Below are 144179 nucleotides of genomic sequence, written 5' to 3'. Positions count from 1 at the left end.
TTGAAGTTGCATCATATACCTTCAAGACAAAGATTGGGAGTGCAAAATATTTTTTGCAGAGCTGATATATGCTAGTCGGAGAATGCCTAAGAAAGAGCAAAATATCCTGGACAAGGATAAAACACTTGATATCCCTCAAAAAATGTGGAATGTAGTAGCTAAACAAACAAATAAATATTTTCCATTATCAATTTCTGGCAGTTTCTTGCTGAAAATTTTGGAAATCGTATTGAGAACATACTTAAAAGGCACCACATTGGGAAAATATACAGTAAACTACAGCATGGTCAAATCAGGATTAAATACAGTTCTTGAACCTACCGTAAGTCAAGACATTTAATTGTATTTGAATATGACTTGTTAAATGAACCACAAGCTGAGGGTAGACAACTGGTGTAAACTAGAAGGCAAATGCAATTATCTCTGGAGGATACCAGAAGAAGTAGTAGTTTAACAATATCTGAGTGCCACAAATTGTCTATGCCTGTACTTAGTCATAACCTGTGGTTAACAAACCACAATGGCTGGATTCACACAATAAGGTAAGCTGAAAACAGAGCACATTGTAGTTTAGCAAAATTTGTCAATCCAGCCTAAAACAGATCCAATTGCTCCTTCTCACAACTGCAAGAAAAACAGAGAAAGTAGAATGTGAGGCTGAGATTTGTCTTGAGTGATAAACTAGATACTGTAAATATTGACTATATATGTGTGTGTTTGTATCTATCTATCTATCTATCTATCTATCTATCTATCTATCTATCTATCTATCTATCTATCTATCTATCTATCTATCTATCTAGTGTCACAACCCCTGGTAAGCCCCAATTATGAGGAAGCTAACTGCTTCCATTTATTCATCAGCACAAATAAACACACACACACACACACACACACACACACACACACACACACAGAGAGAGAGAGAGAGAGAGAGAGAGAGAGAGAGAGAGAGAGAGAGAGAGAGAGAGAGAGAGAGAGAGATCAATATAGATATATAGATATAGATACATATTTAAAGTCACAACCCCTGGTTTGCCCAAATATTGGAGGAAGTTCACTGCTTCCATTCTCTGTCCTTCGGCTCGTCACAAGAGACCATCCAGGCAGAAACCCAATATTTTTACTGTTGCCTTTGTTACATTTGTACAAAGCACAAATACAACATAGATATAGATATAGATATAGTCAGTCAATCAGCTAATTGACCATTCAGATATATCATAAAGACTACCCATGCCTCTATGATATATGTATATCTATCAACAGCCATCTATATCTATCTATCTATCTATCTATCTATCTATCTATCTATCTATCTATCTATCTATCTATCTATCTATCTATCCATCCATCCATCCATCCATCCATCCATCCATCCATCCATCCATCCATCCATCCATCCATTTTACCCCCAAATGATATCCTATGAGATGTATTGAGCTGAGAGTGATTAGCTGAAAGTCACGTACTGAGTTTCTGTGACTGAGGATATGTTCACCGCCTTGAGTTATTTATAAAAATAGTACAGGTGAGATAAAAACAACAAACAAATAAACATCAATCTAACTTTTTTCTTTGAAGATCAGACATCCTTTATTCTGAAGCAAGTAAATTTCACTCAGGTGTTAGCCACACAAAGTGTTTGTCAGAACTAAAGCTGCATTACTAGTTAACTGTTTTTGAGGTAATGGTTTTAATTTCCCTTGATGTTTTGCATATATATACTTTTTTTTTTGTTTCTCTGATAGAAAACGTTGTAATATCAGACTTGACAGATTTTATAAGACTGTTGAAAAGCCTGTATAACTGAGTCTGACAAGTTATAAACTGCAGATTTTAGCAAAAGTGCATTCAAGGCCAAAGGCACTTTTATGATAGCCATCAAAGTTACCTTTTGGTTACACCTTCTCAAAGTCCAATAAACTATTTGTAGATTACTGAACAAGCCAAAGTTGGCCAGGATTGCACAATATAATACAATAACCCAAGACCATGACTTCTGAATAAAATGTTATTTTCTTCCTAATAAAAACCAAATGTATCAAATGCTGGGGAAAAAAATCACATATTGTTTTTACTATAATTAGAATTCCATGCATGGAAGAACTTCAAAGGTTCCAGATAATAACTCTCGAGTTGGCCCCCATATTCAACATCATCTTCATTCCAATACTTTATTGAAATTAATAAATCTGCCCAATGGCATACTTTAAAATCAAGAGCATTAAAACTATCAAATTGACGAGCCTCAAAATTAACGATCCAGAAAATCATTGATAAATCTGTATTTGGATTATCTACTCCTATAATTTTCATTAAATATGATTCTCCAAATTAGAAATTGATTTGTTCAAGTGAATCTGCCTATTGTTTAGAAGAAAAACAAGGATAGGAAGTTAATCTGAAGCTCACCAACCTTCAACAGAAAATGGAGACGGGCCATTTTTAAAACAGCTCTATTTTGGGAGGAAAATAAACACCTTTTCCTATTCCACATATCAAAACAATGACATTTTAGAGCTTTTGAAAATGGTCTGTCACATAGAGGATTATCCCTACGGTGATGAAGATCATCTACTAAAGTATATTCAAGTGAACCACCTTTAGCTTATCTACAAAAGTTGAGCCTTGTATCTTATGCCTCTCAACATGACTTCGCTACAAGACACCACATAAGTGATAAGTTTTCTCAGTTGTCTTCCTAGAATTACAGAAAGGCATCTGTGATGGGTTTTGCTAATTCTGGGCTTGGGAATAGCAGTTAGCAATAGCAGTTAGACTTCTATACCGCTTCATAGGGCTTTCAGCCCTCTCTAAGCGGTTTACAGAGTCAGCATATCACCCCCAACAACAATCCGGGTCCTCATTTTACCCACCTCGGAAGGATGGAAGGCTGAGTCAACCCTGAGCCGGTGAGATTTGAACAGCCGAACTGCAGAACTGCAGTCAGCTGAATTTAACCACTGTGCCACCTCGGCTCTCTCAAAGTGGCTGAAAGATGTCAAACAATTTGGCTGGCAAACAGTTAAGTTTAATTTAGGAAAAAAAGTAGTATTGAGGGGTCCTTGGTGTTCTCTGAGCTTGGTTGATTTCTTGCGGACCTTTCATTTCCCAAACTAAGCAACACTGATGATATTACCTAGTTTGGCCAGTGAGACGTTTCCAGGAAACAACCAAGTCAACAAGACTCATTTCAATCCTGGACTACAAAAAGTACTTTAACTACATTTGTAAAAATTATTGTTGTGCTCTAGGACCAGACATTTATTAATTTTTTAAAACTTGATTCTCACACAATCTTTTTAAATGTAGAATGAGATACCCTCCCCAAATAAATAAAAAGCATTGGCACAATCCATAAATATAACTTCGATAGTTTCATGTTTTTATGCAATGCAGCCCAGCACATGTTTAAAAATGAAATTGTAAAAGTATATATTCTGAAATCTACTTCTTGATAGTACTTATCTGGCAGTCTTACATTAATTATAGAATTGACAACTTATTCCTTAAAGTCAATGAAACTCATGTTATCAAATGTATCAACATTTTCAAAACATGACAAATCCTTCTGTCATATAACTGTAATGTCACAAACACCCTCCTTATAAATACATCAACACTGCAATATTTTCCCGTTTCCTAATGCTCAATAAATGGTATTTTTTACAATAAGTGTATAACGTATTTAGAAAAAAGAAGAGTTGAATAATCTCTACAACACTAGGACTATGACAGAGTATCAAATGGATCACCTATCTTATTCATATCTCATTCTTTCTCTAAGGAGAAAGAATATATGAGTTTGGGAGGTGTTGAACCCATTTTCAAGTTGACTTCGTTCTGCTTTGAGTAAAAAGCCACGTTGGCTAACATTTTAGCTGAACTTTAAGTGAGAGTTTTGCAAATGATAATTATCTTCAAGTGCAAATCTGACTTTGAAAAACCATCTAGGGATAGGGAAACAATTCTGCAATCAGAATTACTCATCTACAGCACATGGTTAAAAAAAGAAAAGCTTTTTTTCTGAATAGGCATGTATATGCTTGCACCGTGAAAGGCATTCCTCGATATATGGGATAAACATAAATCTAGATACATTTATAAAATCCTAGCTGTCTAAAAATAGATTTGATGATTTGGGGAGACATATCGGACAACTACAGTTGCACATGGAAAACAGATCAGTCAAGCTCACCTAACTTCTAAACGTGACCCGTCAAAAGCGCGGAGGACAAAATCGCGCTCGACAAAAGCGCGCATGTCACGTCATCACAGCGCGCCGAAAAAAATTAAAAATTGAAATAAAATTAAAATTAAAGCAAGCCGATTCACATAAAGGTAAGAGTTAGGTTAAGGGTTAGGGTTAGGGTTAGGTTAAGGGTTAGGGTCAGGTTTAGAGCGTTAGCGTTAGGTTTAGCGTTAGGTTAAGGGTTAGCGTTAGGTTTTTCGTTACGTTAACGGTTAGGTTTAGGGTTAGATTTAGGGTTAGGTTAAGGGTTAGGTTTAGGGTTAGGTTTAGGGTTAGGTTTGGGGGGGTTAGGGGAAGGAAGGTTTTAGCTTTATTTTTACATTTTTCGATCACAGCGCAATGTTTTCGTCGCGCTGTGATGACGTCAAATGCGCGCTTTCGTCGAGCGCGATTTTGTCCTCCGCGATTTTGTGGTGGAACCACTTCTAAAATCTAAGCAGACTGGGAATGGTGAATACTAGGATGGGAGACCATCATGAAATTGTAGTTCAGTGTTTTTCAACCTTGACAGCTTTAAGATGTGTGGGCTTCAACTTCCATATTCTCCGGATGACATCTTAAAGTCACCAAGTTTGAGAAACACCAATGTAGGGTAAAAGTTTGTTGCAAAAATATCCTGGGAAAAGGCAAATCAGTTCAGTTCTTTCACTTTTTCAAAGGCAACCCAAACTTTGAACCATTGTTGAATGAACAATTGTAAATTAAAAACTACCTATACATCCTTTATTTAAACATATTTTTCTATATCTTCTTCCCCCCCCCCCCAAAAAAAAGTCAAGATAAAATTGTGGAAAACACTGGCCACTTTGGTGAAAAATAATCTCATCTATGAAATATCCCTTATGATTCTATTTTTGTGGAAATGCCATTCTATTTGTCCAGAATAAATAAATGATATTCTTTTACCGTTACAAAAATGTCATGTGAAGGGATAACGGTGTTTATTTGTTATTATTACTCAGATTAATTATATATGGAATCTAATATCTTATGATATCATCGCTGATCGAATTTCCTTCTTCAGATGGTGCCATCTCCTTTGAGTATCCTGATATCCAGTGCAGCACAATGAAGTTATTTCGGAAAAAATCCCAGGAGAACTAACTGAAACATGGCATGGAAAGAAAAAAAAAAGAATTTCCAATTCCTGTAAACACTTGGCAAGAACATTCCCTTTCAAATGTGGAATAAAAAAAATCCGGAGACACAAGAATTTTCCCCCTCCTCTTATTTCTCCATTGGGACATAAAACATGCTAGTTGAAAAGAAAAAAGCATACCTCTTGTTTTTCTAGCCCCCCCCCCACCCTTCAAATCACCTCTTAACAATAATATTCAAAAGGAAATTTTAAAAAAAGAGAAAAATAACTGTTTTTTGCCAATGTCTCAGAATGGAAAATAGCGGTCTTCGTTGACGCAAATATCAACTTTTAAACTCCATGTTGAAAGCTCCATTAACAGGAGTCATTCCTACATTGTTGTAAAATGAGGTTCTAATAATGTTTAAAGTTACATTTCAACAATCCCACAGGACAGCATTCATATTTTGTACTTTCCACAGAAAAAGGAGCGACCTTATTCTGCTACAGTATTATTATGTTTTATAGATTCAAAATATTATTTCATCTGTTCAAGCAGGTTTTTCAATAAATGAAAGCATGGTGTAGATCTGCATAGGCACACCTAATCATTTCTAGCTCTTTGCTAGTCAAATAAAACTTGACATTATATCTAATTTGGGACTAAATGGGCACGTCAAGGAAACTAAATCTGACTTTTAAGATTTTAAGCAACATTCTGAGATATCATTTATGACTTCAGAGCTCTGGTAAAAATGTTGTTCCTTACATTTGATTCAAGAGTAACTAAAATTAAACAAAAAAGTAACAAAATATAATGTATGGAGTACTTGCTGCTCTCCGAGTTCGATAGTTTGCTAGCGTACATTAATTAAACAGACTACGTAATATCACCAATATTAGCCAGTGTGGGTTTATTCCCTGTTTATATACAATAACTGGCTTTATCAATATTGGTAGGATGTGGTTTTGTCCTTCATAGTTCCTTGATTAGTGTTTTTTTTTTCCTGATTGAATGTTTACTTGGTATTACTAAGAGCCGAGGTGGCGCAGTGGTTAGAGTGCAGTACTGCAGCCACTTTAGCTGTTAGCTGCAGTTCGGCGGTTCAAATCTCACCGGCTCAAGGTTGACTCAGCCTTCCATCCTTCCGAGGTGGGTGAAATGAGGACCCAGACTGTGGGGGGCGATATGCTGACTCTGTAAACCGCTTAGAGAGGGCTGAAAGCCCTATGAAGCGGTATATAAGTCTAACTGCTATTGCTATTGCTATTAGTTCTTGTTTATATGGGTGTTGGAGGAGAGGAACTGTTTTTTATATTCTCTCTTTTAAACGTAGAGTAAATGTGGTTTATCTCAATTTTTTCTTCAGAGAAAAACTGGATGTCTAGCTTTCAGGAATTCCCGAGTGTTTTTGGATTTAGGGTCTAGGGTGCTCAGTTTCCAGTTGAAACTATGGTTGAATCTCTCCATATGTTGTAAGGTTAAGGAATTCTCATTGTATCTTCTAATTATTTGTCGGGTGGTCCTCGAGTTACGAATGTAATGGAGCCCGCCCATTCCATTCGTAACCTGAGGATTTGCGAGAGTGAATCTCGTACCCTGAACAGGATCATTCTCTCCTTTCTTAAACTCAAGTACAGCTTCAGGACTAATCAAAATATCTATTTCATTCACGTCGCAGAGTCCCCATTTTGATCCCCCAACACACCACAACAAATTCTTGAGCAGAGGAAGTCCTGAGAGGCATTACATCCTTGAAAAATCAGAAATGTTTTTTTTTCCTGGATGTCAAACCTGAAGTTGACGTCCCTTTGTGCTTTCCCAATTATATTTATGAAGCTCACGAACCTTCTGCTGGCCCAGTAATTGAATGCAAGGCTTGTTAAGTGCACATGAGGTATTTCATTAGCTCCATTTCGGCCTGCAACATGCCAGGTGAAGCCTCTGGAAGCCTGAACAGAGCATTGGAGGGGTGGATCCACCCCTCGGAAGCTCCATTTTGGCCAGCAACATTCAGGACAAATGTTGAAGAGCCTCTGGAGTTGTTCAAAAGGGCGAACAACTGCTATGGTGTTGCAAGATTCCTATTTTTGGAACTTGTTCGTAACCGCTTGTTTCATAACTTCAAACATTCGCTAAGGGAACGCCCGTAACCTGGGGATTACCTGTATTTGTAGTACTGCTGCCACAGATTTTTTCATTAATTCTGGATCTATGGACATGCTCTGGCATCGAATGAAACCATCATTTCATCTTCTACTTTTAGGTCTTTGATTTTCCGGAGGCACTATAGCGGGGAGTTGATAAAATATTCATTTTCCTCTGTGAGATGTGCAAGCTTTTTTGTCAATACAATATATATTTGAATGCGTTTTTTTAAATTGAAGAGAGTGTATATTGTGTCTTTCTCTGTGCCCATGTCTACTCTGTTTCTATAACTTCACAGTCATGTCTCCAAACTTCAGTTCCCCCCCTCTCTTTTAATTAAAAAAGCAGAAAAGCAGATATGTTAATGCACTCATTCTGATGGATAATCCCACAAAATCCTAGTAGTAGGTGCAAATTTATTAAAATGGTTATATACCTTAGTTTGAATCATAAATCTTCACAGCAGCTAACTTTTTCATAATTCGCAATGCAAATTAAAGAAATTATAAATCAAGAAAATTCCCCTCACCCCTGCTAATTAAAACAGCCGGGACAGGCAAAACACTCAGGGGGAAAGTTTGCATCTCCTCCCTCTTCAAAACTTCATCTGAAAGAAACGTTTGCTGGTGCTTTAATGCTAAGAAAGAGTGAACATTTTATGCAAGCCTTTCCCCAGCCTAGCGCATGAGAAGCATGTGCCTGCCCTCATGTGAGTTGCAACATATGCTCAGGGTTATTTTGTAATCAGAAGCCAAAAAGCAATGCTGGTAGTTCGAAGGGGTGTATCCTACATATTATATATGTCGATCCTATGAAGATTGTTGGGGTTTAAGATGCGAGAAGTCTCTCGATCCAGCGACTATGGTGTTTTTGGTTCCTTCTGATGATGGGAGTTCTATTTTGCTGTGGGGCTGGTTTCTTTATCCGAAGAAGGATGTATCCTCCGCCACTGGTTGATGAAACAACTTATAACATCACTCGACCACCTGACTCCAGGACACCAGGAGTCCAGCAGCCTGGAATGGCCTATTATGCAGATCCAGAAGGAATGATGATAAATCCTGTGGCCATGAGTTACCATGTCCAACCTAAGTTAACCTAAGAAATTAAAACCCACTGGAATTACATTTAAAACAGTTAAAAATTGACAAAATCACCATCAGTCAAATGCAAAAAGCCGCACTGCTTGGATCTGCACGCATATTACGAAAATACGTTATGACGTCCTAGGCCCCTGGGTGGGGCCCGACTAGTAATCAATGCCAAATCCGGCGAAACAAACTGGTCGCTGTGATACAATTCTGTTGTTACAACAACAACAACAACAACAACAACAATTTGTATTTTATGTGCAAATCTTATTCTGTTCAAAACCATCATCTGTAATTACACATCCATGTCCCAACACCATAGAGGAAGCCATCAGAAAGACACCACAGAGACAGAATAGGACTCTTCTCTTGGGCAGGTGGTTGGACTAGAAGACCTCTAAGGTTCCTTCCAGCCCTATGATTCTATGTACTAATTCATTGCTAAACTAAGAACCCCCTCTTATTAGACTTTTGATTATTTGTATAGCCTTAAATTGATCTGGAAGTCTATTTAGAACTTGAAACAAAAATAAACAATGGCATTTATGAAACTCTCAGGAAGCTACATTAAATAAATCCTAACTTGGCTGTACTTTTTTGGCTGTGGTTTAGTGACTCACTGGCTACTGTGAAAAATTAATGTATGATGACAACAGGGTGCATTTAAGATTGAAAACTATGAAGGGAGCCTGAATCATTTGGATAAACTGGACTGCTATTTAGAGAGGCATCGAGAAAATTAATCATTTAAGTATTGGAGTGCTACTACACAAAACATTGTCATCTTTAGACACGTACAGTCAAAAAATGACGAATTGGTTCGACTCAATATGAGAAATGTGACTCTGCTTTTCCAGCCCACAAATATTTGCCTTATGACCTTTAAGCCTTTCCCAGTTAATTCTATTCCTGCTTTCTCTGTATGAGATTTGTTTTTTAGTTCTCCTCACCCCATTCCTCAATTACTTAATAAGTGTATGAATAGCAATGTTTATGTTCTATTATCTCCTACATAGTCTGATTCCACTTAGTTTTTTTTTCTATGGGCCAAAGGTATAGCAGGCACAGAATGAGAGTTGGTCTTATCTGAACTGTGATTTTAGGAGTTTTGCAGAAAGGTCCAGGATTGGGTTATTGTCATGTCCAATTGGCCTCAAGACTGAGTTAAAATTGAAGCCACGCCTCTGTGCTCCTTCTTTCTGGCCCCAGTTTCAACTCAGTATGGCTAAAGAAAAGACATATTTTCTTGGCTCCTGTGTGAAAATTTCCTGGACCTTCCTTCAATCTTCTTCTTCCTCCCTCCCTTACCCTGCTTTCCATTCCTCATTTCCCTAGATTTTTTCCCCTTAGTCAGTGGCAGTTGCTGGCCATTTGTAAGGGGAATAGGGCAACCTGCATAGAGAGAGGCCCAGAGCCATTCCAGCGGCCATTTTGAGTTGGTCAGAGCCACGTGAAGGAGAGCAGCGCCGAATACTCTGGAATAGCACCGTTTTCTATAAATATAATTCTGCTTTAAGTATAATACATGTATTAATAACCCAAACTATGATAGTCCAGGGTTCCAAATGTAACTCACTAATAAATGTATTACTTGGCAGTTCCATCTTTATTTTTTACCTGGTTTCTTAAAATCTACAAACACCTCCACAACTAAAAAGGATAATTCACATTAACTTTCGAGTCAAGATTTTTTGAAGTTAATTGAATTTCACCTGGCCAAAAAAAAAAGGCGGAAGGAACAATTCACTTTTTCAGCTGGTTTATTCTCAAATTCTTCTGAAACTGACTGGAAAGGATACAGCGCTTGGTTTTTCCATTAAGACAAAATCAATTCACAGTTTGGAGATCACTCCGGGGCTAATCCACAATTCTTTGCAAATAAGAGGAACAGTTCATGTTTGATTTAGTAGATGGTGACTGGGCTAATAAGAACAAATTCCTTACTAGGAAAATCCATAGCTCATTGCCTTTATTACTTGTACAAGCTGCTGCTTCATGGTTTCTGCTTTCCGTTTTCATTCAAACCAGTCTAAAATGAGGAAACAGCCTCTCCATTTTGCTGAGCCAGTGGTTGAGAATCTTCTCCTTTGCCTAGGAATATCTACATAGCCTTTTTAATTAGTTATCCTCATATTTAATTGAACATTCCCTTCATTTTGCGAAGAAGGCAGGTGACTGCATGCTGATTTATACTTCTTTTCACTGAAATGTATGTCAGTTTTTCTCTGACAATGTAATTATCGGAGATTAAAAAGGAGCAAGTTACATTTATTTGCATGTAAAATTATGCTCTGCTTTTTTTTCCACCAGCTCAAGGCAAGAGACTTCCATCTCTAGCTTTAGCAATAGCAATAGCAGTTAGACTTATATACCGCTTCATAGGGCTTTCAGCCCTCTCTAAGCGGTTTACAGAGTCAGCTTATCGCCCCCAACAACAATCGGGGTCCTCATTTTACCCACCTCGGAAGGATGGAAGGCTGAGTCAACCTTGAGCTGGTGAGATTAGAACCGCTAAACTGCAGATAACAGTCAGCTGAAGTGGCCTGCAGTACTGCACCCTAACCACTGCGCCATCTCGGCTCTTCGAGCTTTCCCCCGTAACAAACAATCTTTTCAGCTAGGTTGGGACAAGATTGGTCCAAAGTCATCCAGTGAGTTTCCATGAGCCGTGGTGGCACAGTGGTTAGAATGTAGCATTGCAGCCTAATCCACTGCTCACTGCCAGGAGTTCAATTCTGACCTGCTCCAGGTTGACTCAGCCTTCTGTCCCTCCAAGGTGGGTAAAATGACCTAGATTGTTAGGGGCAATATGCTGACTCTGTAAATCACTTAGAGAGGGCTATAAAGCACTATATAAGTCTAAGCGCTATTGCTATGACTGAGAATGAACTTAAACCTGAACTCTTTCTTGTCCCAGTTTAAACGTCATAATTAGGTATTAGGTATTAGGTATTTTATTATTTGTATGCCGCCCTTCTCCAGGAGGACTCAGGGTGGCGAACAATTCAAAGGGGAAAAAAAGGGGGAACATAAAAGACAAAATACAAATAATAAAAGTAGGCAACAGTCGCACAACCATACATGTCGAGAGGGGAGGGAACTCATCACCCCCAGGCCTGCCGACAAAGCCAGGTTTTGACGGCTTTTCGGAAGGCCTGGAGAGAGGTGAGGGTCCGAATCCCTGCGGGGAGTTCGTTCCAAAGGGCCGGAGCTGCCACAGAGAAGGCCCTCCCCCGGGTAATAGCCAGGTGGCATTGGCTGGTAGACGGAACCCAGAGGAGGCCGACCCTGTGAGATCTAATGGGTCTGTGGGACCCATTAACAACAACAACAACAATTTATGTATATTAAATAACTTTACTGGCATATTACATCACAGCATTAACAATCTTATCTTCTTCTCCTTAATTTCTCATTCTGGGCAAATTTTAAAGCTATTTAATAGTAACTTCCTCGGGAATCCTGACAACCACAGTTCAACAGAGGTAAGAAACCTCACAAAGAAATGTCCCAATATCCCTCACCAAATCACAATTCCTACAATTCACTGCAGAAAACCATGTCAAATCGACTGAAATAAACCTCCTCATGTTTTGTCTTGAAGGGTGCAGTACTATTAATCTAATCTCTGTAGTTCAAGGATCGGAGGGAGGTGACCAGAATACTTCAAATACTGAATGCTTTAAATACATATTTCTCAATGCGGGTCATCAGTGTTTAAAGCATTCTGGTCCTTTGCCTCCAGCTTTTAGTTTAACAATTTTTTAATTTATTTAACTGGACTGTTCCTACGCAATCTTTCAGTGCAATGTTTTGTGCGGAGTAATAATAAAAGATACAAGCAAGAGCATCCATAAAAGAACAGAAGGAAGAGCCATTCAGATAAATAAAATCCCGTAGAGCAAGGGTCCCTGACCCTGGGTCCTTGGACTGGTCCCAGGTCGCGCTGTATGCCGGAAACCGGGTCGCGCAAACAAGTGAAGCCTCATGGGATGCAGGCAGCACATGAAATCAAGCCTCCTCCGGTCCACGGGAAAAAAACTTTCTACAGAGAACCGGTCTCTGGTGCCCAAAAGCTTGGAAGCCACTGCTCTGGAGTTCCGAAAACAAATTAATTACTATAACAAACAAGTCACTAAAATACGTTGGGTAGGCTTGCCATCAAACTTTACTCCAAATGCGGCCATAAATCTCCACTCCTGAGAAATTCAAATCCACATTCAGTAAGTAGTTGATAGCAGAAGCTTCACAGAGTTGGCGTAGCTAAACATGCTTTTATTGTCAACATGAAGGCATTATGGATGTGCAGAAGGTTCGTCTAGTGCAAAATGCAAAACTCAAATCTCCATTTTAGGGTTTAAAGTCTATACCTTTCCTCCTGTCTTTATGAGTCATTGGGAATTTGGCTGTTCCCTATATAGCCTCCTCAAGGAGGTGGAATGCCTGCTTAAAATTCACTAAATGGTTTCGACCTTAAAACTGTTGAGTCCCAATTCACCAGTTTCAGACTTTTATCATCATTTTCTCCTTCTCCCACTTTGGACTTGAAAGTGTTATCTGCTTATCTCCTTTTCCCACTTCTAGTTATGGCGATTTTTCTACAGTATTTCTTTGTCAGTGGGATGTTCCCTCTGCCCTTCAACATTCTCTATCCTTTGTTTATCTCACCTGGAGATCTTGCAAAGAGGAATTTCCCTATCTTCTTCAGCTACAATCAGAAGTTTCTCTTCTTTCTGGCCTTTCTGTTCTCTCTCCCCCACCGACATGAGAAATCAGGGCGGAGGAGAGGGTGATTTCCATCTCTTCTAGTCTTCCTCAAGAGCGTGTGAAGGGCAAGAACCTCATCTGCTGCTTATCATAATCAGTCTGTGTCCAGGTAACCATTCAAATGAATTGAATATCCCCCTCTGCTGCTCTTGCACTTGGAGACCAAAGTCAGATTCTTTCCCACAAAAGAACCGGGTCGTAGTAGTGGGAGCAGACAGGACTGGATGTCTTTTCAACATGTCTGGGAACTGCAAATGAAAAGCTACAATACTGCCTAGGCCAGTATGAGAAATTACACAATAAATTTGGTATCGAGCTTTGCAGATGCTGTATTTAGGGTAAAAATTGGTAGAAGGTCACTGGCAATGGTGGCCCTTTCTGGTCAGGAGAATACAGATTCGATTAAGTGGGGGAATGACTCTCTCCTCTGGCCCCAGATGTCTCAGAAGGAAGGCAAGTTGTGGGATGGGGTTCTGAAAATAAAAGGAATATTCTTGTTTACTCTCATACTGTCAATTCCAGAATCACACTGTCAATGGGACACTTCCAGAATGGGACAACGTGGTGTGGCCAACTCACTGCAACTAACTCACCATAGCCAACACGCCATGGGACAATTCATCCTGGCCAACGCACCGCAGGACAACTCGCTGTGAGACAATTCAATCCAATTCAAGCATTCAAAATGATTTTAAAAAATGTTTTTAATTTCAGTCATTCACATTTCATTTTGCCCCTCCTTTGGCATTTTTAAAAAATGATTCTATTCCACAATTTCTTCGATATTACTGTAACTCTTGTCCTGCAGTGAGTTGACCATGGTGATTTGACCATGCCGAGTTGATAGCGCTCAACTGTCCTAGACCGGTAAATTCCTCTGCAATTTAATTTGGTAAAAATGCATGCTTTCTGCCTCTGTTCCAAGAACTCAGAAATGAATGAAAGAGGTGAGCGGTTCCTAATTGTTAGAGAAGTCTAGTTCTGTAATCATGAATGTTTAGCGAATCAATCCTCTTAACACGAAACCCAAAGTAAAGAAGAATGGTGGATAAAGCTTTCTATAGGTGGCGCAGTGGGTAGAGTGCAGTACTGCAGGCCACTTCAGCTGACTGCTAGTTCAGCAGTTCAGTGGTTCAAATCTCACCGGCTCAGGGTTGACTCAGCCTTCCATCCTTCCGAGGTGGGTAAAATGAGGACCCAGATTGTTGTTGGGGGCAATATGCTGACTCTGTAAACCGCTTAGAGAGGCCTGAAAGGCCTATGAAGCGATATATAAGTCTAACTGCTATTGCTATTGCTATTGCTATTGCTATAAATTCTCAACAATAAAACCTCACAGGCAATAGCAATAGCAGTTCGACTTATATACCGCTTCATAGGGCTTTCAACCCTCTCTAAGCAGTTTACAGAGTCAGCATATCGCCCCCAACAACAATCCGGGTCCTCATTTCACCCACCTCGGAAGGATGGAAGGCTGAGTCAACCTTGAGCCGGTGAGATTAGAACCGCCGAACTGCAGATAACAGTCAGCTGAAGTGGGGCGGGTCATGTGTGCATGTGCAGGGGGAACGCCCTGCGGCCTGTTTTTGGTCCCAGAAGGCTGCAGGGAGGTCTGCTAGGCCCAAAACAGGAGTGGTGGTGGTCACACGTGCATGCGCGGGGGGGGGGGGGCAGGGAGCACTGATGTAGCTCACGCTATTGTGCACATTATAACAAAAGGGTTAGCCATCACTGGTACTGTATATCTCATTTTGGGGGCTCTATGTAATGCCCAAATGCCTCTGAGCCTGAGCCACTGGTGTCTAGGATAGATTCATTTTCAAATAGGTCAAATTGGAAGGGCATGTGCTTGTAAAATGCCCCCTTTCCTACAAGTATGACACTTACTTGATGCTTCAGAAGAGAAGCACCTTAAGAATCTCCACATGCAATGTGTCTAGGTTCTCCATAATGCCCAGATAAGCTTGGTATGTGTTGACTAGCATTTTTTCAGTTGCTTTCGTTTACCCTCTGGAGTCTTTGTTGTCTAGGCAAAATGGGGGGGGGGGGGGAATGGGACGAAGAGAATTTTGGCATTTTCCTCTTCGGGCTCAATGGAATCAAAGTTAATGTCATTTTGGGCTGCATCTTTTTCAGGCTGATGTGAATTGGCAGTTTTTATGAATAAAAGAAAAATGCTCTCCTTGTACTTGCGTGAGGTCCAAAGCAATTTTTCCACATTATTTCTGAGGTATGCATAGTTCTAATTCAGGTACTATATTGCTATACACTGAATCTAAAACTGTGGAAAAAAATCAGTACAGGTTCTATTTCAGATCTCAAAAGGAAGTCCTATTAGGTGCATTCAGGTTTAAATTAAGAAACACAACAATCTTCTGTTTAATTGCTTGGTAAATTTCAGTGTGTTCTCACGTGATTAATTCATTTAAAATTCCAATTAATCAAAGATATGGCATTTATTAAAAAGTAAAGTAATAAAAAAGGGAAACAGCAGCCTAATATAATATTCTTTCTTTCACAAACATCTGTACAAACTCCTGCCATAACAAATAACAAATCAAGAGTAATGGTTTATTTCAGATGAATTTAATCAGTCATTAACTGCAACTTACATACAGGTTACTCTGGACAGATGGATATTAAAAATGCTTGCATCTATTTTTGTTCTCGCCATATAGAATGGATTGTAAGTAGAGCCGAGGTGGCGCAGTGGTTAGAGTTCAGTACTGCAGGCCACTTCAGCTGACTGCTATCTGCAGTTCGGCGGTTCAAATCTCACCGGCTCAAGGTCAACTCAGCCTTCCATCCTTCCGAGGTGGGTGAAATGAGGACCCGGATTGTTGTTGGGGGTGATATGCTGACTCTGTAAACCGCTTAGAGAGGGCTGAAAGCCCTATCAAGCGGTATATAAGTCTAACTGCTATTGCTATTACTAAGTGAAACAGCCCATAAACTTCGCATGTGTACGTGTATGTACATACATACACATTTGTCATCAAGGAATGGGCCAAAAGATGTTTGCCAATTTGGTTGCAGTTATTATAACAAAATGGGGCAAAATCAGTTATTAAACCTAAGAGTTGATTACTTTTTTCACACTGGCACGTGGCCCATTGGATAAGTTTATTTAATCAAGCGCCAAATTTTGATATTTTTAATGCACTAATATTCCCTCTGTATAATATCAGTAGGACACATTTGTAGCTATAATAATAATTCAATGGCAAAGATAGGCAAAGATTCAAAATATTTCATGGGGGAGAATACTTTTTCATGAACAGCATGTACGTATGATAATTCTGTGGGGGTTCCCCCCCCCACTTCAGTTGCTTTTGTCTGTTAATTCAACTTTTTTGTTGTAAATTCTGTATTTTAATATATATTATTTTGGTTTTAAAAGCTGAATAAAATGTAAGGAAATAATAGACGCGCAGTGCATTGATTTAAATATATTTAAGTGTTTACTTTAAGAGTATTTCTTGTACTTTACATTACGACTCTCCGAAGTCTCTCTCTCACGTAACTAACAGGAAATTTTGCTCCAAAACATCTGGAGGACACCACATTGCCTAACTCTTAACTTTTATCTGATAATAGCTACTGGGATGTTGCCAACGTAGGGGAAAAACAGTCATATATTGTTACTAACCAAGATTTGCAATTTGATCTAACATAGGTTTACCAGAACAGCAATCCTAATTGTGATTATGGAGGAGCAATATGGTACATCTGTATACCCAGAACCCTGTTATCTGCAGTTCAGCGGTTCTAATCTCACCGGTTCAAGGTTGACTCAGCCTTCCATCCTTCCGAGGTGGGTGAAATGAGGACCCAGACTGTGGGGGGCGATATGCTGACTCTGTAAACCGCTTAGAGAGGGCTGAAAGCCCTATGAAGCGGTATATAAGTCTAACTGCTATTGCTATTGCTAAGATTCACAAATCTTATTAACAGTTTATTGGCAAAATATTCCAAAATTGCATTGGTTGCTAAAAACCTGATAAGCTTTCTCTCCTCAATTTAATTTTTTTTTTTTTGGCAAAGCTCATTTTCAGTTTGCACTTCAGCATAGCATGAAAACACAGTCCTTTCCCCGCCCCCCTTGCTTCCATCACCCAATGTTTGTAAATTAAACAAAATGGAAATAATATTGTTGGCTAGGTAGAGATGACAAATGGTGCCTTTGTTTATGAAGAGTGCTAAGTATAAAAATAGACATCAGAATAATGTGAACAACAACCCATTGGGACTCTCTGTGCAGTGGAAAGTACATGAAGGGTGGAACTAAAATAAGATTAATAACTACTTAAGAAAAACAGCCTTGTTAACAAGGAAAACAAGAAACCTCTCCTCAACTGGTGGAATTGGATGTTTCTCCTCATTCCAAAACATAAACCTTAATTTTAAAAAAACGGTGTGCTATTTGTGTTGCTTTTTCAATCGGAAGAATCAAACCAACCGTATTCGTATTCCTTACGAATTTCTGGATCCCGCAATTCACCTTACAGATATTCAAGAACGATTTCTACATGAAAACTCTTGGCTCTAAAAAAAAGCCCCAATAAGTTGTTTATAATTAATTGCATGAACAATAGAAGTGAGCTTTCAAGCTCAGCGCTGAGAGAGAGTTTCTTTTTATCTAATTGCTTGGAAGCCTTCCAAACTATTGAGCATTCCAGTGCACAACTGATTCCATAATTTAATAAAGCAAGAATGCTCGGATGAAAAATATTGTTGCCGAAGTTGGTTGAACTACATGAATTCACTACTTAGGCAAATTCAGGACTCCAGAAATATCCTCCCGATAATCAAAGCGCCTTTCCCCACCGTTGAGCTGATATGCTTCCTACTCCATTGCTGAATCAGCAGAAAGCTATACCAGTATGAAATGCACTGTCCCCACTGCTAACCTTAATCTCCCTTTAATGCTTTTGTTTCAAGTGGTTACGCGCTCTACATGGGGCTACCCTTGAAAAGTGTTCGGAGACTGCAGCTAGTCCAGAATGCAGCCGCGCGAGCGATAGTGGGTGTACCGAGGTACACCCACGTTAAATCTATCCTCCGCGAGCTGCACTGGCTACCTATTGGTCTCCGGACGCAATTCAAGGTGTTGGTCATTACCTTTAAAGTCCTACATGGCTTAGGACCAGCGTACCTGCGAGACCGCCTACTGCCACATACCTCCCAGCGGCCGGTGAGATCCTACAGGGTGGGCCTCCTTCAGATGCCGTCAGCCAGACAATGTCGGCTGGTGGCGCCCTGGAGGAGAGCCTTCTCTGTGGCTGCTCCGACCCTTTGGAATGAGCTACCCCCAGAGATCCAGACCTTACCCACTCTCATGGCCTTCAGAAAAGCTGTTAAAACCTGGCTATTCCGGCAGGCCTGGGGCTGTTGACCTCACTGTTGAGGTCCAGCCCCGATCAGAACGAATGCATGTGTTGTGATTTTAAATCTGTCATTTTTTATTTTTTATTATTTTCTTTCCTCTTTTCTTTATAAGCCACCCAGAGTCCTCTGGGATTGGGCAGCCTATAAATTTTATTAATAAATAAATAATAAATAATAAATAATGATTACCATTCCAAAATAAGGAGGGGGGAGGGGAAACAGATTTTATACACCGTGAGGCTGTCTTCCCTATCAAATAATATTTGACAGCACTGGGGTTTGCTTTGAACTTCAGAAGTTCAGAAACATTTCCCCCCCCCCCTCCCCGAGTTGACTGAGTCATTTTTGGAGCAAGTTCTCCAAAATGAATGCCAGATCAGATTGGACAAGTTGCCCCTGTCAAAAACCATGGTAAATTCTTATTGACAACAAAAGGAAATTGTAAAACTGATTATGCGTCTTTCCAAAAGTGCCTGATATCTACAGAATGTATCAACCTGAAGAAGGGAAAAGTTGTCTATTTCAAAGATGCAAAAAATGGGGCTGGAGGAGAGTTGTCATAGTTTTGTTTAGAGCAGTGTTTCTCAACCTTGGCCAACTCCACCAGACTTCAATTCCCAGAATCCCCCAGCCTGCAGAGGCACCATGGGCCAGTTCTTCTCTGTTTCCAGGGTATCCCCGTGGGCCAGATCTAAGCACCCTGTGGGCTGGACTACAAGAAAACACAACATTGCTTGCTATAAAGAAAGCAACAGAAAGATTTTTATATATGAACCTGTTGCAGAAATATGACATTATTCTTCCCCCCCCCCCCATTTTATCTACTTATCGGTTAAACTTCACAGCTCCTGTAACAAGTGGATGGTAGGCCATGTCTTGACCCCAAAGAAAGAAGAGATAATAACTCATCCAGGAGTGCATTCAGCCTTCAGTAGTCTATTGGGTCTGGTATCTTCTGACTTGAGGAAGATAATTCTGTCTGGAATATATCATACCTACCTACAGTGTGTGTTATCTGCTTCTCGGGAGAACATTTTATAGTGAATACGTGCTTTACTGGGCTAACTAGGAGAGAGGTATCTATTATTCATGAAGCTATGTTTATGATGCCATTATGCAAATAATACAAATAACATCACTTTCTCCAATTTGCATCTATCGCTTTATGATGTGTGCAGAACACTGGTTCATTCAATGGGAAGTTTGTTGTACTGAGTCAGTCTGGTGGATCAAGATTTTATTTTACTTTGTTTAATAATTTTGTTTCACTTGCCTATCGCTGTTCTTTGTATCACAATACCCTAACCCTAAGAGCCGAGGTGGCGCAGTGGTTAGGGTGCAGTACTGCAGGCCACTTCAGCTGACTGCTATCTGCAGTTCGGCTGTTCAAATCTCACCGGCTCAGGGTTGACTCAGCCTTCCATCCTTCCGAGGTGGGTGAAATGAGGACCCAGACTGTGGGGGCGATATGCTGACTCTGTAAACCGCTTAGAGAGGGCTGAAAGCCCTATGAAGCGGTATATAAGTCTAACTGCTATTGCTAATACGAAAAGGATGCTGAGAAACTGGAAAGAGAAGAGCAACAAAGATTTAATTGAATTGGATTGAATTGAAACCAGGGTAATTTGAACTCAGTAATCTATGATAGTGAGCTTCAATGTTTAACTAAAATAATAGCAGCCCCAAATGACTAATAACACAGAACACCTGGCACTGCTCCACATTTGAATCTACTGGCTGTTTGATACACAGACATATATTACCTATCCTCAAAACTTTCCAATAATGGAAAGTATTTCAACCAATAATGCTGCGGGTGGCTGTGGGTTTGGATAATGAATTTGTTTAAGAAAATTAAGTTGGCTGAATTATTTAACTTGTCCCACCAGCCTTAATGGATGAAATACTGAACTAGCGTCAATGGGAAATATAACCACTACTCAGTGGTGGGTATTGCAGTCTGGTATGGCTGTACTTGAGCTGAGGTGGCGCAGTGGGTAGAGTGCAGTACTGCAGGCCACTTCAGCTGACTGATAGTTCAGCAGTTCGGCGGTTCAAATCTCACCGGCTCAAGGTTGACTCAGCCTTCCATCCTTCCAAGGTGGGTGAAGTGAGGACCCAGATTGTTGGGGGCAATATGCTGGCTCTGTAAAACTGCTTAGAGAGGGCTGAAAGCCCTATGAAGCGGTATATAAGTCTAACTGCTATTGCAATAGCCTTAATGGATGAAATACTGAACTAGATTAAATGGGAAATATAACCACTATTCAGTGGTGGGTGGTGCAGTCTGGTATGGCCATACTGGGAGTAGCCAGGAGAAGCGGCACTGTACCGGTACGGTGGTTTGTTTGGCCCACCTGCCTGCATTCTATGGGCATTTAATACCACAACTGACCCATTGCGCATGCATGCACACCATGCAGCACCTGCACGACCTCCGCTGGGCAGGTGGGTGTTGCAGGGTGGTGGTGTGCCCTTCTAGGACGCCTGGCCCCTTGCGCAGCGTACTGGCTGCGCCGAGGTCCGGAACCTGCCACTGCCACTACTCATAGATTGTCTCTGTTAATATGTTTACTTTCAGCTTGTTACTTGTTGTGGAAGTATACAAGTCAAGAAAATTAAGAAATCCTTTAGTATAGTATTTTATTTATAATGTCCTGTTGTGACTCAGCAGATGTCTTCTGTGAGTCTTTTCAGGATGCAAGATTAACACTGCAGCTGGGGCTCGTGAGTGGCGTGTTCTGGGGATAAAAGGACGGATGGTGCCACGCCCTGGTTGCAGGAGTCAACGTTCCTTGGTTCGTTCAACATTGATTGATCATCAGCCGTGGTTTATGTAAGATACACTTGGAGAAGTGCTTTGTTTTCTGTAACCCTGATTCAAGGAGACACTTGGAGAAGTGCATTGCGTTGTAAGAGTTTTTGTTTAGTATTCTGTTATCTCATCAGAGACTGTATTTATGTTATTTTTGGGCTCGCAGCCAGTCTGAGCTGAGAACTGATAAAGAGAGTTCCTTTTAAGTTGTTTGCCTGACGTCTGTTTAACGAGCGGAGAAGGGGGGACAGAACAATGTCCCTAGTTCAATATATTATGTCTAGAAAAATGTGAAATCTTGAGGAGCTGTTGATAGTCAAGTAATGAGTTTGAATGAGGCTAGAATCTAGTATTTTGGACTAGTCACTTTCTTCAGTAAGGAAGCAGTGGCAAACCTCTTTTGATAAATCTTGCCAAGAAAATTGCAGAAACTTTTCCAATAAGTCTTCAAATATCAGATATAATTAGGGAAAAAAATGAAGTAATAATTTTGACACAATCTAAGAAGCACTTTTCTATATTCCTAGAAAAAATGATTTATTTAGCATACCTCCAAATGAGTATGAAAATAGGATGGATCTATAATGTTAATCGCAGTATTATTTCAACAATGCTGCTAAACCAGTGCTCATTTGGAAGGCAAAATGAATTTGCGGGGCATTTAAAAAGAAATTGTCAAGCAATGCCATTTCCAAAAACCATTTTTTAGATTATTAATGAAGTCAAAAAAAATATCAGAGCACGGCGAAACGCCTAACAACTCATCATCAGAATTTGCATGTGCCAAATATTCATAGATGATATTCAGCTTCTGAAGAAAAGACTTATAAGGCTGCATACCTCAGTCTATCATTTTGCTAGACACAGAATGAAAAACATGGTGCCAAAAACGACTCTGAAAAACAGTGTATCTGTGTTGCCAAAAAGCTGAATTCCCTTCTCATAGCTAAGGTATTTATTACTGTTTGGTCACAGTCCCGCAGAACCAGCATTTGCTGCATGAAGATTATAAATGATGCATAAACCCTATTTTCCAGTTTGTGTGAGAAAGGAAAGAGACGTATGATAGACCACAAACATCAAAAGAAGGAGTTTATCACTCAAGTTGAATAACTGATTGGTCATCTAGGAATTAAATTCTTGGCCAGGAAATGAAATCTTATAGCTGCTCAAGGCTCCATACATAATAACCAAGCCCCTCTGCCATTTGGTATGATTGAATTATTTATCTGAGTACAACTGTTTCTTGAATAATAGCTTACGACAAGCTGAGAGTGACTGGCCCTCTCTCTTTCTCTAATAAGAAATATTCATTGTGTTGTCAAATAAGGCAATTTAATCTTACTATTAATAATGTCCTTTCCAACCATTCGCAGCACAAGCTCCCATATCTTTCTTTATTCTTCCCGAAATATTTTTTTTTTCCAAACGTGATTTTCTTTTTCGATGAGGTGGTAGTAATACACCATCACCGTATATGCAAACACTTGCAAAGTTATGTTTTTATTTACCCCATTCTTACGTGGATGGAAATGATGACTTACAAGCCTAGCATTTAAATTCCGAAGATTTCATTCAACCCACTAAAAAGTTCCCACCGTATTTAATAAACGGAGAATTACTAGCGGAATGAGAAAAGGTGCAATTACAGGATCCCAGTTAAGGCTTTCAACTCCACAGGCTTCATCTTTGAAGCAACAAAGACACCTCTTATTTGCCTGTGATGATTAAAAATGCATTCAACTGAATCGAAGGGTGGCTGAACTTCAGGTCCAGAGAGAGACTGAGATAAAAAAAAACGTTGAAACACGGTGGGCCAATGCACGATGTCTCTGTTTATGCATTTGATTATCAAGCTAAAATCGAACATGGGGGGGAGAGAGAGAGAGAGAGGAGGGGGGGAAACGGGCGATGCACGCAGCTGCAATTTCTTACGGTACTCTCTGACCATTGACATTTAGGAGACTGGAACTGCGTCACAACTAGAAAGCACAACAGAGACTTGGAAAGCACATTAGGCAGTCAGTCAGCTGGAACAAAAGAGAACTGCAATTTAGCAATAGCAGAGTAGAAGCATGTAAAAACAAGCCAAATATAAAGTCAGCAGGGTAAGCATATGACTCCAAAAGCACTTTTTCAACAGAGTTTTGCACTCCCACTCCCTTTTTACAAACACATACAAATCACAATGCCTTGCGATTCTAAAACTGCAGAACTGTTAAAGCATAATTCTTTCTGTTTACAAAAATAGGTTTAAGTCTCTGGTATTCTCAGGTAGGACTAAAATCCCAGTCCTAACCACTGCCAGAGACTAGATAAGCCAAACAGCCTGATTTAGCATAAGGCAAGAATCAGAAGCAACCAAAATTTATTCACCCAGGACTTAACTGGATAAATCACAGAGACTTGTGTGTGATATTAAAATTCGATGCATTAACATTGGAATATAAAGGAGCAAAACATTGATATTCCTCATGAGCAAGGACCCTGAAGTTCTTCTCACAGAGATTAAAATTTCTCACAGATTTTTTCACGGAGTCCTAGGGCAGAAAAGGGGATTTGCCTGTCGTATCTTTCACTCTCTGTAGATTTCCAGAATCTGTTCTCTTCATCCTAACATCAATACCACTCAACATTCTATATCCCATGGATCTTGAACGCCTATGGAAAGGAGGCTGACAAATGCTTGCAATTTTGTGTTAAGTGGAGTTTTCATAGAAAATTTCATAGCATTGAGAAAAAAAAAACAGGGAAAAAAACCTAGTTCTTTAAAGGACATGAACCAAGAATGAAGAACAGCAGATTGGGAGAGATTCCTGTAGGAAATCAAAACCCAAAGATCCTGGATGATAGAAGACCCTTCAATAAACACGTCTTCTACCTGAACACATATTAGTCACTAGAACTGAATTATTAGAACACAGATTGCTTTTGTATATATTTTTAAAAAGTTGTGAGTAGCCTTTTATCTCAAAACTTCAGAGTACTACGGCCAACTGCTTTATAACTTTAGAAGAGTTCATTATAAGCATACAAGAGTTAATTCTAACGGTAGAAAAGCAGCAGAAGTGTATTCAAATATTATGTCCACTGTTTATGGGCTAAAGGACTAATTGATACCGAGGACATGGAATGGTTTCTACCATGTTGAATGTTTAACTGCTGGAAAACATCATTTCAGCCTATAAATTTGCAAATCAGTTTACGGGTTCTTTCTTGTACTATCCTATGATACACTGGGAAAACGTTGTGATGTCTACTCAATTCAAATTCACCATGAAAACCCAGTTTTTTTCATATAATGAATATGTGTATTTATGATATGGTCATAAACAAATGGCTGATATATAGCAAATAATGAGAGAATTGGGACAGAATTGTAAAGTAATAGAATTGTAAAGGATAGAAATTGGAGGGAAAGGACATGGATGGAAAGAAACCAAAACAACTACAGGAAAGTTATATATATATAACTTTGGAGGTGTCTTGGCGACGTTTCGACGAAGTCTCATTCGTCATCATCAGGCTTCGTGCTTCCAGGAGCAATGGAAGCACGAAGCCTGAATATGACGAATGAGACTTCGTCAAAACGTCGCCAAGACACCTCCAATTTTACGCGGGAAAAAACCCGAATAACCAAAGACAGACAGACAGACAGACAGACAGACAGACAGACACACACACACACACACACACACAAACACACACATATATATTCATAGAGAAAAGGAGAGCTGCAAAAAACTCCAAAAAAGCAAGAAAACGTAAGATTAAAAAAGGCTGAAAAATATAGAACAATTTTGATGTAAATAAAATTGTTTTTGAAGTGGGTGAAAAAGAGTAGACTTTACACAAGCAAACTATACAAGGGTGAACACATTTAAAAACAAAAGTGGCAGAAGTATTTGGGAAGAAAATAAAATGAATGTTGAAAGAAATATTTTATAGGTTTGAATGGACATGAAAGACATAATCAGACAAAAGAATAATAATGAAAAGGAAGCCATAAATGTGGTGAGACTGTTTGAAGAACGATAAGAATGAAGAATAGATAGTGAAGAAAATAAACATGACCTAATTATCGAAATGTTAAAATGTGAATGCAGATTGCTTATGGAGTGGTTATGCAACTATCTCTTCCTCATGTTTCAAAGAATGTTGTTATTGGTCCCAAATGCGAAAAGAAAAGAAACTTGTGTGAATGCAATAAGAATAGCAATAGCAATAGCAGTTAGACTTATATACCGCTTCATAGGGCTTTCAGCCCTCTCTAAGCGGTTTACAGAGTCAGCATATTTGTCCCCAACAACAATCCGGGTCCTCATTTTACCCACCTCAGAAGGATGGAAGGCTGAGTCAACCTTGAGCCGGTGAGATTTGAACCGCCGAACTGCAGATAGCAGTCGGCTGACATGGCCTGCAGTACTGCACCCTAACCACTGCGCCACCTCGGCTCTTAGGAGTTGAATTATGGAACATGGTTGTGTTATTATTGAGCTGAGGGATGATTGGTGAATGGGGGTAAGAACAGAGTGCTTGGGAATAAATTGTATGCATATCATCAGCGCAACAAGGAGCTAGAAGTAAAACAATTTAAACAATTAAATAAGGTCATATTCTGCTTCTACAATTCTTCGCTGGATATTGAACATAAAACCTAAGTAAAGTTTTTTTTTTAAAAAGTCATTAGAAATGTATTAATTGGGGATATTTTAAAAATAGAAGACTACATAGGAATTAGTCAATGATAGAAGTAAGAATTGATTGCAAGGAGAGAGATGTATAGACAGCTGTAGTGAATAATGTGGCAAGTAAACTAAGTTTAGATTTCCTTTCCTTGTCCTTTATCTTCTGCCTTTAATTTATTTTGCTTACTACAACATACACTTTTTTCTTCACTTTGCATAATGCTGTTTACTTTGAAAGGGAATAGCCTTTTGGTATATATGTGTGTGCATAAACATTACTTTATCAACAGAGTCAAACACTGCAAGCTATCAAAATCTGCAGTTTAAAGTTCGAAACATAGAAACAAGTGAATATTTCAAAATCTTTACTTGTTTTAAAGGTACTCCCCATCCTCTGTTAAACCACATAAGACCCAACAATAGCAATATAGCAATAGCAGTTAGACTTATATACCGCTTCATAGGGCTTTCAGCCCCCTCTAAGCGGTTTACAGAGTCAGCATATCGCCCCCAACAATCCGACAAGTTACGTAATGGAAGACGTAAAGACACAATCTGTTTCCAATAATTAGAGATTACAATCACAAATTAACCAATTGGTTAATTAACCGGTTGGTCGGCGAACCCGGAAGTAAATAACCGCCCGCGCTCCTTACCCGGTTTTGATGAGTTCTGCGTTTCCACGCATGCGCAGGATGCATACAGCGCCTACGCGATCCTCCAGGAGCAGTTGTAGCATCGCACAGGCGCTAGTACGCATGCATGCGCCGCGCACGTGCACAAGGACGCCGTCGGCCCCGTTCCAACCGAACCGGTTGGAACAGGGCGAGAAACCCACCCCTGGGCATAGATTATATTACTCTGGATACACCAGGAACAGTTCACTGAAAACTGAAATCACTATTATATATTTGTATATACCAATGCAAGAAACTGTTGAAGTGTGAAGTGCTTCTTGGTTGAGATTCTGGCATGTCTATCCTTCTGAATTTCTCTTGTTTTATTTCAACAAACCATCAGAATTCGATGATGAAGAAGCACTTTTTTTTAGCTTCCTTTCCCTCCTCATAATGATAATAATGACAGCAGAAGAGAACTTTTCTTCCGAATGACTTCCTTAATTCTATAAGCCGTCAAATTCCTTGAACTCCGCCAATGCCTCCCTCTTGTGTGTAAGTGATGCATTTTGACTCCGTACATTAAGGACATGCAGCACACGGACTTTGAAAATAGCTGATATGGTAAACTCATAAGAAGAACCAATTAATACTCTTATTCAATAAATGTTTAATGAGCAATTAGTCCCCTGTACTCAGCACAGCCAGGAAGAGCACTCAAAGACTTTCCAAAATACAGCTCTAGTGTGTATTATTAGATGAACATCCTCCAGTTAAAACAACATTTAAAAGGCTATGTAATGGAAGCAAAAAAACCAAGTTTCTCTGATGGGCTGCTAATGCAGAATCTAAAATGTAATCTTTTTGGCACATCTGAACCCTACAAAAAAAAATAAGAGCCATATGCTAGGCTATAACCAAGCATTCCTAATATGCAGTCTATCTAGTTGACTTGTCAAATGATGACTCTTCCAAGAAAAATATAAACTTGATGTTAATCACACTCCGTATCTACCAAAGTCAAATTTCTAATGTATAAATGGCTGATCAGCTTTCATCACTTCTAGAAAAAGTAATTCTCTTGAAGAGGGAGTGGGCAAAAGGGGGAAGTCACAGACACTACCAATTAACATCAAGTGATACAATTGGAAAACATTTATTTTTCCCAATGCAGGAAAACCTACTTATTAGCAGCTTTGAAGCAAGACGGTTAATACTCAGTTTCTACTGCTACTAATGGTTTTTTTTTTGGCAAAATTAATACTGTGGTATTTTAAATTGGCATGTAAATAATTTGTGCTCTCTTGTGCCACCCAGAAAGCAAGTTTTTGTTTCATCTGTTGGTAACAGCTAGTTTTGGGGTAGAAAAAAAAAGCTGTTCTCTAGGAGAACAAGTATTTCCAAAGTTAAAGTTAAGATATGCCAGGTATATAAATTATGTTAATTTAATTTAAATTTAATTTAAATTAAATTATGCTAATTTAATTGAAACAAAACACATGTGTTAATTCAAAGTATTACCAGGAGTAAAATCCAGCAGGTTTTGACAGGTTTTGGAGAACCGGTAGCAGAAATTTTGAGTAGTTTGGAGAACCGGTAGCAGAAATTTTGAGTAGTTCAGAGAACTGGTAGAAGAAATTTTGAGTAGTTCGGAGAACCAGTAGTGGGAATTTTGAGTAGTTCGGAGAACCGGTAGTGGAAATTTTGAGTAGTTCGGAGAACTGGTAGCAGAAATTTTGAGTAGTTTGGAGAACTGGTAGCAGAAATTTTGAATAGTTCGGAGAACTGGTAGCAGAAATTTTGAGTAGTTTGGAGAACCGGTAGCGGAAATTTTGAGTAGTTTGGAGAACTGGTAGCAGAAATTTTGAGTAGTTCGGAGAACTGGTAGTGGAAATTTTGAGTAGTTCGGAGAACTGGTAGCGGAAATTTTGAGTAGTTCAAAGAACCGGCAAATGCCACTTCTGGCTGGCCCCAGAGTGGGGTAGGAATGGAGATTTTTCAGTATCCTTCCCCTGCCACACCCACCAAGCCACACTACGCCCATCAAGCCATGCCCACAGAACCAGTAGTAAAATAATAATAATTTCACCACTGAGTATTACCCTACCTTTCATGATAGGGCCATCAGATGTATTGCAATGCATTTGATGACTAAGAGATAAATGTGTCAACCTGAAAATGGTATTTTAGCAGAGGATCTGTGATAGGGCTGTCAAAATGATGACGTGTGTGACATGGCATCATTGCACAATTATTAGATAGACTGCCTAGGACCTAGGTAATTAACACAGTCACTCCAAATGATTATTTCTTTCTGACAGATGGCGAAGGGAACGGAAGAGTTAGGGATACAATTAGAAGTGCACTGGTAAAGATTAAGGCCATATTTGACACACACGAATAAGCTCTTGTCGAAGCTTATGCCACAGCAGTAGAAGAAGCAAAAGATTTATTTTTCTCTCAACCTACTGCTTCAGCACAATGTCACCCGCCAAGTGAACCATTTCTTGCAATCTGAACCCTCCATAGACTGCAGGTGAATCTCCAGCAGTTCAATGTCAAATGCTTGTGCTATGCTTTGAAAGTTACCTTGCTCCTGCTTTCTCAAATTGAAGTTTCCAAGCAAAGGATTTTGAAAGGATACCTGATTGTGCAGATTGTGCAGTAAGAGCCGAGGTGGCGCAGTGGTTAGGGTGCAGCACTGCAGGCCACTTCAGCTGACTGTTATCTGCAGTTCAGCAGTTCTAATCTCACCGGCTCAAGGTTGACTCAGCCTTCCATCCTTCCGAGGTGGGTAAAATGAGGACCCAGACTGTTGGGGGCGATATGCTGACTCTGTAAACCGCTTAGGGAGGGCTGAAAGCCCTATGAAGCAGTATATAAGTCTAACTGCTATTGCTATTGCTATTTTAAGAAACGATACAGAATTTTGCTGCTTTAGAATGTGGTTAAATTGGTTGGAGCGGGCCAACTTGCGTGGATTTTCCCTATCTTGCTGTTAATGTGTGGTATAGTGTAAGGAATATTGTGCTGAATTAGAACTAAGAAAACCCAAGTTCAAATCTACTATCAGATATGAATATTCATTGGATCACCTTCGACCAGCCTTGGACTAATCTGGTCCCAGACTGATGTAGGGAAAAAATTGGAAGTGAGAGCACCAGGTACTCCATCTTGAACTTCAAGAGAAGAGGTGAAAAATAAATTTGAGATGAAGAAGCTTCTTGGATGAAAAGGGAAATTTCTTCCAAGCAAAAAAATCAGAAAGTCCAGTTGCCTCTTGAAAAAGCATCTTTGGGACAACCATGACTTGGGTGATTGAGAATCTCCATAGACTTATAAAATAAATCTAACATACAAGCAAATAAATAAAATTCCCAAAGATTACTTGACGGATATCGTGGATGATTCTTGAAGGAGACCATTCTCATTTTAATAAAAGAGTGCGGGCTAAAGCTTATGTTAAATTATTTTGCATAATAATTAGTTGCGTTTTTCATTTTTCAGGAATAGCAATAGCAATAGCAGTTAGACTTATATACCACTTCATAGGGCTTTCAGCCCTCTCTAAGCGGTTTACAGAGTCAGCATATCGCCCCCAACAATCCGGGTCCTCATTTCACCCACCTCGGAAGGATGGAAGGCTGAGTCAACCTTGAGCCGGTGAGATTAGAACCGCTGAACTGCAGATAACAGTCAGCTGAAGTGGCCTGCAGTACTGCACCCTAACCACTGCGCCACCTCGGCTCTTAGGAAGATCTAATGGAAATAGTAACTGTCCAACTGTGTGTTTCTTTCTAATTTAGAAAAAAAATATTGAAGAAAAAAGGATGAGCTGTGGTTAGAATACAGCACTGCAGGCTAATTCTGTTGACTGCGTGGCATTTGATCTTGACTGGCTCAAAGTTTACTAAGCCTTCCACCCTTCTGAGGTCGGTAAAATGAGACCCCCAGAGTGTTGGGGGGCAAAATGTTGACTATGTAAACTACTTAGGGAGGGCTGTAAAGCCCTGTGAAGCGGTATCTAAGTCTAAGCGCTATTGCTATACTCCGTTGATTATGCTGGCCCTTTTGAGGACATTCAGTACTGTTGATCTGGTCTCCTTCTAAGGCAGTCAGCTAGATCAGAACATTGGGAGGGGGGATTGCTCTGCAGTTAGTTCACTATTTTCTGATGCTGCTGAGGCACAGTAACTCATATTTGGCCCGTTGGTTTCTGAGGTATGTTTTAAACTTCTACATGAAACCATTCTGAAAGGTAATCTGATGCTTTGCCTCATCACATGAGAATGACACTAGGCCAGTGTTTCTCAACCTTGGAGACTTGAAGTTCCTATGGACTTCAACTCCCAGAATCCCCCAGCCAGCACAGCTGGCTGGGGGATTCTGGGAGTTGAAGTCCACAGGAACTTCAAGTCTCCAAGGTTGAGAAACACTGCACTAGGCTCTATATATTTTCAACTCATGTCCAGGAGTATGGAAATCTTGAAGGAGTGACTAGGAAAAAAAAATGTATAGCTTGGTTATTCATTAACAAATGACTATGAGATGTTAAACTGGTCGGAACATGGGTAAGAGAGTCTTCTGCAGTAGAATCTTCTACCAGAAGAATGGTCTTTCAAGAGGGTTTTACATTGTCTTCTTCCTCTCCTTGTCTTTTGTTGAGCAATAAGGATATTTGGATTTATTTATTTTTTGGTATTTCTTAACTCTTGGCTTGCTTTTGTTATGTTCTTCCAAGTACTGTATGCAGGGCCGGATTTAGAAGCAAAGAGGCCCTAGGCTATTCCACTTAAGAGGCCCTTTCACCTCCCATTTTTAAGTTTGTAAATTGCATGAGAGACAATAAAATGCATCATTACTGTGATATATATCAATATATATCAATATATATAGCTGGCCTCCCGACGGAGGGTGGCTCTGCTCTGCGGCAAAGGCAGCGAGGCCAGCCGCCTCCCCTGCTGCGCTCAGCTGCCCGGCTCGGCCCCCTCGCCCTCACCTGCCTGGCCGCTGGTGGGCTCCGCGTTGACTGGGCGGCTACAGGGAGCGGCCGCGCCTCTCGCCCGACCGCCGGTGCCGGGAACGTGGGCGGCGCTGGAACGATCTTAACCAATACATTTTTATGTTTGTTTATTAGTCCTATGCGTAGAATTTCTCCTTATTTTCGGTTCAGTGTTTTAGTGTTCGCTGTTTTTAGAATAGTGTAATTTTAATTTTGCTAACAATTTGAATGGAGGCCCCTCTTGATCTTGAGGCCCTAGGCTGAAGCCTAGTTAGCCTATAGGAAAATCCGGCCCTGACGGTATGGCTCTGTTTTTAGGTTCTGTATGTGTGCAAGCTCTTGAAGGTGAAATGCTATATCTAATATTTGCACTAGGGTTTTCCAACTAAAAATACACAACATGCATCTGATTATAGCAATAGCAGTTAGACTTATATACCGCTTCCTAGGGCTTTCAGCCCTCTCTAAGCGGTTTACAGAGTCAGCATATCGCCCCCACAGTCTGGGTCCTCGTTTCACCCACCTCGGAAGGATGGAAGGCTGAGTCAATCTTGAGCCGGTGAGATTTGAACAGCTGAACTACAGAACTGCAGTCAGCTGAAGTAGACTGCAGTGCTGCATTTAACCACTGCACCACCTCGGATTATGGGTAGCAAAGCTGCATGAAGGTATGTATCTACTTACCCTCTCCTAAACAAGGTAGGGAACACTAGGAATAGGATTAGGATGTTAGTCCTGTCATGTTATATTTCTTGTATAAACAGAGATAATGCATACATCAGTGTTTCTCAACCTTGACAACTTGAAGATGTCCGGACTTCAACTCCCAGAATTCCCCAGCCAGCGAATGCTGGCTGGGGAATTCTGGGAGTTGAAATCCGGACATCTTCCAGTTGCCAAGGTTGAGAAACACTGGCATACATTATTAACTCTAATATGAAAAAGATGCTATGTTGATTCAAACTGAAAACCCAGGGAATTTCAAAACGGACAGCTATTCTATGCATAACCTGTGATGAGGATATGATTGATTTGAGTAATATAAAAGCTTCACTTACTAGACCCAACTGACACAATAAATATGTCTTGGGTATTTTTGTTCTCTATTGGTTTATAACTTGTCTTCCAATTTCTTCAAACATCCCAATCTCTTTCGTAAGAAGAGAAAAATGACATCTACTCTTAACTCAACATTGCCATGTTTTTTTAGCGTTCCCTAATTTTTTTTGAGGAGGAAATGGGTGTTATAGTTGATTATAAAATCCAAGTAAATCACCTTTGTATCGCTTTTTCTGCCTCTGTTTCTAATTTGATTCTAATCTAATTCATTTTATCATGCAGACTTTCTACTTGTGCACTGAATCTAACAACTAAAGTTTAATATGATCATCCAAGATGATAACATGTCATAGTTATGACAATATTTATCTGTACAAATACATTTAGTTTGTATTGTAACAGGTGGGAAAAGGTACCATTATTTTCAAACAATTGTTCCTTCCTGAATCCACATACTTCTAAATTAAATCAGGTAGCCACTTATCTGGCTAAAAAAAATTATTATTCAGAAAAAGTAACATTACACTCATATTTAGACACATAGACAAACACAGCTCTCTACCCACAATGTAGAATTCAAATATTCAAAAAACTGTCACAACAAATAATCAAAGAACTAAATAAAGGAAAGGCACCTGAACACTAGTCAAATAACATCATACTAAAAATAAACGAAAATGTTATATGTTTGCTATCCCAGACATATTTCCAAATTTCTTTACTTGCATAAGCTGTTTTATATAAGCTTAACTGCTTAAGTTGCTCTTATAAAGAACATTTATTCGCACACTTAATAAGGACTCCAAACTTAGGAAAAGTTCACCAACAGTTGGAAGTACTGTGAAATATATTTTTGCAGAATCCCATATTTGTGTAAGCGAAAATCTGAAATCCATCCCAAACCTTAAGGCAGTGTTTCTCAACCTTGGCAACTTGAAGACGTCTGGACTTCAACTCCCAGAATTCCCCAACCTTGGCAACTTGAAGACGTCTGGACTTCAACTCCCAGAATTCCCCAGCCAGCATTCGCTGGCTGGGGAATTCTGGGAGTTGAAGTCCAGACGTCTTCAAGTTGCCAAGGTTGAGAAACACTGCATTAAGGTTTTACAATGCTATGACTTTGGACAGGGTTTGGGGTATTTTTTGCTTAAATCAAGGGTGTCAAACTCCGCGGGTTGAATGCATCATGTATAGGCCACACCCACCCCAGTTCCGCAAGGGCAAACATGAGTTTGACATCCGTGGTCTAAGTTTTATTTATTTTTTTAATGTCTGCGCATGCCATGCTTAGCTGCTGCGTTGCTAACTTTTTTTCCCTCGTCTGCTTGTGACTTCATTAACCACAACTTTCACAACAGCCAGTCAATGACATCAGTGACTAAACGTTGATTAAAACAACACAGGGAGCACTCCCTCTGACCAGAGAGAGAACAGCTCAATACAGCCATCACTTAACCAGAAGGAATTGCACCTCCACATTGCTGGAACACGGTTACTTTCTACGCTGACCTTGATAGGACACTCAGTGTCCGTTCTAAGTCAGCAGGTGGGTGAAAAGAGGTGTGCTTTCTAACCTGAAATCACCATGCTGGCAAAAGAAGACCAATATATGGTAAATTTCAATAGCTACTCAATGCTAATAGTCTGTTGCATTTGGTCTGCAGGAATTGAATTGCTTGAAACCATTATGTGCCAGATTAATACACCAACGACGTTGCCAAACAGAAAATACTAATCCTGCAAGCCACCCTTGATTCTACTGCAAACATGTCAGTGAAGTGAACCTGAACTAGTGAGATTACTGTGTTCTGAGACACAAACACACTCAAAAGAACACAACCAGCCACGTACCCAGCCTCCATTGTCCTGGATCCAATTGTGAAGGTGCCCGTTCATGTACTCGGTCATCCATTCGGCGATGCTGTCCACCAGAGGGGACATCTCCCGGCTGGCACTCTCCACGCACAGCATGCCACCAAATTCAAAGAACGCCACAATCCTTCCCCAATTCACTCCGTCCCGGAACAGCTCTTCCACAACAGCCATGAAATGACTTCTGGCAGTAACCGGAGTCAGGTGGAGTTGACCAGACATCTGGGTGAAATCCCTCTGATACCTTCGGGAAAACTCATCGCCAGCTTGGCATAGCGTGGAATAAACAACTTGGGGTACAGGATGTTCTCCGGTGGCAGCCAAGTTGCCAACAGCAGCAGAAGGCAAAGGCACCAGCCCTCCGAGGGCAGGGAAGGTCCCGACAGCAGAAGAAGCATTTTCTCGGTCTCCGCTGGAAGCCCAGTTATATCCTTTCTGCGACAGCTTGTAATGGATGTACCTTAGCACTATCTCTCGGTTACTGTAATCTCTTATCCCAGGGTGAGCCATCATTTACGACAGAAGCGCCGGGAGGGGAATAAAAAGAAAGGCAGAATGTCCCCCTCCCCGCCCCCCAAAAATTAAAGCAGCCAGTTAATAGTAAGTACCAGTGTTATATGGAATCCAGTTGCTCTGTTGCGTTTAGTTCCATTTGTGGAGCTGGGGTGAAGTCCTTAGATCTCAAATGTATCTCTGTCTTCCCAGGGTCTCTCTTCTTTCCTATATGATAGGGGGTGGGGACCAGGTTTAAAACGAAGCCAATATTGTATTCCACGTGTAATGTTTATTACAAAATTGACGCTCGGGATCCTTCCTTCCTTTGGGTTGAAATACATCTAAAAAGAGAGAAAAAAAGAAAATCAAATACCTTTTTTTCCCCAAAAAATCAGGTGTTTTCCCCCCACCCTCCATTCTAGATGCTGATCTAGAATAGGGAAGAAGATGCTGGGCATGCATTTCGATTCTCCTCCCGCCCCCCCCCCCTTCAAAATGATTTACAGATTAGAGCAGTTTCCAATGCAAATTCATGTAAAGCACGTTTACAACAAAACTCTTTCATTTTATTTTATTTCCCCCATGAAGAAAAGTTAACCCAAAGTAAATTCCGTGTAGAAAAGACTTACTTGAATCGGGAAATGTTCTCTCCTGTCCAAGGTCCTTACAGGGGGGGGGGGGGAAAGCAAATAAAAAAAAAACTTCACAGGTTGCTTAAAATATTAAACACAAGGATTTTTTTAAAAAATGATGATTCCCAAAAAAAATGGAGGGGGGGGGGAAATAAAGAAGCAAAAGAGGCCTTTTCAGCTCCTGTTGAATTAGTTTTGATTCCCAAAAAATATTTCTGTTGGGATTACATTCCCAAGGATGTGTCAAGAGCTCCCAAAAATCCTGGTTCTGAAACTTCAGAAAAGGAGAAACAGAGGCAGCGGTGGGGGGGAGGGGGTTAACTGTTTAACTGTTTATTAAAAAATAAAAAATAAATTGAAAAATAAATTCTGAAAAGCATCAGAGCAATGCATTTTATTTTATTTTTGCAGTTCAGGCTCTGGGATTAAGTCGGGGTTCTGCCGCTGCTTCCAGTGCCAATAGACTCTTTTCACCCCCAACGTAGCTTCCTGCAGACCAGGGATCTTGAACCCAGTGCCCTTAAACCACCACCACCCATCATCCTCATCCTCTCCAAGGATGCCACCCACGCCCCCTCCCCTTCTCCCCCTGCTTAACTCCAGGAGACAGACAGGCAGATGGACAGAGCCCCATCCATCATTGGGAAGGGAGCCAAAGTAAAGTAGCAGGCAATTTGCAAAAAAAAATAAAAGGGTGCCTGAAATATGAATTGATCCTAATTGTTCCCCCCCCCTCCTCCTCTTCCTCCTCCTCCTCCTCCTCCTCCTCTCCCCCCCACCACCCTCCCTCCTCCCCGCTGCCCTTGGTACCCCGGGCAGCTCCGCCAAGCTTCCTCGTCGCCAGGCGCCTCCTCCTCCTCCTCCTTCTCCGGCGGCGGCTCCAGATTGGATGCGCTGCGCTCGGCGCGGAGGCTCCAGCTGCCGACGGGGAGGTCTCGGCGGCGGGGGAAGGCATCGTCAATGCGGCCGCACGCGGGGTGGAGGGAGAGAGGGAGGAGACGGAGGAGGAGGAGGAGGAGGAGGGGAGCTCCCAGCCGCTCCGGGCTCGGCAAATGGGGCAGCCGCTCCTCCTAGCCCCACCTCGCTCTCCATTCAAGAAAAGGGGAGGGGAAGGCGCAGATTGGAGGGAGGGAGGGCGGCTTTCCCGCCGCTGCAGCCCCGGACGAGGCTCGCCCGCTTGCGCGGCTGACCTGCCTTATCCTCGACCTTGGGATCGCGCGCTTCTCCTGCGGGGCGCCAGGCTCCGATGGCCCTGGCGGGGTGGGTGGGGTGGGCTTGGAGGGGTCCTCGACTGGGAAGGGTGGAAGGCAGGACGTCCCCCTGGGCTGCCTTGCATTCATGTTGATGGTTGGGTTGGGTTGAGTTGGGTTGAGTTGGGTTGGGTTGACTTTGAAGAGGGTCCTGGGGTTGAAAACGCCCCCGGGAGAGGAAGGAGAGGACGTTGCGTGCCAAAAGCGCCTTTCGGAGTTGTTAATGCGCTGCGGAAAGTCTAGGAGGCGTCCATCTCCAAAGAGGAAACTGAGGAAGAGGAGGAGGAGGCGCAACTTGTGGGGGGGGGCACCCAGGCGCTTCCTAGGGGAAACCACAAAATGCAAGCCATCTGCAGCTTCGCAAAAAAGAGGGCTGGGGAGGGGGGGAATCATATAGTGGAGGGAGTGGGCTGTGTAAGGTCCCAGCTTGCCAAAAATATGCCCATCCAGTATTTGGGGGTTTGTTTGTTTTTTAGCCACTTAAGTTTAGGAAGTGTTTCCCCCCCCCCACCAATTAAACAGCGAGGATGAACCATCACTGCAAATGTAGCTGGGTCTGCAAAGCGGAGGGAGGGGGGGTCTCTGTCCTTCATAATTCCTAGTCCATTTAAGCAGCCATCTATCTCCACCGCAGTAGAACCGACCCACCTTCCCCTCTGTTGGGGGTCTCTCGGCAAAAGTTGCCCCAAGAAAATCAAGAGTGGGGGGTGCGTAGAGGTCGCCATTCGTCCAGACAGACGTATATGGGGGGGGGGGGCTTGGGTTGGTGGTGGTGGAGGAAATATTATTTGCATCAACAGGGTGCCACCTGCCGTCCAACCTGAATGCCTTCCTCCTGCTGCAAATCTGTCCTTGGATCTCCTTGCTCAGTTTATTCCCACCTTTTTATTATTATTGAAGAGTGTTTTTTGGAATTTTTATTTTATACACATAAGCACATCAACAGAACACATAAACACATTAACAAAAATAACCATATAACTTAAAAACAACATAGGAACAATAAGTTCCATCGTACATCATTATTGAAGAGTTTTAATAGATTTTACAAATGTTTCCCCTTTCCCTCCCTCCGCCCCAACCTCCCCCCAACCTCCCAGAGCAAAATACAGGGTACAAACATTTAACAATCATACACTAACATAAGCTAACTAACTTTAGCATCCTACCTCCCTCTTGTACTTTAACTCCCCTTTTGTAAAGCTAACTTTAGATAAATTGTAACATTCCTTGTTCATTCATTCCTAAGCTAATTGAAATTTCTTAGTCCGATATTTGTTTTGAATGTAGTCAATCCATCTTAATTGAGCCATGGTGGCGCAGTGGTTAAATGCAGCACTGCAGGCTACTGCTAGATCAGCAGTTCAGCGGTTCAAATCTCACCGGCTCAGGGTTGACTTCAGCCTTCCATCCTTCCGAGGTGGGTAAAATGAGGACCCAGATTGTTGGGGGCAATAGGCTGACTCTCTGTAAACCGCTTAGAGAGGGCTGAAAGCCCTATGAAGCGGTATATAAGTCCACTGCTATTGCTATTGCTATCTTCTCCATTCCAACTTATATTTCTCACCTGAATGGTCCTTCAAATATGCTGAGATTTTGGCCATCTCTGCTAAGTTTGTTACTTTTAACGTCCATTCTTGAATAGTAGGCAATTCTTCCTTCTTCCAGCACTGCGCCACCAACAGTCTTGCTGCCGTTGTTAAGTTCACAATCAAATTAGTCTCTGTAACTGTACAGCCTGTGATTATACCTAACAAGAACAACTGGGGGGAGTTATTCCTGCCTTTTCTTGGAAGGGACTACGGAAAAGACCTGTGGATACTGTCAGGGTGTGGGGGAGAAGAGCTGCGCAGAATTCCCCTGGTGGAAGGCACCCATTCTGTTCTGGGTCTTGTTAAAAAAATGACACCCCGACTCTTAACAAAGCATTCGCCAGTACGGAAAATAACAAGGTTCTTATTAAACCCCAGTTCTCATTGCTGCTCAGAGAGCCGAGGTGGCGCAGTGGTTAAATGCAGCACTGCAGGCTACTTCAGCTGACTGCAGTTCTGCAGTTCGGTGGTTCAAATCTCACCGGCTCAAGGGTTGACTCAGCCTTCCATCCTTCCGAGGTGGGTGAAATGAGGACCCGGTTTGTTGTTGGGGGCGATATGCTGACTCTGTAAACCGCTTAGAGAGGGCTGAAAGCCCTATGAAGCGGTATATAAGTCTAAGTGCTATTGCTATTGCTTCTGACTCCCCCCTCCTGCTCTTCACATTGTTGAAAATACTCTTGGTGCACGTTATCAGGATACTGGATACTTGAGAGACCGCCTCCTGCCAATTACCTCCTCGCGACCCATTAGATCACATCGATTAGGCCTCCTCCGAGTTCCATCTGCCGGTCAATGTCGACTGGCAACTACGCGGAGGAGAGCCTTCTCGGTGGTAGCTCCGACCCTTTGGAACAATCTCCCCATGGAGATTCGCACCCTCACCACCCTCCAGACCTTCCGCACAGCCCTTAAAATCTGGCCATCCCGTCAGGCCTGGGGTTAAAGAATGTAACTCACACCCACCCGAATGGTATGAATGTTGTGCTCTACTTTTAATTATGTATTGCTCTTATGTGTTACTGTTTGTATTCCCCTCCCCATGAGTTGTGAGCCGCCCTGAGTCCCCCCCAGGGAAAAGGGCAGCCTATAAATAAATTTTCAAATACTCAAATACTCAAAATCAGGTAATTATCTGGAAATAACACTAAGATCTCTTATGATTTAGGCCAACAGTGGCAAACAGGATGTGCGTTTAAAAAACGCCATGGCATTTTGGGTGATACACCAGTGCTCAACAACAACCAACTTGTCTTGAAAGATTGACCCATTTTTTGCACAATTTTGGGAGGCCATACAGGAATGAAGGTGTTCTGCATTGCCTCTAGACCAGTGGCTCCCAACGTGGGGCCCACGCCCCACAGCTGGGCAATTTGACTTTTAATGGGGGCAATTTGAACCTTGGGGATGGCGAAAGGTGGCCTTTTTGAATGGCTGCTCTGGCATTAATCTCTACTTCAGGCCCAGCCTCTGAGCTGCTGCAGAGTGCTGATGTTCAAGGTGGGCTTCATGGGGATTGAGATAGAGAAGTCTTCTGACCCCCTCCTTCGTCCAGTAACGAAAGCCGAGACAAGCTTAACTAGAATGTCCTTTAATAGCAAGAAAACAAAACCTCGGTGGCTGAAAGCCAAGCAAACAAACAGATAAGGACCTTGGTAGCAACTCAGACAAACCTTGGCAGCAATCCAGCCTGCCAAGTTAGTTACAACAGGTTTTACCTGTTTACCAAATTTTAATTGGTTTGAATAAAATAGATACTAATCGATAAAATAGAGTTGTTAACCCAAGCTGTATGGGCTATTTTTAATTCTTTAGTGTAAGAGTGAGTGAAGAAAATGATTCTTTCATTATATGTTTTGAATTTTAAAACCTGTCTCAACCTTTAGATAAGTTTACAAAAAATTAGTCTTATTTTATGTTGCCACCTAGTGGCCATTCATATGTTTACACTTTGATAAAATCAATCAATCAATCAATCAAGCTGGGGGAATCCACTCCTTATAACATTTCAGATAAGTGACTGTCCATTCTCTCCTTGAAAACCTCCAATGATGAAGCACCCGCAACTTCTGAATGGAAGCTGTTCCGCTGGTCAATTGTTCCGCTGGTCAATTGTAGGAGCCAAGGTGGCGCAGTGGTTAAATGCAGCACTGCAGGCTACTGCTAGATCAGCAGTTCAGCGGTTCAAATCCCACCGGCTCAGGGTTGACTCAGCCTTCCATCCTTCCGAGGTGGGTGAAATGAGGACCCAGATTGTTGTTGGGGGCAATATGCTGACTCTCTGTAAACCGCTTAGAGAGGGCTGAAAGCCCTATGAAGCGGTATATAAGTCTACTGCTATTGCTATATTCTCACTGTTAGGAAGTTTCTCCTTAATTCCTATGTTGCTTCCCTCCTTGATTAGTTTCCATTCATTGTTTCTTGTCTTGCCTTCTGGGGCTTTGGAAAACAAAATGACACCCCCCCCCCCTCTTCTTTGTGTCAACCCCTCAAATACTGGAATACTTTGTCTCGTGTTTTTTAATCTAATATTTTTTTAATATTTTAAATTGCTTTTATGTAAGCCGCCCGGAGTCCTTCGGGATTCCCACAAATCTATTAAAATTACAAATTACAAATTACTGCTAAGATGTCATCCCTAGTTATTCTGTTCTCTAGAGCAGGGGTGTCAAACTCAAGGCCCGTGGGCCGGATTTGGCCCGCAGGGTGCTTAAATCTGCCCCATGGGGGCCAGCCTGGAAATAGCAAAGGACTGGGATCTGCGGTGCCTCTGGCAGCCAGAATGAGGCACGGGGGTGTTATGGGGGGGAATGCAGCCCTCTACTTAGTGAAGGATGAACCGTGGTTTTACCTTGAAGTGTACTTTATAATTAAGAAAAATAAATCCAAAATATATTCTAAGAAACACTTTTTTATTGTAAAGAAAATTAAAAAAACAACACTTACTAGCTAATGATTACATTTTGGCAGAGTTCTTGGCAGACGAACAAAAAGGTTAAAAAGAAGGAAGAAAATGGATGAGAGTCAGTCGTGTCGCAGAGTTTAAGCACAGCTGGCAAAACAAAAAACACAGTGACAGGGGGGGAGGCTGCATGTGCCCCCCGCACACCCTTTTTTTGACCTGGATGGCCTCCTGAAACACTCTACTAGGCAAAACGTCCATCCCATCCAGAGGTGGGTTCCTACCAGTTCGCACCTATTCGCTAGAACCGGTTCGTCAAATCTACCAAACCGGTTCGAAGAGGTTCCACCAGTGGACCCGGAAAGCAGGCCACACCTACAGAAGAGGTTCCAAAAGTTTTTGAAACCCACCACTGGTCCTTGGATATGATTATTCTACACTATCATGCTCCTATTTATAAAACTCAGGGCCTCTGTGAAAGGTAAGGATGACGACTGCGTTTGTGGTACAATCAGAACATTGCGGGTGTTGAAGTTGTTTTAACGCAAACCAAAGATGCCTTTAAAAAAACAAGTTGACATCCTATTCTTCTGCATGCCAGTGCTGTGTGTGAGGGAATTTAAGGTGGTTCTGACAAGTGTCGTCGGCATCTTCATATCCGGTCACATGGGCGGCAAGCCACTCCCATCCACTCACATGGGTGGCAAGCCACTCCCACAAAGGAGGCCACACCCACAGAGTAGGTTCAAACAATTTTTGAAACCCACCACTGATCCCATCTCTTCCCACCCTTGGCTGTCCTGTGGAGGCTACTATAATGCTGATCCGGCCCTCAAAGAAATCCAGTTTGACACCCCTGTTCTAGACTGAGTGGCCACACCCAATTCCTGCAGCCATTCTTCACCTGTTTTTTTTTATCTCCAGGCCCTTAATCATCTTAGTTGCTCTTCTTTGCACTTTTTTTTTCATATTCTTCTCTTGGATCTTTATCGCTGTCTGCATCTACTTCTTGGCTAAGCAATCTAAATATTTCTCCCATCTCTACCCTCTTCCACTGCCTAGCTTCCAAAATATCTGCCCAAACTCTGTTGTGGCCCAGCAAGAGCCGTTGGAGCTGCCACCAGACTCCGACAGCGAGGGGCCCTCTGAGTCAGCTCTGGAGGATATGGAGGACCCTGGACAGGGTTCCGACTCCGAGCAGGGCGCAGAGAGGCTGGTTGGCCACCAGGAGGCGCCTGAGCCTTGGACCAGTGGGGAGGAGACAAGGGAGTGCGATCCGGACGTCAGCAGTGAGTTGTTCCTGGATGCACGCCATCGAAGAGCTACTAGGCGTCAGAAACAATTACGCAATTACAGGAGGTGATTGTACTCAGCTGGTGGTCATTAGGCTCCTCTCCAGACTATAAAAAGGCTACTTGTGCACACATCCCTCTTTGCAGAAGTCAACACAGAATTGAATGTCGGAGAACTTTGTATGAACTTGGCAGACTGGATTGCTGCCAAGCCTTATCTGTGTTTATTGTTGCCCAAGCTTGTCTGTGCTGCTTTGCTGCCAAGGACCTGTTTGTCTGTTCATTAAATGCCGTAATTTATCACTGGCTCGGAGTGTGCTTTGGTGAGGAACGAGGGGGGGGGGTCAGAACAAACTCCATCTCCCTTTCAAAGGTATCTTTCTGTACCTCCAATTCTCTTTTCAACTCTATTTCCCCCTGATTTAATTCATCAATCATTGTTATTTTTATTATTATTATCTCTTCCTTATTTTCTTTCGTTCACTGGTTTGTTGGTTCAATCTTTTCCTCCATTTCTTCTATTAGCTCCTCTCTTTTCTGAGCATCCGAGGTGGCGCAGTGGTTAAATGCAGCACTGCAGGCCACTTCAGCTGACTGCTAGGTCTGCAGTTCGGCTGTTCAAATCTCACCGGCTCAGGGTTGACTCAGCCTTCCATCCTTCCGAGGTGGGTAAAATGAGGACCCGGATTGTTGTTGGGGGCGATATGCTGACTCTGTAAACCGCTTAGAGAGGGCTGAAAGCCCTATGAAGCGGTATATAAGTCTAACTGCTATTGCTATTGCTATCATCCCTCGTATAGTATTTTCCATTTTGTTTTGTAATCTCCTTAAATCCTTTCTTCTTGATATCCTTTGTGCTTTGGAAAATCAATGCCGTCTCCTTCAAAGTTCCACTCATTTTTTTCCTTGGGAAGCATCTTATTTTATTTTTTAAAAATCCAATTTTTGCCCAGTAGTCCAAGAACCATTTATTCAGACCTAAATTTGCCCTCCAAGAAGTACGCTAATCAGAGTTCTTTATCTCTCATAGGTAATCAATCAGTTCTGTTTAAATAGTCCCAGGAGTTATCAGATGCCTCTTTATGCCCCCTTTACAGATTTAATCTTCTAACATAATATTCAGGGGTCATTTTAATTAAATAACCTCCTTGTTCTCATATTTAGTCCCGTTAAATATTTTCACAATCCTTCATACAAGTATTCCCAGACTTGTATATTTTTGTTTCATCAGCAGGTGGCGCTCTCAGTTTAAATTTCAGGGTTGACACAAATCAATCTTATTTTAGTCTTTTAATTGTAATTTCCATAATAATTCAATTGCAAAAGCAGAATAAGTTTTTTAAGCAAATAATTCCAGTATTTTAAAATGCTTTCCCATTACCATGTCTTAGCAATAGCAATAGCAGTTAGACTTATATACCGCTTCATGGGGCTTTCAGCCCTCTCTAAGCAGTTTACAGAGTCAGCATATCGCCCCCAACAACAATCCGGGTCCTCATTTCACCCACCTCGGAAGGATGGAAGGCTGAGTCAACCTTGAGCCGGTGAGATTTGAACAGCCGAACTGCAGAACTAGCAGTCAGCTGAAGTAGCCTGCAGTGCTGCATTTAACCACTGCGCCACCTCGGCTCTTCCCAGTTTAAGAGCTCAATTTTCTGTATTTTTAAATGTTTATTGTTTTTTTCTCTCTTTAAGTCTTTTCCTTCTGGTCTGGTATTTTTCTCAGTATGCTTAATTGCCGCTTGAACAAATAATTTGAATATTGTTGAATATGAATGTAGGCAAGTTTAAAATACACTTTAAAAGTCAAATTTATTTTACGGTGCAGGCGATTAGGAAGCATTCTTTGCCTGATACTATCCATAACTTAAATCTCTAAATAAGCAAAGCCTCTTCTGTATGGATTAGAACAGAGCAAGCTCTTCAAGTTCCACAAGTTTTTAGCCGTTTGTATATGGAATTGCACCAGTTAATAAGAACTTAGCTCCCAATAATAAGTTGGGTAATAGGAACGATGAGAAGATTAATAGCAATAGTAACGCAGCTTTAGTGAAGAGTTTGACAGTGGCGAGGGAATTATTTGTTTAGCAGAGCGATGGCGTTTGGGAAAAAATGTCCTTGTGTCTCGTTGTCTTGGTGTGCAGTGCTCTATAGCGTCATTTTGAGGGTAGGAGTTGAAACAATTTATGTCCAGGATATGAGGGGGTCTGTAGATATTTTCACAGCCCTCTTTTTGACTCCTGCAGTGCGCAGGTCCTCAACGGAAGGGAGGTTTGCAGTAATTGTTTTTTCTGCAGTTGATTATCCTCTGAAGTCCGTGTCTGTCTTGTTGGGTTGCAGAACCAAACCAGACAGTTATAGAGATGCAGATGACAGAATCAATAATTCCTCTGTAGAACTGGATCAGCAGCTCCTTGGAAAGTTTGAGCTTCCTGAGTTGGCGCAGAAAGAACATTCTTTGTTGTGCTTTTTTAATTATGTTTTTGATGTTAGGAGTCCATTTTAGGTCTTGAGATGTGATAGAACCTAGAAATTTGAAAGTCTCTACTATTGATACTGTGATACTGCTCTGGATTTAAATATAGTTGTAATAAGTACCACATTAACCAAGAGAACAAAAAAAATACACCAGTAATGAAGAACAATTTCTCCATTTCTCTTCCAGATAATCACACACACAGTTTAGTAGTTAATTCTTATAATATTTAGATTGGCAAAGTATTTATTGGCAAAAAGAGGGGACAAAAGAGGAATCTTCTTTTAAGCTCTCTGGCATTTCATATGATGGATTGTAAGAGGTGATAGTATGGGAGGGTTTCTCCTAAAGTTTCTCCACCATTTTTATGGTTTTGAGTGTGTTCAGTTCGAGATTGTTCCGGTCACACCACGAGGCTAGTTGTTCAACCTCCCATCTGTATGCGATTTCATCGTTGTCTCGAATGAGACCAATCACTGTTGTATCATCTGCAAACTTCAGTAGTTTAACAGATGGATCATTTGAGATGCAATCATTGGTACATAGAATGTTGTGACTCAGCAGAAGTTTGCTGTGAGTTGAGTCGGGATGCAGGAATAACAATGCAGCTGGGGCTCGTTAGCGTGGTCTTCTGGAGATAAAAGGATGGATGGTGCCACACCCTGGTTGCAGAAGTCAACATTCATTCATTCTTTCATGGTTCGTCGTTCATTGGTTTGTTTGTGAGAGGCACTTGGATAAGTGATTTGCTTTCTGCAACCTTGATTCAAAGAGACACTTGGAGAAGTGATTTGCTTTCTTTCGGTAAAACCTTTTTGTCAGAGACTTTATTTATGTTTATTTTTGGGCTCGCAGCCAGCGTAAGCTGAGACTGATAAAGGCTTTCTTTTGGCAAGCTTTTTGTGACTTTAATTTTGGAAGCGGCTAGGTGCGGGCCAGAACAATAGAATATACCTGAAAGTTCCAATTTAATAAAAGAGACGTGTTGGCATCATGCTATGGAATCCCAATTCTGAAACTTCCTGGGATTCCACCCAGTTTAAAGTTCATGATCTTGTCCCTCACACCCACAAATCCATCACATGGTCCAATCCTCTTCTTCCTCACTGGCATCTCCACCCAGCTTCTTCCAGTCAGGTGCAAAGGTGCGGAGACAAAGAATAACCTTGAGCTTCTAGAAAGGAGTTTTTTATTTTGAAAACATAGAGTATACCATTGCTATAACACACTTTTAAATAAAAGAATCTTCTTTATAACTTACAGTCCACTTTTTACTTAATCTCTCAATTCAGGGTGCCAGTCATTTTGGAACAGAAGCTTAGTACAGTAGAAGTAGTAGCTAAAGGAAAACAGAACTATCACACTTTTGAACTTTTTTCATTGTCTAATACAATACAAAAGGCTTCCAATTCATATTCAGTTAAAAGACAATGAAAAAAAAATCTATGAAATGCCAGAGAGCTTAAAAGAAGATTCCTCTTTTGTTCACTCTTTTTGCCAATAAATACTTTGCCAAATATTATAAGAATTAACTACTAAAAAGTGTGTTTGTGCTTATCTTGAAGAGAAAGGGACTTTAATGCATTTTTCTCCATTACTGGTGTATAATATTAAACTTTGTTGTTCTCTTGGGTAATGTGGTACATATTACAACTATCTTTAAATCCAAAGCAAGTAGTGATATTTCATAGAAGTCTGAAGGCAGAATAAATGCGTAAACATGGACTTTAATCAACAATTTTGTTTGGAACTCTGAACCCATCTGGTTAATAATGTTATCATTGATATTTTTCAAAGAGCTTGGTAAGAATTTTATCTTTCCGTAGCATGTTTCCCCATTGCCTTATGTATTACGTATTCCAGTTTGGAGAATTTTATCTTGTTTTATTTTCTTATATGTTTTATGTACGTAATGTATTTTAATGAATTCTGTTATGTGAATAAACCATATTACTTATGAATATTTTATTTTATTTTTATCCCATCTGTATTATTTTTATAAACGACTCAAAGTGATAAACAGACTTAATAGTCCTTCCTATTTTCTTCATAACATGGGTTGAATGACAAGCTCAAGTCACCAACCAGCTGTCATTCCTAAGGTAGGATTAGAACTCAGTTTCCTGTTTTTTAACCTGGTGCCTTAACCACTAGGGCAAACTGGTTACCAATAATGTTAACATCCTAGCTTCGGTCAAGATAGGGTGTGAAAAAATATCCTGATACCCATTGTACAAACATTGTGTTGAAGATCATTTTAAAAAGTTATTGGGCAGATCAATCCTCTCATTTTTTTTTCCTCTTGAAATATATTTCCTGCACGAAAGCACGATTATTCTCAAATACAACCTAGAGATATCTAATGGGTATGCATGAAATCATCATTTCCCTGATCTAGAATTATTTAGCCATGCCACTGTGAATTTATTTTAAAGATTTCCCCGGCGGCAAAGGAAATATTTTCAAAGAAATGCAGCTGCTTTCATCTTGGCCAGATGCTGTTTTAACGAATCCAAGGAACCTGCTTAGTCATTTAAAACCCCTTGAGGGGAAGGTTGTCCGGTATTAGTTTGAGTGGAATTAGTATTTTAATTCTACTGAAATAAGACATGTCAAATTGGCATAACTGCGCCGAGGTGGCGCAGTGGTTAGGGTGCAGTACTGCAGGCCAATGTTATCTGCAGTTCCAGCGGTTCTAATCTCACCGGCTCAGGGTTGACTCAGCCTTCCATCCTTCCGAGGTGGGTGAAATGAGGACCTGGATTGTTGTTGGGGGCAATATGCTGACTCTGAAAACCGCTTAGAGAGGGCTGAAAGCCCTATGAAGCGGTATATAAGTCTAACTGCTATTGCGTCATTCATGAATTCATTTCGTGAAACTGTACTTGCTATAAATCCTTAGGATAGATGGCGAACCATGTGCGTGCCGGCCAGCTGACGTCAGGCTTTTTTTTAGGACATTTTTTGCCCTCTCCATGCTCCAGAGGCTTTGTAGGAGCCTGAGGAGGGTGAAAACACCCCCTCGGAGGCTTCAGGATCTTCCCTGAAGCCTCTGGAGCACAAAAAACTGGCCTTTCGGGCAAATTGGAAGTTTAGGAACGGACTTCCTGTTTGTTCATAGGGCCAGTTTAAATTACAAAATCATTATACTTCCTTAATGCTAGTTTTCAGCTTTTTGAGCACACCACATGTATAATTACGTAAGTGGGTTTGAGGAGATTAGGCTATCATGGCAACTTTCAACAAATCAAGTCCTCTGATTTTAAAAACTCACTGCAGTGGGATACTACTAGCTTGACGTAGCTCTAAAACTAAATTGATTCCCCCAGACTATGCAAACAGAGTTGACAACTTTAACTTTCTTTAAACTAAGTATTTCTCAATGTTGGGAAGGTTAAGATGTGTGGACTTCAACTCCCAGAAGTCCATTTTCTCAACTTTATTCCCAGTTAATCAGTTTTAAGGAGTCAAGGAAAATAAAAGCAATATTGTATTGGTGATGGTGGCGGTGATGTGTGTGTGTGTGTGTGTGTGTTGCAAAGATTGAAAAATAGTTCCTTCTTCACATTTAGAAAACGTGTTAAAATAAATGTTTGTAAGTAGAAATCGTGACCCGACAAATGCGCGCATGAAAAAAGCACGCCGACAAAACCGCGGTGACAAAACCGCGATGTCATCAACACATCGACAACAGCGCGCCGACAACAGCGCGCTGACAGAAGCGTGATTTAAGTTAAGGTAAGGTTTAGGGTCAGGGTCAGGTTTAGACTCAGGGTTAAGTTTAGGGTTAGGTTTAGAGTTAGAGCACGTTTCTGTCGGCGCGCTGTTGTCGGCGCGCTTCAGCACTCATTCGTCGGCGTGGTTTAAAACCCGCGGTTTTGTCATCGCGGTTTAGTTGGGCGCGCTTTTGTCGGTCGCCCTTTTGTCGGTGAACCAGTAGAAATATCTAGGAAAAACTCTGGCACATAGAAAGAACACTGTAAGAACAGGAAGACGCACAATTGCATGAAAATAAACAAAATATTACACACTGCTTACTTGTGTTGCGATTCTATGTAACTAGGTACCGGGGGGGGGGGGGGAGGAACCGCTTTGACTTCAGTGAAATATACCAACATTCTGCTCATAATTCCCTTAAGAGAAGTCACAATGAAGCACTAGCATCTTAAGAAGTCATCGGCATCCTTTTAATGTTCTAATTAAACTACTCTGTGTGTACTTATGACGAAGTAAAACAACATTTTTCAGAAGGCGTTCCTTTCACATTTCTAATCTGCAGCAATCGGTGTTTATTTAAAACCCAGCCTAACACACAGAGGTTAGGTTGATTTTTTTTTTTTCCACTGACTGGGTGAAGGATCTGTGGCTATTTATCTTCCTTCCATCAGTACAGTATTTTCCTGTGCCTCTGGTTACCACATTAACAATAAGCCATGTTTACCTCTTGGCAATGGATTCAAATGTTCACAATTTCTTGGGATTGAAGAGTTCAATTGTTTCATCACTCCAGAACACTCTGTTCCGAAAACCACCCTACATTCTTTCCTTTCTTTGGAAATGTACAGGTTAAAAAAACATACATATATACGCAAAAGAGCCGTGGTGACACAATGATTAGAATGTAATACCGCAGGCTACTTCTGCTGCAAAAGAGCCGAGGTGGCGCAGTGGTTAGGGTGCAGTACTGCAGGCCACTTCAGCTGACTGTTATCTGCAGTTCGGCGGTTCTAATCTCACCGGCTCAAGGTTGACTCAGCCTTCCATCCTTCCGAGGTGGGTGAAATGAGGACCCAGACTGTGGGGGGGCGATATGCTGACTCTGTAAACCGCTTAGAGAGGGCTGAAAGCCCTATGAAGCGGTATATAGGTCTAACTGCTATTGCTATTGCCTGCCATCTGCCTGCAATTCAGCAGTTCGAATCTCACTGGCTCAAGGTTGACTCTGCCTTCCATCTTTCCAAGGTTGTTAAAATAAGGACCCAGATTGTTGAGGGCAATGTGCTGACTTTGTCAACCATTTAGAGAGGCCTGTAAAATACAGTGAAGCGGTATATAGGTGCTATTGGCTGGGCGGAAGCCATTGGAGACAAGTTTGCTTTGCATGATCTTCTGCTTTGCAAGGATTTATATCTAATCCAGGGACTAAGGAAGAATCCAGGTCTTCGAGCTCTATTTAAATGACAGCAGAATCAAGGGATGCAATTATTTTTATGATGCGGCTGAAGAAGAGAGAAAAATACGATAACTTCTCCAAATACCCCATTGTTGTGTAAACAAACTATGTTTTGGACCTCTAACATTTAATGTTAGTTGCACTGTTCAATTAACTTTTTGGTTTGCAGTGATGTGTGCGTCAGTTTTCTGTTTCATACATATGAGTAGTTTTCTGTCCCCAGCAGAGATTTTTCTTGATTTGCAAATGAGGAACTCTGTAACAAATCTCTGAAACAATATTTAAATATTGAAAGTTAAAAGTTGGAATTGGTTTGGTTTATTAGATTTATATGCCGCCTTTCTCCCAAGGACTCAGGGCGGCGTACAACATTAAAAGAAACACATAATACAAGTTAAAAAAAAAAAAATAGAATATCCCAAACAAACCCAATTAGGATTAACAATAACATTTTTTAAAAAAAAATCGATTAAAATTAACAATGATCAATAATTTATTTTGTTTTGTTCAGGCCAGGCTGGCTTGCTGGAAAAGCAAAGTTTTAGGGCGCGTCGGAAGGACCAGAGGTCGGGGATTATACGAAGCTCCGGGGGCAGCTCATTCCAGAGGGAAGGCGCTCCCACAGAGAAGGCTCTCCCCCTGGGGGTTGCTAGCCGACACTGTCTGCCCGAAGGCATCCTGAGGAGGCCAACTCTGTGGGATCGCACTGGACGGTGGGAGGCTACCAGTGGCAGTAGGTGGTCTCATAGGTATCCTGGGCCTAAGCCATGGAGCGCTTTAAAGGTCATAATTAGTACCTTGAATCCCCAAACATGAATATTATTGAAAATTTGTGGGGAATTTCCAACATTCTGTGTATGTTTGGAGCCTGAATTTTTTTTTCTGAACTAGAATTCTGCAAGAAAGTGTGGGGAAAAAATCAAAAACAAGAATAGGAAGATTTTTAGTTGGCTATTGGAATCATTTAGAAGCTATTAAAATATGTTCTGCTCTCTGAATATATGTCACTTGAAACTTATTTTGGATTAGGGATTGATTATGACAGAACACTGAATCACATCAGAAGTCTACCTCAATGTTATCTTATAATGTATTGAATCCTCTACCAAAGAAACACAATCTCAGCTGCAAAATCCAGCATAATCGAATTTTTTTAAATACAATTTTTATTTTCAAACAAACACAAACACACAAAACATATAACATAAAACCTCTTCAACTGCATACAGTGCGTTGATTGGTTACAAAGTCTTTCTGCATCCTTTCCATAGTCATCACTTGAGCTTTATCAAAATTCACATATTGTCAATCAAATATCTTTGTATACATCATTATTATACTTCACTTGTTTATCACTATTGTTTCTCCATTTTAAACAAGGTATTCTAAATATGTATCCATTTATAATATAATGATTCTATCATCTTCAATATATCCAATAATAAAGAATTTTTTATATCCTGTTCTAAGTCAATGATTTTAGCATTGATAACATTCCCTAATAATTTTCAATTCCATGTTTTTTCAATTATTAGTAGCATCGATCTAATATACATGTATACAAATTGTTATAATTGTTGAACATCCATTAAGCATAGCTATTATTACATCCTTTTTATACGAAACATATTAAATTTGAAGTAAATTTATATCATGGCATTTCATTACATCATCCTGAAATTATCCAATGATATTACATCTTTATATTCTATTCTATACAGGATTATCTATCTTCTATAAAAAGGTTTCATCTCCATCATCCTCACTTAGTTTGCATAAAATTTCATATTATCAATCTAGTATATATAAATGCTTTATTATCATTATTAATCATTTATTTGACTATATCTATTATTACTTTGTCTTATACATAGTACTCAAAATTTAACTACATTTAACTAAATTTTATTGTGACGTTTCATTTCATCATCCTGTATCCTTCCAGAAATAGTGTTTTCTTGATATGTGGACTTCTCTTGACAACTTGTTATTCATTGCATATCTTATAAAGATTCGAAACCCTCTATCTGTTCCTTTCATCAGCTTGACTTTTGTTATCGCTGGTGCTTCTGCCGAAATTACTCTCATTGTTTCTGCCAAATTTTCTCCCCTTTCTTCATCTATATTTTGACATCTGAGTTCCAGTTCATCGATCTCTCCTTTCCGTATTTCGCACTTATCATTTCCCTCCACTCTCGATTTGCTGTCAGTGTCAACAATTTTCTTATCACTTGCATATGTCTCTGTGGTTTTTTTAAACTTTGTCCTCAAATTTCATTGTTTTATAAGTATTCTCAACTCTTTCTTCCGTACTTTCTGTATTTTGATCTATAATTTCAAGTCTCTTTTCAATTCCCTCTGTGATTATTAAGACTTTTTGAATTTCTAGCATAATTATTTGCAATGTTAGTCCCTTTTCTTCTTCATATTGGGCCATTTTTCCAGGTTATAAACACTGCCACTAAAACATCCAAGGCTTTTGCTAGGTTTCAAACAAATTCAGTAAAGTTTTTCAGGTCAAAGCTTTCTCTTTCCTTCAAAGAAACACCTGTATAAACAAGACATTTTCCACTGACCCTTTCAGTAAACAAAGCCAATAGTTTTTTATTATCAGATGTTGCCAAGCTTCTAGCCTCTAGATGGCAGTGTTACATCCTTTCCCTCTGTTTTTGCCTCTCTTTCTAAACTCCGAACTCCGGAAGAGAAGAAAAAAAATGTTTAAAGATTACAATCCGGCCGAGCCTTGTGAGGGAAAGAAACCTTTAATCCACATACAAAAAATGGAAAAAGTATAGAGAAAGAAGGGGGAAAAAAAACCAGTCCAGTTTAAAAGAGGCATTTGTAAAAAGTTCATCCATAGAAAACAAACAAAATTAAAGTGAAAAAGATTGCAGAATAGTTTTAAACCAGGGTTAATTCGTTGCTTGCTTCCTTCTGTCTTCAATTTTATTTTAACTCTAAGTCCTTTGAGCTTTCTCTTCTCTAAAAATAAGGATTTTTTTTCACCATTTCAACAGTCTCTCCTCTTCTGCTTCCATTTTAGGGGACTGTCCCAACCTTCTGCAGCCATTTTGGCTGCTTCTCTTGTAGCTGGCAAAAAGAGCTTTCTCCTAGATTGATCAGGGACTTTGCAATGTCCCTGAGATCAGCAGGACATGCTCTTCTCTATCACCGTTCCTTCAGAACGGTTTAGATCCAAAAAGGACCGTCCTGCAACAGAGATATCGACAGCAATCCTGGAGCCCCCAGATTGCATATCGTGTCGTTGCGACGTCAAACCCCGCCTCTCGAGCGAATTTTGTCCATCACTTTACCGCGCTAACACTTACCTGGATTTCTGCTGTCCAAATGCAACTGCAGTCAGTGCTTAAAATGTGGCTGGGTTTTTAAAACTGCCAAAACTCAGCATCAAAAATTTGTCCACTTGCGATACACATGCGATCTCCTGTTTTATAAAATAAAAGCTAAAATAATATTTTTTAAAATAGTATGAGCAAAGAAATGTTAAGGAAAGGCAGAATATATAAAAATGCCCAGTGCATTTTATCTATGAGATCCCTGACGTGACTTTATAATTCAATCACAATTCAATTCTTAGCATCACTGTAGGAAAAAATTAAGAAGAGACAGCGCATCTAGCCATAGTATGGGGCTTGTGGAGTTGTATCTGCCAATTTTTCATTATTGTGAGCAAACTTAAAAACTAGCATAGGACAGTGCCATTTTCTTTTCCCTATAAAACATAGAGGAGGCGAGTTCCCTTAACTGGGAATCACAATTTAGGGACAAAAATAATTCCATCATATAAAACATTTTCCTACCAAAATTCAACTCCCTTAGACTACTAGCTATCAAATAATTGGAAGCATTGATTTTCAGCAAGAAAAAGATGGCTTAAAAGAGATTTGATCTCAACTGCTATGCAATGGAATGTTTCAATACCTTTTAAAAATATGTTTAAGACGACTTTGTGATTGGTATCATAACATGTTAGATCATGAGAAAAATATGAGCACAACAGAATAGAGGTCACGTTAATCAATTGATTATTGCATTGCTCCGAGCGGGACCTGTCCCAGCAGTTTAATTTTAGTCAGCAATCCAGAAGATTTCTCCACCCATTTACCACCATAGTACTTGGGATTCTCTGATGGGATCTAATGCATTTCAATCTCCTCTGTCTGCCCAACTCAGCGAACAAGGCCCATAAATTCCCTCCCCATATTTTTTCATGGCAGACACGAGAGAGAAGGAGCCCTCCAGCTGTCTCCACTTCCTCTCGGAATTCATTTTAAAAATCTCTTTAGAAATAAGGAAAGTATTCTAAGTCCTTACAACTATGACAGCCATTAATAAAAACACATTTACGCAGCAGGATCAGGAGAACCAGTTGAACCAGTTTTGAGGAAAGGTGCAGAGGAATGTATTTTTTTTAAAATTTAATAAAATACAAAATATGAAAATGCATAACAACTCTGGCACAGCAAAAAGCTAAGCACTAATGGGTTTTATCTGTATTCAACATTAAAAGTGCATAACATTTTTCACAGTATATACATTTATATATGACCTATTGTCTCCTTTATTATTAACTCTACTTTTATAAAATATGAGCCATAATTTTAAATAAAGTTAAAGCCAGTTAGAACTATTTAGGGGGAAATTTGAATATATATATATATTTGAATATATATATATATATATATATATATATATATATATATATATATATATATATATATATATATATATATATACACACATATACATATACATATACATATACATATACATATACATATACATATACATATACATATACATATACATATACATATACATATACATATATATATATATATATATATATATATATATATATATATATATATATAGGTTTAGGTTGAAGAAATGGAGTAACTGATTTTAGGTCAACATTGAAGAAACGAATCCATCCATAAATGATCTTACAAAAAACCTCATAGGTTTCAGCAAGTTTATTATATGCTTTTATGGAGAAATGCAAGAGAGTCTTTGAACTGTTTGTGGTATTTCTAACATCTTTTACAGTACGGAGGATTCAATGCAGAACCAAATGCCTTATTTACTAGCTTCTGTGGTCTTTTATAGCTGCTAGCACCTACTCTGGCATACGGTCAGTATAGCAACCAGGTTAACCGGTTCTAATTTAACAGTTCCAATTAAAACATTCTAAAAAAAACCTGCTTTTCTCCCAGGATAGTTTATCTGAAACTTATGGGAGTGAAATTTGAACTTTCAAGTGCATGAGATGTTAAGAGTATATTGCTTAAGGCTTATTTATGAAGACTATGATTATACCATCTTCATCCTTTCAAATTAGCAACTGAGTTGGCTAAATACAGAAGTCCTTGTATCTGAATAATACATTTCCAGATGCACACGTCGTTTTGTGCTTGTGTACAAAAACAGGACAAAACAAACCTGAGTATGAATGAGTGGTTGTTTAATTGAATTGGGTATAATGTTTTAAAATGTTATTACAATTTAGAAGACTGAGTAATGGACTTGAACTGTCAAGGCCCACAAGATTTCCTCCAAGTAATATTAAAAATGTGAGCTCTTCTTTGTCTTCAACCCTCCCTTTATTTTTATCCTATGTTTAACACGACAATGGATCATATAAACATTCTGTTAAGCATGTAACAAAAATACCAAGGTAGCAATAGCAATAGCAGTTAGACTTATATACCGCTTCATAGGGCTTTCAGCCCTCTCTAAGCGGTTTACAGAGTCAGCATATTGGCCCCAACAACAATCCGGGTCCTCATTTCACCCACCTCGGAAGGATGGAAGGCTGAGTCAACCTTGAGCCGGTGAGATTTGAACAGCCGAACTGCAGAACTGCAGTCAGCTGAAGTAGCCTGCAGTGCTGCATTTAACCACTGCGCCACCTCGGCTCGTTTGGTATTTGGAAATGACAGATATAGGAGAAATTATTTATGAAACTGTTGAAATCAACAAACAATTGGCACCAATGAAAGTATACGCAACAAAACAAGTTCACTAAACCAGTCCGCGGATCAGTATTTGTTTGCAGTGTGTTGAGAACCGGGCTGTGCAAGCGGCGGGTGAACGCGGAAAGCTTCATTTGCGCACATGTGGAATTAGGTTGTGCATGCAACCACGCCCTGTCACCCTGCCAGTCCGCAGAGCTAGAAAGCTTGGGGATTGCTACACTAAAGGCTTTTTAAAAATATTACATGTTGACATCCTATGTTTAAAACCTCAAGATAATATTACAAGTGACATTACCACACAGGATTAACCCAAGCGTGTTCTTGTGCAATGTTTAAGAGCATCAAGCACACAACATAATTTTCCATTCGCATTATACAATGTAAGCCCACCTGAGCTGGTAAAGTATTTGTATGAATTAAATGACAGACAATGTTTATAATTGTGCCAACACATTACATCTGTTTTATTTATAGTCAAGGCATAAGGCATAAACAGAAAATAATATACACACACACAGACATCCCAGGTTCTCAGAGAGTCATGGGTCCTTCATTTTTCCCGAAGATTTGTTACAGTTAAAATATTCTTCATTGCTGCCACACAGGGAAACTTCGGAACATATTAATAAAATTCTGCCATTCAGGTTTAGCGCTCAATAAAACAGAATATAATACTTCACAAAACTATGCACTCAAGAGCAGAAATTACCAGATTTTACTAGACCAGGTCCTAAGAACTAATTGGAGGAAATCTACCAATTCTTGACTGATGTATTAAATCCAACGGGACTGTCCTATGAAAGGTTAGTTCTCCTATTTGATACAGTCTTCTTCATATAACTAACCACAATTTAAATTGTACAAAAATAGCTTTGTTTATTTAAAGTGTCAGTACGGGCGGACAACTCCAACTGCATGACAAAATAAGGATTAGATTTGAGGTAGTTCATCTGTGTTCTACATCAGTGGTCTCCAACCTTGGCAACTTTAAGACCTGTGGACTTCAACTCCCAGAGTTCCTCAGCCAGCAAAGCTTTGACCTCCCCCACCCTCTTCTATCTCCCCTCTTCCCTTTAAATTAATTCCAAAGGGTTAAGCCAGCATCAGAATATCCACGATGCATTGTTAAACTGGGTTACTCCCCTCCGTGCATCCCTCCATCCTTTCCCAGGCTTTTTTTTTTTGCGATTGCTTGGCCCTGTCGCACAAAAAACTAACAAATTGGGTTAGTTATCCAAGGGGGGAAGAAAGGATGTGGGTTTGCCCGATCCTAGATTTGTGGGAAAACCAGAGATCCTGGAAAATCCCCATTTTCCTCAGCAAAGCTGGCTGAGGAACTCTGGGAGTTGAAGTCCACAAGTCTTAAAGTTGCCCAAGGTTGGGGACCACTGTTCTACATCAAGGAAACGTGATAATTGTATCTTAGTTTTGGTCAGGCAACCATACATTCTCCAAGGCTTGGAGGGGACAGGAAAGGAGGGTGAGGGGCAACAGCAAGGACAATGGCAATTATCTGTGAGAATTGTAATCCTTAACAATTGAAAAATGCCAAGTTGTTTATCCTGTTCTGGATAAAATTTACCATTGAACAAATACTTCAAACACTGCTAAAACAATGTATTTGTGCAGAATTAACAGTAAAAAGGGCACTCTGAAGCTTTGCTCTTTCATAAACTCATCTCCAAGGCAATATCTATTATTTCAAATAACAGAAAATTAAAAAAAAAGAGCAGTCTTGTTCATTAGCCCATTTTCTGGAATTGTTCATTGTTTCCTTCCTTCACCACTGAGGATTACCACCACTTCAGAATATATATCTCTATGAGAATATATATCTCTATGGTCCTATTTAACAACAAATCGTCCACCTTTCTAATCAGGATTCAGTTCAAAGGATGGTTCCACTTCAGTCTGTCTTTTCAGATTTCTCTTTTTCTATCATGCAACGGCGAACAATGCTGTCAAAACCTGCTGTAAAATACAGGCTGACCAAGCGGAAAACGCCCAGGAACATCACCTGCCAGAGAAAGATTCACATTCAACGTTAAGTTTTTTTTTTTAAAATGCAAAAATCACATATTGCATTACATGCAAAGGAAATAATATAGCTCGACATATTTTGCCCAATAGGCATTTCGCAATTCTAATGGATTAAATCAGGTGTAGAGAAATGGAAGTCTAAGAACTTAATCTAAGTCCCAATTCCCTTGGTGAGTCGGAAGAAATTATATCAAGCAATACCTATATCTCCGTGCATGAGACTTTCAGTTATTAACTTTGTTCTCTTGTACAGGTAAAAAAATACTTGGCTAACCTACGTGGCTACATCTACATGTTTGTTCAGGCTAGGCCTCCTCCGGGTGCCGTCGACCGGACAATGCCGGCTGGCGACCACTCGGGGGAGAGCCTTTTCTGTAGCTGCTCCAGCTCTGTGGAACGATCTGCCTGCAGAGATCCGGACCCTCCCCACTCTCGCGGCCTTCCAAAAAGCCACCGAAACCTGGCTGTTTCGGTAGGCCTGGGGTTGTTGATCTATGAATCAGGTCCAACCCCCAGCTAAGCCGAATGTATGTTGTGTTTTTTAAACTGTTTTCGTTTTCTTTCCCCTATCTGTTATTTTATTTTATCTCATATTTGTAAGCCGCCCGGAGTCCTCCAGGATTGGGCGGCATATAAGGTCATTAAATTACAAATTAAATTACGAATTGTTCATGCAAGAGGGCACTGGGATGGATGGAACAATTCTTAAGTGGAGAGGAAAAATTTTAGCCTACCAGACAAAATATTCTACTTTCCTGAATTAAGGGATGGTGTTATTGCTAAAAGGAAAAAAAGAAAAAGAAAATAGCCTCCAGTACAGGCGAACAATGCTGTCAAAACCTGCTGTAAAATACATATGAGTACATATTTTATAAATTTGAATTTAATTCCATCAACAAATAAATGGAGTGCCTTATCTTTCACTGTAAGCTATGAATTACTACTTCCAAAAAAGTAAGATTCAAATTAGACGTTTCATGGAAATTTATGAAAAAGATCAACCCTAATCGTATAAATACTAGATTTGCCCCCATCATTAACTCCGGCCATTACAAAGCACCACAATAATTCCAAAAACAATGCCTCTTATCTTGTTTTTGTTTCTTACCGACTCTAGGAGTTCAGCAATGGAAGAAACTGGGGCCATTCCATTAGTCAATATTGTCAGCATGTGACCATTAGCACCAACAGAACTAGTAAATTTTCCTTGCTGTCATAAAACCAGACAAAACATTAATAATTATCAAAACAATTCCTCCATCGTATGAAGAACTTTGGGGGAAAGAACAAATCATTCATATATATATATATTCCTCCCATACTTGGGCATACCAGGGGTTGTGACTTTAAGTATATACCTCCCACCCTGGCTGACTGATAAGGAGTCGTTCTCTGTAGCTCAAATGGTTAACTCCCTGCCTGGGAGGCAATGGAGCACAGGTTCGATTCCCAAACTTGGGTATGGCTAGCTGATGAGAGCTAAATAGCTTGAAATAGATCTATACTAGTCTCCCTTTATTTATTTATCAGCATAAATATAACATATATAAATATAACATATACGAGATAACATACACACACACACACACACACATATACATATACATACATACATACATACATATATGGTTTAGATTTATTAGATTTATATGCCGTCCTTCTCCCAAGTACTCAGGGCGGCGTACAACATTAAAAGGAACACATAATACAAAAGTTTAAAAAAATTAAATAGAATATCCCAAACCCAATTAAAATTGACAATGACATTTTTTTTAAAAAAAAACGAATTAAAATTAACAGTGATCAATAATTTATTTTGTTTTTTTCAGGTCAGGCTGGCTTGCTGGAAAAGCCAACTTTTTACACACACACACACACACACACACACACACACACACACACACACACACACACACAGTACTGCCCCAATTTCATTCCCCCTTTTATATTTTTATATATCCATTTTAGCTTTTGGTACCCTTTGGAACAGAGAGTTTTTAAAAAAATTTTTTAACAATGTAAGATACTACATTTCTGATGCTACTCAATACTGTAGTATTAAATCTTCAATTTTTATACTTGGAGAGAAAAGTTACTATGCATGGAATCAATTTTTTGAAAAGTATAATTCTTTTGTTTCCCCCAACTAATAATAATCCACCCATGTTTGCTTGTCATGCATAAAAGGTAATATTTTACTTACAACAGCATCCTTAACAATAATTTTGGCAACGTGGTCAGGTTGGCAGATTGAGGTTGCTTCTGAAATAAGCTTGGTTTCTAACAGCTTAAATAGAAATACAAAGATCATTTATATATATATGTATAGAAGGTAAATGTATTGACAAATTAGCCACAAAAAACACCCATCTGAAACCTTTCTGTTAAATAAAACAGATGCACCAAGGGTGATCCAACATATATATATATATATATATATATATATATATATATATATATATATATATATATATATATATATATATATATATATATATATATATATATATATATATATATATATATATATATATATATATATATATATATATATATATATATATCGTTACTGAGAGCAAAACTAAAAATAATGAAGTGTTTTATTGTGCCCACTGACCATTTTTATAATCATATATCTGCACCCAGGGATAATTCCTTTTTTCTGACTCGGCAAGCTTTTTTAATTTCCTTTAAAAGAAAAAGAACTTTCATGTTTTACAGCAATTTTATTAAACCTTACATTTAAAAACAGAAACTAAAAGATACAAATTTATTTTAAAAAATAAAACAAAAGTAAAAAATAGACATTGCAGAAAAAGAAAATAAGAAAAAACAGTGGATGTGTACATGTATGTATGCAACTTTCTTTTGCAAGTGCAAAAGTTAATCTAGGTCAGTGTGTTTTATCATTTGTATATCTCTATTGATTGTTACATTTCATTTGTAAATCCAACACAACATCTTTTTGCATATCGTTCTTGGGATCTGACATTTTAAAATCCACATTCGAATCTCAATCTTGCACAGTAAAACCTGCTCTCTTTAAAATTCCCTTTTTAAGGTGGAAGACATTTTAAAAGTTCCGAGCACACCGTCCTCTAATATCTTTGAATTCTTCCAAAGTTATGAGTATTTTGCTTTATTCCATTTCTGGATCTCTTCTTTTGTAATTATAATTTTTAGATTCCCTTTAGACTCCAACCCTCAAAGCCTCTTTTATCATATCTTTTTTTTAGTTAAATCCACAGCATTTTCCCACAGGGAAGATTTTTAACCCTTAATTTCAAAATCTTATTTCAAATCCATCTGGATCCCTAATATGTTTGTACTGCAATTTTCCAAATTCTAATCACCACTTCGCTATTTATTCCAAAATATTTTTTCCCACTCCTTAAAACTTCTATTTAAAATTTCTTTTGCTAAGGACTGATGGAAAGGTATCCGGGTGCTTTAAAACCTGCCAATCCCAATAGTTGAAAAGCAGTTAACAAGCAATTTCTGAAAGTGATTAGTATGTGGGTAAACCAAGTATCCTTTCCCAGGCACCAAATGTGATTTGGGGAAAAATATGGGTACTCCAGTGGTGGGGGATTCAAATAATTTACCAACCGGTTCTCTGTCCTAATGACCAGGTGGGTAGGCGGGGCTTAGTGGTCATGTGACCGTGTGGGCGTGGCCAACTCAACATTACTCAGGTCGATGGGCGCTTCGCCTTAGCTGTTACAATGTCATAAGGGTTAATCGGAGAGGCAGTTTCTGTAAGCAGGTCAATAAAGATTAGGCTAGAAACAACACCAGAATGTTTCCTTCCTGCCTTCCTTACAGGATTAGCCCTGGAAAGTGGAAAAAAACAAAAGGAGATTTCTTCCAACAACCGGTTCTCTGAACCTCTTAGAAAGTCACCAACCGGTTCTCCCGAATAGGTGCGAACTGGCTGAATCCCACCACTGGGGTACTCCATCTCCAAGAGCTCTAAATCCTATTGAGCAGGGGTCCCCAACAGTGGTGGGTTTCAAAAATTTGTTGGAACCTCTTCTGTAGGTGTGGCCTGCTTTCCGGGTCCACTGGTGGAACCTCTTCTAACTGGTTCGGTAGATTTGACGAACCGGTTCTACCGAATAGGTGCAAACTGGTAGGAACCCACCTCTGGTCCCCAACCCCTGGACCGGCATTAGTCACCAGCATGCCAGAAACTGGACCAGGCAAACAAGCGAAACCCTATCTGTGGGATGCAGGCAGCACGTGAAACCATGCCTCCTCTGGTTCATAGAAAAGCCTCTCTCCACGGAATCGGTCCCTGGTGCCCAAAAGGTTGGGGGGGGGGGAGCGCATTGCTCTAGAGACCGTTGTCTTTTAATCTCTACACGAGAAGCAAAATTGTATGGAACATCTGTGAGCGATTGCAAGTTCTTGACCAGAGGAATTATGGGGTAGTCCTCGACTTACAAAGTCTGGTCTCTACGGTCATTAGTCATGAAAATTGTAAAATGAGTTACCCATGTGACCGAACTGATTTCGCAATCTTTTTTGTGCGGCAGTCATTAGCAAAATACCTATGGTTGTTAAGCAAACCCATTGTTCACTATGGGGCATTTTTACTGAAAATGAAAGCAAACGGCACTTTTTGGCAAAAACATTGCAAATTGCAGTGACTGGAGGATGCTGAAAATGGTCATAAATGTGGGTTTCATTCCAAATGCCCAAAATGCGGTAATGGAATTGCAGAAATGGGGGTGGGGTGGGGGGAGAGATCCACTGTAACATTTAATATTCACTAAGTGAGTGGCAATAAGTCAAGGACTACCTATATAAAAAGACTCGCCAGTTCTTCATTCCACTATGATCCATTTCTTTCCTAAAAGTCCCATGCAGTGAAGTTTCAAAGTTCAGCAGAACTCAAGTTGTCCTCTCCCTTTCAATGAAAAGCACTTTGCATGAACTTTCCTTATGCCCAACAGAATACTCCCTTCTCCTTTAATTAAAGTTGATTGTAGCTTCCTTTGTAATGGTAAACACAACTTATCTGTAATACACCCGCCTCGATTTTCTTCTCACAGATCCTATCGCACATATTTCAAAAGTTATGTAGGTTAGGATCTCTGCCAAACAGAAAACTGAATAACCCAGAGATGAGGCGGAGAATGAGAGAGACACATGCTATCAAGATGTACGTGGATCTTATCAATGCTTTAAGGCAGTGTTTCTCAACCTTGGCAACTTGAAGATGTCTGGATTTCAACTCTCAGAATTCCCCAGCCAGCATTCGCTGGCTGGGGAATTCTGGGAGTTGAAGTCCAGACATCTTCAAGTTGCCAAGGTTGAGAAACACTGATCTAGAAAATGTTACCTTGTTCTGACTTTCCTCTGCATAGCCAGGGGTGTCTGTATCCGGAGGATAGGCAATGGTCAAACATATATTATATGGCTTCACCTATTGAGAAAAATACTCAGTTTATGTTATAGTAATCTGAGAGCTCCATGCTTCCTAATCTTAAAAAAAAGAGATGATGAGATGCAAGAAAAGGCATATACTTCCTTATAGTTGCCAAGAAGGTGGTAATATTCCAAAAATACTGCTCAGCCTACATTGTATACAATTATTTCATATTTTATTCTAAAAGATATTTGTTGCTACGAATCAGTAGTGCAAGTAGGATATTACTGGGGCTATAAGACATATAAATCCCAGTAAAACCTGGGATGTTTACTCCAAGTTACAAAATAATACAGTGCAACTATGAACTTAAGAGTTGAATGTGAACTATAATTTCAACCTTCTATGTTCTGCCTGTGTTTTTTTAAGATGTTAAAATTGTATTCTTTTATCATAAGAAATGATGCTGGCTTATAAGCATACAATTATTCATCTATATTTTACAAAAAGAAAAAAAATCCTACTTTTGAACCTGGTCATAATGTTGGCATGACTATTTAAATACATTTATAGAAGAGGGGAAGTTTATTTTCATGCCACTAACAGCGACTACTTTTGAAAAGTATCAATATTCTGTTGCCAGACTGAGATAATTAGCATTGCCACTGTGCCATGCACAGAATGGAAGAGACATAATTTAGCAATATTGTGTTAAATGAACAACTAAATAAATTATGTGATAATTCAGAAATATTTCATAAATGGGAGAGTTCTAGCCTCCAGTATAAATTACTCTAAGCAACCTTCTCCATCTAAGGATATTATTTTGCTTCCATGCTCAGTCTTTACTAATTACTTGGTCCTTATCCCTAATTTCTGAGGGATAGAAAAAGGTAAATCCTATAAGAATTAAGTTTTCCTGGTTGAAGGGTTGATGGCCTTCAAAGCAGAATCATCTTTTCTACTTTGTGCTCACCATAAATAATTCAAGTATGGTAAAATTTCAAAATCTGTTTTGGTTTCAGCCACAAACATTTCAAAAAAACAACTGTAGAAAAAGTTTTTGCATTAAATGGTATACGAGCTGTGATGGGACAGTGATTAGAATGCATTGTTGCAGGCTAACTCACTGCTCACTGCCAGGAGTTCGATTCTGACCAGCTCAAAGTTGACTCAGCCTTTCATCTTTCCAAGGCCGATAAAACGAGGACCCGGATTGTTGGGGGCAAAATACTGACTCTGTAAAAGTCAGAGAGGGGCTTAGACAGGGCTGTAAAGCACTAGGAAGTGGTATATAAGTCTAAGTGCTATTGCTATAACAGGTTATGACTATTTACTTTAAAAATAATAAATACTGGTGAAAGATAATCATACCTCCATATTTAAAGATTCAGCTAATCCTCTAAGAGCGTATTTTGTTGCAGAATAAGCCGAAAAGCCATAAAGACCAATTTGTCCAGCCTGAGATGAGACAAACACAATCCTCCCCATTCTTCTCTCCTTCATTTTACCAACGACTGCACGAGTTGGGTAAACACTACCTAGATAGTTGATAGCCATTAATTGCTGTAGATAAAACATATATTAGTGTCAGCTGCTTTCAAAATGAAATTGGCACAGGTTGCACTGATGTGTAGGAAGATTAAAACAGGTATGGTGTTGGCTTATAATGTCACACTTAGGTTTCAGCAGTCTTAATCTGAATTACTTAATGGCATAATCCTATGCAAAACCTATAATGAAACCACAACAAAATATATTGTTCCATGCAATGCACCGACTTTACAATCTTGTAAAAACAACCCAAGGCGTTTATTGCACTCGGTTCTATCGCCACTCTGATTCCCAATGTGGTTTATGTTCTTGGGTTTTCTCCCAAGAAAGAAGAAGCTTTCGAGAAAGCATTTGAAAGTGTAGTTCTGGAAATCCACTACCAGTTTCTCATATTTATCAGTACAGTTACAACCCCTCGGGAATAGGGCGGCATACAAACTTAATAAATACAAATACAACCTAACTTCATTCCCAACAATAGGTCTTCACTACTAATTGAAGAAATGAGAAACGACTATAAAACTATACAGTATCTACAAGACCCCGTCTTTTAAAAATGACGCTGTTATGTTTTCTCTTAATTAATATGCCACGCATCCACAAAACACTTTAAACGATTAAATTGGTTTTAGTATTGCAACAATTTACACATAAAAGCATCCAATAATATTTATAAGGTTATAATGTAAGTAGGAAAGATTCAACCTTATTGAATATAAGTAGTAACAATAGAACAAATCACAGGTATACTTTCTATCAGGCAGGTCCAATTTTTTGGCCTGCCTGGGTTACATTGAGTGAAGAGGAATCGTCTTGGTCCAGACATAAAATATACAATATAATTCAGGGGTCCCCCAACCCCGGGCCGTGGCCCATAACCGGGCCTTGAGTCTTATGGAATCGGGGTGTGGAAATGGTGGGCAACTGAGCACATCCCCACCCATACAAGCAGCGGGCGACCGCATGTGCATGTGGGGACCTGCATTAGCAGTGGGCAACCGTGTGTTCATTCCCACCCATGTGAACCATGGGTGACCACATGCACATCCCCACTCGCGCAAGCAACCATGCGCGCGTCCACTGCTCGCACAAATGGACCTGCGTGAGCATGGGACCATCCTCTCTCTTTCTCCTGTCAGTCTGAGAAGCCAAAAAGCTTGGAGTACTCTGATATAGTTAATGTATATAAATGCACATCATCATGTTAAGTTTATAATTATATGGAGCTCATTATTAACTAATAATCCAAGGCCAGGTGCTATCCACAGGCCACAGTTGGAGATACTTTAAAGAAAGATTTAACATTTAATATTTCATTTCATATAATTTAGGTACAGATGCATTTATATAAGTTGTCTTTAAGGTCCTTGAGAAGTTTTAATTTTTGGTAACCTCGCTTCCATATAAGATATAAATAATCAATATAATAAAACAGAAAAGGATTTTTTAAAGACTTAAGCTAGGACCACTTACCTCAAACTTACAGGTATCAATTTCTTCAAATTTTCCAGTTATTGATGTTCCAGCACAATTAACAAGCATGTCAACAGGACCCAATCTTTCTTGAGCCTAAAAGACATCGGTGTCACAAATTATATGCTACTATTTGAACAGAATATCTCTATCGTAATATGAAAATAAAAGCCAGCAGTTCTCTTACTTGTTTAAGCAACTTCTCCACATTTGCATAATCTTTGGAAACATCAAGAGAAATAGAATGCACAACCTATATGAGAAAAAAAAAAAAAGAATTATATGACCCCCAATTCAACTGATTTGTAATGTTGAATGTTGTTTTCATAATTTACAACCATTTTAAATTTACCATTTTATTCGTTTCGAATTATTTCTACTTTGCCAAATGCCATATTATGTAAGAAGCTATAGAATTATTATCTGCATAAAAAAACTTGTAAAAAACATATTTACCTTTGGCTACCATATCTAAAATATGACTTCAACAGTATTTGTTTATTTTATTAGATTTTTTACCTTGCTCTTATTATTTAACAGAGTAAGAGTTGGAAGTGACCTTGGAGGTCTTCTAGTTCAACCCACTGCTCAGGCAGGAAACCTTCCCAATCACCTCCCATAGACCCATTAGATCCCACAGATTAGGCCTCCTCCAATGCCGGCTGTCGACCACCCAGAGGAGGGCCTTCTCTGTGGCTGCTCCAGCCCTCTGGAACGATCTCCCCGTGGAGATTCGGACCCTCGCCATCCTTCAGGCTTTCCGTAAAGCCGTTAAGACCTGGCTGTTCCAGCAGGCCTGGGGCTGTTGAGTTCCACCCCTACTCGAATTGGTTGTGTTTGTTGTGACTTTTTAAATTGTTTTGTATTGTTGTTTTGTTTTTGTTTTACTCTTTTGTATTTGTTCCCCTTCCCTCCTGGTTTGTCAGCCGCCCTGAGTCCCTTTGGGAATAGGCGGCATACAAGTCAAATAAACCACTAAACCACCTTATACCATTGTGGACAAATGCACAGGTAGGTGCATAGGTGGTACTTGGCTCAAGAGTAGTAACTGAGAAAGGGATCTTGGGGTGCTAGTGAATATCACTTACTTATGAGCCAGCAGTGTGCTGCAGCTACCAAAAAACCCACAGAGTCATTGTCTACCTTAATAGAGGGAATCAAGATCACATGAAGTGTTAATACCACTTTATAATGCCTTGGGAAGGCCACACTTGGAATACTGCATCCAGTTTTGGTCACCGTGATGTAAAAAAAAGATGTTGAAAGAGTACAGAGAAGAGCAACAAAAATGTTTAGGGGACTGGAGTCTAAAACATATAAAGAACGGTTGCAGGAATTGGGTATGTCAGTTTAATGAAAAGAAAGACGTGGGGTGACATGATAGTAGTGTTCCAACATCTAAGGGGTCGCTACAAAGGAGAGGGGATCAACCTATTCTCCAAAGCAGCGATCACCAACTGGTGGTCCATGGACCACGAGAAAATTTTGGAGGTCCACAGAAAAATTGTTTGAATTTTTTATATTGCACTAAATCAGGGGTCCTCAAACTACAGTCCCTGGGCTGGATACATGCAATGAATGCTTGTGTTGCTGCAGAGCGTGACCCATCAAAAGCGCGGAGGACAAAATCGCGCTCGACGAAAGCGCGCATGTGACGTCATCACAGCGCGACGAAAAAAATTAAAAATTGAAATAAAATTAAAATTAAAGCAAGCCGATTCACATAAAGGTAAGGGTTAGGTTTAGGTTACGTTTAGAGCGTTAGCGTTAGGTTTAGCGTTAGGTTAAGGGTTAGCGTTAGGGTTAGCGTTAGGTTTAGCGTTACGTTAACGGTTAGGTTTAGGGTTAGATTTAGGGTTAGGTTTGGGGGGGTTAGGGTAAGGTTTTAGCTTTATTTTTACATTTTTCGATCACAGTGCGATGTTTTCGTCGCACTGTGATGACGTCAAATGCGCGCTTTCGTCGAGCGCGATTTTGTCCCCCGCGATTTTGTGGTGGAACCGCTGCAGAGAGTCTCCCCCTTCGGGGTCTTTTTGTACGTGTTGGAAGGGGGGCAGAAATTTTGACCTGGGGTCTGCTTCAGCCTCCTGGTGGTGGGCTTTGGGTGAAGGCTGGAAGGAAGGGCTGCTGGTGGCAAAGAGCTAACAACACTGGGACTGCCTCATGGCCTGGAACTGGCTGACCATCTCAGCCCGCTGAGTCTCTGGGCACTGGTACCTGGCCTTGCACTCCCCCAAATCTTCCCTCTGCTTGGAAAGCCTATGCTCGTAGTCCTCAGTGAGATGCTTCTGCTGAGCCTCCTTTTCAGTCAGATTGCCAGGCCTGCAGCCTTCTGGGATCTTTGGCCTGCCACACTAATATTTTTTTCTACTATGCTGTTTCATTAGTGGGGAATTGGGAGGGGGGGGAATGGTAAGGAGTAGAACGTGTTGTTGTCAAAATAAAATTCATTTCTAGAAACCAAGGTCGTCTTTTGTTCTCGACAGCTCTGAGCCTGACCGGAACTGGATGGGTGGAAGCTGCCAGCGTGGCAGTGGAAGATTGGACCATGGGATGGACTTGTGGGTGTGGGGACGAGATCATGAACTTTCAACTGGGTGGGAAAACCTGGGAAGCTTCCAGATTCGGGTTTTCATAGATGTGCCAACATGTCTCTCTTAATAAATTGGAACTTTTGAGCAATACTTCGCCTTGGACTCTGATTTAATTTCGGATGATATTTGGAACACTGACACGGATCCAATTTGAACTGAGCCAGCTATTTTTCCAATTCTTTCTCATGGTGGCTGCTTAGCTCCAACAACAAGGAGTCGAGGTGGCGCAGTGGTTAAATGCAGCACTGCAGGCTATTTCAGCTGACTGCAGTTCTGCAGCTCGGCTGTTCAAATCTCACCGGCTCAGGGTTGACTCAGCCTTCCATCCTTCCGAGGTGGGTGAAATGAGGACCCGGATTGTGGGGGCGATATGCTGACTCTGTAAACCGCTTAGAGAGGGCTGAAAGCCCTATGAAGCGGTATATAAGTCTAACTGCTATTGCTATCTGTTTCCTGTTGGGGCGCCTCTTGCACCTCAAAAATAATACCCCCCCCCAATAAGGCCAAGTGCTTATTTCAGGGGTAAAAAGAAAAAAGACCCGATATTATTTTCAGGGAAACACGATAGGCAAGTACCTCAACCATTACTATACACCAAACTGGCTTTCAAACAAACAAGCTTTCAAGAAAATTAGTTGTGGATAGCAAATAAAATGTTTTCCCGATGTGTCACTGGTGAGTCAGAAACACTTACATTCATGCCTTGAGCATTACTAAACTTAAGTTGGCATCATCCCGAGTCCACCCCTCCTTATTTGAAAAATGTCTTAAGTGTGGTGGCAAATACAGATTTTGGCTAGTCATTAAGGCATTAGGTGAATGTCTAAGCTTTATTTTGTCACGACAAAGATTTCCTGCAGGATGCAACTATTGTGTCAATGAAAAATAGCAGTTACGACCCGCCTCCTGGAAGCAGCTGCTAGGAAAACAACTAGAAAGGTATTATTATGTAGGTGTCTTATTTATGGGCTTATTAATGTAAGGCTGACCATTGTGGGAATTTTGATTAGATAGGGATGGGCTAGCTCATCCCTTGTTCTTTATACGGCTAAATAACACATTTAATGCCAAAGTCATTGTAAACCATTCAATACATTCTAAAAGCAAGCAGCTCAGCAAAACGTTTGCATTAATAGACAGCTATGAATACTCAAATGTATAATACACAGTTTCCCAAAAGATTCTAATTAGAGAAAATCCTTATTTTTAAAAAGATACCGGGAGGGAGAGACAACTGTACTGTAACCTAACAATCCCACCTCCCCCCAAAAAACAACCTGAACTATGTTACATCTCTATGAGCCACAGTGGCGCAGTGATTAGAGTGCAGTACTGCAGGCTACTTCAGCTGACTGCTAGCTGCAGTTTGTAGTTCAAATATTACCGGCTCAAAGTTGACTCAGCTTTGCATCCTTCCGAGGTGGGTAAAATGAGGACCCAGATTGTTGGGGGCGATATGCTGACTGTGTAAAACCCCTTAGAGAGGGCTGTAAAATCACTGTGAAGCGGTATATAAATCTAAGTACTATTGCTATCTCAAATAAAACCCTGCTTTGCATGTCGAGTTAATAGATAAACAGACAGCATTTTTAGATACGCGATCAGAAGTCATTCCACATGTAATTTATTCATAGGGGAGACTCAGAAATAAAAATACTATTTGCAAATATTTTTACAACTGGATAGATATAGGAGAAGAGTAGACAGAGCTCAGGGATGGATTTAAACATCATCTATTTACAGTCCTTGTGTTGCCAAGTCCAGGCTCAGCCTGAATTCCATCTAGCACCAATTTAGTTCGTTAAGACTCTTGGGACTAGCTTGAGTAATAAGTCTTTCTGAACTACAACTTAATCTATAGTCCTGATCTTTTGCTTTTGATATTAAATGGGACCGTGAGCCGACAAATGGGCACATGACGAAACCGCGGCAAGAAAACCGCAACGTCACAAACGCGCCCACAACGCGCCGACAAAACCGCACCCACAAAAGGGTGATTTAAGTTAAGGTAAGGGTTAGGGTTATTAGGTAGTTATTACTTGTTTGTTGAAGGCGCGCTTTTGTCGGCGCGCTGTTATTGGCGCGCTTCTGCACGCATTCGTCGGCGCGATTTCAACCTCGTGGTTTTCTCGCCGCGGTTTCATCGGCGCACTTTTGCCGACTGCACATTTGTCAGTGAACCAAATGGGACATTTGACTGTATTACATATTCTTATTATGTAAGAATCACTCATTTTATGGCCCGCAGGCTACATCCGTCCCTTTGGTTGCCCCTTGCAGTGGCAAGTGGCAGATGGAGTGGTGGGGAGGCAGTGGTAGCAGAGTGCTGGCAGCGGGGGAGAGGGGGGCGGGCGAGTGGCAGCAGGAATCTCTTTCCCAATTACGCATGTGGCCCCTTTGGAAAATTAATTGCCTGCCTGATCTATAATATAGAAGAGGTAAACTACAAGTAGAAGAAAGAAAGAGTGTAGCCTTCCTGAGGTCACAGAAGTTTACCTACCATCAACTGCAGCTTGACCAACAATCAAACAGTGTAATTCAGTGAAATAACGAATGAATGAATGAATGAAACAGTGAATAATGAAAAATAGTAATTCAGTCACGGGTTCCCTGATTCCCTTGAATTAACATGCATTCATATAGTCATCATCCACTATATGCTACTGTAGATTACTCTGCTGCACTGGTTGATTCTGCTTACAAGGAATGTAGGAATTGATTAATAAACACCTCTCCGATTTCAACACATTTATTTAGTGGACATAAGGTAGTAAGCTACGAAGATCTCTAAGGTTTTCTGCCACCTACACTACTGGCTTGAGGTACTTATTATGGGTTATTCATTCCAAAGATAGAACATAGGGTAGTCCAGTGTTTCTCAACCTTGGCAACTTGAAGATGTCTGGACTTCAACTCCCAGAATTCCCCAGCCAGCATTCGCTGGCTGGGGAATTCTGGGAGTTGAAGTCCAGACATCTTCAAGTTGCCAAGGTTGAGAAACACTGGGTTAGTCTATATCTTCTATCATGAATAACATAATTATTCTGGGAACTCCCTATGCCTTAAAGACATTGACTGAAGGATGCAAATCCCATTAGTTTCAGAAAATATACAGCTGGGAACTTTTACATGTCTCCCTCAAAATAAGTGTGTATCTCTACCTTCTGGGTGCTATACAATTTAGGATTTCCTTTTCTTTAACAAACAAGCTTCAGATTATCTATGAAATTATTTGCCAAGTGATTTAGTTTTACGACTAGAAACTATTACATCACATTTCGTCTGCAACATCTGATAGGATAGAAACACTTCATTTACTTTGTGTAGTGGAGGAGGAGGAGAGGAGTATTGTTAAAAGTGAAAGCAGAAACTTACCTGCTTATCATTAACTGAAAATGTCTCAATTTCTTTCTTGGCCTCCAAAAGACGCTTCTGGAATTGAATAAGCACATCTTAGACTTGCAACTAAAGTATTATGTTGAAGTATAGCATTATTTAAATTTATATATTTTAAATTATTTTTAAAATTACCACCTAGCATATAACCCATCTATATAAATAATGTATTGCAAGTTCTATAACATGCAAGTAACTTTTTCAGCCAATTAGGGCTAAATCAACCATTTAACTCCATTTTCAGAAGTTTGACTTGAATTATGTCTATATTCATGTACAATACAAGCCCTTCAATGTATATTCAGAAGTTTCATTGTGTTTCATGGAACTTATTAAGATGTAAAAGTTTACAGTAGGGCAACCTTTCTTCTTGAGATCTCTACTTCCCAAGAAGCAAACAATCATTATCATAAGGCGTCCACATGACATATGTCATTCCAAATGGCAACAGAAAAGTAACAGAAATGCAGGAAATGGTAATTGGCCCTTTAATTAAGAGTCATTATATTATAACTCAACCACATGTTCACGTTAAGAAGCATCTTCAGGATGGGGCAATGGGCTTTTCAGAAGTCATGGTATGCTCTCAGCACCTCTTCAACTCAAAGGTTAACCCTGGGCTAGAGGCTACCTTCTGAGTCCAGAAAGAGATGCAGCTTCTTTAAGCAATGCCAAATAGTGAGATGTACTGCACATCAGTGGTGGGATTCAAACTTTTTTTTACTACGGGTTCTGTGGGCGTGGCTTGGTGGGTGTGGCAGAGGAAGGATACTGCAAAATCTCCATTTCCTCCCAATCAGCTGGGACTCGGGAGGCAGAGAATAGATGGGGGAGGAGCCAGTCGGAGGTGGTATTTACCGGTTCTCCGAACTACTCAAAATTTCCGCTACCGGTTCTCCAGAACTGGTCAGAACCTGCTGAATCCCACCTCTGTTGCACATCCCTACTTTATTAGTCTGTAAACAGCACAATGTCACCAACACAGGACTATATGCAAACTTGTAAAGAGGTAGAATTCTAGTCAGTATAATTCTGGCCAATTATATTACTTTAAAAAAGTAATATAATATTGTAGCATCAGATACACACCAGTGCAAACAAAATTATTTTTGTATTTTATTTTAACATTTTTAACTTGAAAATTAATATTTCATGTTCAGCTCTTAAACGGTTATATTTATTTGTGCTTTTGTATTGTCGCTTGTGCCATTATTAATGTTTTTAATTAAAGTTCATGTCTGCTTCTTTGATTCAATCATAAAAAGCTGGAGGTTACAAATTCCAAAATTAGAATTAAAAAGGTTTTTAATATATAATGCACAGTAAATAGATGCATAGCACCAAACAATAATGTTTTCAAACCCACAAAACAACATAAATAGATATGGAGCATCTATAATTGTTTCTTTAGTGAAAGAGAACACAACTTCTGTCCAAAAACGTGGAGTTTGATGTGGGAGCACTAAACATCTGAGACAGAGGTGGGTTCCTACCAGTTCGCACCTATTCGGTAGAACCGGTTCATCAAATCTACCGAACCGGTTAGAAGAGGTTCCACCAGTGGACCCGGAAAGCAGGCCACACCTACAGAAGAGGCTCCAATTTTTTTTGAAACCCACCACTGGTCCTTGGATAGGATTATTCTACACTATCATGCTCCTATTTATAAAACTCGGTGCCTCTGGGAAAGGTAAGGATGACTACTGCGCTTGTGGTGCAATCAGAACGTTGCGTGTGTTGAAGTTGTTTTAACGCAAACCAAAGATGCATTTTAAAAAACAGGTTTACATCATATTCTTATGCATGCCAGTGCTGTGTGTGAGGTAATGTAACGTGGTTGTGACAAGTATCGTCGGCATCTTCATATCCGGTCACATGGGCGGCAAGCCACTCCCATCTGGTCACATGGGCGGCAAGCCACTCCCACAAAGGAGGCCACACCCACAGAGTAGGTTCGAACAATTTTTGAAACCCACCACTGATCTGAGAGCTCCAGCTTCTTCCTACACTTTTATTTCTGGCTGCTAATGAAAAGTAACAATGCCTCTAGTGACAATTGCAGCAAGACCAGCTGATATGAGTCCTAGGCAGCTTTTGTGGAAGAGCTAGCCAAAAGGGAGCATTGCCCTGACAACTTCACCTGAGCTTGTTTCTGAGGCCTATTAGCTGCCTTGATGTTGATTGACAGGAGGATATGACAACTACATAAAACTGTTTTGGAAATAGCATTTAGAAAGAAAGAGTTTAACCATTGTCCAGAACCATTACAAAAATCAGATTCGCCGCTAAGTTCTTCTATTCTTTGATTTAAATTAGTTTTTAGATTTTATAGGCAGCCCGTTTTCTTTAAACAATAAAAGTTTCTCACCCGCTAGAAACACTTTCTCTTTCCACATCGTTCCGTGTCAGTCTTGACAGACTGGAATTTTTATTACCAGCAGAAGACTTTTCCTTGCTTCTCTCGAAGATTTTGCGATATCCCCGAGATCAGCAAGATGTAATCTTCCTGTTCACCATCTCTTCGGGATGATTTCGGTCCGTTGGGAACCCCCAGCAATAAAAGTGTCGACTGCGGTCTCAGAGCTTTGAGATCGCACGTCGTCTCGTCACGGCTTTGGCTGTGTTGAAAGGGGAGATACTATCTACGGCCTTGGAACTGGTCGCAATGTTTCTTGATGACTAAACTATACAGAGACCTAGATCAGGAATGTCAAATTATATCTGACCCGCATGGCCGCCCTGGAAACAGCAAAGTGCCTCTGCCAGCAAAAATGGAGCTCAGGAGGTCCACATAATGTCACTTCATGTTTTGCAGCACCTTGAATGTGAAATTCTGTTTAGTGTAGAAATGCTTCTATAGCAGTAACCATTTCACCCATAAGCCTTGTAGGGTTACAGTGAAAAATTGCAGTAGGGACTTGCTGAATTCCACCAATAAAGACTTGCCCATCTCCATATGCAAAATAGAAGTTTGACAGTAGACATATAGCCCATATAGTCACTGTTGTTTAATAACCCGCAATTAGCTTACACCACGACCATTACTAAATAAACAAACTTAAAAAATGTACCTCGTTTCTTGCAATCAGTGTTACGAAAGCACCTTGCTTGAAGCATTCAATAGCAATGCTTTTCCCAATGCCACTGGAACCACCAGTTACCTTTAAGTAAAGAAGATATCGATTAAAGTCATGAAGTTGGTAATCTCTCATTGTACATTAAGAGCCGAGGTGGCGGAGTGGTTAGGGTGCAGTACTGCAGGCCACTTCAGCTGACTGTTATCTGCAGTTCAGCGGTTCTAATCTCACCGGCTCAAGGTTGACTCAGCCTTCCATCCTTCCGAGGTGGGTGAAATGAGGACCCAGACTGTGGGGGCAGATATGCTGACTCTGTAAACCGCTTAGAGAGGGCTGAAAGCCCTATGAAGCGGTATATAAGTCTAACTGCTATTGCTATTGCAGTTCGGCTGTTCTAATCTCACCGGCTCAAGGTTGATTCAGCCTTCCATCCTTCCGAGGTGGGTGAAATGAGGACCCAGACTGTTGGGGGCGATATGCTGACTCTGTAAACCGCTTAGAGAGGGCTAAAAAGCCCTATGAAGTGGTATATAAGTCTAACTGCTATTGCTATAGTTCTTGGAAATAAGAATTCCAAGTAGGAGCCCCACACATTTTCCTTTCATATACAATGGGTCATTCCTGGTCCGTGGCTAATACTATGAAGATGGTAAACAATAATATAAATGCTTTCAGGTTGCCTCCATGGATAATCAAGTTCATTTTAAACTTAATCATTTAATACATGTAAAGATTTAAAGAAGGATACTTCTTTAAAGAGAGAAAAAAAAACAACCAAAGCTGGTAGAAGAAAGTTATTATATTTGTTTAAATTTTTGCCTTTATCTTTTTTAAAAACAAATACTACGTTCAAAAGGAAAAAAATAAACGTAATTCATGAATGTCACAATTTCTCTCAGAATAAAATGCTAAAGTAATAGATTTCAGGATAAAACTTCCTGAAACTTACCCCTAATATTGCAAAATGATTTTAGAAGTAAATCAGTATTCTTTGATTGTTCTAAAGGGATAGGAAACAGTGGTTTTTAAATGTACTCAGTCAACAATAGTTGAAGCTGAAATATCTTTTAAATCCATATGTTAAGACTTTATCAATCAAAATATGGGTTCTTAAGATAGTATTTTTGGTTCAAGGTAGGTTCAAGTCTATTAATATAATAGCTTACTAACTATAAATAAATATTCTAAAAGTAGGAAACAACTGGATGTTTTTCTTCCTATGGCATGCCTATCTTCCTGCTGACATGCATCCTCTCTATGAGACTGTTTTTGAATATATACTGTATGCTTGAAAACAATATTATATTCTCAAACCAATTAAAAATACCTATACAGACTAACCGCACCCCCTACTTTGTAAACAATATTGCACTATTTTAAAATGGCGTTCATTTAAATGTTATATGCATGGTTATCGTAAGTTAATTTTTTAAAATTCTAATGTCATTATATGCCTTTAATAATCCATTTTCAAGTATTATTACTTTGAACTGCTGCCGCCCATTAATTTTGCTATTGCCAAGAATGGAAAGAGGCTGTTAAAGGCTACATTTTCCCCCCCATTAAAATCTTAACCACTAGAGTTTTCTGAAACCCTGCAATCTGTCTTAATTTATTTGTTGATGAGCATTTACAATTTCACTTCTATATTAAAAGTTTTGAAACAGATGCGGATGTCAGCATTCCAAGTAACGTAGCCATAGAAAGGAGAACTGTGAGGCAGGCAAGTTCCTCAAAAAACAGTTTATTGGAAACATCCTATTGGCACAACTAGTGAAAGCCGACTCTAAAATTCCTGCAGCTTTCATCTAATTAAAAAGTAAGTTTCCCCTTTTAGCAATAGCAGTTAGACTTATATACCGCTTCATAGGGCTTTCAGCCCTCTCTAAGCGGTTTAGAGAGTCAGCATATCGCCCCCACTGTCTGGGTCCTCATTTTACCCACCTCGGAAGGATGGAAGGCTGAGTCAACCCTGAGATTTGAACAGCCGAACTGCAGTCAGCTGAAGTAGCTTGCAGTGCTGCACTCTAACCACTGCGCCACCTCGGCTCTCTATTTTTGTGAATGCTCCAACACTGGAAGGCTTTAAGATGATGTTGGATAGCCATCTGTCTGGAAGGTGTAGGGTTTCCTGCCTAGGGCAGGGGGTTGGACTAGAAGACCTCTAAGGTCCCTTCCAACTTTGCTGTTGTATTGTATTGTATATGTGGTTGTAAAAATTATTCTGCTACACTGGTATTTTATTAAATAATATATTAATACACCATTTGGTTCAGAATACTTTTTTCCTTGTTTTCCTCCTCTAAAATTTAGGTGCGTCTTATAGTCCGGTACGTCTTATACTCTGAAAAATATGGTAAATTGGAAAAGGTTGCATTTTTGTACTTGTCAACTATGATGCAAAAAATGACTAGTTTTCTGAAAAGAGTTTTTAAATTAAAATTAAGATAAAATAAACAAGGTGACAACTTTAAAAAAAAACAATGGCACGTGTATTAAAACTAAAGGGAAAAAAAACCACAGTTATAACATGGCAAAAAAGCATCTTTCTATAATGCCACAGAAATATAAACTCTCAATATCAAACTATCAAGTTAGGCAACCGGTTGTAATTACCTGTATGCTAGGAAACGCTAAACTCTCTGTGATAAGGAGAGAACATTACATAGGTTGCCTGGAGCTCTATAATAAAGACTGAGATATAAAAATGATAATAAGCAAAAATATCTGGGATTCCTTGGTCCTCTCTTTGATTACTTGTTTTCTTGCAGACATTTCATTATCCAAAGTAGGTAACAATGCTGGTCTAATAAAACTTCTGTTGGGTAATACTGGAAGAAGGAAGACTTGCCTACAATCCAAGAATGGACATTGAAAGTTACAAACTTAGCCGAGATGGCTAAAATATCGGCATATCTTAAAGATCATTCAAATGAGATATAAACGAGACTGGAAAAAATGGATTGACTATATACAAAATAAATACGGGACCAAGAAATTCCAGTTAGCCTATGCTTAAGATCAGAAATGATTTAAACTGTTAAGTTAGTTCAGTAAGAAGAAGCTAAGGTCAATGTAGAGATGTCATTAATTTCTTTATTTCTTTTTTCTCAATAGATTTTAGACTGTGTTAGTTAAAAATCCATACTGTGTACGGGTTCTGGGAAGTTGGGGGGGAGGAGGGGGGTTGGGGGGGAGGGAGGGAGGGGCATACAAAAAAATTGTACTTCAATGTTTTAATGATTGACAAATGATGAAATATTTGTGTTTTTTAAAAGAAATAAAACCATTTTAAAAAAACTTCTGTTGGGTATCAATCCATTATGCAATAATAATAGAATAACAGAATTCTATTAAGTAATAAACAGAAGAGGAAAACTGGAATCCCGCACAACAATACAGATATATCCAGGAATCTGTACAAAATATGTACAGTTACCAAATTAAGAGAATTATCGGGTACCACACACCCTTTCCTGCCTACAGTCATTTCCCAAATTATCTTTTAAACAATCCAGTTCCAAGAAAGATCAATTTTGATCCTGGCTACAGAAACCTGCCCCAAAGGAATGTTCAGAGTTCAATGTTTTCTTTTTCCCCCAAGAATTGTTGTAAGGCAAACAGGCAGACATTCCTTGCCATTTTGCTATCTGTAGAAAGAAATAATATCCCAAAGATTTAACAGATTTCGTTTGTTTGTTAAAATTATATGCTGCCCATCTCATTGAACTCTGGACGGCTTCAAACAGATTTAGTCACATACAATGAATGCAAATTAAGTCAAATCTGACAGCAAAACAATGACCACACATGCTTGCTTCCTAAAAACAACCACCAATTACACAACCAATTACACAAAGAAACAAATGAATACCACATCGCATAGTCTGGGTACATATTAACACAATAGTTTGGGAGATATTGTGCAAGTTGTCCTCGGCTTACAATTGTTCATTTAGCGACTGTTCTGAGTTACAACAGCACTGGAAAAAAATGACCTATGCCGCTTCTCACATTTATGACCATTTACTGTGACCCACAGTCAGATGTTCAAAATTCAGGCGCTTGTAAGGTTGTAGAGCTCCAGAATGATGCGATTGATGTGACCTCCATTTGTGACTTTCTCAGCCAGATTCTGACAAGCAAAATCAATGGGGGGAAGCCAGATTCGCTTAATGACCACGTTATTCATTTAAGGACTAGAATGATTCATAACGGTGGCAAAAAAAGGAAGAAAAAGGGGACATGACTTACTTAATAACTGTCTTGCTTAACAATGGTAACTGTGGGTTCAACTGTGGTCATAAGTGGAGGACTACCTCTATGTCAGAATGAAATCCCCGTGAAAAAAATTCTATAAACATTTTGTAATCATATCTAAGATTAATATAAGGGACTTAAATGTTTAAAGAACTTCATACTCAGACCAACTCTTAATGCCAATCTGATTTCATGGTATTCTCAGTATTTATATCATTTTATCATCTGACAATTTATGCTGTCAGCTAATTCTTGATCATACTGTACATCATTGTCACTGGTAATCAATAAGTTTTTTTCCCTAAAGTTTGAAACAATTCTTTGATTTTTTACATTGACCATAATATTTTATATGCCTCCTTGATTTTGTTCAGCCCTTTGAAACTAAACAAGGAAATTGTGAATAGCATTGCTTTAAATCTTCTGCAGGGTTTGACTGCTGCAACTGAGTTCAATTTCCCTAAATAATTTCAGTTTATGCTGCTCCTACTGGTCGAGTCTGGATTGGGACAATGGGGGGAAAGAGCAGTTATTTAAGATCCCAGCCAATTACTACTGCAAGGCCTCACTCAGTAGCTTGTCCGAGTCAGACAAGATGCGGCATCTGCATTCAGAGGAGATTGTGGCCATCTTATTCCAAACATAAAAACTGATAAGACTGTTCTCAAGTTCTTCTGATGTGAGGTTGAGTTCTACATTACTGTATGGTTTCTCCTGCAAACTATATCCATTAGATCAGTGTTTCTCAACCTTGGCAACTTGAAGATGTCTGGACTTCAACTCCCAGAATTCCCCAGCCAGCATTCGCTGGCTGGGGAATTCTGGGAGTTGAAGTCCAGACATCTTCAAGTTGCCAAGGTTGAGAAACACTGCATTAGATGAGTGCAAAAGTATGTGTACATGTAATTTTTGCACTACATGCTTATTAATATACTGATGAAGTTGCAGGTTATAAGTTGGAGATGCAAATTAGTTTTTTAATTAAAAAGCACAGCAAAACCAAATGAACAAGACTCCAAGTTTCAGTATAAAACATGCTTGGTTTTCATGAGAACTTGACTTCAGTGAATATATTACATAAAAGTCTAGTAACCAAACTGAACTGCAACCTGAGGGTTTTCTCTTCTTTCTGCTCTTTGACTTTGTTTATCAAATAAACAAAGAAATTAAGTACCAAGTAAGCCAAACTACAACCTGGAGAATATTATTGAAGGAAACAGAGGCAAAGACTACATTCTATCATCTAATCTCCTACGGTGAGAATAAGACTTGGCACATCCACAGCTCAAATGGCATTATCGTTTAATAGTAAAGTTCTTAATAACGCAAGGAATGGGATTTGCATTGTGCTCACACATGCCCTATATTACCCTACTTGTTTTAAGTATATATACATTTTTAACAAAATGCCCAAATTCTGGTGCATTTTGACTAACTTGAAATGTTATTTTTCTTTTGAGAGACATCTGTTTTTGCATAACATTATGCAATTTGAGAATTTGAATATGAGTTACCATCGCATGTGTTCATTCCTTGCCTTATTTAAAAAAACTAACTTCTTTTGAGCAAATGGAATTTGGCGGTTGTTTGCTGTAAACTATCTGTTGTTTTAAGATAATCCTTATGTATACAAAACAAGAAAATCCAGTTTGATTCCGTCAGGCCTCCTTAGAGAACTAATGGAGTGGGTGCCACCTTTAAGACTGTGTATGCCCATGTGGAATATAAAGTGATTTCAGATATTTACTATAAAAATATAGTAAAAAGAATCTCTATTAAATGCGGCAAACCAATACAATAAGTATAAAGAACAGAATGTGAGAACAGAAATAAAATTATTGCAATGTGAGCTCTTTTGCAAGGATTTACCTCATTTATACCCATTGCTGCTGTAGCTTCTGACTTTTTTTTAGCCTATGTCTGAAAAACCAAAAATTTGCAGGCACTTTGAAAACTTTTTCTCACCCTATTAGATGCACCTGCTCTGCTGTATATACTACGTTCATGTAAATAAAAGGCCTACACGAGCTGTTAAAATGTGAATAATACGGTTTTGCGCAGGTCCTTATTATCATGCATCCTTAGTATTCAATTTTCTCAAGTCTAGACATTTCACTTCTGTGATCTTTGCTTCCTCCAATCCAGACTTACATAAACATATCCAGGAAAGTGAGAAAAGCCCTTTATATACGAAGAACTGCCTACATTACCACAACTATTTTGTTTTGTGTTGTTCAGATGCATACTGTAACCCGGGAGAGTCTCCTTGATGGTGGCAGGGAAAAATTCAATAAATGAATAAATTAGTGTGTGGGAGGCAGATTCATGCGGAGGTCTGAATGCAAGTATTATTCCTCCTCACTTATATTAGGCTTTCAATTCATTTCAGCCTCTCAGAGAATTCTTGCACATAGATTCTTCAACATAGTACCCTCTACCCTCCAGCATGTGCATCCACTTCTTTATGAAGCCAATTGTACGGTAATATTGTTTATAAGATCCCCCGAGGCCTTATTTAATAATAATAAAAAAAGAAATAATGAAGAGAAAAATGGTAAATGTCTAACCAGTTCTGCAACATAAATTCACCCCAAGAATCAGGTTTGACCTGAGGGGCAATTCACTTTCCTACATGCCAGTCCACAATCCTAAACTCTTAGGATGGTAAAACGGTCATAAAGTGTACATACAGTTTAGACATATATTTTTTTATAGCCAAATTTAAAAGCAAAGTCATCTGAAGTCCCAACACCCACGGGACTAAATAAGGTTGACTTGTTTTAAAGTCTGTGTGACCCTGTATTTAAGATCACCAAGGGACATTCAAAATAAATACCGGACTAAGAAATTTCAATTAGCTTATGAATGAACAAGGAATGTTATAATTTATCTAAATTTAGTTTAATAAAAGGGGAGTTAAAGTACAAGAATATTAATATTTCCTAAACTATTTCATTTTTCTAAGAGACGGGTGGGTGCTAATTTCCTACATCTGCAACAGGTTGACCATGGTGAGTTAGCCATGGTGAGTTATCCCATTCTGATACCTGTCAAACAGTAGTTTTACCTGAACTCTTATCATAATGAAGAAGTTTCTCTCCTTGCAAAATGTTTTAAAGTGTTGCCTGCTAATTTATATGCTTATATGTTTCATCATGTTGTATTTAATGCATTTATTCCTTTACTTCTTTCCTTCCTCTTTTACCACTTTGGGGTAAATTTATTGCTTTTAATATTTGTAACTTTTAATTGTAAATCACCCAGAGATGATCCAAAGGTGCTTTTTCAAGAGACTTATGTTAGTGTATGATTGTTAAATGTTTATACCCTGTATTTTGCTCTGGGAAGTTGGGGAGAGGGGGGGAGGGAGGTGGGGGGAGGGTAGGGGAAATATTTGTAAAACTTATTAAAACTCTTCAATTTTAAAAAAAAGACCACCAAGGGTTCAACATTAAAATCTATACCGCTAAGAAATGTTTGGTTTGGGATTTGCAACTTGCACTTCCTTCACAAAAAGCTTCTTTAATAATAATTATTATAATAAAAAGCTCTTGCAATTCTGAGTATTGATTTATGGAAAGGAAACATTACAGAACATGAAAGTGGGGACTTTTCGAAAGTGGGAAGAGAATCAGCAAACCAACATTAAATATTAGATCTAATAATATAAATCTAATAAATCCAAATCTATACCGCTAAGAAATGTTTGGTTTAGGATTTGCAACTTGCGTTTCCTCCACATAAAGCTTCTTTAATAATAATTATTATAATAAAAAGCTCTTGCAATTCTGAGTATTTATTTATGGAAGCGAAACATTACAGGAGATAAAAGCGGGGACAGAGAATCAGCAAACCAACATTAACATCTATAATGCTAAGAAACGTTTGGTTTGGGATTTACAACTTGCATTTCCTCCACAAAAAGCTTCTTTAATAATAATAATTATTATTATTATAAAAAGCTCTTGCAATTATGAGTATTTACTTATGGAAGGGAAACCCTGCACAACATAAAAGTGGGGACTTTTCGAAAGTGGGAAGAGAGAAATATTAGATCCAATAATATAAATCTAATAAACCAAAATCTATACCGCTAAGAAATGTTTGGTTTGGGATTTGCAACTTGCGCTTCCTCCACAAAAAAGCTTCTTTAATAATAATAATTATTATTATAATAAAAAGCTCTTGCAATTCTGAGTATTTATTTATGGAAGCGAAACACTACAGGACATAAAAGTGGGGACTTTTCGAAAGTGGGAAGAGAGAGAATCAGCAAACCAACATTAAAATCTATACCGCTAAGAAATGTTTGGTTTAGGATTTACAACTTGCATTTCCTCCACAAAAAGCTTCTTTAATAATAACAATAATTATAATAAAAAGCTCTTGCAATTCTGAGTTATTTATTTATGGAAGGGAAACCCTGCAGAACATCAAAGTGGGGAGAGAATCAGCAAAAGGCGTCAAACTAAAGTTCGTTTCCTAATTGGTTCGCATTTTTCCCCCTTCTCTTTTAAGGATGAATTAAAAGGAAACACCTCTTAGCTTCAGGCTAAAAAAATAACAGGTCCTTCTTCACACCCTTTTATTTAACTCAACCCATACCATTTTTTGGGGGGGAAGGCTGCATCCTGAAACCGATGCTCCCCCCCATAGGATTGCACGCAAAAACCCGCGCAAGCATCCTAACACGGTTAAGGCAGCCTGGGAAGGGCGGGGGAAGAGAAGCGGGAAGGCTGCATCCTGAAACCGATGTTAACCCCCCCCATAGGATTGCGCGCAAAAACCCGCGCAGGCATCCTAACACGGTTAAGGCAGCCTGGGAAGGGGGGGGGGAAGAGAAGCGGGAAAAAGGAGCCCGAGGTTTAAAAATACCTGCCCGGCAGGACCGCGAAATGCCACCGTTTTCTTCCCCACCACCAGCCTCCCCGGGTGCCCCCAAAACGCTGCGATCCTCACCACCACGTGAGCCCCGGACAACGACAGCGGCTTGGGATGGCGGAGCGGCGACACTAAGTAGAGCAGCAGCAGCAGGAAGGCCGCGAGCAGAGCAGCCCCGGCGGCCGCCAGCAGGACCGCGCCCGGCATCGCGCCCCGAATATGCCGCGTCCGCCGCCGCCGAAAAAGAACCGCTTTTCCCCTCAGCCGCCCGCCGCGCCTCACGGAGGGCCCCGTTGACTGAATGCCCCGCTTCAGCCAACCATGGCTGCTTTTTCAAGGAAACGAAAGAGGGGGGGCGGGAAGAAATACGAGAGCCGCTCTCTCACTGGGGGAGTAGACCGAAAGGGGGGCGTGATTGGCTGTGTGGATTGTGGCCGGGAGGGGGGGGGAATAGGAACGGAGCGCGGTGACGTATCCGCAACACGATTGGCCGCCGCCCCCCTCGAGCCGTGAAGGAGAGCGGGCCTGTGAGTGGTCGGCGCGCGCGGGTGGGCGGGGAGAAGACGGTGGCAGCGGAGAGCTCGCCGGCTGATGCTACCATTCCCTCCGGCGCCGGCGGCGGAGGAGGAGGAGGGGGGAGAGGGGCAGCAGCAGCTGGAGGCGTCCCGTTCCCATTGCAAACGGGGCGACTGTATTTAATGCAATTGTTGCTTTCCTTCTTTCCTTCCTCTTTTACCACTGCGGGTGTAAATTTATTGCTTTTTAATATTTGTGACTTTTATTTATTTATTTTATTTATTAATTGCAAATCACCCAGAGATGATCCAAAAGGTGCTTTTTTTTCCAAGAGGCAACTGGACCCTCCTCCTTTCTATGCTTGCAAAAACCATCCCTCCAGAACGGGACTGTTATAAAAATATCCCGTCAAAGTGGCCCCTATTTTTCTACTTGCATTTTTACGTACTAACCAGAGAGGCAGGTTCTGTACGCAGGGCAATAAAGATGAGGCTAGAAACAACACCAGAATGTTTCCTTCCTGCCTTCCTTACAGGAATAGCCCTGTAAAGTGGAAGAAAACAAAAGGAGATTTCTTCCAACAACCGGTTCTCCGAACTACTTAGAAAGTTACCAACCGGTTCTCCCGAATAGATGCGAACCGGCTGAATCCCACTGGTGGAACTAGAACCAAGATGTGAGGATGTAGAGAACAAGGGATTCACTGGATTCAGTACTAGGAATTGGGGTTCATGGTACATTTTATTAGGAAACCTGATCATGCAGTACGTTTTAAAAACCTGCATCTAAGAGCCAAGGTGGCGCAGTGGTTAAATGCAGCACTGCAGGCTACTGCTAGATCAGCAGGTCAGCGGTTCAAATCTCACCGGCTCAGGGTTGACTCAGCCTTCCATCCTTCCGAGGTGGGTAAAATGAGGACCCAGATTGTTGGGGGCAATATGCTGACTCTCTGTAAACCGCTTAGAGAGGCCTGAAAGGCCTATGAAGCGGTATATAAGTCTACTGCTATTGCTATTGCTATTGCTATAATGCTGACAAATTAGTGTTAGTGTACCATTGTCTCTGTTACCCAATGACATCCCTGCTGAGATGGGTATAGTATTGAAGGACAGTCATTGTGAGGATTTAAACACAGTCCTTGACTTACAGCAATTCATTTAGTGAAATGTAGTCAAAAAGTAAGTTATGATCATTGCGGCATCCCTATGATCACATGATTAAAATTCAGACACTTGGCAACTGACTCATATTTACGACGGCTGCAGTGTCCCGGGGACATGTGATCATCTTTTGAAACTATCTTGACAAAGTCCAATGGGGAAGCCAGATTTACTGATCAACCATGTTACTAACTGAAGAGTTGCAGTGATTCACTTAACAACTGGGGCAAGAAGTCGTAAAATGGGGTACATTTCACTTAATAAACATCTCAATTTCGATCAACACCAGTTTGCTTATAGAAGCAACAGGTTGACAGGGGACGCCATCACCACCGCTCTACCTATTGCACTGAGCCACCTTGAGAAATCTAGGAATTATGTCGGGATGCTTTTTATAGACTATCGCTCGGCCTTTTAACACCCTCTTACCGGGAATTCTCAGGATTTCTGGCATAAATGACTTTTCTCACCCCAATCTCATTCCCCAAAATAAAATCCTGCAATGCTGAAAATGACCAGCATAGCATTTATTTCCAATTCCAATTTCACCTCCAAATACTGTAGAACGTAAAACTTATTAAAAAAATATATAAATATGTTTATACATATAAATAATCATGCAACAGTCCAATGTATTTTTTTGTTGTTTATTTGTCCCCTTATCTGGAAATATGATAAACATAAACCCGGGTAGTAGGAAGGGGCTAAGCGTGAATAGAATTCTGGTATAACTTTGTAACTTCTGGCAGATAGTTTGGGAGAATTAACCTCTAGGAGTCATTGAGCAAGAATGCTCACAACATGTTTTCAAAATTCCAAACGTGTTTACCAAGGCAAGAATGATATGGGCTCATAGAGAGCATAGGCTTGTGAAACTGGATTTCTAGGCACATACCAGAATTACCGTATATACTCGAGTATAGGCCAACCCGAATATAAGCCAAGGCACCTAATTTTACCACAAAAAACTGGAAAAGTTATTGACTCGAGTATAAGCCTAGGGTGGGAAATGCAGCAGCTACCGGTAAATTTCAAAAATAAAAATAGGTACCAATAATGCCATTGCCCATTGAATAACATATACAGCCTGCCTGTGCCCATTAAATATACAGTAGCCATTGTAAAAATTTGCTCTGGATAACAAATTATTATCACACAATACCGGTGTATTCAATGAAATACTTCACTCACCTCATGATGCTGATGTCCCGCTGTGATGCTGATGTCCCGTGCAGCCGCGGGAGCGATGTCCCGCCTCCTATGACACACGGCACAGCGATTCCTATCATTGGATCACTGTACCAGAGGAGGTGGGACATCGCTATGTGGCTGCTTGCCATAACAAGGAGGAGGTGGGACATCGTTGCAGAGCGGCAGGAGGGGGAGGAAGGGGAATCGTAAGACAGCCCTGCATTACATTAGAACGTGAGGAGGGGGGATGGTGCGGTGCGCGCTGCGCGGCAAACTGACACAGAGGGAGGGGAAACTCACAGGGGGGCCATTCACGAGCGTCACCCAGCGGCATGGCCCCGCCCCTTTTTCTCCTCCATTTCGGGCAAATTTTTCACTGACTCGAGTATAAGCCGAGGCGGCTTTTTTCAGCCCAAAAAGTGGGCTGAAAAACTCGGCTTATACTTGAGTATATACGGTATTTCAATAAATACGGTAAGTGGTTGATATTTCAGCTAGATCAAAGCAAGTGCAATTTAAGACATTTGGATTAATTCCAGCGTTTATTTATTTACAATACATGTATCCTATCTTTCCTCAACAGTAGCCGTGGCTTCCTCCTGAATATGTATTTGCAAGAACAGACCCCATATCTATGGCTCTAAGATAACTCACTGTGGGACAATTCAACACTGTATTGTTTCATTGTTATTTTTAATACCGGTGACCCCATTTTCATTGACATTATGGTAACTCTTGTATTTCTGCATTGACTTCCTTTATTTTATTATTTGCAAATTGCAAATGCCCAAACCTTTCTTGCCTTCCCACATAAAGGAGTTGCCCCCATTTTTTCCGTGGTCCATTTTCAGCAATGGAAATGTTTGCTAAGGCAGTGTTTTTCAACCTTTTTTGTGCAAAGGCACACTTTTTTCATGAAAAAAATCACGAGGCACACCACCATTAGAAAATGTTAAAAAAATTTAACTCTGTGCCTATATTGACTATATATAAAGTAATTTTCCCACGGCACACCTTACACTATGTCACGGCACACTAGTGGTTGAAAAACACTGTGCTAAGGTGCAGATAGTATTCAAGCGTGTTAGCACCACAAATTGATGTTAAGGATAGAGATTCAAGACAAGCTTATCCACAGTATATCCACAAGTCCATTATCAGCCTCCCAAATAGGCCAGAATCAGACAGAAAAACAAGAGGAGCCAAATTCTACTTTATTGTAGAGCGACATTCGCAGAATCTTGCAAGTCTGAAAATACAAATATTATATTGTCTTTTGTCACCTGAAAAGCTTGGGTAGATTCTTGTTTCTTCTCTTTTGTTATTAAGCTGTGGGCTTTCCCTCCATCTCTTCCCCTCCCCATTCCCACACACCACTACAGTTGTCTTCACACAACCATACAAGTGACTTTCTCCCAGGATGTTTTGATAAACTTCTAACTTACGACTTACCCTGATTTCCGGGCAGCCTGCCATCAACATACTTAACCATCTAAATGGTTTCCATCTCTTTTTCGGTACTTTCTTACCTAAATTCCACAATGTGAAAATAAGCTTATTTGGGAGGAAGACCAGAAAGGAAAGGTATGGGTAGTCCTCAGCTTACAACCATTTGTTCAATGTTCAAAGTTAGCCCAGCACTGAAAAAAACCAGACACATAACCAGTTCCCAAAGTTCTGGCCATTGCACCGTGCAGTCATGTGATCACAATCCAGGTGATTGTGACACTTAACTCATGAATTCTGCATTGCAGAGCATTGGGGACAGGAAATCAAAATCCCACTGCAGGAAAGATCTCAAATTGCTCCAGTATCACTCACACCTGAAGTATCTTAACTGCCCACATTAAGTTGGGCTTCCCCAACTCATGTCTAACCTTTCCTGGGCCTCCCACATTCTTAATTTGTTAACAGCCTCCATGTCCTGCGGTTGTGAGTTATTGGATCAGTTGGGATTGCCATCACCGAGAAGCTAAACCAATTTCGTCGTATATGTGCTGTACAATGACAATAAAGGCTGTTATTATTATGACTGTATCGATAGGTAGTTAAAATTCTTAAGCCACACGCCCTCAGTTCTAAAATTGTGTTGAATATTAATCAGAACACTAGCTAGGCATTGTGCACTTCACTGATGCTAAAATATAGTTCCTATCAGGTGGCAAAAGGGCCCACATTAAAACTACCAAGCTACCAGAAACTGCAAGTTTGAATACAGGAATGATGGAATGTTGCCTTGTCAAAATTTTCCAACGGTTTCTTCACCCATGGGGAAACAGGATGGGAGTCCTACATTTTGGAAGCTTCAAAATTCTAGTCGGTGGATGAAAAAACTAGTGCGGCTCTTATTGGTACTAAGAATTTATAGCAATAACAATAGCAGTTAAGACTTATATACCGCTTCCTAGGGCTTTCAGCCCTCTCTAAGCGGTTTACAGAGTCAGCATATCGCCCCCAACAACAACAATCCGGGTCCTCATTTTACCCACCTCGGAAGGATGGAAGGCTGAGTCAACCCTGAGCCGGTGAGATTAGAACCGCTGAACTGCAGATAAGAGTCAGCTGAAGTGGCCTGCAGTGTGCATTTAACCACTGTGCCACCTCGGCTCTGAGCAATAGCAATAGCAGTTAGACTTATATACCGCTTCATAGGGCTTTCAGCCCTCTCTAAGCGGTTTACAGAGTCAGCATATTGCCCCCAACAACAACAACAATCCGGGTCCTCATTTTACCCACCTCGGAAGGATGGAAGGCTGAGTCAACCCTGAGCCGGTGAGATTTGAACAGCCGAACTGCAGTCAGCTGAAGTAGCCTGCAGTGCTGCATTTAACCACTGCGCCACCTCGGCTCTCACTCTCATGGGTACAACTCTCACTTGGGAATCATTTGGCCGGGGGAAAAAAATGCACTAAATTTTATCATAAATACATATTTAATACCAAATTTATTTTATTTTAGATTTTATATCATTTGAGAACTTTGGTGACCTAACAGTTTCTATGGTAAAAGTGCTGAATGTTTAGTAAATATGCACATATAGCAGTACTGTAGTGAATCTTTTACGAAATTTTATAGCTGTTTTCAAGACCTTATATTTTTTCAAAACAAATATATTGCAATAGGCACAGGAAGCAAGCTGTGAATAATCGAAGGGAAATGGCAGGAATATAGATTAGGAAGAATCCGGTTGAAAATCCCCACTCCACACGGAATTGACTGGGTGATTTGGGGCTAATCTTCTCTTTCAGCACAATCTACTTCACAGGGTCGTTCATGGGATATTATGAAATGTGATCCCTGCACTTTGGCTTGAGTTCCCAGAGAAAAGGAAGGGTATAAAGGCAATAAATAAATGCATAAAACAGGAGAGCAAACAGATCTGAGAAAACGACATGATGACAATGTACATGACTTTTAACAACTTGGACGTGTTCTCAAAAGTTCCTTTCTTTGAGATTTCAAAGTATAATTTCCACAGTCATATTGAGCAAAATAGTCCATGTATTTAAAGTTATATATGATTCTAACATTAGAAATGTAAACTAAAGGCATCTTGCAACTTATTCCATCCAGCGACAAATTTCAACCGTTCCTATGATTTCAGAAAGTACACAAAATACAGACATGAGAAGGAAATAAAACCGCTTAAGATGACCATATAAGCACTTTACACAGACATTTGCAACACATAAGCATCTACAAGATACATTTCCATCACAGAAATGCAATTTGTGTTACACAGATATTACAGCACTCAACTTATCTACAACCAGAATTCCAAGGCACAATTTCAGTGCTGTCATGGCTGCATTTGAACACAATTTGATATGATGAGAACAATGTCCTGGGATTTGCATATTTCCTGTTCCTCCCCTCACAACCCTGGCCAAAATTTTGGAAGTTCCTGCTTCTTATTAACCAGAGGCTAATGTTTCTTGAATCTTAAATTCTGATTAATTCTTAACTCTGGCATATTTAATCAAGCAGCTTCATTATTCCCTGGATTGAAGCTTGCTTATTTTAAAGCATGTCTGGGATTAATTATAATTGGTTGATTTTGGATGACAAGGTAGACTGCAGTTAAAAGTAATCCAGAAGCAAGAAACTTGCAACTGCACCTTCCGTTATATTATATGGAAGGAGGAAGACTTTAAGCCTGAGGTTCAGTGAAACGTTTTTTTTAATGTGATGTCGAAACTGGCCGCTGTAATGTTATATAGATCACATTTAAGAATTTCTCTAAAATGCATACTTTTTAGCAAAAGGCTTTGGGAACAAAACATGCACTGTGCTTAATTTTTAATATAAGTTTATCTCTTAAACTAACAATATAGATTTTCTTTCTAATTTTTTTTTAAAGGTAGATCTTGAAGAACAGCATCTTCCCTGAGCATCCTTGGGAAGTTCAGGCTGTTTTAGCACGTTGTTCCAAGAACATCTTCTTCAAAATGAAGGTCAGTTCAGAAAATAACTTCTGTCAAGCAACGGCTGGCTAAAAAACGTGGATTTCCGATTTCTCCATAGAATTTTAATGGAATATGTCCCTGGCTTGGTTTAAATCCCTACAGAGAATAAAGCAAGATGGAACTAGGCAGGAAGAGAAATGGTCTCACACACTATTTACATTTCAAGTCTATTCTCTGGTGGGTTGCACAGTGAGTGTCTGTGAATTATTCAGAACAATGCTTGATGTTTTTAAGGCAATACCATATTGCAGAAATAATAATAATAATAAAAAAAAACAGAACTTCAATTCTGCACTCAGTTAAGTATTGACCTTCAGTGCCTTCTGAAACCCTAATTGATTGGAACATTTAAATCTTATGCATTACCACGTTCCAGATGATAATTCAAGAGAGAACATTTGTTTTTGCAAGCAAATTCACTGATTATAAAAATCAACACTTGACAACCAAATAGAATTCAGTTTTTTTTAAAAAAGTATTTTTTAGACCAATAGGAGCTTATAAATATTTCTGACTAGGGGTAGCATATATTATTTCTTACTGACAAATTCTCCAAAGGGGCTGTCAAATGTTTAAATATATATATATATATACCACATTTGTCCTTTTTTTTTTTGCCAAGTTCTATTATCGTGCTCGCAGTAAATGACATTTAATAGATATTTTTGGAAAGTGATATACGTAAGCCCGAAGATCTTTGCAAGAGGCTCTTTAGTTCATATGCAAAAGAAGGAATGAGCAATCTATTTATTGGCAAACATAGAGGCAATAATGCCGAATCAAGAAATAATAGGGTTAGAGAGCTGTTTGGATTAGCCTTCCTGTCCAAAATCTTCTGTGAACTTCTTTAGTTTTTCCAGGTCCTGCTCATTTACTGTCGGTTTCGTGTTGGCAAGTGACCTCAGCATGTCAGCCTGTGCATAAACGAAAGGAGAGTTAAGGGCTGCACATTTCTCCATCACACATATTCACATAGATAGCACACACACACCACAATTACGTGAGTGACAGCATGGGAGAAGGAAGCAAAAGAAGCTATAAAAAAGGAAGAAACCTGTAAAATTTCTAACCCTTTCCCTCCCAATCGTTCAAATAATGACCACAAAATCAAAAATCTAGCAAACATTATTGGAAATTTAACAATACAAGATACCGTGAAACAGATCACATCTGCTTTATAGTACCAGTAACAGGTAATCCTCGACTTACAACTGTTCCTTTGAGCGACGGTTCGACCATTTTTCAGGACTGAAAAAAGGGATGCATGACTGTTTTTCACACTTAGCAGCCATTGCAGCATCCCCATGGTCACGTGATCAAACTTTGTAATTGTAGTTTTTGTAATTTTAATAGATTTGTATGCCGCCCAATCCCGAAGGACTCCGGGCGGCTTACATAAAAGCAATTAAAAAAAAATATTAGAAAAGATTAAAACACAAGACAGAATGACTTAAAAACAAATAAATAAAATAACTACGGGATATTTCACTATGGATAGTTAATTCTATTGCAAACAAAGTTAAGTGAAGAAGTTACCACATAAATTCTAGGGACACTAGATAAACACACTCTCTCTCTCTCTTGGTGGCTTAAGTTAGCCTCTTAAAAGATGAAATCAAAATACATTTGTAGTCAATGAAAAAAAGTATTTTTCAAAAGCAACAGAGAACGAGGGAAATAATAAGCAGATAAAGCAGTGTTTCTCAACCTTGGCGACTTTAAGTCCTGTGGACTTCAACTCCCAGAATTCCCCAGCCAGCTGTCGCTGGCTGGGGGATTCTGGGAGTTGAAGTCCATAGGACTTAAAGTCGCCAAGGTTGAGAAACACTGAGATAAAGGATCTCATTGGATTTAAGAGGGGCACAAAGAAGAGGAAAAAGCATGTCCCAATAAAGAAAAACAAAGAAAGGAAAAGAAAAGAATGGTGCAAACAGGCAGCAGGATGAAAGAAAGAAGAGAGTTTATTACAGGGGGAAAATATAATAAGAAAAACTAGTCTGAGGACACGAAAGGAAATCCTGAAGAGGGTATGACAAATAGTACAGAAAAGAAGTTATTAAAAAGATTGGGAAGAAAAGATATATAAACAGCAGAGAGAGAAAGGAGAAGTTCAGAGATTGGGATTTAAGATTCTTTAAACATAAATTGAAAGGAAAATAAACATTGGTAAAAATGGGGGGGGGAGGAAGGTGGAGAATGTTTGTAAAGCATAGGCTATTGTGAACTTTAATTAACTGCAACACTGAAATGTAATATGTGCTTATGGTATAGAAAGGATTGCAAGCAAAAAAGAATGAAAGGTAAATTAACTAAGGTGAATAAAGATATTAGGCTAGCTGATATGTATTAATAATGGAAGGTGAAATGATTATGCCGGGAATAATCATTAGTTGGGAAAGTTATCAGAGGAAGGGGAAAAAATGGAGGGAAAATGTGGAAATACGCTTAATAAAATATAGTTAAAATTATAAGAGACAAATAGGGGCACATAATGATGTAAACGTATGTAACCACATTATGAGGATAGTGGGAAATTTGAATCCATCATGCACTGCATCCAAAAAAGAGGTTGTTACGGGGAGGGGGGGAACAAATGGAATTCGTATAAAGTTATACCTCTAAAATAAAAACTAGCAATATGGAAAATATTCTTTTTCCTTTTTTCTTTGGGAATATAATTATTAATGCCATTGATATTAAATGGGGTTTGCTAAAAGGCGGAAATACACCACGTAAAATAAGAGAATGGAAGGGAGATCAAGAGAGGGAAAGAGAGAGAAAGGAGACAGGAGAGAGGGAAGTGGAAGGGAGGGAAAGAGCAGGAGAGAGGGAAGGTGTGGAAAGAGAGGAGAGGGAGAGAAAAAGGGGAAGTAGAGAAGAGAGGGCAGAGGGAAGAAGAAGCTAGGGAGGAGAAGAGAAGGAGAGCTGAAGATGAAATAGACTATAATATGGTGCATGGAAAGCAGAAGGTCAAATAAAAATTGAAGAGGCTTCATGGCAAAAGGAATTGATATATTATTGAATACTCAAAAAAATGTTTGTTAAGATGTATTGGTATACTTTGGATTACATTATATGTACGTTAAAGAAAACTTTTGGCAAAAAAAGGTCTTTTTCATCATTGTTTAAAACAGCTTTCTTTTTCTGAACAAGTTTTGAAAAGGGAGGTGAGTGGCCTTCGGTTGGTGAGATGATTGTTATGTGTCAATGAGGGAGGACATTTCACCTGGAAGAGCAGGTCTGCTGATTGAAAGGGAGACAAAGATATGTGACAGGTAGCTTAGGAACCCAAAGGTGATTCAAATCTGCAGCCTCTGCGCAGAAATACAAAAATCCCACTTTGAATATCTGGCCTTTTGAAAAGCGATGCCAGTGGAACGAATGGCACACCTGGGAGATTAAATTATGCGCCTGTGAATGCTTCCAACCAGTATATTAAATTACATTGCATCATTCTGTGTTTTGTAATTTAAAAAAAACAACAAATAGCCCATCTTCTTGCTGTGGATCAGCAATACTTTTTCAGGCCTTTGAAACAGAAGGTAGATAAAGAGTTCAGAAAGTCTCTGTTGAGTCCTACAGAAAGAACGGGTGGACGTGTTTGTGCTGCTAATTTTGTACTCTGTATTTAAAGCTCTTGCTCCAAATTAAATGTTGCATATGCTTCTTTACTTGAATTCTCTATATCAGTGTTTCTCAACCTTGGCAACTTGAAGATGTCCAGACTTCAACTCCCAGAATTCCCCAGCCAGCATTCGCTGGCTGGGGAATTCTGGGAGTTGAAGTCCGGACATCTTCAAGTTGCCAAGGTTGAGAAACATTGCTCTATATGGTATTTCTTTGAGTAAGGGTGTGTCTTCGAAACGGCTTTGGCCCTCGGCAATCACCGGAAGGTTTTTTTGGCAGCATTTTCAAAAGACATTTCCTAGTGTCTTGCTCCTAGAGACGGAGTGACTAGACCAGCGATGGTGAACCTTTTTCGGCTCGCGTGCCATAAGTGGGGGGAGCGCAGAGGGGCTGTGTGCGGGCGTGCTGCACCCATAATGCAATGGGCGGCCCCCCCAGTGTGCATGCACGCTCTACAGGCACGAACCCCCCCCCCATTTTTGCATGCTTTTTTCACCCTCCCCAGGCTCCAGAGGCTTTATAGGAGCCTGGAAGGGAGAAAACAGCCTCCCCCGCCACCCGGAAGCCCTCCGGAGGCTTCAGGGACCTTCAGGAGGCTTCCCTGAAGCCTCCGGAGCAGTCAAAGCGACCCTTTGAGCAAACAAGAAGTCTGTTCCTGAACTTCCGGTTTCCCTGTAGGGCAGGTTTTTTGCGCTCTGGAGACTTCAGGGAAGCTCATGAGGGCCTCTGGGGGGGGGGAGAGAGGACCTCCCCAGGCTCCTATAAAGCCTCTGGAGCCTGGGGAGGGCGAAAAATGGCTTTAAAAAAGGGTGAACTCAGCTGGCCAGCGGGTACATGCGCGCTGGCCAGCTGACAGGGCAGCGCCTTGCGTGCTCTGACAAATGGCTCCGCGTGCCACCTGTGACACACGTGCCATAGGTTCGCCATCACTGGATTAGACTAAGATATCCCACTGGTATTGTGCCCAAGCAGGACAAGAACTGAATGTTGGTTTTGTTTTTAATATGTTGTCTTTGTCTCGTTCCCCCCTTTCCCTTGTCTTTTGTGAGCCGCCCGGAGTCCTCCGGGAGTGGGCGGCATACAAGACAAATAAATAAAATAAAAATAAATAAATAAATAAAAACTGATGATCTCCTAGTTTCTATCTTGGTGCCATGGTCTTAATAGATGCTTAATGTTCGTATATACAATGAGAACCATTATTTATCATTTCCATTAGGTTCCCGAAAATTTATTTGAAAGCTTAGTTATATTTTGGTTCACTGAAATCAAGTGGACATTAGATTGATCTATCTTAAAAGGAGTACCTTTGATTTAATTTGGAACATTATACTAAGTCATAATTGCTTAAGCATCGCGATACATAACACACACACACATGAATTGGACGGATCCATGTAATATGTGAAGCAACTGGAACACAAATCGGATTTTGAACTCAGCTTCGGTCTAGATTTAGTTCAATGTTTTGTAACATAAAATGCTTAAAACTATTTTTTTTTAAAGTTGAAACTTTAAGTTTTCATATAGAAGGGGGAAAAAAATCCTAGCATTTCTCAAATCAGGCCACAATTAAAAAAAAAATCTTCTAAGTAGCATCTAAAGTTATAGTGTTTGTTTGCTTGTAGCAAGATTTAAACCCTAGAATTGGGTCAACTTATTAAGAGGGCTGAGCTGTTTTGCTAGAGGGCAGCTCCTACTCACCCATCACCTTTGCAAAAGGCAGCTCTCCTTTAATCAACAATGATGCCTAGAGAATTTGTGGGCAGCTGTTCAGCTGTTTAGCAACATTAGACCAGAAACTTGCCTTCTGCCTTCTTCTAGGGTAGAGCCTACAGCCCTGGTAGTTGCAAGTGTTCTTCCATCCAAGTATTAAACCACTTACAAGCCTGATAAAATCAGGCAAGTCTCGAGCGACCGCCTGCTGCCAATTACCTCCCACAGACCCATTAGATCTCACAGGGTTGGCCTTCTCCGGGTTCCGTCTACCAGCCAATGCCACCTGGCTACTACCCGGGGGAGGGCCTTCTCTGTGGCAGCTCCGGCCCTTTGGAACGAACTCCCCGCAGGGATTCGGACCCTCACCTCTCTCCAGGCCTTCCAGAAAGCCGTCAAAGCCTGGCTGTGCCGGCAGGCCTGGGGGTGATGAGTTCCCCTCCCCTCTCGACATGTATGGTTGTGCGACTGTTGCCTATTTTTATTATTTGTATTTCGTTTTGATGTTCCCCTTTCCCTTTTTGGATTGTTCGCCGCCCTGAGTCCTCCCGGAGAAGGGTGGCATATAAATAATAAATTCCATTCCATTCCAAGTCCTGTCATCTACCGAAGCATAATGTTTTTGTAACTAAAATTGCAATAACACATTCCTTTTCCCGCTTTTGAGAGAGGCATGCTATTACTTGCTTAAAAGTTGCCAAAGTATGACTGCAGGCCTTGGTAGAAGTCAAGAGGTCATGTTGTAAATAACTTCCATTTCTGTTCAAGGAAATTATTCTTCCGTGTTAAGATGAATGAACAGATAATGATGCATTTTGATTTCATGACGGATACAATCATGTGAAAAAGCATGATTAGTCATTTGGTACTGGTTGCATGGTGAGCATTGAAAGTTACAGTGGAGGGAAGAAGGCGGGGCTTAGCAGTGAGAAGATGGAGTTTCAGGCTACTCCTGAAATTCCTCTATACCAAAGGATTTTTGGACGGGTTCTTTGAACTCTAGCTGTCCCGTAGACGACAGTGAAGGTGGGGAGAGACCCAGGACTCCAGAGATATCCGCAAATCTCTGGGGGAGGGTATTAACTCCCCGTGCCAATTCCTTTTTGGATTAGCTGCGTGCTAACTGAAACTGCAGGTTGCCCCTAAGAATGGAAGAAGTGATGTCATCTGGTAAGCTGATTTTATTATCCAAGAGAGACTGTTCGTGTTAAAAATTAAGCTAATTGAAAACCAAACAACAAGAAGATTTAGCGGCGAATTGGCTTTTCTAATGGATTTATGACTGGTGGTTACTTTACTTCTTAAATACTTCAAGAAACTCCGCAACATCCCCCCCCCTCTGAATCTTCCTAAGTGGATCGTAAAACTTATCTCCTTCTAATTAGCCCGTCACGATTCGACATTTTTACTACTTTACTATCTAGTTCTGTTTACAACTAGATAAGATTGACAGCCTGTAAGAGACAAAAAAAAAAAAGTGCTTCGAAGCCTGTGGGGAAAAAAAAAAAGTTACAGTGGTCCCATTTGGGGATGCTTATGACCTGTATTCAAAGTTACAATGGTGATGTGACTGAACGTTGGATTCTTGGAAACCAAGCTGCATTTATGACTGTTTACACAGTCCCATGACTATGTTTTATGATGGTTTGGCCAAAAATGGGTAATTACTTCCTGTTTTCAGTAAAATTGCACCCCTAGCAAACTACTGGTTTGCTTAATGACTGCAGCATTTGCCTAAACACTAAAAAAAAAAAAGGCTGTAAAATCAAATTGGACAGCTTAGTTATCTTGTTTACCACCGTCATGAATTATGACCGTGATGGTCAGGCTCCTTTACAGTCATAAATCGAGGACTACCAGTATAGCAACCCACTAAAATACTTGGTTTTGCATTTATGTTTATTTAGCTATACAACGGATTACAAAATGTAAATGGTACATAGCACTAGCAATAACTTCACAGTGCTTTACAGCTCTCTCTCTCTATCTAAGCAGCTCAATCAGTATATTGCCCCCAACAATCTGGGTCCTCATTTTATCAACCTTGTAAGGCTGGAAGGCTGGGTCAACCTTGAACTGGTAAGCATTGAACTGCTGGCAGTCAGCAGAATTAGTCTGCAATGCTGCATTCTAAGCACTGCGCCACCAGGGCTCTTACATATTTATTATATCCTCTTTATTTATTGCTGTTCTTGAAATAATCAAATATCTGTACATATTTAAATATGTTGAAAAAGTAAAAAAAATCAGCGAGGTATACTTCTTTTTGCATATGACTTATGCATTTTTATCTATTTGAGAAAATTAAATCACTGTGTTCATACAATACATCAAGCCATATTTTAATTGGGATCCTAAAACTTTTTATGCCATAAGCCAAAGGTAGAAAATCTTTCATTGGCTGAGGGCTACATTTAACAAATATTTTCAACAGAAACTGAAAATTAGCTTGCAGATTGGATAATCTGCAAAGAGATTATTACAAATTCACATCACTGTGTTGAGTTGCTATGCAAGTAACCTAATTCTAAATAACAATGCAGTAGGTTTTTGGGTAAGAATCTTGAATTATTAATCTTCTTTGGCCTACGTTATTATATCCCATATTTCATATTCAATCTTTAGAAGCTTTGTGATAGCAAAAATTCACGAATCATTTAAGTTTTAAGGTTAACTCGGAATTAAGAGAATTCTTAATTATTAACTATAATAATGCTTAATAATTTAACATTAAGCATAAATTACACTATACAATTAAAAAAACCTTATCTGGTACCATACCTGATTTGTGTAAAAAAAGATTTTCAGTTCAATTATTAGCATTTTCAAAGACTTGAATATATAGTGGTAAAGGTGTTGGCCTAGAAATAGACACTGATCAGACCTGGATACCTGAGAGACCGCGTCCTGCCAATTACCTCCCAAAGACCTATTAGATCCCACAGATTAGGCCTCCTCCGAATTCCATCTGCTGACCAATGTCGGCTGGCAACTCCTCGGGGGAGGGCCTTCTCTGTGGCTGCTCCGGCCCTCTGGAACGATCTCCCCGTTGAGATCCGGACCCTCACCTCCCTTCCGGCTTTCCGCAAAGCAACTAAGACCTGGCTCTTCCGGCAAGCCTGGGGCTGCTGAAATTCCCAGCCCCATTCGAGGTTATGACTGTTGTTATATTTTAAATTGTTTTGTCTTTTTGTTTTGAAACCCCCCCCCTTCCCTCTCGGATTGTGCGACGCCCTGAGTCTCTCGGGAATAGGGCGGCATACAAATTAAATAAACCTTAACCTACTTTAGGCATGATAACTGAGTGACTCTGGGTCATTCATCCTCCCTCCCTCTCTCTCTCTCCCTCTCTCTCTCTCTCTCAGCTCAAATGTTGTTGTGGGAAACAGGAGGCAGGATTATTAACTATGTTTACGGCCATGAGTTATAATTAAAATAATAGCAACAATGAACCCAGCTTCGAAGTTCTGTCTCTAGGGTGTTTGTGAGCTAAAATAGCAGCCATTAGGATTTATAGATTGATACAGAATGACAAATACACACAAACGTTTTTTTTGATTTTCAGATATAAAAAAAGGACATGCACAACGCAAGAGGGAGGAGCTCAGCCCGCGGCGGGTGTATTGGGGTAGGCATGGGGTTCCATTTGTTCTGAGCCAGGCATGCTTTGCAGTCCGTTAAGGATTTAGAACAGTGTTTCTCAACCTTGGTGACTTTTAAGTCCTGTGGACTTCAACTCCCAGAATCCCCCAGCCAGCATAGCTGGCTGGGGGAATTCTGGGAGTTGAAGTCCACAGGACTTAAAAGTCGCCACGGTTGAGAAACACTGATTTAGAAGATACTCAAGGTTTCTGAAAGTAGGCCCTGATTGAATCTGTGATCTTTATTCTAAGATGCTGTAGCAGGCCAAAGTCAAAACATTCATAGTAAATAAACACTAACCATGCAAACAACAGGCTCCAGAAGTTTATCTCCGGGCACCTCCATCCATGTCATTTCGATGGCATTGGGCTCCCCTGGAGAACATGGGGTGAAGAGATCTACCAGAACATTGGGATCGGATAGCGAGGGTCCTTTCACCTTTGAAAGAAACAAGAGTTTTGAGGTCAGGACTGAAAATATTTAGCGGCTTATACAATTAACAAGGATTGGTCAGTTAATCGATATGGCATTTCATCTTTTATCTAACCAGCTTTAACACTGCTCCTAAAAAAGTTGAATATATAGAAATCTCTTTTGACAAAAATAGTAACTAAATGAATACAAAAATTACTTTTCATCTTTTGCCTAAGCAGCTTTAACATTATTTCCAAAAAGATTAAATATATAGAACTCTCTCTGACATAAAAACTAAACCCTATTCAAGAACAATTATTTACCAAGTTTGGAAACGTATTATGAAACTCATTAGATTTAATGAAAAAAATTACATTTGTCCTGATTAGTAAAACAACTAGAACACAGAATACTATTATACTATTATATAACAACTACTACTACTACTACTATTACGCCAATTGTGTCATATGGGCTTCAAAATGAATTATATCCCTTTAATCCTGGAAAAAAGAAGGCTAGTACTGAAAAGCTTTCTTACATTTGGTTAAAAATAAAAAATAAAAACAATAAACCTAGACTTATCGCTTTTGGTTCCTCGCTGAATTTCTACTTTTATGAACAATTGAAAAATAAGAAATTGACCGTTGTCTTACCTGAACGGTCCTTCTATGGGTGCTGCGAAGGGAATCCAATCATGGGTTAACTTAGCCTTCTAGCCTTGAGACTGAGTATGCAAATATCAAAGTTACGCCTCCTCTGACTGGACTTCCGCTTCCTCTCCAGTTCTTATTACGAAGTCCACCGAAGAAGCATTATGTCAATCCTCAACAAGCCGCAAGTCATCCGGCACTACGGAGTCAAGTCCAGTCAGTAACTAGTCACAGTCAAATGGAGCCCTGACCAGCCGAAGCCGCGGGCGGGTTTGGATTCCCTTCGCAGCACCCATAGAAGGACCGTTCAGGTAAGACAACGGTCATTCTCCTGTGTGCTGCTCCGGGAATCCAATCATGGGATATATCAAAGCAATGAACTCCCAGGGCGGGAGCTAGGCTGGTCAGGCTCCTCCGCAGACGGAAGGACCCTTTGCAACACTCTCCGCCCAAAGGACGCCTCGGCCGAGGCGAAGACATCAATCTTGTAGTGGCGAATAAAAGGCGAGGGGGATGCCCAAGTGGCCGCCCTGCAAATCTCTTCCACGGACGCTTGCGTCGCCCAGGCCGCTGTGGTGGCCGCACTCCTGGTGGAATGAGGAGTGATTCGCCTTGGAACCGGTCTGGAGTGGGTGTCATACGCCAACGCAATGCAAGCTTTCAACCATCGGCCGATGGTGTGGGAGGACACCTTCTGTCCCATTGAAGATGGCTGGAAGGAGACGAACAGGGCCTCCGATCTTCGGAACGACGCCGTGCGCTTCACATAGCGACGAAGAGCCCTGCTCACATCCAGATGGTGCCACTGACGTTCCCGCGGATGAGACGGGTGAGGACAAAAGTCCGGCAGGACAAGTTCTTGAGTTCTGTGAAACAATGAATTTATCTTTGGAAGAAAGGTCGGATCCAAACGAAGCACTACCTTGTTCGGGTGGAAGATGCAAAGATCCGCACGAACCGAAAGGGCTGCTAGCTCCGACACCCTCCTGGCCGATGTTATGGCCACCAGGAAAGCCGTCTTGAGTGTCAGCAAGCGGAGGCTGATGGAGTGTAGAGGCTCAAAGGGGGCAGCTGTAAGGGCCCTGAGAACCAAGGTCAAATCCCACGTGGGATAACGATGTACCGTCGGCGGTCGTAAGTTGGAAGCACCCTTAAGGAAGGTTCGAACTCGCAAGTGCTGGGATAAGGAGCGGCCTTGGCCACCCCCGACCACCGTTGACAAGGCTGTGACCTGACGGCGAAGTGTGTTTGGTGCCAACCCCTTGTTGAGGCCGGACTGCAAGAAATCCAGAACCTGGGGCACCGAGGCCTTGATGGGATCGACCCCGGTGCGTCGGCACCAGCGGCAGAAGGCCTGCCAGGTAGCTTCGTAAATACGGGTAGTCGACGGGCGACGGGCCGCCTGAATTGTAGAGATGACTTCGTCTGAATAGTGGAGGGCCGCTAGCATCTCCTGCTCACGTGCCACACGGCTAACTGCAACAGCTGAGGGCCCGGGTGCCGGAGAGCCCCTTGGTGGAGCTGAATCTTGTCGTCCGGGATCCTCCAAGGACGCGAAACGGACAGATGGACGAGGTCTGCGTACCAGGGACGTCTGGGCCACATTGGAGCGACCAGCAGCACTTCCGCCTGTTCTGTCAATATCTTCTGAATGACCGACGGAAGGATCGGGAGAGGAGGAAAGGCATAGAGAAGGCCGGCCAGCCAACGGCTGCGTAGAGCGTCTACCCCCTCCGCCCCCGGAGCCTGGTATCGGGAGTAAAACCGGGGAAGTTGTGCGTTGCGCGGGTGAGCGAACAGATCCACCTCGGGCAGGCCGAAGCGGCGAGAGAGCTCCTGGAAGAGAATGGGGTGGAGCTGCCACTCCCCCTGATCCACAGTCGCTCTGCTCAGCCAGTCCGCCTGAGTGTTGGCTTCGCCCGAGATGTGCTCCGCCCGAATCGATGAGAGTCTGGGCTCCGCCCAATGGAACAACCTTTCCGCTTCCAGCATCAGAGCTCTGGACTGCGTTCCCCCTTGGCGGTTGATGTGAGCCTTGGAGGCCACATTGTCGGTCAGGATTAACACATGGTGATGAGATACAATGTCCCGAAATTCCAGGAGAGCCAGACGGATGGCCCGCAACTCCAGCCAGTTTATGCTGTTCGCCAGCTCCTGATCCGACCATCGACCTTGGGCCACCTTGTCCAGGGCATGGGCCCCCCATCCGAATAAGCTGGCGTCCGTTGTAACTTGAACGCGGTCCGGCTCCTTGAATGGACATCCCCTGAGGAGCCTGGACGACATCCACCAATGCAGGGACCGCCTGGCCTTGCCCGGGAGCTGCACCTTGATGTGGGAATGACTGGTATGCGCTCTTTGGAAGGGCAGCAGGAACCACTGGAGAGGACGCGCATGGAACCTGGCCCAGGGCACCACGCTGATGCAGGAGATCATCTTCCCTAGCAGTTTGGAAAGCGACAGCAGCGGTACTCGCCGATGGGATAGCGCATGATGCGCTAGGCGGTATATGCTCTGCCTCCTTTCCGGGGACAGGAAAACCTCGCACGACATCGAGTTGATGGTGGTTCCCAGATGAAGGAGGGACGTGGTTGGGCGCAGGTGGCTCTTGGGCAGATTGAGGACAAAGCCATGGTCCCGCAATGCGTCCATCGTGACCTGTAGGTCTCGGAGGGCCTGATCTCGAGAGGACGACAGCACCAACACGTCGTCCAAATAACAATTGATGCGTATTGGAATTGAGCGAAGGGAGGCTGCCAATACTGCCAGAAGCTTGGTGAACGTGCGCGGGGCCGAGGAGAGGCCGAATGGCAAGGCCCGGTATTGATAATGACAGCCGTTGAAGTGAAACCGCAGGAACTTCCGATGTGCCGGATGAATGGGCACATGGAGGTACGCTTCTTTGATGTCTATGGAAGTCATCATGTCGCCTTGGCGGATGGAAGCCAATATGCTCTTTAGAGAGTGCATTTTGAATTTTTGGTATTTGATATACTGATTGAGCTGTTTCAAATCTAGGATTGCCCTCCATCCCCCGGAGTTCTTTGGTACTAGGAACAAGATGGAATAAAACCCTAGGCCTCCCTGCCCTTTGGGAACTTGCTCTATGGCCCTGATGGTGAGAAGATGAGATATCTCGGTGTCCATAAGGCGCCGCTTTGACGGGCACCTGGGCACAGGGCACCTGATGAACCTCCTCGGGGGGATGGATAGAAATTCTAGCGTGAGACCCAAACTCACTACTTGAAGGGCCCAGGCGTCTGACGTGAGCTCCGCCCACCGGTGGGCGAAGGCCAAGAGACGTCCTCCTATGGGCCCTACCTCCTGCGAGTCAGCGGTATCTGCGAAAGGATCGGTTGCCCGCTCCTCGGAATGACCGTCTACTCTGCGCCTGACTCTGCTGGCGCCCCCTGTCTCTGGCCCCGGCTCGGTCCTGGCCACGGTCCTGTGCCTGGGAGAACCCCCTGGTATAGTTGGGGACATAGGGGGCAGAGGTAAACCCCGAGTCCCCAGACCGAAAGGGCTGCCGTCTACCATAAGGCTGTGGCCTTCTGGCCACACGGGCACTTGTGGAGGGAAGCACCCTACGTCTGTCCCGAGTCTCAATGAGAATTGGATCCAGCACTGAACCAAACAAGGCCCCGCCCTTAAAGGGCGTGGATGCTAGACGCCACTTGGATTTGATATCAGCTTGCCAGTGGCGGAGCCAGAGCAAACGGCGAGAGGCCACATTGGAAGCCACGGCTCGGGAAGCAAACTTCGCCGCGCTAAGGGTGGCATCAGCAGAAAACTCTAGGGCCGCTATCAGTTTGGTGACATCCTGATGGAGGCGCAGTTCCTCCGGATCCAGCCTTTCCTGTAGCTGTCTCAGCCAAACTAAAGAAGTCCTATTAAAGAAGGAAGCTGCAGTGGCTGATCGCAAGGCCCACGCTGCTGCCTGATGAGTCTTGCGAAGGACCGATTCGGCCTTGCGGTCCTCGGCCTTCAATCCTTCCGAAATTTCAGAAGGAATTAATGCCGGTGAAGCAAGAGCCGCTATGGGAGCATCCACTGTGGGAAACTGCAGGAGGGCCTCCAACTCTGGGGAAGATGTGAAAAGCTTCCTATCACCAGACCCAGGGGCTTTAACCGCGGTCGGCTCATCCCACTGCTTTTGGATTAAATCAAGAAAAAGCTTGGGAGATGGGATAAAATCCTGCAGAGCCACCTGCTCAGCAAAGAGCCGCTCGGTGGCATCCAGGCCCACAGCAGCACTTTCTGCAGAAATTGCCTCCCCCATGTGGGTGGTAGTCTTGGCCTTATATAGCAGGGATTTGAAAAGAGTGTGCCTGAAAAGCCCAGGGGGCGGAGGCTGGTCCACAGGAAGGCCCTCGTCACCAGAGAGTTCCCTATCCTGGATTTCACCTTCTTCCACTAAGGGAGATTGTGCGCTAAACACAGAGTGTAAAGGGGAAGGAGGATCAGTTTGCAGAATGGAAGAATCCCCTTGTACTGCTTGGGGAGCCAGGCCTGAGTAGGCCAGAGTAGGCCTGGAGACCTGGGATCTACGCGCTAATTCCGCATCAACCCCTCTGGAAATAGCCTCTGAGATCATGCTGTAGAATTCAGCAGAAAGGCCCAAATCCTGGCCCTCCAGAGGCCTGAGGCCTGCAGCTGTGGGGGTGAACGTGGCAGAGGGCCCAGCGCGTGGAGGTGAACGAAGAGAAGCCCCACTAACCTCCGAAATAATTGGGGGAGAACGAGGCCCGAAAGCCCCTACCTCGGGAATAGGGCCCTGGGGAAGCTGAATATCAGGAGACCAACCCTGCTCAACAACCCTCACCGGAGACACAGGCTGCTGAACCAAAACCGGAGGGGAAGAAATGGGAGCCCCAGATGCCTTGGGGGGAACTTTGGCCTTGTCCTTGCACTTGTGCGACTTATCCCGAACAGTAGATGAGGCTCGAGGCCTACTAGTAGAGGCCCTGGTCGCGGCCCTGCTGGGCCCAGGGCTGGCCCCTCCCTCGCCAGGGGAACGGGGCTCAGAAACTGGCCGGACAGTACCTTGCAATTGATCAGCCATGATATGAGTTTGAAAGAGCTCAATCAGCGAGACAAAGGAATGCAATTGAAAGCACTTCGCCAAGAACGCCACGTGGAAGCAGAGACTAAGAGAAGCGACCTCCTCCCTGAGTCAGCAAACTCGAGTGAGGGAAAAGGGAGGGGCGGAAGCAGTGCGCAGACTCAAGCGCGCGAACAAAATCTGCCTTCTCATCCCAGGCGTTAGAGCGCATGCGTGAAAAGCGCTTCCAAATAAGGTCACCGGCTTCAAAGGCGCGAAATTCAAAGGAACCGCAAGGGAAATTCCCAACAGCCGATCCGTGTAATCCTCCGGCAGCCGCTCCAGCGAGGGCACAAAGGAGGGAGGCGGGGAAGGGGGGGAAGACCCGCTCCGACAAGCCAAAGCCTCGGATCTGACCGCGCCCGCGGGCGGGTGCTATCCGGCAGGGGTGGCAGCGCTGGGAGACTCAGCTTCCTTGCGCGCTGATGATAAGGGAGGGCAGGCGGAGAAGCCCCACTCCAGCTGCAGCGATCCGATATCCCTTAAGGGAAATAGCGAGGGAGGAATCTGCTGACAGCAATCTGCCGCTTTACCTCCAATCCAGCAAGAAATCCACAGTGAAAAACCAAGTAATTTCATCCTTAACCTAGAAATATTAGCAATTAATCAAGAGAGCGTTGAAAATAAGTCTCGTAGGCTTGACTGAGTAATAAGGACTGGAGAGGAAGCGGAAGTCCAGTCAGAGGAGGCGTAACTTTGATATTTGCATACTCAGTCTCAAGGCTAGAAGGCTAAGTTAACCCATGATTGGATTCCCGGAGCAGCACACAGGAGAATTGCTTGGTGGAGACACTAGTCTATTTACTTTACGTTATTATTCATAGGGTAAGAGTAAGATCTTTTAAGTCTTTTGCTACAGAAAATTCAGTTATTTTCAATATTCTGAAGTCAGCAGCACTGCAACAAGAAAAGTGAGGGAGACTGTCCAGAATTTCATTGAACTTGAAAATCTTCTAATTGATACCGAATATTTAATAGTGAACATTTAGCAGTTTCTGTTAGGTATAGTCTACTACATACAACTCAGTTGAACCGAAACAGGTAAGTCTTTTATTATTAAATAGAAACAAAATGTGAATATAACTATAGAGATGGAGCAATTTCAGTGGAAAAATGACATCAAGAACACCTCAAATGTTATAGAGAAAACTGGTACAATATGTTTTATTGGTGGTATATCATTCAAGTCATAATTGGAAAATGAGCACTTTCCACCCCCCATAAACAACGCTGGAAATGGAAAAATAAGTTGGATATTTCTCCCACATGGGCTATTGTAACGCTCAATAATATTACAAATTAATTTATTAAAGAATGGAACATTCCACAAATGAACATTTTGATTAAACTTCAGTTTTCAGCCCAGAGTAAATCAGGTATATATTAGTATCAGATGAGACCACAATATAACAGTCTAAGAAACCTCTCTGCCATCTTTGTACTGTTCCATTGTACATTGCCAAAGCTAATAAACACTAATATATTTCTATACCAAACATACCCCTTTAGTAGTAGTAAAAGAACGAAGGGGTAGTAGATGGAGAGATTGGGAAAGGCAGGATGATATTTAACTCTCTCACTAGCATCTCCAACAGTTCCTCTCCCAAGAGATCTGGGATTTAGAAACAGGCCCTAATTCTTAAAACTGAAAAAAAAAGTTTTAAAAAAAGTTATAAAAGAAGCCCCAACCTGTAGGAAAACTTTAGGGGAAAAATTGGAGTTAAATTAATGAGCTAATTGTTGCTTTCATTCATCCCCTTCTGCTCCAAGAACAGAACTTAGAGATTGAGTTTGCTTTCCACCACTAGCACTCCAAAATTAGACCGAGGTGAGCAAAACTTGAGTTTATGTTGCATTTCAGAGACATGGAATCAGAAAACAGGTCCCTTAGGCCAGTGTTTCTCAACCTTGGCGACTTTAAGTCCTGTGGACTTCAACTCCCAGAATCCCCCAGCAAGCAGAGCTGGCTGGGGGAATTCTGGGAGTTGAAGTCCACAAGTCTTCAAGTTGCCAAGTTTGGGAACCACTGTTCTAAATCAATGAAGTTACTTCTCAATCCTGCTAGGACACAGTTTCCCAAACTGTGGGATAGTGGAGAGGTGTGAGGAACCTTTTTAATTGTACATTATTACAATAAGTCCACCAGAACTATTTCCTCCTTTCTTTTGAAAATTGGGACATCTGCTATTGTTTAATCTTAATCTTAAATTTAATCTTAATCCTAATCTTCCTTTAGCACCCAATCTATTCTCCCAAATTTTAAAAAGTTAATAGGAAACACATTATTATTTTTTTTGGTATCATAGATGGATACAGTTTGGATGCAGTTAGGCTAGGCTCCTGCATTCATTTAAGGGGACTGAGTAATTTCTTATTAATCTTAAGCAGAAATTCTGATCTAATATCAGTTCCTATTGTGCAATGGTTTATATAGCTCATTTGGGAGAATAAGAGTTGAGCAATTCTGCCTTCTCCTTGCCACCACTTCATATTTCATTTTCTATACCAAGCAGCAAAATTTGTATTTTATTCTTCTGGCTGGGGGAATTCTGGGAGTTGAAGTCCACGGGACTTAAAGTCGCCAAGGTTGAGAAACACTGCCTTAGGCAGTATTTTTTTTATTCTTGGCAAGAAAAGAAAAGAAATCCAGCTACTCACTTTCTTAAAATGTGTCGCTGATTGAACTTTCCTAACTGGCTGCATTAGAGCATCACGTACTATGACGCTAACATCGGCCCCTGAATAGCCATCGGTTCGTTTCCCAAGTTCCCGATAATCTGATTCAGACAAAGTATTTTTAGTAGTCCCAAGATGAAGCTTAAACATTGAAGCTCTTGCGTGATCTTCAGGTAAGGGAATATAAATCCGCTTCTCAAACCTTTAAAAATAAAAATCACAAATATTAACACTTATCCAGGCCCATAATAAAAACATTTCAAAAGCTGAACCTGATGGTCGCGCTCCTCTATTAATCTAAATTACAGTTATCAAAACAATTTTTTTTAAGACAGCAAATAAAAAAAACTAAATCTAAGGAGTCGCTTGTGGTATAACATTCCTGGATCAGCAACCAGAACTGGGGATAAGAATTAAGGCAGAATATTTCCAGTATTAATTGCCAAGTTTGAGCTTCAGTCCTCGTTTTCTATTAGTCACTGCTTCCTGTTATGCAAAACTAATGTTTTTAATAGAGAAATTTGCCAGTTACATCCCTGCACTGTGGTGGCACAATGACTAGAATGCAGTATTGCAGGATCCATCTGTTTACTGCCAACTGCCAGCAGCTCAATTCTCATCAGCTGAAGGTTGACTCAGCCTTCCATCCTTCTGAGGTGGGTGAAATGAGAGCCCAGATTGTTGAGGACAACAGGCTGACTCTATAAGCTGCTTAGAGAGGGCTGTAAAGCACTGTGAAGCAGCATATAAGTCAAAGTGCTATTGCTATTTATTATAGGAATGTAATATTATGCTACTCTGGTGCCCTTTTTTGATATTGATAAAATAACACCTCATTTATGCTGATGTCAAAAAATCTTCTGTTTACATAAACAAGGAAATGCGTTAACTGTGATGTAAAATCAGTTTTCCAGTCCATTCTGGCTCAAACCGTAAGAGAGAAGTCAATACCTCCTTCTTATAGCAGAATCTAGAACCCAAGGGATATTTGTAGCTCCAAGAACCAAAATCCCTTCATTGTCTGTTCCAACTCCTAAAAAACAAATGAATTTAAAAAGGGCCCATTAGTAGAATGTATAGCAAAAAGGTTATGAAATAAATATACTGTCAGCCTCTGCTTTGCTGTTGCTGACATATACCATAAAACTTTCAGCTCCACATATTATATATTAAATACGTTGATGCATGTAGCCTCATTAAACACCATTGCATTTTATAGCCATTACGTAATATACACTCATGCTTTAAAGTACTGCAATCAACTACTTTAATAATCTTACCTTGCATCTGAACCAAAAACTCTGTTTTAATTCTCCGAGCTGCCTCGCTTTCATTTTCACTTCGGGAACCACACAAAGAATCGATTTCATCAATGAAGATAATTGAAGGTTTATTTTCTCTGGCAAGTTGGAATAGATTTTTCACCAGCCTAGGAAGCAATTTGAATTATATTAAAGAAAAGGCAGTGATGCAGCAAGACAATGTTAATGTAAAATGTTAATCTACCATACATAAGAACGCCTTCAAAGCTTTTGCAATTAATCTAGCTTTAGTTAAGATATCATTCATTTCAGATAAAAATGACTTTTATTCAATTGCTTTATACACACTTTCACAAATTAAACGGTAAAGTCATAAATTCTTTATCACTAGAGCAAGCATCCTTTCTGCAAAGGAGTTAGATAATTTGTGAAAAATACTTGTTATAGGGATTGGATGGCCGTAAACATTTCTTAAATAAATAATTGTGAAGGACACATGTTTTGGGGAATAATCCACAAGATAAATACTTAAGACCATCTTTCTTTCTGACTTGTTTTATCTTTATTCTTTAATCATCTTAACATCTTTTTATTCCCTTGTCCTTTCTCTCGATTACATAAAAATTGCATGAAATTTACATTCAATTCATTCCACTGTTTTAGCAAATATGGACAATGAGTGGTTGAGGGGACATGGAGCCCAGTAATTAAAAGCAAAAATGTTTATTTTGATGAAAATATTAGGGAATGGTTTTTCTGAAAATAGTGCTGCTGAGAGCAGAAGATGGTATTTGTCCTCTTCCAGCAGAGAATAAAATTGTTAACAATGCCTAGTTTTGACTCAAAATCTAGACAATGTTGGTCAGACATTGAAAATTGCTGACCAGAGAAGTACAGTTCAGTTCAGTTCAGTTTATTAAATTTATATGCCGCCCTTTCCCCCCGAAGGGGACTCAGGGCGGCTCACAACTCGAACCGGGGAAGGGGATACAGACAAAAGATTTAAAAACAACAACATAACAATATATAAGTAGCACATTGTTTTGCTGAATAGTGTAAGACAACAACAACAAAAAAAATCAGTTAATTTGATTTTAGGAGCCGAGGTGGCGCAGTGGTTAGAGTGCAGTACTGCAGGCCACTTCAGCTGACTGCTATTTGCAGTTCAGCGGTTCAAATCTCACCGGCTCAGGGTTGACTCAGCCTTCCATCCTTCCGAGGTGGGTGAAATGAGGACCCAGACTGTGGAGGCGATATGCTGACTCTGTAAACCGCTTAGAGAGGGCTGAAAGCCCTATGAAGAGGTATATAAGTCGAACTGCTATTGCTATTGCTAATTTAGCTATTCATTCAATTCTGCATTCACCCCTCCCCCTCTTTCATTTTAAGATAAAATGCTATCTTAGATCCTAGCATTTTCCCATCAATGGGCATCATGAAAGATGCAAAACCATCAGATTTTCTTTATACTGTACAGGCATATGAATTATTTTATAAACTCCAGTTTTACTACTTCCTCAGTAAGAAATTCAAGATTATAAATCTGTTTTTTTCTTGTTTTTTTACATATAGCTGTCACTGAATAATTCTATAAAAATAGTAACTATTATAAAATGGCTCTTGCTACTGTGAATGATACTTGTGATACATGACAGAACGATGGAGAATAATAGAATCAGTCCTCATAAGGATAAATTAACCAGAGATACACATAGTTTCTATTTCTTAGGATTCTGACATAGATTGAATATAATAAATTGAGGTGGGGGAAGAAAGAAAGCTTCATGCAAGAATATTGCAATTTTACTCAGATATCAGTGGCAACTTGCCTACCCTGCTCCACAGTGTAATTATTTCTAGATCAATTTTGAACATTTTAGGTTAGGCAACAGTTGGCTATTTAAGTTTATTTCCTGGGTTGAAGATTTCAAATGTTTAAATTGTTTGTTCGGTTACTACTCACTTTTCACTCTCTCCCAGCCATTTTGAGACAAGATCTGAAGATGACACAGAGAAGAATGTAGAATTGTTAGCTTCTGTTGCAACGGCTTTTGCCAAGTAGGATTTCCCGGTTCCTGGAGGTCCAAACAGAAGGATCCCTCTCCAGGGAGTTCGTTTCCCTAAAAATAAACGAGTGACATGATACATTGTGTTTTTGAAAAATCTAGTAAGTTGCATGCAAATTTAGCACACACAAAGCAATAGCAGTTAGACTTCTATACCGCTTCATAGGGCTTTCAGCCCTCTCTACGCGGTTTACAGAGTCAGCATATCGCCCCCAACAACAATCCGGGTCCTCATTTTACCCACCTCGGAAGGATGGAAGGTTGAGTCAACCTTGAGCCTGGTGGGATTTGAACAGCCGAACTGCAGAACTGCAGTCAGCTGAGGTAGCCTGTAGTGCTGCATTTAACCACTGCGCCACCTCGGCTCTTTTACAGTCACACACTTCTCAAAAATATTTTAAGAATAAAAAAAAAAAACTCTTTTGCACCCCATTATTGCGCAGGCTTAATCTGGACAGCTTGGTCAGTACAGTGGCCCTGTTATTTAATTCCAGGTCAGAACTTAATTGTAGAGAAGGAAGTTGAGCTGCATTGTGAATTGGATAGAGCTGATGTCACTTGGCTATGTGTCCTCACAGGAATTCTGCGCAGCACTCAACCCCGGTGAGATCATTGTGGGAGAGTTCCTGCAATCCATACAAACGTGACCATCCTTAACAGGATTTCTTTCTGTCCAAAGCTAACACCAGATAGAGACTCGTAGGGACAAAGTGGAGAAGCTACTTGTATTCCACAGACATGTCTTGGAAGTGGAATACAGAATCCCAAAACATGGGGGATTAACATCGTGTTAAAACAACCCTCGCCCTGGAACATTATGTCTTCATCACAATAATGAAATTGTCCCAATTGTCATTAGACCCACACTCTTAGCCACACTGACTAAAATACTGCAATTAATTATCCTAATGTATTTCAATAGTACCAGATTGAGGTTGAGTTGTTTGTAACGTGAGTTTTGCCCCATTTTATGACCTTTCTTGCCACAGTTGTTAAGTGAAACTGGCTTCCTCATTGACTTTGCTTGTCAGAAGGTTGCAGAAAGGGATCACATGATCCCACTGCAACCGTCATAAATATGAATCAGTTGCCAAGCATTTGAATATTCATCATATGAGCCAGTGGTGGGTTTCAAAAAAATTTCGAACCTACTCTGTGGGGGTGGCCTCCTTTGTGGGAGTGGCTTGCTGGCCATGTGACCTGGTAGGAGTGGCTTGCCGGCCATGTGTTCTCTCTCTCACACTTTTCCTTCCTTCCTTCCTTCCTTCCTTCCTTCCTTCCTTCCTTCCTTCCTTCCTTCCTTCCTCTCTCTGTGTGAGTCTGTCTGTCTGTCTGTGTGTGTGGGGGGGGCAGTGGTGGGTTTCAAAAATGTTTGGAACCTCTTCTGTAGGTGTGGCCTGCTTTCCGGGTCCACTGGTGGAACCTCTTCTAACCGGTTCAGTAGATTTGACGAACCGGTTCTACCGAACTGGTAGGAACCCACCTCTGACATGAGCATGGGAATGCTGCAATGGTTGTGTGGAAAATGGTCGTAAGTCACTTTTTTCACGAGTCACCGTTGTAACTTCGAATGGGCACTAAATGAACTGTTGTAAATCAAGTATTACCAAGGATTAACTGTTACAAATCAAGGATTATTTATTTGTGTAATGAAATTACACAAATTTTATGTTGAGCAATCTTCTCTACAGTGAAACTGAAACCAGTTGAGTGTTTTTATGAACTTCTATTAACGAATAAGATTAATAGCCTTTGTAGTTAGAATTTCTTGGCAGAGTAAGGTTATATTTAGATGATGAAAAGTATTATCACTTTTTATTCTTCCCTTCAAGGAACACAGCCAGTACCTATTGCCTCTGCTCAGCCCATTTTATATTCAAATATAGTTAATTAAGCTGATTGGGAGATACTAATCTAGATGTTTCCAGCCTTAAGTCTCACTTCCCTGAGCTCTACGTTACATTAGTCCTACGTATTTGATGGAAAGCTCCCGTATCCAACAAGTTCATCAGTAATAGCAATAGCAATAGCAGTTAGACTTATATACCGCTTCATTGGGCTTTCAGCCCTCTCTAAGCGGTTTACAGAGTCAGCATATCGCCCCCAACAACAATCCGGGTCCTCATTTTACCCACCTCGGAAGGATGGAAGGCTGAGTCGACCCTGAGCCGGTGAGATTTGAACAGCCGAACTGCAGAACTGCAGTCAGCTGAAGTAGCCTGCAGTGCTGCATTTAACCACTGCGCCACCTCGGCTCTTAGTACAAATCTTGGCCACTGGTTCAAGAATTAGCAATGTCTATTCAAGCACGTAAAGCATAAAGAACAAAACAAATATACAACAAAAATGGAGATTATTACTCCATTAACGTAGCAATAAAATTCCACAGAGATATGTAATGTAAGTCATCCAAAAACATCCAATCAGGTAACTCCATATACTCATTTTCTTGCATTTAGCCGTAACTATTATTGTTCCTTTGAGAACAGATTTCTCAACTATATTGCCGCACTTACACTGCGTGTATCTTTCTTTTATGAAAGCTAAATGACCTCAGTTGTACTCTCTATCTGAAAAAAACCTGAGGATTGGACCAAGAAGGCACTGGTTGCGTATTCACTTGCTTCTCTCACCTGTAAAAAGATGAGGAAATTTAATGGGCAATATTACTGCTTCTTTAAGGGCTTCCTTCGCTCCTTCTAGTCCAGCAACATCATTCCATTTGACGTTTGGTCGTTCCATGACAATGGCACCTGTAAAGCAAAAGACTCTAGGTCAGGCCTGTCAAACTGGCGGTCCGTGGGCCAGACGCATCCTGTGCAGGCCACACCCACCCTGGCTCTGCAAGGGGCAAAAAAACGTCGTGAGACATCACGATACGTCACGTGACGCAATCGAGTTTGACACCCAGGAAGCTTCAACTGGTCCAGAATGCGGCTGCGCGGGTTATCATGGGGGCACCTAGGTGCTCCCATGTTACACCCCTTTTAGGAGGCCTGCACTGGTTGCCGGTTGTCTTCCGGGTGCGATTCAAGGTACTAATTATGACCTTTAAAGCGCTCCATGGCTTAGGCCCAGGGTACCTGCGAGACCACCTACGGCCACTGGTAGCCTCCCACCGTCCAGTGCAATCCCACAGAGTTGGCCTCCTCAGGGTGCCGTCGGCCAGACAGTGTTGGCTAGCGACCCCCAGGGGGAGAGCCTTCTCTGTGGGAGTGCCTTCCCTCGGGAATGAGCTGCCCCCGGAGCTTCGTATAATCCCTGACCTCTGGTCCTTCCCACGTGCTGTAAAAAGTTGGCTTTTCCAGCAAGCCTGTCTGGCCTGAACAAAACAAAATAAATGATTGATCATTGTTAATTTTAATTCTATTTTTTTAAAAATGTATTGTCAATTTTAATTGGGTTTGGGATATTCTATTTAATTATTTTTTTTAACTTTCGTATTATGTGTTTCTTTTAATTGTTGTACGCCGCCCTGAGTCCTTGGGAGAAGGGCGGCATATAAATCTAATAAATCTCAAATCTCAATCTCTCATAGGTAATCACATTCCATACTATTATTCCTTATAAATTATCTCCTTTAGAGTAGAATCTGAAACGAAATTTTTTGACAATCAATAGGAGAATGCAACCAGAGCATATTTATGGTTTACTTCAGACAAAAACAAGCGATCAAGTTATGGTCATTTCTCTACTTGAAATACTATTCTAATCCAAAATAAATGCAAATTGCTACAATGCTATCACTAAATTTCACTGAATGATTGCCAAAATGTAAAGATCCTATATGGTTTTTTCTGTAAATCTGAATTTTAACTTGATTACAATGAACCAAGAGACATTGGTTCACCTCCCAAGAAGTAAACAGGGAAGATTTATTTCGTGCCCTTAGATTGCTGTGAAATCTGTAAGACAGCCCCCTGCCTTTTTATATAATTCATGAAAATTCTAATAAAGGAGAATACTTGTAGCCCAAGATTGACATGATGCTTACTATTATATTCTAGAATATAAACTGACAGCAACCTGCACTCCTTACGAGCCCTGATGTTGTTATCTGGTTTGGTTAATGAAACGTCTGCAGGAAAAGAAGCAAGCTCAGAGAGCACCAAGGCGTGACCCGACAAAAGGGCGAACGACAAAACCGCGCCCGACTAAACCGCGTCGCTAAAACCACGACGTCATCAACGCGCCGACAACAGCGCGGTGACAGAAGGGCGCTTTACAACAGCGCGGCGACAGAAAGCCGATTTAACTTAAGGTAAGGGTTAGGTTTAGGGTTAGGTTTCGTTTTACAGTGTGCTTCTGTTGCCGCGCTGTTGTTGGCGCAATTTTAGTGATTTTTAGTGATTTTATTAATATTTATAGGCCGCCCTTTTCCCTGAGGGGACTCAGGGCGGCTTACATAAAATGGGGAAGAAGGGTACAGACAATAGACACAAAATAGTACATAAAAGTAAAATAGTAGACAACATTCATGCATCATTCGGGTGGGGAGAGATTATCTTTATCCCCAGGCCTGACGGGATAGCCAGGCCTTGAGGGCTGTGCGGAAGGTCTGGACGGTGGTGAGGGTACGAATCTCCACGGGGAGATTGTTCCAAAGGGTCGGAGCTACTACCGAGAAGGCTCTCCTCCGTGTAGTCGCCAGTCGACACTGACTGGCAGATGGAACTCGGAGGAGGCCTAATCTATGCGATCTAATTGGTCGCAGGGAATTCAGCGCTCTTCGTCGGAGCGCTTCAGAACACGCGGTTTTGGCACCGCGGTTTAATCGGGCGCGGTTTTGTCGTTTGCCCTTTTGTCGGTGAACCACACCAAGGACCCCTCATACCAATTCACCATAGGCACAGTGATGCTAAAAGGTTTTGTGGATGCATTTGAATTTTTAATATTTCTGCATAAATGTGAACTAAAATGAGATCTCTTCTCCAAGCAAGTCCTAAAACCAGACAAACAACCAAATTAAATAAAGGGGTCAAAAACATTATGCTTGTTTATTAGTTGAGGAAAATGATCCAAAGGTTAATATCTGAGTGTGGCAAAAGGATATGAATCTCTAGGATTATAACTTCATTTGAAGGGAAAATTAGAGTCCGGCATTTCAACCAACAGAAGTTAAGTGGTGGAGGGGCAATTCCTACATTATTCAAAGAACAGAATTCTGGATATTCTCCATCGAAGAAGTCTGTTCTTCATAACACAAGAAGGGTGGCATGGTTCAAACAAAGAAGGTTTCTGAGCACTTCCAAAAAAACAGTTGTTGATGTTCACCAGGCAGGAAGTTGTTACAGAACTATTTCCAAACAGTTTGCACTCCCCCAGGTCACTGTCATGCAGATCATGTATAAATGGAGGCAATTTAATGTCATCATCAGATGGTCAACCAACCATATCACACCAAGAATAAGCAAATAAGAATACTTTGGGAAGTCTTAGATGTTATCTAGGATAACATCTAAGGAACTTAAGGCTTGCTTTTGAGAATGTCAATGAACATTGAACAATGGTGTGTATGGCAGGATTCAAGGAGAAAGCCATTAGTCTCCAAAAAGAACATTATTGCCTATTTACAGTTTCTGAAACATCATGTCAAGAATCCAGAAAGCTCTTGGGACAATGTTCCAAAATAGAACTTTTTAGCATCAATGCAGAGTGTTATGTTTGATAAACAATTCCAGCATAAGAACCTTCTTCCATCTGTGAAACATCTGCTGGCAGTATGATATGCGTTTGGCACTATCTCCAAGTCAAGATAGTTTGACATCAATGGTGGAACTATGAATTCTGAATTCTACCAGCAAATTCCACAGGAAAATGTCAGGATATCTATCTGTGAACTGAAGCTCCAGAGAAATTGTTATAAATGTAAGACAATAATCCAAAACACACAAATCATATGGCCAAAAAAGTGGTTAAAGCAGCAAAAAGTTAATGTTCTGAAATAACCAAGTACGGTCTGTAAAGGAGAATGGGCCAAAACTCCTCCGAGCCAAATATGCATTTACAGTAAGATTGATTAAACATTATCAGAAACTTTTAGTTTGAGTGATCCAGGAGGCTCACCAGTTATTGAAAGCAAAAGTTCAGATACTTTTGTCACACGTGATTTGGAGTTTTGAATCTTTTTCACTCAGTAAATGAACAAATAATAGAATTGTCCTCATAAAACATCGTAAGAGATGGCAGAGGTTGATGCTAGTAAATAGCAATAGCAGTTAGACTTATATACCGCTTCATAGGGCTTTCAGCCCTCTCTAAGCGGTTTACAGAGTCAGCATATCGCCCCCACAATCTGGGTCCTCATTTCACCCACTTCAGAAGGATGGAAGGCTGAGTCAACCTTGAGCCGGTGAGATTAGAACAGCCGAACTGCAGATAACAGTCAGCTGAAGTGGCCTGCAGTATTGCACCCTAACCACTGCGCCACCTCGGAAGACAGCAATTCTTCCTTACATTCCTTAATTTTTTCATAATGAAGATTTTCCTTAACCTTCCCACAAAAGCAAAGTGAATCTGGTACACTGTGCAGCAGCAAACCACCATCTTGCTCACCATAAGAACTGAAAGGCTGGGATCAACAAGAAATCAAAATTATTTGAAAGAGGAATCACTATTTACAAATAGTCAAGAAGCAAAAGAGTATAGGTATCAGGTTTGAAAGTATCTTGTGTGCCTTTTTCACTTATGAAATCCACTTCAAGATTTCGTGATAGGAAAGCGCGCTTAATATGTAATATCTTGCGACCTTTCATCTGACAACTTGATAGAAACATTTGTGTTCAAAATATTAAGAGCTTCATGGAAGGCTACCTTGAAGTTGATTCTGTAGCTTCTTTTTTTCAGGATCATCTGATTCTCCTTCCCCATCACTATCATTCCTAATTTGGGTGTAAGTAAAGCACACAGCTAAAACAGAGATAAATCATTTTGCTCAAATCTGATTCATTTCTAACACAAATAGTCTTCCCTTAGAGAACATACCAAAAAATACCGTAGGTTTGGGTTATTATACATCTTAAAGTATATTATTACCAAAGGAATAACAAGTTATTATAGACAAGTTATAATTTAGTCTTTCTTAAGTAGATTCTTACTCTGACCTGGCCACTTACTCTTCTAACACCCACCTCCCAAATTATACAAGATCTCTCAATATGCTGAGGAAGGCATACATTTATTCTTAACATGATTTCCAGTAAGTGTGAGAGTTAAAGTTTGAAAAGCTGCTGTTGCTGCTATAGGGAGAAACCAAATAAGTTCAGTCGTTACAAAGCTCTCTCCAAACAGCATGGAAATAGTTTTCCTGCCTTCAAACAGGAAATAGCACTGAGGCCCAAACTTAATTTGAATACAATAGATGCATCCAATTTCAAATCATGTTTGGAACAGATCCAACAATATCATCAGCCATTGATTCTGAATTCAATCCGATATTCTACCGCTATTTCATGATTAGAAACAATAAGTTTATCACAATTTTTCTTAAAAAAATGCAAGGAAAAATGGGCAGATATCCAAAGTCTAACTGCCCCCTCCCACAATCCCAAGATAGCCGAAACAGATACAACATCATTCAACTGATTTCAATTCAGCAAATGGGAACGGTTTACAAAATACCCCAGACAAAAGTTTGTAACCATATAGTCTGGCCTAATTAACAAAAATCAAAAAGTTCTTCACTGATATTTAACTCCATTCCTTCCCTGTTTTTGGTCCTAGATTCTAAGATGTATGTCCATTCAGATATGTGCGTGTGTGTGTGTGTGCGTGCGTATGTATGTATGTATTCCCAGCAAGGGTATGGCTAGGTGATGAGAACTAAATAGCTTGAAATAGATCTATACTAGTCTCCCTTTATTTATTTATCAGCCCAAATGCAACATCTATCTATCTATCTATCATCTATCTATCATCTATCTATCTATCTATCTATCTATCTATCTATCTATCTATCTATCTATCTATCTATCTATCTATCTATCTCTATCTATATATATGCACACATAAAAAACACAGGGTCTTTAGCAGTGGTGGGTTTCCATTTTTTTTTTTACTATCAGTTTGCTGGTGCGCGCTGCTTCTACACATGCGCAGAAGCGTCTGGGCGGAGCCTCGTGCCGCCGCTACCAGTTCACATGATCTGGGCTGAACTGGGAGCAACCCACCTCTGGTCTTCAGTACTATATCCTAAAGAACTAAGAGGAATTTAGAACTAAGTAGAAATTTCCTGGCAGTTAGAACAATTAATCAGTGGAACCGCTTGCCTCCAGAAGTTGTGAACGCTCCAACACTGGAAGTTTTTAAGAAGAGGTTGGATAGCCATTTGTCTGAAGTGGTGTAGGGTTTCCTGCCTAAGCAAGGGGTTGGACTAGAAGACCTCCAAGGTACCTGTTACAACTCTGTTATTCTATTCTATTCTATTCTATTCTAACTATTTGTCTGAAGTGGTGTAGGGTTTCCTGCCTAAGCAGGGGGTTGGACTAGAAGACCTCCAAGGTACCTGTTACAACTCTGTTATTCCATTCCATTCCATTCTATTCTATTCTACTCTATTCTATGTTATTTCCTAACCCCTCTGGAAAGAAAAAACTAAAAGAAATTACAATGCATATAATTCTTAGAACCAGATATTTCAGAAACTAGTAAAATGACTATGTATAGGAAAATGGTGATATATAAGTTAATTGGAGTTAGAAAAATTTGATATAAAATGCAGAATATACTGTAATATTTCCACAATTTGCTAAGATCCAACAATATTTTTGGGTAATTCTTTGCATGATACAGAGAGGAACAAATATGTACAATAAGGAATAAATTGGAATATTACGATTGGACTAAACGAAGAAGATGGCATACCCCTTTTCATCAGGCGGTCCAGATTCTTTCACTGGTTTAAGAGGCTTTTTCTCCTTCTTTTTCAAATAGTCCTTCAGCTTTTCTGCTCTGTCCAAATATTCCGTGCATTTTGCTCTGATGCTTTGTTTTGCTTTGTCTCCCTGGGCTTCATCTGATAAGAAAAAAGTCTTTTACTTCTTAAAGAAATAGCTACTTAAACCACACACATACACAATCTTTCTCTTTAAAGCACTACAAATTAGCAATAGCAGTTAGACTTCATAGGGCTTTCAGCCCTCTCTAAGCGGTTTACAGAGTCAGCATATTGCCCCCACAGTCTGGGTCCTCATTTCACCCACCTCGGAAGGATGGAAGGCTGAGTCAACCTTGAGCCGGTGAGATTTGAACCGCTGAACTGCAGATAGCAGTCAGCTGAAGTGGCCTGCAGTACTGCACCCTAACCACTGCGCCACCTCGGCTCTTGCATTGTTATCAGTGAATAAATGAGTCTTGTTTTGCTGATTTTTCAGTTAAGACTCTGGAATAGCTTAACAATTCTCAGATTTTTAAACAACGTTGGCCATGTTCTTGAACTTAAAGACAAAACAGATTAGGATATTTTTAACAGATTGGAATTTATAAGCAAACAAATATGTACAGCTTCTATACGTCACCGGACCTTTCTCAAGAGGAAAAAAACCATAATTTTATAGAAAACTAAATAAAATGGGATAAGAAGAGATAAACTAAATAGTAACTAAATTCGTACTTATTATTTCTAACGAATTGGAGTGTGCATTCAGTTAAGTAACTTTCTAAATGTCTAAAATTTTTCCTTGAAATGTTAGATGGTCTTTTGATAGTCCAGAAAATGTAGCAAGACACAAAACACAGATTATAAGCAAGATGAGTTGACCTCTTAACTGAACTTCAGTGTTCAGTTTATTTATGTATCTTCTCCCACATTTTTAGTCGTTCTGTCTCCTGCTTTCTCAAGTTAATTAATTTCCTATCTTCATTGTTTTTTCTTACTCTTTCTTAATCTTTATTAATTAATATTAATTAATCTTACAATTCTTTTGGGAGGCATTCTTCACCCAACACAGAATGACCGTTGTCTTACCTGAACGGTCCTTCTATGGGTGCTGCGAAGGGAATCCAATCATGGGTTAACTTAGCCTTCTAGCCTTGAGACTGAGTATGCAAATATCAAAGTTACGCCTCCTCTGACTGGACTTCCGCTTCCTCTCCAGTTCTTATTACGAAGTCCACCGAAGAAGCATTATGTCAATCCTCAACAAGCCGCAAGTCATCCGGCACTACGGAGTCAAGTCCAGTCAGGAACTAGTCACAGTCAAATGGAGCCCTGACCGGCCGAAGCCGCGGGCGGGTTTGGATTCCCTTCGCAGCACCCATAGAAGGACCGTTCAGGTAAGACAACGGTCATTCTCCTGTGTGCTGCTCCGGGAATCCAATCATGGGATATATCAAAGCAATGAACTCCCAGGGCGGGAGCTAGGCTGGTCAGGCTCCTCCGCAGACGGAAGGACCCTTTGCAACACTCTCCGCCCAAAGGACGCCTCGGCCGAGGCGAAGACATCAATCTTGTAGTGGCGAATAAAAGGCGAGGGGGATGCCCAAGTGGCCGCCCTGCAAATCTCTTCCACGGACGCTTGCGTCGCCCAGGCCGCTGTGGTGGCCGCACTCCTGGTGGAATGAGGAGTGATTCGCCTTGGAACCGGTCTGGAGTGGGTGTCATACGCCAACGCAATGCAAGCTTTCAACCATCGGCCGATGGTGTGGGAGGACACCTTCTGTCCCATTGAAGATGGCTGGAAGGAGACGAACAGGGCCTCCGATCTTCGGAACGACGCCGTGCGCTTCACATAGCGACGAAGAGCCCTGCGCACATCCAGATGGTGCCACTGACGTTCCCGCGGATGAGACGGGTGAGGACAAAAGTCCGGCAGGACAAGTTCTTGAGTTCTGTGAAACAATGAATTTATCTTTGGAAGAAAGGTCGGATCCAAACGAAGCACTACCTTGTTCGGGTGGAAGATGCAAAGATCCGCACGAACCGAAAGGGCTGCTAGCTCCGACACCCTCCTGGCCGATGTTATGGCCACCAGGAAAGCCGTCTTGAGTGTCAGCAAGCGGAGGCTGATGGAGTGTAGAGGCTCAAAGGGGGCAGCTGTAAGGGCCCTGAGAACCAAGGTCAAATCCCACGTGGGATAACGATGTACCGTCGGCGGTCGAAAGTTGGAAGCACCTTTAAGGAAGGTTCGAACTCGCAAGTGCTGGGATAAGGAGCGGCCTTGGCCCCCCCCGACCACCGTTGACAAAGCTGTGACCTGACGGCGAAGTGTGTTTGGTGCCAACCCCTTGTTGAGGCCGGACTGCAAGAAATCCAGAACCTGGGGCACCGAGGCCTTGATGGGATCGACCCCGGTGCGTCGGCACCAGCGGCAGAAGGCCTGCCAGGTAGCTTCGTAAATACGGGTAGTCGACGGGCGACGGGCCGCCTGAATCGTAGAGATGACTTCGTCTGAATAGTGGAGGGCCGCTAGCATCTCCCGCTCACGTGCCACACGGCTAACTGCAACAGCTGAGGGCCCGGGTGCCGGAGAGCCCCTTGGTGGAGCTGAATCTTGTCGTCCGGGATCCTCCAAGGACGCGAAACGGACAGATGGACGAGGTCTGCGTACCAGGGACGTCTGGGCCACATTGGAGCGACCAGCAGGACTTCCGCCTGTTCTGTCAATATCTTCTGAATGACCGACGGAAGGATCGGGAGAGGAGGAAAGGCATAGAGAAGGCCGGCCGGCCAACGGCTGCGTAGAGCGTCTACCCCCTCCGCCCCCGGAGCCTGGTATCGGGAGTAAAACCGGGGGAGTTGTGCGTTGCGCGGGTGAGCGAACAGATCCACCTCGGGCAGGCCGAAGCGGCGAGAGAGCTCCTGGAAGAGAATGGGGTGGAGCTGCCACTCCCCCTGATCCACAGTCGCTCTGCTCAGCCAGTCCGCCTGAGTGTTGGCTTCGCCCGAGATGTGCTCCGCCCGAATCGATGAGAGTCTGGGCTCCGCCCAATGGAACAACCTTTCCGCTTCCAGCATCAGAGCTCTGGACTGCGTTCCCCCTTGGCGGTTGATGTGAGCCTTGGAGGCCACATTGTCGGTCAGGATTAACACATGGTGATGAGATACAATGTCCCGAAATTCCAGGAGAGCCAGACGGATGGCCCGCAACTCCAGCCAGTTTATGCTGTTCGCCAGCTCCTGATCCGACCATCGACCTTGGGCCACCTTGTCCAGGGCATGGGCCCCCCATCCGAATAAGCTGGCGTCTGTTGTAACTTGAACGCGGTCCGGCTCCTTGAATGGACATCCCCTGAGGAGCCTGGACGACATCCACCAATGCAGGGACCGCCTGGCCTTGCCCGGGAGCTGCACCTTGATGTGGGAATGACTGGTATGCGCTCTTTGGAAGGGCAGCAGGAACCACTGGAGAGGACGCGCATGGAACCTGGCCCAGGGCACCACGCTGATGCAGGAGATCATCTTCCCTAGCAGTTTGGAAAGCGACAGCAGCGGTACTCGCCGATGGGATAGCGCATGATGCGCTAGGCGGTATATGCTCTGCCTCCTTTCCGGGGACAGGAAAACCTCGCACGACATCGAGTTGATGGTGGTTCCCAGATGAAGGAGGGACGTGGTTGGGCGCAGGTGGCTCTTGGGCAGATTGAGGACAAAGCCATGGTCCCGCAATGCGTCCATCGTGACCTGTAGGTCTCGGAGGGCCTGATCTCGAGAGGACGACAGCACCAACACGTCGTCCAAATAACAATTGATGCGTATTGGAATTGAGCGAAGGGAGGCTGCCAATACTGCCAGAAGCTTGGTGAACGTGCGCGGGGCCGAGGAGAGGCCGAATGGCAAGGCCCGGTATTGATAATGACGGCCGTTGAAGTGAAACCGCAGGAACTTCCGATGTGCCGGATGAATGGGCACATGGAGGTACGCTTCTTTGATGTCTATGGAAGTCATCATGTCGCCTTGGCGGATGGAAGCCAATATGCTCTTTAGAGAGTGCATTTTGAATTTTTGGTATTTGATATACTGATTGAGCTGTTTCAAATCTAGGATTGCCCTCCATCCCCCGGAGTTCTTTGGTACTAGGAACAAGATGGAATAAAACCCTAGGCCTCCCTGCCCTTTGGGAACTTGCTCTATGGCCCTGATGGTGAGAAGATGAGATATCTCGGTGTCCATAAGGCGCCGCTTTAACGGGCACCTGGGCACAGGGCACCTGATGAACCTCCTCGGGGGGATGGATAGAAATTCTAGCGTGAGACCCAAACTCACTACTTGAAGGGCCCAGGCGTCTGACGTGAGCTCCGCCCACCGGTGGGCGAAGGCCAAGAGACGTCCTCCTATGGGCCCTACCTCCTGCGAGTCAGCGGTATCTGCGAAAGGATCGGTTGCCCGCTCCTCGGAATGATCGTCTACTCTGCGCCTGACTCTGCTGGCGCCCCCTGTCTCTGGCCCCGGCTCGGTCCTGGCCACGGTCCTGTGCCTGGGAGAACCCCCTGGTATAGTTGGGGACATAGGGGGCAGAGGTAAACCCCGAGTCCCCAGACCGAAAGGGCTGCCGTCTACCATAAGGCTGTGGCCTTCTGGCCACACGGGCACTTGTGGAGGGAAGCACCCTACGTCTGTCCCGAGTCTCAATGAGAATTGGATCCAGCACTGAACCAAACAAGGCCCCGCCCTTAAAGGGCGTGGATGCTAGACGCCACTTGGATTTGATATCAGCTTGCCAGTGGCGGAGCCAGAGCAAACGGCGAGAGGCCACATTGGAAGCCACGGCTCGGGAAGCAAACTTCGCCGCGCTAAGGGTGGCATCAGCAGAAAACTCTAGGGCCGCTATCAGTTTGGTGACATCCTGATGGAGGCGCAGTTCCTCCGGATCCAGCCTTTCCTGTAGCTGTCTCAGCCAAACTAAAGAAGTCCTATTAAAGAAGGAAGCTGCAGTGGCTGATCGCAAGGCCCACGCTGCTGCCTGATGAGTCTTGCGAAGGACCGATTCGGCCTTGCGGTCCTCGGCCTTCAATCCTTCCGAAATTTCAGAAGGAATTAATGCCGGTGAAGCAAGAGCCGCTATGGGAGCATCCACTGTGGGAAACTGCAGGAGGGCCTCCAACTCTGGGGAAGATGTGAAAAGCTTCCTATCACCAGACCCAGGGGCTTTAACCGCGGTCGGCTCATCCCACTGCTTTTGGATTAAATCAAGAAAAAGCTTGGGAGATGGGATAAATCCTGCAGAGCCACCTGCTCAGCAAAGAGCCGCTCGGTGGCATCCAGGCCCACAGCAGCACTTTCTGCAGAAATTGCCTCCCCCATGTGGGTGGTAGTCTTGGCCTTATATAGCAGGGATTTGAAAAGAGTGTGCCTGAAAAGCCCAGGGGGCGGAGGCTGGTCCACAGGAAGGCCCTCGTCACCAGAGAGTTCCCTATCCTGGATTTCACCTTCTTCCACTAAGGGAGATTGTGCGCTAAACACAGAGTGTAAAGGGGAAGGAGGATCAGTTTGCAGAATGGAAGAATCCCCTTGTACTGCTTGGGGAGCCAGGCCTGAGTAGGCCAGAGTAGGCCTGGAGACCTGGGATCTACGCGCTAATTCCGCATCCACCCCTCTGGAAATAGCCTCTGAGATCATGCTGTAGAATTCAGCAGAAAGGCCCAAATCCTGGCCCTCCAGAGGCCTGAGGCCTGCAGCTGTGGGGGTGAACGTGGCAGAGGGCCCAGCGCGTGGAGGTGAACGAAGAGAAGCCCCACTAGCCTCTGAAATAATTGGGGGAGAACGAGGCCCGAAAGCCCCTACCTCGGGAATAGGGCCCTGGGGAAGTTGAATATCAGGAGACCAACCCTGCTCAACAACCCTCACCGGAGACACAGGCTGCTGAACCAAAACCGGAGGGGAAGAAATGGGAGCCCCAGATGCCTTGGGGGGAACTTTGGCCTTGTCCTTGCGCTTGTGCGACTTATCCCGAACAGTAGATGAGGCTCGAGGCCTACTAGTAGAGGCCCTGGTCGCGGCCCTGTTGGGCCCAGGGCTGGCCCCTCCCTCGCCAGGGGAACGGGGCTCAGAAACTGGCCGGACAGTACCTTGCAATTGATCAGCCATGATATGAGTTTGAAAGAGCTCAATCAGCGAGACAAAGGAATGCAATTGAAAGCACTTCGCCAAGAACGCCACGTGGAAGCAGAGACTAAGAGAAGCGACCTCCTCCCTGAGTCAGCAAACTCGAGTGAGGGAAAAGGGAGGGGCGGAAGCAGTGCGCAGACTCAAGCGCGCGAACAAAATCTGCCTTCTCATCCCAGGCGTTAGAGCGCATGCGTGAAAAGCGCTTCCAAATAAGGTCACCGGCTTCAAAGGCGCGAAATTCAAAGGAACCGCAAGGGAAATTCCCAACAGCCGATCCGTGCAATTCTCCGGCAGCCGCTCCAGCGAGGGCACAAAGGAGGGAGGCGGGGAAGGGGGGGAAGCCCCGCTCCGACAAACCAAAGCCTCGGATCTGACCGCGCCCGCGGGCGGGTGCTATCCGGCAGGGGTGGCAGCGCTGGGAGACTCAGCTTCCTTGCGCGCTGATGATAAGGGAGGGCAGGCGGAGAAGCCCCACTCCAGCTGCAGCGATCCGATATCCCTTTAAGGGAAATAGCGAGGGAGGAATCTGCTGACAGCAATCTGCCGCTTTACCTCCAATCCAGCAAGAAATCCACAGTGAAAAACCAAGTAATTTCATCCTTAACCTAGAAAAATTAGCAATTAATCAAGAGAGCGTTGAAAATAAGTCTCGTAGGCTTGACTGAGTAATAAGGACTGGAGAGGAAGCGGAAGTCCAGTCAGAGGAGGCGTAACTTTGATATTTGCATACTCAGTCTCAAGGCTAGAAGGCTAAGTTAACCCATGATTGGATTCCCGGAGCAGCACACAGGAGAATATATCCATTTTCTGCCTTTTGCTCTCACTGATAGCCAACTAACATTTCTTTAAGTATCTATTTCACAACAAATTCTTAAGTTCTTCCTCAAAATGCTAATGATCTTACTTCAACTGAAAGTCGTGGAAAATTCACACATTAACGTATTAATTTATTACTAAGTATTTCTACCTTTAAAGGGAATCCTTTAAGGACAGTAGGATAGGAGCCTAATCAAAACAATTAACTATATCTTTCTCTTGAGGCTATTAAAAAATGTAAATATAATCTGTAGTTTTAGAAAACATCCCAAAAGTTCCAAAAGCCATTAGGAAGATCAGTCCATTCATTTTTGCTTCTAAAACAGAGAAGAATGTGAAGTTTATTTCTAGCCACGTATATTTGGCATAACTCTTACATTTAACAACATGAAGAAAATACTGCACAGCATGCTGATACAAACGCAGGGCTTCCTCAAAGTTCCCTGCTTTGTCTTCTTGTGCTGCTTTGCTAGCAAGGTCTATTGCTTTCTAGAAAAAAAAATACAATATTAAAAAAGAATATTAGGTCAATTGTTCTTTAAGTAAAATAGGCTTTCAACATACAAACCCAAGAATGTATGATTACATTACATGTTCATTTTAAACTATTGTTGAAAGTTAAATCTTGTGTGTGTGTGTGTTTGTGTGTGCTGTTTATGTTGCATTATTTTCTATGAATCCCACAAAAACATTCCTGCCAGGACCCAAACTTTCTGTAGAAGCTTTCTCTCTTCTAACCTGATGATTTATTATCTAATACTAGGGTGGATAAAAATCAATGGTTTTTTGTAAAAAATGTTTAATTTAAATTGGATTTTTTGATTTTTATTAAATTTATTTTAATAAAATGTTTTTGGAATAAAAATCTATCTAAAGATAGTTTACTATTTAAGATACATTAATAATTTAGTTTATTCAGCATGAAACGGAGCTTAGCATGAAGCTATATATTCTGCAATATTGGGACTATTGGTAAGTCAACAGTGGGTCAGAGGAGAAGCTGCTGCGGGAGAGAGATTTGATTTGATTATATTTCTATGCCACCCTATTCCCAGAGGGACTCAGGGCGGCTCACAAACCAAGTAAGGGGGGGGATACAAACAGGAAGAAAGACAACGGACAAACAACAACAATTTAAAAACAATTAACAGCCACACAGTTCGAGCGGGGACGGGAACTCATCAGCCCCAGGCCTGTCGGAACAGCCAGGTTTTAAGGGCTTTGCGGAAAGCCTGAAGGGTGGTGAGGGTCCGAATCTCCATGGGGAGCTCGTTCCAGAGATGACAGTTGCTCTTTAAAAATTATGATTTAAATTGAGTTGATTTAAATCAAGCCTTTTTACTAGTGATTTAAATCGTGATTTAAATTGTGATTTAAATCAACTTGATTTAAATCAATTCCACCCTGCCTCATACAATATGTCAGTTTGTTTTTGTAATTGCATTTAATTATATTCCTACTTATAGGAAGCACCCACATTGCAATTGAAAGCAATGAAATTGTTCTGTAAGGGATTACTAAGGGAAAAATATTGTCCCAAATCTAGCATGTTATATTATGGATATAGTGATGGTTAAAAATTATGACCACCAGGAACATTTCATTGATCTGAATGTGGCCTGAATACCATAGAGATGTTTCATTCTTTATAATACATGAAATGTGTGCCAAAAATGTTTGCAAATTTTTTTTTAAAAGTAGCTACTTACGTTTCCAACATTCTAATAATATAAATTTTTTTTTGCAAAAACCAGGAAACATTTTCTTTATAATGCCACACAAAAAATTCATTAGTATTTAATTATTATTTATTGGAAAAATAGTTGCATTAAAATTGTGATAAGGTAATAATCACTTTGCAAGAAGTACATGCATATTTACCTGTATTTTCAAGTGACTTTATATTTATAAATTATAAAAGTTATATTAATGAAAGAGTAACTAATTCATTACCATGCTACTAGTAATAAACATTTTTTTTCTTTTTAGCTGTATGTTAAACACCTCCAATCAAACAATAACTTGGTTTAATAATACAATTAAACATGACCACTATACTTCCTGTGTGGCTCTGCAATTAAAGTATTTGTGGAAGAACATTGAGACTCAAAGAAACGTGGCTACAATTATGGTACAGAGCCAGGGGCATAATCAAGTTAAGTTAAAATTGTTTCCTTCAACCGGTTACAAAGAGGAATAAATAAGAATACTCCTTACATCTCCACCCACATACAGGGAGCCATCAACTTACCACCACAGTTTAGCCCAAAATTTATATTGGTAAGTGAGAAATTCGTTGAGTTTTGTCCCATTTTACAACTTCTCTTACCACATTTGTAAAGTGAATCGCTGCACTGCAGTTGTTAAATTAGTAACATGGTTGTTAAGTGAATCTCACGGGTGTCAAACTCGATTGCATCATGTGATGTCACATGACGTATCCTGACTTTTTTTTTTTGCCTTTGAGGAGCCGGGGTGGCCACGGTTTGTGCGTGATGCACCTGGGCCCACGAGCTGCCACTTGGGACATCCCTCAGTCAGGTCGTCGCAAGAGGATCACATGACACTGGGATGAAATCTGAAACCGCTGTCAAGCGCCCGAATGCAAATCTCCGTGACCATGGGGAATGATGCTATGGTCATTAAGGGTGAAAAATGGCTCTATGTCCCCCTCCCCTGTGGCTTTATAACTTCCAACAGTCACTCGGCCAATGGTTGTAAGTCGAGGACTACCTGCAACAAGGACAAACCCCAAATTTCGGGTCCCTCATTCTGACTCTGACCTAGGGAGGCTTCCGATCTTGCAGAACAGAAACAAACAGGGTGATAACATCAATCCGGAAGCTGCCCCAAGGCATTTTTGAACTTCAACCTTCACTTCTTGATCCCTAATAAATCTGGGATCTGAACTCCTGGTAACGTGACTTCCTTTCCTTCCAGCCACTCCTTTAGCTCCATCCTCCTCCTCCTCCTCCTCCCTGCTCCTTTAAACCTTCCTGGGCTTACAAATCCAGGACTAGAGAGCGCTGGGTCAGAGAGATTGCAACCTCCCGCTCCTCACACGGGGCCAGCTACTTAACTATTCAAAGTAAAGGCAAAAAAAAAGAGGGGGGGCTTTTCTCTTGCAGGTGGGGCAACTTGTTCCCTATTACCGGATTAGTCAGGGGGGGGGGGTGTTGGACCAGAGAGATTGCAACCTCCCGTTCCTCACACGGGGCCAGCTACTTAACTATTCAAAGTAAAGGCAAAAAAAAAGAGGGGGGGGCTTTTCTCTTGCAAGTGGGGCAACTTGTTCCCTATTACCGGATTAGTCACGGGGTGTGTGTGTGTTGGATCAGAGAGATTGCAACCTCCCGTTCCTCACACGGGGCCAGCTACTTAACTATTCAAAGTAAAGGCACGATGAAGGCAAAAAAGAGGGGAGGGGGGGCTTTTCTCTTGCGGGTGGGGGCAACTTGTTCCCTATTACCGGATTAGTCACGGGGATGTGGGGGTGTGTGTTGTAGGACCAGAGTAAAAGCCACCCCGGAGGGCAACAGGTGGGACTCAACCCCCCCCCAAGTCAGGGTCTCCCCCCCCCCCGGCGAACGACTCCCCCCCCCGCGAGCGGTTGGGACCCGCCTTTCCCCCCCACCACGCGCCTCGCTCCTCCCCTTTTTGGAATGTGGGCGGCGCCTTCCCCCACGCGACCACCCGTCCCCCCCCCTCCCCTCACTCCACCCGAAGCCAGGAAACGCTCACCTGCAGGTTGGGGGTGGTCGCCATGATGGGCGGGCGAAGGAGCGGGGGGGAAACAAAAAAGGGGGGGGACAAAAGGAACGACCTGTTATCGCGCGCCCACCGCCTTTAAAAACAAACAACAACTCCGCCCCTTCCCCCCCCTTCGTCGTTCTGCGGGGACAGAAATTATCTCTTAATAAATAAATAAAAAAACACACACACACAAAAAAAGGCCCCCAAACAGCCCCGGATTTCTCAACAACTTCCGCAATTCGGTCCCTTCAGCCGGCCGAAAAAAAAATCGACCCGAACGGCTCTTCCGCATCCGGTGTGACGTCACCGCGCTGCGCCCTCGTCGGAACCGGCCGGACGGGTTTTTCAAAAACCGGAAGTGCAAAATGACGGGCCGCTTCGAGGGTGGGTGGGTGAGGGGCGCGCATGCGCGGGCAGTCTGGCCCTCTTCCGCCTTCCTGTTTGCGTTCCTCTGCTTGCACTTATGAGGATGATGGCTCACAATTGTGCAATGTGATTGTAAAGGAACGCGCCTATTTGCTTAAAAGCAACTTTTAAAAAATAAATAAATCCTAAGGTGCAATCCTATTTGCTGAGTAGGCTTAGCTTAAATTAATGCTTAATATAATGACTTCCTTCGGAGGAAATGGGAGATTGCATGGTTCGGTTTGTAGGAAGTTTATCATCCAGCCCTCTCCCAGAAAAATGAAATATCCTAGGGAAATATTGAAAGGGAAGAATATTTTTCTGGATGCGAAAAGGGAGAAACGTGTTTTAAAAGACAGGGTAGCTTGCCTGTAGCTTCCTGCCCATCCCCACTTTGTCAATGGGCCATTAAGAAGGCCAAGCTAGTCCACTTTACATAATAAAGACTTCTCCACTTCAGCTACAGGAAAGGGATGGGATTAAAGCATGATAATATTGGCCCCCAACTCACCACATAGCATCTGAGAACTCAACCAAACCTGGATTCAAAACACAGCCTAGAGAGTTGCCCCTGCATGGGCAACCAATCAGAATGCATTTCTTACACAGGAACAGGAAACAGAGAACAGGTTATAAAAAGCCTGGCAAGCCCCTCCCTCAGCCCTTCTCTTCTTCTCCACCAACATTGAAGCATGTGATCACCTTTTATGTTCAGGGCTCGAGCCATGTGCTGCCAAGGTCTAGTCTGTGTAATAAATAAATCCTTGAAGTATCTTTGTCTCGGCGTGCTTTGGTGTATGAAGAGGGAGGTGAGAACAGGGAACTAAAGCACAGGGTTATTTTAGAAGACACTATTTACGGGAAGCTTTGCTACTGAATTGGGAGAAGATCAAAAGGCAATATTATTTAAAAATCCCAGTCTGGCTATCAACTATTGAAGCTTTTTCATATCCAATCATATACAAAAAGGAACAAAAGGTTAAATATGGTGAAATATTGAATGCAAAGGGTGAACTTAAATCTATGCAAGAGTTGAAACAGGAAGGAATAGGAATGAATTGGTTTTCATATGTGCAAATACAATCTAGATATGATAAAGATAGTAAAACGGAAGGTTTCTATGATAAAATGACTGAATTAGACAAAATTTTGACAGGTACTGATGAAAAAGTAATTAAAAAACTAGATGGACACTTAATATAGGTTAGGTTAAAGGAAGAACAAGTTAAAGAATCTATGATAGTTTGGGGGGGAAATTTTGGACATGGGATTAAACTAGAGAAATGGCAGAAATTGTGGTCTCAAAATTATAAAATGACAATGTCAACAGCATACAAGGAAAATTTGTATAAGATGTTTTACAGGTGGCACCTACCCCCCAAAGAGAATAGCAAGAATGTCCAAGAAGAAGTCGGAAAAGTGTTGAAAATGTCATCAGACACCGAGTTCATATTATCATATGTAGTGGACTTGCATAGAAGCTAAAAGGCACTGGACTAAAATCCACATGAGGTTGGAGAAAATGATACAAAAACACTTAGACCTTAAACCAGAGATTTTTTTTTACTGGGAGTCATACCAGAAACATATAATAAAGATCTGAAATATTTGATTGTAAATGTTTTAACGGCAGCTAGAATTGTATTTGCAAAAAAAATGGAAAATCAAAAAAATACCAATGCAGGAGGAAGTTATTTGAAAAATAATGGAATGTGCTGAAATGAGTAAATTGACATTCAAAATTAGAGAACAAGAAGATGAACAATTTTATAAGGTATGGGAATTGTTCTACCAGTGGTTAGATAAAAAAAAATATGGAAATGAAAAATCTTGGATAAGTTTTTCATATTGTAATAATAGAATGAGATAGGTGATACCATAAAGACATATTATTATTATTAAATAGATGTATAATGATGCAATGGAATATTGGTATATATATATATGAATCAAACATCTAGAATATTTTGTTTAAAATGAAGGCATAACAATAGTAGTTGAATATATGATGTACAATGATAACAACGTATCTATGCATATTTGATGGACAATTTGTGACTTTATATACAATTGAAAATGGTGATGCAAAAGTATAAAATGTTGGAGAATTTTTCATATGGTAAGAACAATATAATGAGATAAGCGATACTATAAAGACATATTATTACTAAATAGATTAATACCGATGTAATGGAATGTTGGTATATAACTGAATCTAATTTTTAGAATATTTGTTTAAAATGAAGGAATAACAATCGTAAGCTGAACATATGATCTACAGTGAAAATAATGCACCTATGTATACCTGATGGACAATCTGTGATTTTATATATAATTGAAAGCGATGATGCACAAATGTTTGTAACCAAATGACATGCTATATGATATGTATTGATGATGGTTTTATGTTTCATGTGTTGTTTGTCTAAAAATAAAAAATAATATTAAAAAAAAAGAATGGATCAGATGGGCAACTCAGATTTTGAACCATTCCCCAAAATGTTGTCCTTGTCCTTCCCCAAGAGACAAATTCCTTCTCCAATACTTGGCCAATAAAGACTAGTGTCTTTAAAATCTATGTATATTAGTAAAATTTTTGGCTGTTTGAAGAATATATTAATAGTGAAAGAATGATTGGATTGACAGAAACTGATAAGCAATTCTGCCTCGTTGCTTTTTTATGTCTGTGTATCTGTGTTAACAGATACTACACTGCCAATTAAAATATCTTGACATAATGACCAAGGGATATGATGCTATGAATGGCTAAATGGATATGGACAGTTCCCGTGTCAGTATAAAGAAAAATAATATAAGCATTTTTCCTCTTTGTTACTTATCATTCCTGTAATTAGTAAAGGAGTTTATTGCATCCTGTTATGATATTCCATTGTTAAGTTTGCTACCTCATTCAAATGTGATGACATAAAATACATTTCCTTGATATTGGATAATAATTATTAGATGTCCATACTATCTTTTGTGGGATGTTTCAGTCACTAAATTCCTATATGTTTCTTAATCAACATTTTTAAGACAACTGTAAAATGAGTGAGTGGCTTCAAATGTTCAGCATTTCTAAGGACGCTAATAGGCATGTTATTATAAATTAAATTAAGGGGTTCATGATGCTCTCCAAGCTTGGCTGTTGGCTTCAGAGGTGGGTATTCAGCAGGTTCTGACCAGTTCTGGAGAACCGGTAGCGGAAATTTTGAGTAGTTCGGAGAACCGGTAAATGCCACCTCTGGCTGGCCCCGCCCCCATCTATTCTCTGCCTCCCGAGTCCCAGCTGATCGGGAGGAAATGGGGATCTTGCAGTAAGCTTCCTCTGGAGTGGGGAGGGAATGGAGATTTTTACAGTATCCTTCCCCTGCCACACCCGTCAAGCCATGCCCACCAAGCCATGCCACACCCACCAAACCACGCTCACAGAACCAGTAGTAAAAAAATTTGAATCCCACCACTGGTTTGCCTGCAGATATGTTATACCCAACCAGATAACTTCATCAGTGGGAGCAGGAGAGGGACTTACTATATATCTAAGTGCATTCAAAAGAGACAATAATAAAATCTAGGATGGAAACAAGAAGCTAGGCTGCATCCCCTCTAGCAGCCAATATTAAGATAAACGGGGATCAATACCAGCCAATGAGGCTGAAAACAATACCCTAATCAAGGAACCATCAAGAAGCAAACCACACACCCACAAAGGAAAGCATTCACTCACCAATACTGACAGGCCAAGCTGCTGTATATAAAGTATAAATTATTATACGATATATAAACAGGCAGCAAACCTCTTACTTGCACTGATATTACCTATTTGGACAATGAAACATCCACAAGGAAACAGTTAAACTCTTGGAGCCGCAAGGATTAAATCCCAAACTACATTCTTCTGTTGAAACTAACTAGGTTCATGTTGCATACCTTAGTTTACAGTTAATGTTTAAGTACACAATAGCTTTTTAAAGAATCAACAGGCTAGATAAGCGTTAAATATATACATTTTTAGTATTAGCCGAAGGATTAGTGTTAGCCAAGGAATTCTTTGGGATTTACTTCTGACTGTATTGTTAGCTAAGCTCCCCATTAGGAGAGCGAGTGCGTTCAGCGAAGCGTTGTGAGAGTTGTGTTGGAGAACACACAAACCAGCATACAGAGACACTGCAGTTTAAATAGGCTTTTACTTTCATGGAAATAGAGGTATCAGAGTCCATCAAACAGTTCAAGTCATACACGGATAAGACAGTCAGTCATCGACGTCTTTCAGTTAAGGGATAATCCAAATAACATAGTCCAGTATCATACAAACAGTCTGGTACTCAAAGTTTGCTAGCAGTTGCAAACTTACAATAACTCATGGCACTTTCTAACAGCCAGCTTCCAAAAGACGCAGATCAGATCAGCCCAGCATCTAACAGAGAGCTAACAGTTGTTCTGGCTCCCTCTTATGGCCGATTGAGGAAACAGCAACCAATCACATTTTACAGTATGATTTAAAGGAACAGGTACAACATTGTTACATGATTTATATATTGCCAACCCAACCATTAGATTATATTCCTAACATGTATGACTATAATTGCAATGAAAATAGTGGTGGTGGTGAATCCACTGAAAGCATATTGGGAGGTTTGATTTAACCCCAAAAATGATTAAGTGCCAAAGAGACCAGTTATCTGTGGATTCAGTTTTACTTTTTAATGTGAAGTATCGTATGGGTTCAAATACTGATTCAAAGAAACTTTCTATATTTCCCTTCAATAATTTAGTAATTGATTTCTAGGCATCCGTAGGAAATGGATGGATTTCTCTCTGATACAAAGAGCTTCAGACAAATACTTTTGTCAGCCTCGCTTAAGGAGAGGAAAGAACTTACTGTAATTTCTACCCACATCTGATAAAGTGATCTTAATTGCCCTCTCAATAAACAAGAATATTTGTAGCTCAGGGCTGAAATGAAGGATTCTTTGTGCTCTGTGGGCTTGGCTGTTTTCCAAATGTTTCATTTCCCAAGTTAGGTAATATCAGTGTTCCTCTGTTATTGTAATTACCCTCTTCTGTGGTTCTTATTGCATTTTAAGAATATGCAGATGTTTTTATGAAGAGGTGTTGCTTTCTAGTATGTTTTTCCAGCAGTGTTTTCAAAAAGGTGTAATTAAAAAAAAAACCTCATCACAATCTATTATTAACTGTTCAGAATGAAATGACAGGCGTTTCCTGAATATGTTTTTGTTGACTAAACATGCACGTGTGTATTAGAAGCAGGTAGCTTCAATTACCAGCACAATCTCTTAAGTATGAGTTCAGTAGACCTTAGACAGAAGACTGAAACGGGAAGAAATCCTGATCTCGCTGGTCATCGCAACTTGCATAAACTATAAAAATAATGAAGCTGACAATATGTCAATGCCCCTCAGATCCCGTATTAGGATCCTGAAGTGGTTAAAAACATCCCTTGGCAATTGCAATAGCAATAGCAGTTAGACTTATATACCGCTTCATAGGGCTTCACAGCCCTCTCTAAGCGGTTTACAGAGTCAGCATATCGCCCCCCCACAGTCTGGGTCCTCATTTCACCCACCTCGGAAGGATGGAAGGCTGAGTCAACCCTGAGCCGGTGAGATTAGAACCGCCGAACTGCAGATAGCAGTCAGCTGAAGTGGCCTGCAGTACTGCACCCTAACCACTGCGCCACCTCGGCTCTTTGCACCTGATGTTAAAAGAGTAACACCTTTTTTACACCTCATCACAGAAAGCCCAAATCCTCCCAGGTAAAAATCTCAAAAACGTTGTGTATTAGTCCACAGAAAAGGGGAAACCATTCTGCGGTATAACACTCAACGGTTTTCATAGCATAACGTCATCTTCCTGCTGTCTGTTGAACAGAATAGAAGTAAATGTTTCATGTTGTTTAATCAGAGGTGGGTTCCTACCAGTTCGCGCTTATTCGATAGAACCAGTTCGTCAAATCTATTGAACCGGTTAGAAGAGGTTCCACCAGTGGACCCGGAAAGCAGGCCACACCTACAGAAGAGGCTCCAAATTTTTTTGAAACCCACCACTGCTAAAGGGTTAGGGGTGCAAGGATCTTGTAACTTGACAGCTTTAAGACTTGCATGCTTCATTGCCAGAGTTCCTGAGCCAATGTGACTGGAGGAGGAATTCTGGGAGTTGAAGTCCACAAGTCTTAAAGCTTTCAAGTTTGAACACCCCTGGGTTTTTTTTTTTCTAAAGGGTTAGGGGTGCGAGCGTCTTGTAACTTGACAGCTTTAAGACTTGCATGCTTCAATGCCAGAGTTTCTGAATAGCTACTTGGACCGACCTAAGTACTAATTCATAATTTCATATCCGGTCACATGGGCGGCAAGCCACTCCCATCCGGTCACATGGGTGGCAAGCCACTCCCACAAAGGAGGCCACACCCACAGAGTAGGTTCCAACAATTTTTGAAACCCACCACTGTGTTTAATCAAATGCAGTTAAAATGCTATACAAGCCATTGAGAATATATTCTCCAACTAATCTTATCTGGGTCAGCTTTTAAGCCTCGTGAGCACAGGGCGTGTCCATGGAAGCGGACTTCTTGCAGCTTAAAGTGCAATTTCTTTACTCTAAGCCACAGCCTCACCAGCCTACACCGATCTAATGGTGCTATTAGCTTCTCATCATGGTCATGCTCAGCTGCTTCGTCTATTTCATCACAGCCAACTGTTGTGGCCCAGCAGGAGCCGTTGGAGCTGCCTACAGACTCCGATAGCGAGGGACCCTGGCTCTGGAAGATGTGGAGGACCCTGGACAGGGTTCAGACTCCGAGCAGGGACCAGAATGGCTGGTTGGCCACCAGGAGGCACCTGAGCCTTGGACCAGTGGGGAGGAGACAAGGGAGAGTGAGCCGGATGTCAGCAGTGAGTTGTTCCTGGATGCACGCCATCAAAGAGCTACTACGTGTCAGGAGCAATTATGCAATTACAGGAGGTGATTGTACTCAGCTGGTGGTCATTAGGCTCCTCTCCAGACTCTCCAGGGGAGGAGACAAGCATTACTTGTCCCAGCTTCTACCAACCTAGCAGTTCAAAAGCATGTAAAAAGTAGAAGTAGAAAAAGTAGAAAAATAGGGACCACCTTTGGTGGGAAGGTAACAGCGTTCTGTGCACCTTTGGCATTCACTCATGCCGGCCACATGACCACGGAGACGTCTTCAGACAGCGCTGGCTCTTCGGCTTCGAAACGGAGATGAGCAATGCCCCCTAGAGTCGGAACAACTAGCACATATGTGCGAGGGGAACCTTTACCTTTATAAAACTGCAAAGAGCTTTCCAGACAATCACTAGAAGTCAAAACTGATTTGACAACCTCTCTCTCTCTCCCTCCCTCTCTCTCTGTGTCTCTCTTTTGTAACCATTACCATCACCGCTGGTTCCAGTTTTTGGATAATCTTGGAGGAGCACCTTTTAAACTTGAACAAAGCTTTAAAGGCAATTTTCAAAGCTTTCTGCCCAAAGCAACAACCTTGCTGACGGAGCATTGGGCTCTCTGCCAACCTCCCTGGAGGCCTTTCCTGTACTTTTGTTCTGTGCTTCTAGGGTTACAAGGAGGCCACCTTGTGTCTAGAAAGAGAATATTAATTCCTGTTAAATCTTGCGAGGGAAAAAAAGGTGAAGAGAAAGGTTACCCTTGTTTAGTCACGCCTGACTCCAGGGGACAGTGCTCATTTCCATGTCTATAGCAATAGCAGTAGACTTATATACCGCTTCATAGGGCTTTCAGCCCTCTCTAAGCGGTTTACAGAGAGTCAGCATATCGCCCCCAACAATCCGGGTCCTCATTTCACCCACCTCGGAAGGATGGAAGGCTGAGTCAACCTTGAGCCGGTGAGATTTGAACAGCCAAACTGCAGAACTGCAGTCAGCTGAAGTAGCCTGCAGTGCTGCCTTCCATCCTTCCGAAGTGGATGAAATGAGGACCCAGACTGTTGGGGGCGATATGCTGACTCTGTAAACCGCTTAGAGAGGGCTGAAAGCCCTATGAAGCAGTATATAAGTCTAACTGCTATTGCTATCTGCAGTTCAGTGGTTCAAGTCTCACCAGCTCAGGGTTGACTCAGCCTTCCAACCTTCCGAGGTGGGTGAAATGAGGACCCGGATTGTTGTTGGAGACAATATGCTGACTCTGTAAACCGCTTAGAGAGGGCTGAAAGCCCTATGAAGCGGTATATAAGTCTAACTGCTATTGCTATAACCCACCTCTGTAACAGTACTTACTACTGTAATGGGCAGGGTCCATTACGATCACAAGGACTTAGTTTTATGAGATTTTACATGACTTCCATCTTCCCTCCTAAGTGCAGAAATTTCCCTATTATAGTTGTTTTACTTGGGTGGATCACTAGGTGGCAGCACATGACCAGAATAGTCTTAGGATGAATCCACACTAGGACAAAACCTATGAGCACAGATGAACCCAATATTCCTGTTGCTAAACAAGGCTATTGTTAAGTCGTTGCGCCTTACGACCTTTCTGTCACAGTTATCAAGCAAATCCCCGCAGTTATTAAACAAATCACTGCAGTTTTTATTTTTCTTTAAAAAAAAACACAAATATGTCATCATTTGTCAATCATTAAAACATTGAAGTACAATTTTTTTTGTGTGTATACCCCTCCCTCCCTCCACCCCCCCACCCCCCCTCCTCCTTCCCCCCCCCGACTTCCCAGAACCCGTACACGGTATAGAATTTTAACTAACACAGTCTAAAATCTATTGAGAAAAAAGAAATAAAGAAATTAATAACATTCTAGATTGACCTTAGCTTCTTCTTACTGAACTAACTTTAAACAATTTAAATCATTTCTGATCTTAAGCATAGGCTAACTGGAATTTCTTAGTCCCGTATTTATTTTGTATATAGTCAATCCATTTTTTCCAGTCTCGTTTATATCTCTCATTTGAATGATCTTTGAGATATGCCGATATTTTAGCCATTTCAGCTAAGTTTGTTACTTTCAATGTCCATTCTTGAATTGTAGGCAAGTCTTCCTTCTTCCAATATTGCGCCACCAACAGTCTTGCTGCAGTTATCAGGTGCAGAGTCAAATTGGTCTCTACCACTGTAAAGTCAGTACATATACCTAGTAAAAATAACTGAGGACTAAACTTTATCCTTCTTTTAAAAACATTTTGCATGACCCACCATATTTTTATCCAAAATGCTTTAACCTTTTGGCAGGTCCACCATATATGATAATATGTAGCATCGAGAGAACCACATCTCCAACATTTAGGCTGTACATTCGGATACATAGAAGCCAACTTTTTAGGATCTAAATGCCATCTATAGAACATCTTGTAAAAATTTTCTCTCAGATTTTGAGCTTGTGTAAATTTCACATTTCTTACCCAGATTCTTTCCCATGTATCCAACATTATTGGTTCCTCAATATTTTGAGCCCATTTTATCATACAATCTTTAACTAATTCTGTTTCCGAATCCATCTGTATTAATACATTATATATCCTCTTTATATGCATTAAGCTTTGATCTCTTATTTGTTTAAACAGATTATCCTCAACTTGAATAAAACCAATTTTTTGATCTATTTTCCACCTAGCCTGTAATTGCCCATACTGGAACCATGTTTGAATTACCTTCTCCTCTTTTAATACCTCTAAAGATTTTAATTGTAATACCCCCCTTTCCGAGGTAAGAAGCTGTCTGTAAGTAAATCTGTCCTGTTTTTGTGCTGTATTCATATTTTCAATTGCATGTCTAGGAATTGCCCACATGGGTATCTTGTCATTTAATTTATATTGGTATTTCTTCCAAACCCGCAATAAAGCATTTCTTAAAATATGACTTTTAAAGTTCTTATCCAGTTTTTTGTTGAATAACAGGTAAGCGTGCCAACCAAATACCAGATCGTGTCCCTCAATGTTCAATATTCTATCATTGGTTAAATGAATCCAATCACTAATTACAGATAATACCACTGCATCATAATATAGTTTTAAATTAGGTAGTTTCAGTCCTCCTCTCTCACGTACATCTTGCATTATTTTCATCTTTACCCTCGGCTTCTTTCCTGCCCACACAAATTTGTTGATACCCTTCTGCCATTCTAAAAGGTTCGCATCTTTTTTAAGTATAGGTAACATTTGGAAAAGAAATAAAAATTTTGGTAAAATGTTCATTTTCACTGCCGCTATCCTGCCCAGCAAAGATAAGTGCAATTTCTCCCATTTTTTCATCTCTGTCTGTATGCTATGCCAAAGTGGTTCATAATTATGCTTATATAACTTCCCATTTGAAGTTAAAATGTTAACTCCAAGATATTTGACTTTTTTAACTACCTCACATCCTAGCATCACTCCTAATTCTTCCTTTTGTTTAATATTCATATTTATAGCTAATGTTTTGGTTTTTCCTAAG

General features: G+C 41.2%; 3 protein-coding genes and 1 pseudogene across 5 annotated transcripts in view; 1 reads left to right on the top strand and 3 right to left on the bottom strand.

Annotated features, from left to right (window-relative positions):
* BCL2 (BCL2 apoptosis regulator) overlaps positions 1–36833 on the bottom strand; it is a 150506-nt gene extending 113673 nt beyond the window's left edge. For 2 of the 3 annotated variants that reach the window (XR_015695698.1, XM_087707558.1), the window contains exons 1-3: positions 36719–36833; positions 35906–35939; positions 34761–35617 (exon numbers count right to left, since the gene is read on the bottom strand). Coding sequence is in view for 2 of the 3 variants with exons in the window: in XM_087707558.1 (XP_087563684.1) it covers positions 34761–35294 (534 nt within the window). In the remaining variant the exon portion in view is untranslated. The remainder of the gene's footprint in view (positions 1–34760; positions 35618–35905; positions 35940–36718) is intronic. The other variant, XM_087707559.1, reaches the window with a different exon arrangement.
* LOC148049303 (WW domain binding protein VOPP1 pseudogene) lies at positions 8306–8756 on the top strand (annotated as a pseudogene).
* Positions 36834–57007: 20174 nt separating the features above from the next.
* KDSR (3-ketodihydrosphingosine reductase) lies at positions 57008–85530 on the bottom strand. Its single transcript, XM_087707557.1, has 10 exons — positions 85320–85530; positions 76095–76184; positions 73003–73059; positions 67221–67286; positions 67034–67129; positions 65381–65572; positions 63980–64063; positions 60836–60919; positions 59741–59842; positions 57008–58609 (listed from the first exon to the last, which is right to left on the bottom strand). The coding sequence occupies exons 1-10, from the start codon at positions 85446–85448 to the stop codon at positions 58499–58501; spliced, it is 1011 nt and encodes a 336-aa protein (XP_087563683.1). The 5' UTR covers positions 85449–85530; the 3' UTR covers positions 57008–58498.
* A 5986-nt stretch (positions 85531–91516) lies between these two features.
* VPS4B (vacuolar protein sorting 4 homolog B) lies at positions 91517–133432 on the bottom strand. Its single transcript, XM_087707556.1, has 11 exons — positions 133332–133432; positions 129968–130079; positions 122594–122744; positions 120545–120612; positions 116365–116484; positions 113629–113785; positions 111684–111832; positions 111355–111436; positions 110386–110605; positions 101860–101997; positions 91517–93488 (listed from the first exon to the last, which is right to left on the bottom strand). The coding sequence occupies exons 1-11, from the start codon at positions 133353–133355 to the stop codon at positions 93387–93389; spliced, it is 1323 nt and encodes a 440-aa protein (XP_087563682.1). The 5' UTR covers positions 133356–133432; the 3' UTR covers positions 91517–93386.
* Between the last annotated feature and the right edge of the window lie 10747 nt (positions 133433–144179).

Source organism: Thamnophis sirtalis, unplaced genomic scaffold (genome assembly GCF_051295495.1).
Source record: "Thamnophis sirtalis isolate CommonGarterSnake01/CBP01778 unplaced genomic scaffold, rThaSir2_p1.2 scaffold_2, whole genome shotgun sequence".
NCBI lineage: Eukaryota > Metazoa > Chordata > Lepidosauria > Squamata > Natricidae > Thamnophis > Thamnophis sirtalis.
This window is presented reverse-complemented; position numbering and strand designations above follow the sequence as displayed.

Excerpts from the sequence above, each read along its gene's own strand:
- KDSR (XM_087707557.1), bottom strand. The coding sequence starts at position 85,448 with ATGCCGGGCGCGGTCCTGCTGGCGGCCGCCGGGGCTGCTCTGCTCGCG. Across the intron at positions 60,920-63,979 it reads CAGAGGAAAGTCAGAACAAG|CTGTTAGAAACCAAGCTTAT; the intron begins GTAACATTTTCT and ends TTTCTATTTAAG. Across the intron at positions 59,843-60,835 it reads TTATTGTTAAGGATGCTGTT|CAAGGAAAATTTACTAGTTC; the intron begins GTAAGTAAAATA and ends GTTTTATGACAG.
- VPS4B (XM_087707556.1), bottom strand. The coding sequence starts at position 133,355 with ATGGCGACCACCCCCAACCTGCAG. Across the intron at positions 120,613-122,593 it reads GGACCGCCTGATGAAAAGGG|GAATGATAGTGATGGGGAAG; the intron begins GTATGCCATCTT and ends CACCCAAATTAG. Across the intron at positions 110,606-111,354 it reads GATTCTGCTATAAGAAGGAG|GTTTGAGAAGCGGATTTATA; the intron begins GTATTGACTTCT and ends TTATTTTTAAAG.